Genomic DNA, 144,179 nt, shown 5'->3' with positions numbered 1-144,179 from the left:
AGCATGTTTATGTCAGAATGAGAGCTGAGAGTAAATGGTATAGTGGAGGGAGCCCTGGGCTGGGATCAAGGGACCTGATTCTTTTCTAAGCTCTGTCAAGGTAGAAATATGTATAAATTTCAAGGAGTCCAGATTTCTAGATTGCAGCTTCCTCATGAGTGAAATAAAGGTTTTACATTTGATAACCCCCAAGGTTTCCTTCAGTTCTGTCATCTTAGTTCACAGATCTGTCTAGTGTTACACCATGAGGTAGTTTAATTAAACCATGGTAGAGCTCAGTTGTGTAAAAGCAAATGCATTAAGATTAACTGAATTATTTAGGGACAAGTCTGTTTTTGCGAGAAAAAAAAAAAGACATAATGTGTGTCCTAAATGACAGGTTCTAGGGAACACAGGATGGCATTTTTGGTTAAAAAAAAAAAAAAAAAACAAACATTAAAACATAGTTGGGGAAACAGGACAAACCCACTTATAAGCAAGACAACTACATAAGATGATGAAAAAAGACCAAACTTACATTTTAGTACTTTAAATTCTGTAGCGCTTCAGAAACAGGAGACATCAATAGTTGTTTCTTTGATAGTCTGTGGCATTTCTTTCCTGCATCATGGTTTGAGTGAAAATACTTATGGACATTTCTCACCCCTCCTTCTTGCTCTGTGTGAGAGTCTCAGCAGGATAGTCTAGAGCTTTGAGTCCTACAAATGGCTTCAAAGCCAGATTGGATCATTCAGTTGAAGCCCCTGGGCCCTTCCAAGATTCTACACACTCCTAAATTCTGCCCACCAGAGACACATATGTGTGCACACAGACACACAAATTCTTTTTTCTTATATTTAGAGGGAAATTCAAAATGTCAAAATGCAAGCACACAGGCAAAGTAAATGTTTGGGTGAGATATGAGGTTATTACCTGGGTAAGTGAAGTCAAGAAAGTTACTAAAAAAATTAGAGAAAACAATTATTTTTTAAGTAACTCAATATGACAAATTATCTCCCACATTTGAATTCCTTTTGATGACCGATGCTAGGCCTTGAGTATGAGTATATCATGCTTCATTCCTACAATGCTTTATACTTTTCAAAGTTTCTTTCCATCTGGGTCTTATTTAGTAAGCACAAAGTCCTGTATGGTTGGTAGGGTTAGGGTCACAATTCCCAGCTTATAGATGAACTTCCCAAAGACAAGAGTTGGATGGAGAGTTTGAATGTAATGTCCCCTCCAAAATTAATGTTGAAACTTAATCCCCACTGTGGTGGTATTAAGACGTAAGGTCCTTATAAAAGAGGATTCAGAGAGAGTTTGCCCCTTGTTTCTCTTCTGCCTTCCTCCAAGAGAGGTCGCCACAGTGAGAAGGTACCATCAATGGAACAGTCCCTCAGCAGACACCAAGGCAGGCCCCTTGATCTTGGACTCCCCAGCCTCCAGACTGTGAAAGATAAATCCCTGTTCTTCATAAATTACCCATCTGTGATATTTTGTTATAGCAGCACAAACATTAGAGTGTGTTGTAAATTTTAAAGCTTCATATTTCCCTCCTGCTTCTACATCCACATAAACAGGCTTTGAGCACCCTGCCCCGGTGACCACGTGCATCATGTGATAAGGTTAGACTCTGCCACCAGTTTCCCTTCTTGCTCTGCCTGGACTGAGTCCTAGTAACATTCGGAAACACAAATGAAATCCCCTTGCATGTTTTTACTTGTGTGTTCCAGCCTGATCTCCAATAAGGCATCTGCCCATTGGTTTTCTCATGTATGTACATGTGTGTGTATATTGTAGAGTTCATGTTTAGGGGGTGTGTGGGGAGTGAGACTGGTTGACGGAAGCAGAGAATTCATATAGAGCAACATGAGCAATTGATTGCTTCTAGGTCAATCATCAAATAAGGATTTGGAGTACCTTGGGGTCAATCTAATTCTCTAATTAAGATTACTGAAATAACCAGCTCACTAAACAGTCAATATGGTTATTTCATCCATCTTAATGACCCAGTCAGATCAACTCTGGGGAGATCGTCAACACCAACTCCAGAGGGAAAAACTCACGCAGATATAACAGCAGCTTTTATTGAGTTCTCCTAATTCAAAAATGGAATAAGTCACAAAGAGATCCCTAGAGGAATGAGAATTGGGCACTTGCTGTTTATAAATCAAGATCCTAAGGGCTATATCTTAACGTAGCAAAAGAGAGCATTATAATTTTGAATAAATGAACTAAGGTAGGAATAAGAAAAATATACATAAAGGATCTTGGATCAGGGCAGTAATTCCATGTCGCAGAAGTATGAAAAGGTAACAGACAGTTACAAAGCAGAGCAGAAAAGCAAACTGATGGGGCAAAAAGATGGTCAAATATATGATGCCTTGATCAATGATCAATAGTTCAGACCCTTAACGACGTAGCAAAATTTCAATAAATGTTGACTATGTTGACAATATTAATGATGGTGGCGGTGATGATTTTGATGACAACAGTAATGGGGTCTGACAAACAAAACAATAACAGTCAAGAAAGATTAATGGTAGAAATGATGAAAACAGAGGTCTGAGAAAGTTTCTATTAATGAGTATAAAACAGGAAGTAAAGGTAGCCAACTTGTGAAGCAGTCTTAATAGAGTGATGGCTATAAATATACAAAGGAAAAAGCAATCGTGGGTAAAGGACAAGCCCAGGGACATTCGCCTCAGTAAAGGAGCACAAAACGTGCAGTTTCTGTCACAGAAAGACAAAGTAGTCTACTTAGGAAAGGTCTAAAGAGAAGGAGAATGCCTTCCCAGATTTGAGCTCTTAAATGGGAAGAAGCAATATCAAATTCTTAGTATCAGCGTAATAATCCAGAGCTATAGAAAGAACTTTTAAGGATGCAAACTCGGACCCCAATATTTGAACACTATAATACCAAATATAGATATTTGAACACATCAGGACATGAGACTGAATATTTTTTCAATTCCATTCCCATTTTTGGCATGTGCAACCCACAACCAGATATAGAAGCTTTTCTCAAATTATCCCAGTATGTTAAACCTAAATATATGTTCTTAGAAGAACTGTGAAATGGATGTTTGGTGACTGAGGAGGGATGGGGAAGTCCCTTCTCTTCTTATCAGCACTAATCAAACCAAATCATCAGAACTACAGCATTCATACTTATATTCATCAGGATAGGATAGGCTATAATACAATAACAAATAGCCACAAAATTTCAGTCATTTAACATAAAAAATTTTGTTTTGTTTTGTTTCATTTACAAGATGTTAATGCAGCAACTCTGGCATCCAAACTAGCAGAAGCTCCAGCATGCTGCATTTCTCTCTATTTAAAATCACACAACTTACCTAGATGAGAAAATGGAAGGTCGTGCACGAACAACTAAACGTTTAGCCCAGGAAATGACATACAACACTGTGTTTACGTCCCATTCCCAGAAGTAATCCCCGGCCCCACTTATGCAAAAGGTATGGGGAAGTTTCATCCTCCCAAACGCGACACTAGGTTTCAAGCTTTAGCTTGCATCAAAATCACCTTGAGTGCTTGTTAAAACAGATTTTGGGGCCTCACCCTCAGAATTTCTGATTCTGAGCAGGGCAACTAATAATTTGCTTTTCTGAAAAGTTTTCAGGCCAGACGTGGTGGCTTACACTTGTAATCCCAGCACTTTGGGGGGCCGAGAGAGGCAGATCACTTGAGGTCAGGTGTTCCAGACCAGCCTGGCCAACATGGTGAAACCCTGTCTCTACTGAAAATACAAAAATTAGCCGGGTGTGGTGACGGGCGCCTGTAATCCCAGCTACTTGGGAGGCTGAGGAAGGAGAATCGCTTGAACCTGGGAGGCGGAGGTTACAGTGAGCCAAGATCACGCCACTGCATTCCATCCTGGGTCACAGATCGAGGCTCTGTATCAATAATAATAATAATAATAATAAAGGTTTCAGGTGAGGCTGATGCTGCTGTCCTGAGACTTCCCTTTGAGATCCCCTGGTTAGAGCAACAGTTCTCAAGCCCACCTGAACATTTACATCACCTGGACAGCTTGTTAAAAAAAAGGTGCACGCCAAGGTCCCTCCCCCAAATATTCTGACTTAACTGGACATCTAAAAATTCTCCTGTATCACCAGAATTGCTAGTTCAGAAGAATACAAATTTAAGTATGGGTGTAAGATTTCCATCAAAGTGTTCATATTACAGATGGAAAAACAAGTTCAACATCACACAGCAGGCTAGTGACACCTCCAAATCAAGAAACTAAATATCTTGGATCCCAGGTGGTGCCATGTTCCTTAATGGGTCAGTACACAGAGCAGGCAGTATTTTAAGACCAATTTACTCCACAAATTTCTTTCCCTCTGCTTAAAATGGTTCGGCCTCTTTCCAGAGGGATGCTGGCTCTCAGTGCAATAGCTGCTGGGCTCAGGGAGGAGAAAGTGGATCCATCTCCAATTCTCCCACGTGGCTGAGAGCGAGCCTAGAAGCGGCTCTCCTCCCTCCCATCCCTCAACTCTGAGCGGCCCTGTTCTGGCTCCCGACCCAGCCTCACCCACATTTTGCCTCTGCCCCAGGATCTGCGGGCCAAGTGGTTGATCCGGGAAGACAAGCCCACTTATAAAGAAATGTAAAAGAAAATGAACAAAACTGCTGCCAGTGTGCCCTTTGGTCCCACAGTGACTAAATCCAGGCTGCCAGAAGGCAGCGCGAGAAGAATCTCATTTCAAAAAGCAACTGAGAGATAAAACGCAGCTACCCAACCATTTTGGAGGCTGGTCGTCCTCTGCTCACATCCCCAACACAAAGGCACAGCGTTCATTCTATCATGAAATTTTACTGAATTCATCAACTCTAAGTAAAAATAAATAAATAAGAGCTGATTTGCCATCCTCTACAGATTTTGAACCGATTTAACAGCCATCTGATAAACACGCCCTGCATAACTAACGGCCTCTGGCCTGGCATCTTCCTGTAAAACTAAGAAACATCGCCATCTGCTGGCCAGGAATCCCTGGTGCATGGAAATTTCCAATTCCATTGCCTTCAAGCAGCAGTGTCTGCACAGCAATAGGTCCATTAATTCTGCCAACGGGTTGAAATTCACTGCAAATCATTTACTTTCTTTCACCAAGACAAACTACAAACTACATCATGAAATTTTGTTTAACTTTCCTGTGTTTTATGTATATGCATGAGCTGGTTAGGGTGGGGAGGCTTTTTGCAAAAAAGAGTACCTTCCTACTCTTTTTGTTGCCCCTATTTTCTCGGAATTCTCAATGCTGTGAATTTTACAAGTCCATTTAACTAACATTAAGTGAGCTTATTCTACGTGCTAAGTTGTCATACCCAAAGAATCAAACGACTGAGACCGAGGAGGGGGGAACTGGGAAATTGGGCGGAAGTCTCATTCTCACATTCCTTATTAACTGGAAACCTGAGGCTCTGTGGTTTTGACTCTTGTACTTTTTTTTTTTTTTTTTTTGAGATGTAGTCTTCCTTTGTTGCATAGTGCGGTCTCAAACTCCAGCCTCAAACCACCCTCCCACCTCAGCATCAAGCAGCTAAACTGCAGGTGCATGCCACCGTGCTGGGTTTGAGGCTCACACATCTTAACGGTGAAACTGATTGTATTGGACAGAGGTTTTCAGCCCAACCAGGTTATTTAGACTTAAGAATGCCAAAGAAACACACTTTTATGGCCTCTTCCACACTAAATCCTTCTTAGAAAATGGAAGAGAGACTCTTGTGACCTAAAAGATGGAGGTTTTGATTGATGATCTGGGTGTTGATTTCTCCTCCTGCCCTTTCTCTTCCAATCCTCAGGTGACACCCACCCAAGCCCATCTCCACATTCTTCATCTACTTGCACAATCCTGACTGACATCTCTGATAGCCCAAAGCAAATTGAACGTGAAGTTTATCTTGCTTTAATGCTTATGCTAGTGGAACTTATTTAAATTTATTTAACATGTACAGAAAAATTAACAGGAAAAGAAATCGGGGAAGAAGTGTCAACAAAGAGTGCAAGGTACGGAAACAGGTGCTATTTTTGTATTTGGTGATGAGACCTGGGGGTGAGTGACGGTTGTTTAGCTGATGATGATCGTATTTTCCTTAATATCATGGACCACCTCTGCATCCAGTCTCACTAGCTGTGCAGCAGCTCTGAGGACCATTCTTACAGTTCTTTCCACATCTCTGTCTCCACTCCCCAGACCTTCCTAGTTGAATAGGCCTATAGGACAAGGAACCCCCCGCTATCTGTTATGACTGGGAGTGGAGAAATGGGCAATGAAAGAGAATGTGTAGGTGTAATGCCAGGAACTACAATGATTTCCTGCCAGCGATGAGCTGTCTTGGAGGCAGCTCTGTCTGCTTTGCCATTCAGCACTGACCCACCATAAAGACAAAAGAGGAGGGCTCACTTGGGACATGGAGGTGAGAGTCCAAGCCTGCCCTGGCTCTTATCTATAGGTAGGGTTAGCTATTCTACTCTCCAAGAAGAGTCATGTGGAAAAACAATGTTTAAATTCCTAAATGATTGAAGCAAGAAGAAAACACAAAGATGATTGTAAAGTTGACCAAACTGAGATCTCTGGAAGAAAAGTAATTTGCCCAGAGTCACATAGCACACAAGTGGCACAGGGGAGTCTCTGGTCTCTTAGACAACATTTCTCACAATAAACTGTTCCTTTGTCACAAAATAGAGAGGTGCTTCTAGCCATTGGAAAGTTCTTGACATTGGGATCACCAATCTTGAGAAGTCCTGGACTTTTTTCCATCAGCATATCTTAGTCTATCTCATAACCCCAGGACCTCCTTTATCTGAATATCTCTGTACATCGAGTAAAGCAATTAGTATCATATAAAATTTTACAGATCCAGATTACATATGTACTCTTCAGCATTGAGGACAGGAGCAACTGTAACAATGATCACCAAGAAGAAAGTTCAGGGAAATCAGCTACATTCTATAACAAAATGCTGTGTGGTTGAGTGGTTAGTGTCCTAGGTTCTGAAAGGAAGATGCTGGAGTTGGGATCCTGGATCTGGCCCTTAAGAGCTGGGAAAATTGCTCAACCTCTTGTAGCATCATAATAAGGATAAAATAAGTTCAATCAAATAATGAAGGCATTTTGAATAATATGTGTGGCACATGGTAAACAGTCCATCAGTGTTAGCTTTTGTTTTTACTGCTATTATCACTCAGTGAGTGACCAGCTGCCAACCCTGACTTTGGAGGAAAATCATTCTTACTCATCATTCAACATTCATTATACACCAATCTTCTCTCTACTCTTTTCCAGGATAAAAGAAGAAAAAGTTAAAAAGGGAGAAAATGCCAGAAACTTCCTGAATCTTTTACAAGAAGTTCTAAGGTAAGGGGAAAGCATCCAGGATATGCTTTGCAAATTAACCTAATAGCAAATATCGCTGCAAAATTTTTGTTGTTTTTTTTTTTTTTTTTCAAATGACTGTGGTTGTTTTGGCAATAGCTAGAAACATGAGTCAATAACCTCCTACGTGGCTCTCAAGAAATGATATTTAAATCAGAACCACAGCTGCACAGGAAGAGCATGTGAAGTCAAATTGCTTTAATGTTAATGAATACACAGTGTCATATGTGGTGATTCAATACAGCAGAAAAGTCTGAAAGTGAGTTTTAGTACTGGACTCACTGTGAACTTGCTATAAGATAGCCACTTGAACTCTCTGGGCCTCAGTTTCCTCTTTTGTAGAGTGAAACATGGCACTAAATCATATCCAAAGTCTCCTGGAGTTTTAACTTCTAGTGTTACCCTTCCCAGAAGTATTTTTATCTATATAAAAGTATTACAGGGGTGGGCACGGTAGCTCATCCCTGTAATCCCAGCACTTTGGGAGGCCAAGGTGGGCAGATCACCTGAGGTCAGGAGTTCGAGACCAGCCTGGCCAACATGGCAAAACTCTGTCTCTACTAAAAACACCAAAATTAGCTGGATGTGGTGGCATGTTCCTGTAATCCCAGCTACTCAGGAGGCAAAGGCAGGAGAATCATTTGAACGTGGGAGGTGGAGGCAGTTTCAGTGAACCAAGGTCATGCCACCACACTCCACCCTAGGCAACAGAGTGAGATTCCATCTCAAAAAAGAAAGAAAACAAAAAAGGTATTGCACAGCAAAGCTTACAACAAGGAGAGGAATTATTTGTGGTAAATCTTCAGGTCTCAGTGAAATAGATGATTGGAGGTTGGGGGTTAGCTCCCTTCCCACTACATTTTTGCTAATGAGTGATCATTCCGTGTGGCCACTCCCTTATGGATCTCCCTTATGGATCTCCCTGGCTGCTTAAGGCTTGATGAATGGAGCACTGCTCTTTCTGGAACAACAGACTCCTGCACCTGGTCACCAAATCTCTCACATCCCCACACACCTCATTTGTTTCCATAGTTTCAATTTCTTCCCTTCCTCAGCTGAGCCTGTGGAGCCTTCCCTCTATATAATCTTCCAGTAACATCCATGTGATATCTTGGTAGCTGGGGTTCCTTGAGGAAAATTTTAACATGAGTCATAGTATCATAGACCTAATTTCTCTGGAGCCTATCTCTGTATTTGAGGTCTACACACCAAAAATTCACCATACAATTTTTGCTTTTGATGCAAAAGTGTAGACATGATTTTAGTTTGGCACTGCAACTAGATAAAATATTTTTTAACGGTGACAACTGGTTTCAACATGATTCAAAACCACTAGAATTTTTTCTGACTAAATCAATGAGGTGTTCAGTGAGTGGTATTTGCATGTTTCAAGAACAATTCTACTGTGGGTCAAACTAATCTATCTAAAACTTTCTATATAGACAGTTTAGTTTAATAAACCAACCTTGATTTCTGTGGTTCTGCCAAATTTAACTGGGAGGATAAAGTGATGATGAGCTTGTTTGAAAAAAATACACCAGCTCAAATGACCTGCAAAAAGTCCAGCCAATGTAAGTGCCTTCACTCCTTGAAAGTCTGCTCATGTATTTTTCTCATTGCTGTGCATTTTAATCGTCTAATTCTGCAAGAGGCTATTTGAGTCCATCCCAAATTCTGCTCTCACTGAATGATGGGGAATATGTGTATGGAAGCTGTTTTGTATGCTTTTTTATTTGAAGCATTTCTTCCCTTCACTTTAAAAGAAGTTAATGTACATCTTTCCACCTTTTGGTATTAAGGAGCACAAGACTTCAGAGTTTTATGAGCTCCAGCTGGAGTTGTAGGAGCTGTCCACTGCAACTTCAGTGTGATTTGTGTAGCATTAATAGCCCTTTTGTTCCATGAACTTCAATTCCCTTCAAAATAGAAGAGTATTGAACTCACCATTTCATAAGGAGAATGAAGGAAAATGTACAACTGGATGTGAGCTTATGGGCTATGGTTATTGATACTGACTTCAAGATCACACTTCTTTCTGGTCCTCAGGCCCTGCAGAGCTCAGGGCATTCATTTGGGGAAGTCAGATATGTTGCAGGTCATACTGGAAATAACTAAATCACAGTGCTGCTCTTAACAGTGGGATTTTGTGGGCTGCTATGCCAAGGAATCTTCTCCTTTATCCAGCAAGAAATAAAGTATTGTGGACATGATATTAAAGTCTCATGTGTGAACAAGTTTTGTAGCATGAAGGGGCTTTCAACTCAAACATATCTTATTTAACAAAATACAATGCAATATCTAGTCTGGGTCAATATTTTTAAAGAAATTTTATTTTCTATAGCTGCCTCTCAAAACAATGATAGTAGAACAGGAGTAAAATGTATAGGAAAAAAATAGTTGCCTTGTTCCAAAGAATGCTGCTGGAGGAACTTTTCAAATAAACTCAGCCTCCTCAAGTTACTGTCAAAGGAGAACCAAAAAAAAAAAAAAAAAAAAAAAAAAAAAGCAAATGATTTCCAGGCCGTAGAATTTAAAGTAAGGCAAGCAATCACCAGATGCTCAATAAGGTGAACTGAGCTTTAAAATGTATGATCACACACACAAAAAATCATGTCTTAATTGATGCCAAGCCTTCCTCCCACAAGCTAACCCTCACACTGCTGGCAGGTTTGTTTTTCATTATACCATCTGTATTAGCCACTCTTTTGCTACCCAACTGCCAAACTCCTCTACCTGGCATTCAAGAGCCTCCTAATTGGGCCCCAATGAATTATTAACCCTCTATCAAGCACAAGGCTTATCACCCCCTACTCCTGTCATTTTGATCTACCCGCCTGGCATGGTATCAGTCAGTCACTTAAGCAACCAAAGGCTATTTTTATTGGGCCCTAACTAAACTATGTACTCTGATAGATTCCTTATTGATGAATACAAAGAAATAAGCTATTATTGTTATTATAAAGTTACTTCTAAAAGGCAAAGTAAAACTCTGGGATAGAGTGATGCATGTCAACTAGTATTTAACAAACAGTGAGTGGGGAATTCTAATCAAAACTAAAGTGTCCTAAAAAAATAGATATATGAGTTTAAGGAGTTTAGTTTGGGTCAAATTATTAAAGCCTGTTGAATGAATTCTATTTATCTTCCAATGCCCAATTCAAATGCAAACTCTTTTATAGTCACTTCAGAAGGCTAATTTTTCCACAAAGAATTATCTAACACTCAGCCAAAAGTTATTTTCTTTCTTTTCTAATCTCTTAAGAATTAAGGCGCACTACACATGTATCAGTAAATGTTCATGCTCCCTTATATTTTGCCTCAGATGTATCTTATTTTTCCAGATAGCTTTTTATTAGTTTTATTGAGGTAAAATTTACATTCCATAAATTTGCCCATTTTAATTTTTAGTAGAGTTGTGCAACTTTTATATAACATAATTCAAACTTTTCATCACTTCAAAACAGAAACTATGCTCATGTGCACTCACTCCCCTTCATACTCCTATCCGTAAGCAACTCTATGTTTGCTTTCTATCTCTATAAATTTGCCTTCCCTGGTAATTTTATATGAATGAAATCATACAATATGTGGTATTTTGTGTTTGGTTTATTTCACTTGCCACAGTGTTTTTGAGGTTCATCCACCTTGTAGCATGCATTGGTACTCTTTTTGATTGCTGAGTAATATTCCTTTTTATGGATATACCTTATTTTGTTTATGCATTCACCAATAGATAAACATTTGAGTTGTTTTCACTTTTTGACTGTTCTGAACAATGCTGCCATGAACATTCATGTAGAGATCTTGTGTGGCCATATGTTTTATTTCTCGTAGATACCTAAGAGTGGAATTGCTGGATCATATGATAAACTTACATTTAACACTTTAAGAAACTCCAAAACTGTTATCCAAAGTGGCTGCACCATTTTACATTTCCATCAGTAATGCATGAGAGTCCCTAGATAGATTTTAAGTTCCTCAAAACCAAATTATTTTGAGAAAGATACTTCTTGGAATACCCTGTCAAAATTCTATTCATCAAAAAGCACTCCAAGAATACATGTATCATTTTTCACTTTACATAGGGCAAAGAGGAGGCAAAGAAATAATAAGCCAACACCCTCAACGTGATTTTCCCAACGGGTCTAGGGAAATACAAAAAGAAAAGAAAGTATTGAAATGGGTACTCCAGAAAGTAAATAACTACACAAGAATAACAAATAGTTTATTTTGAATGTGACTTTAAAGTTATCTGTGGGGTGTCAGGCTGCACATGAAAATTAGTTTTATAGCTTTATAGTCATATCACATATAATAAAATGTCACAGGTTTTTACTCTTAGAGGTCAAACTGAATTAGTAAAAAGTCATTATGATGAAATGTTTGAAAATAAGAGTGATTGTTTTTAAAAGCATGCAACCTCACCAACTGTAGAAGTGAACATCTTTACCAACTGTAGATTCTTTAATGTCCCTAGGCCTTTGCTCATTTGTGTGGCTTTTTACTGTGTTAATTTTCATTGATCCTTTTTCAGTTATTGACATTTATCTGAGATTTCAAGTTGTCATTCAAACACCATCCGTCTTACATTTTTTTCTAATTCCCAGTCCTTAATTCTTCTTTATACATAAATTTATCTAGCATAAAATTTTCACATCAATTATGTCATTTAATTGCATGAGGTAGGCATTCTTATTAGTTTTACTTTACAGACGATAAAAACCAAAGTTTATGGAATCTATGTGAGCTGCTACATACTGCCCAAATAAATGGTAGAGTTGAAATTCAAATCCAAGTTTCCTGACTCCAAAATTCCATTTTTATCAGGGCATTGCCTCAATCCTCTAGTTTTAACTTATTTCACTGCTATTGAATTATTCCTTGGGTTCTAATGAGTTGGTTTTTTAAAAAAATAATCCTTTCCTACTGGTTGTAAGGACATAGAGAGCAAGGATTATATTTTACTCACTTCTGCATTCCAGAAGCACCTAACATAGGCTTTGAATATCGTATTCAATACAAAATGTGCCAAATAAATAAAAATGTATGGCCAACAGAACACCAGCTAGATCTCCCCTGAGACAATGTTACTGAATAAACTCCTTGCCTCTAATTAGTGATACCAAGGGTGCAAAACAAGTGGGCTTTTTTTTTCTTTAATTAAAACTGTCATTTACTTGAAAATTCTTCTTTCAAGAAAAAAAAAATACATAGGTAAATGTCAATTGAGCTCTGCCAAATTACCATTATCTCAAAAGTGAAGAGGCAGATATTTCTGAAACCATGACATCGAAATTTATCGCTAGCATGAATCTCAGAGAAAACGTTTCTCCTATTAATTCTAAAAATAAGAAAAACCAAAGCCAGAGAGCATGAGTACTGTGCCCCGTCACACATAACTAGCTAGCAGCAAACCAGTCCTGTGACTCCCTGGCCTCCACTGCATCTCATCAGGACACCCTTGATTTGAGATTGTGTGGCAATACTCTGAGGACTGTTTCCAGCTCTTCTGTCATTTCTATGACCTTGGGCAAGTCACATAACTGTCTCTCTGTCTTCTTCTGTTTATAAAATAAGGATAATGCATCTATTTGGAAAGCACTTTAAGTCACGCTGATTAAAGATGCTATTTAAAGTGCCAGGTGCCATTCCACAAATAAACGGAAAAAAGTAGAAAGAGAAGACCCATACTCAGTCATCCCCAGCCTCATCTGTCCCCCAGTCTCGCTCAGCTCTCCTGGCACCGGGCAGGCACCTAGCCAAGTGGAAGGATGAAGCTAAGCAGAAGATGATTAACCTTGGATCAAACCTCTTCAGCACAAGACAATAATTGAAACAAATATTCCTCACAATCTCCCACACACACTATTTCCTAGGACACATGATTACTTCCTGATCATTTTTTACCTTTGTTTAATTGGGAAAATGTAATTGAATCATTTCAAATAGTATATAGTCAACTGGAGATTTGGCAATGACCTTGAGATTGTGTCTGTGAACACAGAGAAAACTGCACAGTCCGCTGATGAGGAGAATTGGGCAGTTATTAGGTTGTTTTCAGTGTTGCTAGGATACATATAAGGAATGATCCATTAATGCAGTTCAGTTAGGAGCAGATAACCATGTCCCTTTTGTGCAAAAACTCTAGGGAAAATAAGTCAGTTTACTTCTGTACTCTGCCATAACAAAATAAATGTGACATTGACACGTGTGACAGCTATTATCCTTCATGGTTAAAATAGATGGTAGATAACTCACAAATCCATTCAATTAGTAAAGCTCATATAATAAAACCAAGTTTTGAATTTTTCTTTTTTATCTTTAGTCAAGGAAGTGGTAACCTCAATAATGGATGGCCTGAAAAGCTCTCATTTAAGTAGTATGTGGAAATGTGAAAACAGAGTTAAATACAGGTTTGGAGATTTAATCCATAATCTCACATATTATTCATACTTAAGTCTGATGCACTATCTTAAGTAAACAGAGCCAGGAACAGTATTTGATAAACATGGGCACTCAATCAATAGTTCTTGATGAATAAATGAAAACCAAATGAAGATTTTTACTCATCTCTACTGGATTAAGGAATGAGCTCAAGTACAATTTCAAAAACAAAGAAAATACCTCTCCTGATATGGTTATGTATAGAAAAATTGAATATCACATACTTACTCTTTACAATACAAATTCCAGATTGATTCAAACTTACATCTCTCCCTAAACATTACTAAACTGATATCCCAAACACACGTCATATTACTGCCCCTGATGACATGCAGTGCCCCTCCCCTGTGAAGCTGCACTTCTCTGCCCTCTGTTGACTGAAATGCTATTTACTCTCTAGGCTTCTGCTTTAAGCTCACGTCCCATGATTGCTTCTTAGAAGCAGTCTCTCTCTCCTCTGACCCTCTCTAAACCTTATTCTATCAAGCACATAGCTTCTTTTATCATCTTTTCCTTACCTTTATGCACTTGAGGGCCTCAATGTTCATCCATCAACCAGGACCACATCTACTTCTTTGAATTTTTCACAACCAAAAGAACAATGTTGTGCATCTAGGAGAAACTCAAAATTGATGAAATTGGGGAAGAAAGAGGGAAGAAAAGAGTAAGAAAACAAGGGAAGGAGTGATAAGGGGAGGGAGGGAAAACCACCAAGTCAACACAATCTTATTTTGTGATGAACTTCATAGACTCAGCAATTAAACAATGCTTTTTTTTTTTTTTTTTTTTTTTTTTTTTGAGACAGAGTCTCCCTCTCTTGCCCAGGCTGGAGTGCAGTGGTGCGATGTTGGCTAACTACAAGTTCTGCCTCCCAGGTTCACGCCATTCTCTGGCCTTAGCCTCCCGAGTAGCTGGGACTATAGGTGCCCGCCACCACACCCACCTAATTTTTTTTTTGTATTTTTTAGTAGAGACGGGGTTTCACTGTGTTAGCCAGAATGGTCTCGGTCTCCTGACCTTGTGATCCACCCGCCTCGGCCTCCCAAAGTGCTGGGATTACAGGCGTGAGCCACTGCGCCTGGCCAGACAATACTTTTCTAATAGCAGATAATGTGTTTCTAGCAGTTACAATGGAGTTGAGGAATTATCTAATGAGGGTAATCATAGGTAATAGTCAATCTGTACAAATCATGTATGTAAGCCATTTCTTCTTCTAAACATCATGTGGTGTGGTTAGCATATTTTAGGCCAAACTGATGTCTATGTAGTATGTGTGTGTGTGTGTGTGTGTGTGTGTGTGTGTGTGGTGTTTAGGATAGGTGTTTGGAAGAGACAGCATCAATACCTTACCATCCTATCCAGGCCTACTGTTGCTAAACAGTGATATTTACCATATTTTAGTTGTAGTAGAGAAGAAAGCAGATTGTCCCACCCATGTTTCTAGCTTAGGAAAAGGGTTTTTAAAGGCACGAGTTTGAGGAAAGGCCTCTCCTGAATGGGGAGTTATTAGATATATGGTAGAAAGAGAAGGCCTATTTCAGTTAGGGGTGGGAGGAGAAAGAAAGTAAGAATAGAGCCAGATTTTGAAAGGCCTTGAGTGAAGCTAACAAATGTGCATTGTATGCTGTGGGTAAAGGTGACTATGTATAGAATTTTGAGCAGGGATGTAATGTGATCAGATTTGCTTCTAGGAACTATGACTCAGGTTGTGAGGGGATGGGAAGACCAGACCAATGAGAGAATAATGAAAAATGGCCTGGAGGGTGGTGAGAAGGAGACAGTATTCCAAATGAGAGAGAATGAGGGCTAATTAAGTCAGTGACAACAAGAGAATTCACTGGCTGGTGAGACATTGAGAGTAAGGGAGAGAGAGGAGCCTGGATGCATGTGGCCTGGTGTGTATTACTCAAGGCTGAATAGCACAGGCTCTGCAGTGTGTATGCTGCAACCTGTCCTGGAGGCAGAAAAAGGCTAGGCCCAGTGGTGAGAACAGGCCCAGTGGTGAGAACAGGCCCAGTGGTGAGAACAGCCCCTGTGAGGGAGCTTCCTAAAGGAAAAGTGGGATTTCCCTACATGATAGTTTGTCATAAGGGATGGAAGTGAGACTCCTTCAGTAAAATCTGTTATCCATGACAGCCTGTGGCAATGGCACTTTGGGAAACTGAGGCTAGTGTACAGAAACTCCTTTCTATGTTCTTTCCATGGAAGCCAATATAACAATAGCCATAGGGAGAATGGACACATTCAAATTCCAGGCAACAATCAGAAGCAAGGTAGAGAACACCAAGGGGCAGCTGAAAGAGATTGTGAAAACACTAGTGAGAAAAGAAGAGCCGGTTTCTGTAGGAACTGACCCAGGAACTAATGGGAAAAAAAATCCTGCTTATTCCAGAGATAGGTGATCTTTATGGAGGAGAGAACAAAGGGGAGATTGTGATACTAACACAATAAGTGCTATCCAGATAGAAGACACTAGGGATGAATAAACATTAAAAATGTATTGCAGCCACATACCTAAAATTCTCCACTACTTAATACAGAAAAAAAAATTGTAGAATGTTAATAGGGCAGGCGTTGGCAAACTGTAACCTGTGGGCTGAATCTGGCCCACATCCTCGTTTTGTTAAAAAAAAAAAAAAAAAAAAAAAAAAAAAAAAAAAGCTTATTGGACCACAGTGATGCCTGTTTGCTTTTATTTTATTTTTATATTGTGTATCGTTGCTTTCATGCTACAACAGCAGAGGTGAATAGTTGTGACACAGACCATATGGCCCACAAAGCCTAAAATGTGTACAATCTGGGCTTTTACAAAAAAGACTTATTCACCATTGTTACAGAGGAAAAAGCAACGGCACTCAACCAGTTCTCAGAAGACCCTGATCCTGTCTTAGCACTATGCTTAATGTGTCCTTGGGGAAGTCACTTAATATTGCTAAGTCTAGGTTTTCTAATCTGTAATATGAAACTAATGGTTAACTCACCTGCATGACAAGGTTATGGTGAAGCTCATATCTGATAATGTAAGTGTACATTAAAAACTATAAAGGTCTGGCTGGTTGCTGTGGCTCACACCTGTAATCCCAACACTTTGGGAGGCCGAGGTGGGTGGATCACCTGAGGTCAGGAGTTCGAGACCAGCCTGACCAATGTGGCAAAACACCATCTCTACAAAAATAGAAAAATTAACCAGGCGTGGTGGCGGGCACCTGTAGTCTCAACTACTCAGGAGGCTGAGGCAAGAGAATCACTTGAACCCAGGAGGAGAAGGTCACAGTGAGCTGAGATCATGCCACTACACTCCAGCCTGGGTAACAGAGCCAGACTCCATCTAAAAAAAAAAAAAACAAACCTATAAAGTTCTCTATAAATGTATATAAATATTTCTATTTAACCATACCAATACCAGAGTGTATTAAATTAGGAATTATATTATATGTTTTGGTGTTTGGGGAGGTAAGATGTTCACATGATCAGAAGGTAATATAACTTATAAGGTAGTTGCAAGTTTGTTGATTGTGAATAGATATTTGTAACTTGAAATTCATTTCTCCCCACAAATAAAATTACAAAGAATTATTGTTGCATCTTGCCTTTTCATCTGATTCCAGCCTCAAAGACCGGCTAGCGGTTGTCTGAATGTGGGTTCTGTGTCACTCCTGTGCCTTTGCTCCTAGTGGGCCTTGGTCTGGACCCCTTCTCTTAGCAGTACCTCCCCACCCTCTTCCATCTGGATAACTCTTTCTGTGCCTTAGATATCAGCTCAGGTATCACCCCAGCAGGAAGCCTTCCCTGACACCCCTCTCCTGGATGACTTATCATTCCTAAAGGTTTGTTGAATGGCCATTGTAAATCTCTGTTATTGCATTTTTCATGGTATGTTGTAATTAACTGTACATGCTTTTATCCCCTCTAAACTAAGCTCCTAGGAGGACCAGAAATGTGTCTCAGTCAATAGCTTACATTTACTGAGAAAACACTAGTGCCAGATAATTTTCCCTTTTAATTTTTCCAACTCCACAATGAGAAGGAGGCTTTTGACCCCATTTTATAGAGGAGGAAACTACAGACTGGAGAGAAGTTCCTTGCATGGAAGGAAACCACAAATGATTGGTAGAGCCATACCCAAAACTGTTAGAATTCCTCCCCCACCAAAAAACTCCAACTCTTAGTCATGTGTTTATTCAGGGGTCCTCATTTGCTGAAAATTTATTATCTGATTCCCACAGTAATGACATTTTAGGGAGGAAAAAATTCTTTAAAACATGAAAAGATTTACTAATAAGCCAACTATCTACACAAGTAGATCCTTTTACCTCCCCACAGTTCTTAAACCTAGCCTACCCATCCTTCCTGCTCTACCACTCTGGTAGGTGTCTCTTGTTTATTTGCACTGCATTCACATATGAACATGGAATGCAAAATGACTGCAAAGTGAAATCATACACTTTGCAGAAGATTCAAGATTTCCTGAGGTCTATGAAAGTGATCATAGAAAACTGCTTAGAACACACAAAAGCCCTTGAAAAATCAGTATAAAGTAGAGTTAAACTAGTTAACAACAAAAATGAAAAAAAAAAAACAGAAAGAATAAGTGCTTCAGAAAAGAAAGGTTTAAATAACAAAGAATTAAGGTGGCTCTTTGATATATCTGATGAAGCCCTCAAATATTTAAACAGAAAGGACTTTCTCCATGAGGGGGCTTGAAAAGCCAAATGTAAAGCAAAGGATGGTTAAGTTGTTGCATATTCTTTATTTTTCTTGCAAGAATTAGCTCAGAGTTCCAATTACAATATAAACTCAATTTTTCATATTTTTATATTTTATTTTTCAGGAGTTTGTTTTTTCTCATGAAATTTTTTTTGTGTTATTTGCCATGAAACTCTCTGCCAACCACAGTACTCCATTTCCTTGTTCATAGTGATTTTTTTTTCTTTTCTTTTCTTTTTTTTTAGATGGAGTCTCGTTCTGTCACCAGGTTGGAGTGCAGTGGCACAATCTCGGCTCACTGCAACCCCCAACTCCCTCGTTCAAGCGATTCTCCTGCCTCAGCCTCCTGAGTAGCTGGGATTACAAGCAGGCACCGCTATGCCCAGCTAATTTTTGTATTTTTAGTAGAGACGGGGTTTCACCATGTTGGCCAGGATGGTCTCAATCTCCTAACCTCAGGTGATCTGCCCACCTCGGCCTCCCAAAGTGCTGGGGTTAGGCATGAGCCACGGATTTGTTGAGGATAAGCAACCTGGCCCAAGAAGAACAAACTCATTGCCATAGAATTTTAGAATGAGAAATAAAAGCATATTTTTAGTTGCTCAGACTAAAACAGGTACAGCTAGGAAAAGCCTGTGCTCAGATTTCCAGCCATGTGGACCTAGAAAAACTACCTGCAGGGAGACAGACTAAAGGATAGAGGCACAGCATCAAGAGAAAAGGGAGATTCTGTCCTTGGTCCCAACACCCAACACATTCCTGCCCTTGAGTCTTCCCGGTAAACTTGAAATAAATTATCCTTATGGATTCCTCTAATATGGTTCCTTGAGTTTCTATCATAACTGAAAGAGTCTGAATCAAGCAAAAGATGCCTCTCCAGTCATACTGGAGCATTTCTCCAGCCATGCCCTCCACAGAAACCCAAGGGGATGTGTCTACCTGGAGCCCACATTCCCCAGAATCCTATTCAAGAACCTCTTCTCTGTACTGTTCGATTCAGGGTGGATTGAGACACTGGTGTAGATGCCCTTGGGCCCAAGGGATTGCTCCAGGAAGGCTGTGGGAAGGGTATAGGTAAAGCTTAATCTGGGGCATTTACTCATGCCCATGTAAGGTCCCTCACAGTGCAGAACAGAGACATGGGTGGAAAGACAAAGGATGTGGTCTTAGACCAGAGGGGTGTGTTCAGGTATCTAAACTCAAACCTGTCATTTCATGTTATTATAAAGATACATTAGCCAAGGAAGGAGAAAATAGAATGCATTAGATTCAACAATTCACTAGCTTGATGTATAACTTTTAAATATTTAGATGTATGGAATGTAAGCTTCCATTTTTATTCTTGTCTGGATGCCGCAAACATTGGGAGCAGGTATGACATATTAGGATAAAGGATTATCTTTGAGTCAACCATATTGAAGTATATATCATGACCCCAGAACTACACTAGGTTCTATGCAGGGCTTAAAATTATATCTCACGAAAGGTACTGAATTTCATGAGTTATCTTTCCAGAAACAATGAAATTCCTCTATCTAACCTATTTAACTAAACCTATGTCAAATTTAGAAAGATCCTGGTTAAAAGAAAACCAAGAAGGTAAGCTAGCACCTTGCATATAGGTAGACATCTCTTAACAGAATAAAACAAGGTATCTGGTTTCATATTTTAAGATAATAAATATTCCCATAATTTTAAATTATGGGCAGGAAGTATGAATCATGAAACCTAGAAGTCCATCAAATTATCCTTACCCATAGAACGTTTCTGTTATTTTTGCCTCTATTTTAGTCTTCATCTATATGAGAATATGAACATCACTTTTTAATTGAATTATACATATGGCTATCTAAAATTCATATTTGATAAAATTAATAAACTTCATCTAGTCAAGGCCTAAAATGCCAACTATTTTTATCATGTCTTGTCTTCAGTAAACAGTGCTTAATATTTTTATAAAGGTTTTGGTCCAGTTATAATGAATGTAAGAATCCAACAATAGAAATAAAATAAAAAACCAAAAACAGTTAGAGTGGGAAGACACAACACTAGGTTGTTTGGGCCCAACTTTATCACCAGCACTTTACAGAGAACAAAGTTGAGCCTCAGAGAAGTGAAGTAACTGGCCTCAAGTAACAACTTATAATTGACAATCCTTACTATTTTTTTATTCATCTTCAAATTTCACACATCTATTTTAAAACACTTGCTTTTTAGATTTAAAAACAAAACATGTCATCTAAAAATAAATTATGGGACACTAAAAAATGTAAGCAGGTTGGAAATCAGCATTTTGCCAAGTGACTTTTCAATGAATATTCCTTTAATATTCTAATTTCTGCAAACATTTAGCATAAAAACTTTTCCCAGATTTCTCATTTTGCTTAAGCATTTATAAGTAGCCTTTAAATATCTTTCTGAAGTTGTACTGTTTTTTATCCCCGCCTGGTCTACATTATGCCTCCCATTTACTTAACTTCAGAGTAAGTGGTGCTGATTCTATTTTAATTTTCATGTCAGGCTTTTTCTGCAATTGTTGCACACATTTAGGTTGCACATTTAATGGTCACCACGCCTAAGGCCAAGCAATAAAAGAAAAAATGCTAAAAATAAAAGTCATTTTAATTTACAAGTATCTAAATTCCAACAAGATTCTAAGTATAATAAATGCACACACACACACAACTGGATAAAAACTAGGTGCAAGGTTAAAAAAAATCCAGAATTATCATGTGGGACATAAGATGAACACTCACAAACAAACAGAATGATCAAAGAGATGGGTCATGTAGAATCTGCTCTCAAAGAACTTAGAATAGAAGCTTCTTGAGGAGACACTATTTTTAAGCAAAAAGACATATGAGTAGTAAAACTATAATTTAAAAATCTAAATTAGTGCCATGGAAGTTCAAGGGAGAAAGAGATGAGTTCATGATGAGAGAAAATCTTAAAAACAAAACAAAATAAACAACAACAAACTAGGAATTAGTACTGAACCAGCTAGCCAGAAAGAATTATAAGGGTGTTAAGGGTTTCATTTGTTGTCTCATTGCCTCCTGAAGAAATCTCAGCTCCCTCATCTGTAAAAGTGAGATAATGAGAGTACTTTCTGCACAGGGTTGCTAAAGACTAAATTGGATGCAGCACTTAGCTTTGTGTCAAACTCTAGTCAAGAGTGAATGTTAGGTTTGCCCCACACTTGTCATTTGACAAGTGTTAGAATGGAAGATGCCATCATGTTACACACCCTGCTTCCCTTACTTCCAGGAGGCAAGTGCTTTGAAACAGGCTTGAGAAATTTGAAAATGGATAAATGATTGATTAGAGCCTCCAGGAGGCACCTGATCTAAGCTGGTTTAACCATAGTACCTCACTTTCTAGCCACAGTGACCTTCTAGCCACAGAGGAACCAATTGAGACAAAATTAGACCATATTTGAACTACATCATAAGGAAAAAGCCCCTGTCCTCTCTGATGACCACCTGTCCAGGTTGTCCCAGGACTGAGGGGTTTCTCAGAATGCAGGATTTTCAGCACTGAAACTAGGAAAGTCTCAGGCAAACTGGGAATTATTGGTCACAGCTGGAAAGATATGAGCTCCAAACAGCCTATGGAAGAAGCCAGAACACAGTAAGAAAAATGATGACAATATACAAAAAGAGGTGGAGGTGGGAGAAGAAGAGAGTGCTGGTCTTTGGTCTGAATCATCCTCAAATCCAGCTAGTCCTCCGTTACGCTCAAGTTTGATTACATGATGCAATAAATTTCTCTCTGTACCTGAGTAATTTGGGTTGGGATTTCTATCACTTGTAACCAAAGGAATCATAGTTGATATGCTGACCCATGGAAATTTTTTCATAAATATTAGCTATTATAAACCAGGAAAAACAACATTTCTTGGTAGAATCTAATAATAATTACTACAGAGGGGGAAAAAAGAAATAATTCTGCACTCATGGAGACACAGCTAGAGACCACTTGGGCTAGCTTGAGTGACACTGTTCCTTCTACTGACCCAAAAGCTGCCTCCAAAACAGTTTAAAGTCTGGGCAATTGCCTATGTCTAGTGCTACACTAATGACTCTCTGTCCACTAATTGCATCAGAGGAAGTTCAACAGTCTGAGCTACTATTCTGATTTCTGGTGAATGATTCGCAAGTGTAGGCTGCTTGTAAAAGACAAAAGATGTTTTCCTCAAAATGGCCAACATCTATGAAACTCTGTACAGGTTCAAAAACAGGAGGTTTTCCTGATTATTTTTAAAAATCAAAATTGTTCAGGAATGAGAGGGAATACATCATTACCTTAAAAAATATTGACTGCTTTGAATACTTTACTTTCCAGAATCCTAGATAATGATTTACAGTTCTTTCCATATACTCTATAACTTGAAGTAGAATATCATCAAAAGAAATTTTCATAATTTATCATTGTTTTCTTTATAGATACACAATCAACATTTTCATTATATCTTTTTATTTACATATTTTTAATACAGGTAATTGCAGATTATCTCTGGAAGCTGGAGAATGCTATGCCTATCTTTGGTTCCATTTTTGTAAAACAAATTTGCTTAAACCAAGGGAGTGATCCATGCACAAATAGCTCCCTAGAAAACATTATTTTTTAAACGTTAACATTATTTTTTAAATGTTAACATTATTAAGTATTTGCTGGTTAGCTTCAGCTCTCCCTACATCTTCTCCTGAGACAAACCTGAAGGAGCAGGCCCCATATGGATCAGCCCAGGCTCACAGCAGAGAGAAAAGACCAATAGAGGAATCCCTTAATGTCTCTTGAAGATTTGCCTGGAAGCAAAACATATCCCTTTTATTCACATTTCATTGGCCAAAGTAAGCCATATGAAAAAGCCAGTGGAGTGGGAAATTATAATCTGCTCACCAAGAAGAGGAAAGGAGAAAATTGTATGGAACAATAATACAATCTAAAAGACTTTATATTACTCTAATGGGCCCCTCTCTTTTCTTTACTGGCATTATCTTCCTTCTTTCTGGCAAGTTCTAACCCAGTGATCTCTCAACTCCCAGCCACACTCCCCAACTTGCCTCACCCTGTTTTGTTTTTATTACCCCATGTCCTCAGCCTCAAGCATCCTTCTTAAACACCTTGCATTTATATAATAAAATAATTTATCAGTATAATGGCTAGTAATGGCTCAGAATAAAATCCCTCTTAGATAAAATTTGTTTTATAGATAGGTCTTTCAAAGTATCTCCACAAATATTTCTAAACACTTGTTATGTATAAAATACCATGCTAGGTATTATACATAAATTTTCTTAAAAATCTATTAATTGGGCAGAAAAGACATAATGGACAAATGTTAAGTAAAATAAAAGATCTAAGTAACATATAAAGACAAAAATAGATTTGCCAAAAAGCAGTGAATGATTAATTTTCAAGTACTTTTCACATATGTCAATTGCTTCTGGGAATAAGAAAAGAGTTTAAGTATTTTTTCAATTAAAAATTAATTTTTAATTAAAAAACTGTTCAGTTAACAAAATCAACAACAATACATTGTCATATAAATGTCTCCAGCTTTCCCTCACTGTCAACTAAAGGAAGTTTTGGCTTTGCACTGAGATTTTTCTTTTTTTCTTTTTTTTTTTTTTTTTTTTTTACCTCTCATGACCTATAATGAGGGTTCTGCTTTTCAGGCAAGCTCTTCCAGGGTTTATGGTACAGAATGGGAAAGAAAGAGACATAGATAAAGATACATTGGATTAGGAATGAAGAAAGCCTGATTTGAAAAATCTGCAAAAGATACAAGAGTTGCTGTCTTTTGTGAGAAAAGCTAATTGAGAAAAAAAAAGTAACATTTTAAGAAGTATTTTGTAAACTTTGTATCCATCTTAACCAATTCAGGTTACTACTACAGAATACCGTAGACTGAGTAGCTTACAAAACAAAAGTTAATTTCTCAGAGTTCTGGAGGCTGGAAATTCCAAAATCAATGTGCTGACAGATACAATGTCTGGTGAGGGCCTGCTGCAAACAGATGACCATCTTTTTGTTCCTCAAATGGCAGAGAGCAGGGAGAGGGGGTTTGCTCTCTTCCTTTTCTTATAGGGACATTAATCCCTTCAGGAGGGTTCACTCTCGTGACCTAATTACCTCCCACAGGACCCATCTCCCCAAACCATCACTTAGGGCTTTAACATATACCTTTTGGGGGGACACAAACATTCAGTCCATAGCAGTATCCTTTTCCATTTGTTGAAGAAATGCAAATAAACATATTCTTATTTCGCCATTATTTTGGAATTAGACCCTTCTTTAACTCTGGCATCACTCAGAGATTGGAACACATGGATTACAGCTTCCATGAAGTTACTAACATACATCTACTCACAAGAATATTTGCCAAGTACACCTTGAAGGGCTTGGGTGCACAGTGGTAAGCAAAAGAAGCACAGTACCTGACCTCAGGAAGTTAAATCATAGCTAGTTATCATGGAATGAGAAGATTTTGAATATGAAAAGAGTAGGGGAAAGCACTGAGAAATATTGAAAAGGGAAATACTTGGATCAGCAGGTTTTTCAATGCTCCTCAAATTATACTATAAAGTCAGAAATGTACTCTCTGTAAAATTAATACAGCCATCCCTATAAACCATTTATTAAGTATATTTTATGTGCCTGGCAATTTCCTATGTACTTTACTTGGATGATCTCATTTTATTCATAGGATATTAGGTAGATATTTTAATATTATCCCCAGGTAATGAGTAAGCTGTGGATTGATTGACCCCTCCGGATACCTGCTTAATAACTACAATATACTACCTTATGCTCTAATGAAGGCCTTGGCAGTTTACTCCATTTTTTACCCAACTGTGATGTAGCTCCTTTCTGTCCCCACACTTGAGAAAGAGCTGACAGCACTGCATATGCCATAAAAACTTCAAGAATCCTTTTTAATTTTAGATGACTCCTTCTCTATGTATCCCCACAAATGTCACTTCCAAATTTCTTCAGGAAGGAATTCCAGGGTTGGTTTGCTTTGCTTTCAACTTAAAGAAACTGGAAAATGTGAAAATAGTTAGGGCCGGCATTCTCTTTGTAAAATGCTTTTTTTTTTTTTTTTGAGATGGAGTCTCGCTCTGTCCCCCAGGCTGGTGTGCGGTGGTGCTACTATCTCAGCTCACCACAAGCTCCGCCTCCCGAGTTCATGCCATTCTACTGCCTCAGCCTCCTGAGTAGCTGCGACTATAGGAGCCCGCCACCACGCCTGGCTAACTTTTTGTATTTTTAGTAGAGACAGGGTTTCACCGTGTTAGCCAGGATGATCTCCATCTCCTGACCTTGTGATCCGCCCTCCTCAGCCTCCCAAAGTGCTGGGATTACAGGCGTAAGCCACCACGTCTGGCCCGTAGAATGCTTTTAATCTCAAAGTTCCATGACCCTAATTTGTATACTTTACAGTAATTTATATATATATACAAATATAAATATATATATATTCTATTTATATATATAAAATATAGTCATTTAAGATAAACACAGTGAGATAGATAAATTAAGAATTATAACCATTTGTTAAAAGAGTAACAATCCTCCAAGAAATTAAATGACTTGCCACCAAATCTATGCACAGGTAAGAAGTGGCAAAACCCAGGTTTTCATACCCTGGTCAAGTCCTCTTGCCTCCTACTACTCACCAAGTTCAAGGTCAGCTCATACTAATTGGTGCCTTGGAGTTGCTGCCTAGGGAGTAGATTTTCTCAACTGCTCATTCTGTCCTCATCCTCTCCACAAGTTACACCAGGGCCACAAAAGCAATTACTGCTTGAGTAGACTGGAAAACAGCAATTTTAAATGATTAAAAAAGGGAAACATTTTTTAAAATAATTACTATCATTATTTTTTATTTGGGAGGAAGAGAGAGATAAATATATTGTGAATCAACAGAAGCCTTGGCCCATGTTCTCTAAGCCTTATTTATCTGGGAGTTGTTTATCTCCCACAGTTCTCCCTCAGAGGAAAGAATAATAATTATTGTTTAATTATAGCAGAAGTAAATTTTCTCTTCCAGTTCTAAAGCAGGATGACTCATAGCTCTTCATTTATTAAAAAATAAAATGTCTTTCAGAGAAAAATATTTTTCAAAAGCCAGAGTGTGAAAGGGGCTCAAGACTTCCATCTGGGACTCTCAGTGACAACAGAGCCATTTTCACCTGACATTACTTACCAGTTGGTAATGTTCACACCTGTGCAAAGTGCAATCAAGAGATGCATTTTCCTACTGGGACCATCCTTCTGCTACTCAGAACTGCATGAGACAAGGAGAACTTTTCTCTTAAGATGTTTCCAGCTGAGCTATCCAATTACTGGGGTGTATCTATCTTCTGAGCAATAGAAAGCCCATCAGAACATACCTGATTCCACAGTAAATCTCTTGTGTTGTTACTGCTGATGATTTAATTTTTGCTCACTCATCTAGGAACCTGGAACCTGGTCCCATAAACAATGTATTCTCAATTTCTAAGCCTAACAGGGTTCCTCAGCCCCAGTTGATCTTGCAGTCCTGCTATCCCTCCCCAAGCTTCATCAGGAAGATTTAAAGTTCAGCCACACCCACTGGAGATTTAAGTCTCCAGATTCAGTACGAAAAAATCATGGTGATATCACCTGTATTCATTTATAAGGAAATGAGACAAAGACTAAACATAAAAACAGATTAGACAGAGAACCTGATGGTGGATATACTGCTCCCTGATCATCTCATTTGCAGGAATTATTGTTGTTGGTGTATTATATACCGAACTTTACTATATCCTCTCCTCATTGAAATGCAAACTCTGAGTCTAATGAGACATGTCCCACCTGTCCGGCTGTCAGGCTTCCTGAAACGGGTGGGAGGAACCCACAGGACAATAAGAGGAAAGCAAATGGGCAGAGTCAGACCTGATATAATAAAACTGCCTTTTAAAATATGGATTCCAGAGCTGGATGTGGTGGCTGATGCTTATAATCCTAGCACGTTGGGAGGCTGAGGTGGGAAGATCATATGAGGCCAGAAGTTGGAGGCTGCAGTAAGCTATGATCACGATGCCACTGCACTTCATTCTGGATGACAGAGGAAGATGCTGTCAGAGAAAGAAAAGGAGAGAGAGAGAGAGGAAGGAAGGAAGGAAGGAAGGAAGGAAGGAAGGAAGGAAGGAAGGAAGGAAGGAAGGAAGGGAGAGAGAAAGGAAGGAAGGAAGGAAGGAAGGAAGGAAGGAAGGAAGGAAGGAAGGAAGGAAGGAAGGAAGGAAGGAAGGAAGGAAGAGCTAGCCCAGAATTTTATAGAATCTTTTTCTATGATCCATTAAGAAACAAGGTGGGGCTTTGTGTGTGCCTGTGTGTATGTGTAGGCAAGAAAGCCCTTCATGTGGAAGGGCACAAGTGATAATTTTATAGTGCTAGGAAGAAAGGATTCTCAGACCAGCAGAACCAACATGCCATAAAATCTGATCTAATCTAGTACTTTGGAATAAGTATTACTCACCTCAGAATACTAACAATACCACAGCAAAAGTAAATTGCTTTCTAATTTTAGAAAGTAAGATAAATATAAACACTATTATGAAAAGTAATATGTCATGTCATTAACATCTTAGTGTGAATTAATTTAAACAAAGAGAAAGAGGCATGTGTGAAAGAGTGTGAAGAAAGAGAGGAGTTAGAGAAAGTGCAGCTGCTGGACACAGTTTGACTACATGTATATTTTACCAAGGACATGGCCTGGCCAAAGACATAGGCACCCTCTGCTCCCAAACCAACACCACACACATATTGCACAGCACACGACACACATCTTTGTTCAAATCCTTACCTAATAATCAAAGTTTTGGTAGCTGAGAGTTTTTTGCCTGGAAAAAAAAATGTTTACAATACTGATCTTGTGATCTGTGGCAGTTCTAATTTTAACAGCATTTTCTGAGAATAGAAAAAAATACTCTATTTCATTTTCTCCCTTGACCTACTTTAGCATATTCTGCCCCACTTAATATTTTCTATCCTTCACATTCTCCCTCCTGCCTGTCACACAAAGAGATGCTGAGCTGGAGAAAATAAGCTGCATTTGTCTTCCTGCCTCCTCCCTAAACAGGGGTGTAGAAACCTGAATGCATTCATTGATCATGCCTCCTGCTGTGCCCAGCCTGGCCTGCACAGGGTGCCCATCTTACAGAAAAGCTCCTGTGAATCAGGAAGACACAGAAAAGAATTTCAAATTACCCACTCTCTACCATTGTCCTTATATTACACATTGTCCTGAGATTACACGTTACATCCTTAGATTATGATTACACATTGCCCTTAGATTACAGCTGAGTAATCTAATAAACCAATCTATTGAAATGTGATAAAGTAAGCCAATTATTCCTAAGATGTCTGTCACAGAACAAGCAGCCTTTTTTTGCTTACTCACTTATTTTGCTTGTGGCCTAGCAAAGTATCTCTTGTGGACCAGTAGCATTGGTATTACCTGGGAACTTGTTAGGACTACAGACTCTCAGGCTTAGGCTGACCTCATCAGAGCCTACATTTTAACAAGCCCCTCACGTGATTCATATGTACATTACAGTTTGAGAAGCCTTGGCCAAGTTGCTCATTAAAATCTTGCTGTTCCTGACTACCTCAATGAAAAAGTTACTTACCAGAGTATTCCAGGGAGCCACTTAGTGACAAAAGCAAGTTCTTCCTACTGTGGGTCCCCATCAGACACATCAGAAGGAGAGAAGTCTGGGTCTTATTATTCTAACTTATGGAGGTTGCTTAATTTCTGACTTGGCAGACAAGCAACCTCTTCAGAGGTCTTCAACTTACCCGTCAGGGGTCACCCTAGTTGGTTTATCTGTGAGACCTAGCCTGGATAAACGTATGTACTCCCTATCCCTTTACAAATGAAAGTCCAACACTTTGTTATAAAGAAAATTACTTTCCAACTATTAAATAAGTGATAGCCACTATTTTTGTTGGCTACTTGTTTTGGGAGAAGGCATTTCAATAGATTGTTGTTCTATACTCCTGAGATTTTTCTTGCTGCTGAGTCTTTTGTTGACATCTTTTAATTATGATCTTTTTAATATTACAGGGAGAAAGAGAAATGAAAATAAAATAGCTACATTATGCTGAGCTCAGGCAGACAGAAGAAATAAAATCAAGACCTATCATATTTAGAGGAAAAAAGTAACAAATGTGGAATTTCCAGGAATTCCTTGGGGAGAAGGGTCCTAATACAAATTGCCACTTCTTTAATGTATACAAAAGACATGAAAAATGTCCCTTCGGTCTTAAAGAAGGCTGGTTCCTGGTTCATGAGAGCTGCCATTGCCTGCACTAGCTGGTGATCACTGCCAGAATACCTACAAAAATGCATGCAGTCAACCTGTTAATTTTATTGCTGGTGTATTAGTCAAGGTCCTCTAGAGGGACAGAACTGACGGAATATATATATATACACAAAGGGGAGTTTATTAAGTACTAATTCACATAATCATAAGGTTCCACAATAGGCCATCTGCAAGCTTAGGAGCAAGGACAGCCAGTCCGAGCTCCAAAACTGAAGAACTTGGAGTCCAATGTTCAAGGGCAGGAAGCATCCAGCATGGGAGAAAGATCTAGACTGGGAGGCTAGACCAGTTTCTCCTTTCACATTTTTCTGTCTGCTTATATTCTTGCTGTGCTGGCAGCTGGGCAGCTGATTAGATGGTGTCCACCCAGATTAAGTGTGGGTCTGCCTTTCCCATCCCACTGACTTAAATGTTAATCCCCTTTAGCAACACCCTCACAGACACACCCAGGATCAACACTTTGTATCCTTCATTCCAATCAAGTGGACACTCAGTATTAACCATCACGGCTGGTTTTGGTGACTTCGGAGCATGTCATATCTTTTCTTGTCATGTATATGTCCTGGTAGATGCTGTATATTTTTTAAGTGATCTCACCCTAATCATACATTCTATCTTTCCAACTTTCTCCATTGTTCAGAAATATTATCAAAAGATTTGATATATAAGATTGGTTATGTGTATTCTGCTTCTTCCCTTATTATTAACCATGACCTCATTCTCTTCTCTATTTTATATTATAGGCACAGTCTACCTCTGAAATGTCAGGTGTTCCCCAATATTTCTCCCCTGGGAAAGGTGATATGGGGCTGTTTTTTTCCTGCAACCTGCTTGAGCTATAAGCCTCAAAAGGCAAACAAAAGTAGGGTTCCTCTCATTCTCCAAGGTGTCCAGCTTTGGAAGCTGATACATCCTCAATGTTCTCCTTTCTCATCCCTGAAATCCTATTTGTGGTCAACCCCTGCTCACTTTTCCTCAATCACGGCCACCTCTCTCAACCTTACCTCCTGGTTGCAGGCTGGGTTCCCTGGGAAATAGATTATACTTTGAGATTTGCATTATGGAAGTTGATTGACAAGTGCTCTTAAAAACAACATCCATGAAGGAGTGAGAGAAAAAAAAGTTGGGGAGAAAAAGCAGTTGTACCATGATACACTTGCAACAGAGGCTCCAGCTCACCCTATAGGGAGCTTGGTGTTGGAACGATCCAAGAGAAAAATCCTAAAGTGAGAAAAGGAGCCTTTCGACCTAGTCTCGACCAGTCGTTGAATGCAAACTGACATAGAGAGGGATATGATATTTGACAAGTCAGTTTCCTTCAGCAGAGGGCAATTTCGAGAAAGAGACCTATCTGTGAGCTAGCAAGAGTTATCATTCCCACTAGCTCTTTATAGAAACAAGTGTCTTGGTCCTGAAGGGAACTCTGGGAGGTCCGCCACAATATCCATTACACTTGCAAATTTTCAAATTATTCCTGATAGAAAAGTATTCCACAATGAGCTACAGAAGTCTTACAAAAAACAAACAAACAAAAAAACACCCCAGTTTTAATATTTGAATTACATTATTTCTCCACTACCACTTTGTGGAACTAAAATTCCTGCCGCACTCTGCAAATACCAGCTATGGCATTTCAAAAAAAGAAAAAAAGCAAGTAAAATGACACACAAAGTAGAATTTTTACCCTTACGGCTCTGCAGCTGAGCAGCAGACATATATTTTCCAGGAGAATTTCACTGGTCAAATGTCGCCAAAACAATTTCCAAGCCAACCTGCCCTCATTAGTTCTCTGAGCTCTTGATTAGAAATTTATAAGAGTCCTGCCCTAGATAGTCAGAGAGCCCCTTCAAGATGGCCATTGTCTTGGCCCTCAGCATTTCCCACTGGGAACATTAGAAGCTTTCCCATCAACCAAAATAAACAACTCCTTTCATGAATAGACCCAATGAAAGCCCTATAAATCACAGCTGTCAAAAATGTCGCTAGCATTGCAGAAGACAGAAATCAATCTAAAATTCATTAGTTTGCCTGACAAGAGCCTAATCTCTTATTGTTTAATACCAACGATGGCACCTCAGGTAGAATAGGAAGCTGCAAGAGATCATCCTGGTTTCTTGTGACAGAAATGTTCAATGTTTACGGCTTAATCTGGCCTTTCGACTATTCCTATTCTGTGGGCAGAAACCTTTGCCCCCCTGCTTAAGGTCACTTGCCTGTGGTATGAGGCAGGAATCACTCTGATGTTGTCACCATATTTCACAGCTCTTAGTGTTACGGTTGGGTGGGTTGCAGTATTTCAGGTAAAAAGGACACAGACGTTGCAGCCTAAGTGAAGTGTTCTGTATATACAGTGAGTCAAAGGCTCAAACGTAGCTGCACCATCATCAGAAACACTGCTACAAGCCAGGGGTTAGCAAGAACACTCCCTTTCCCTCTTCCTCTTCACATAACCCCTGATGTGATAGCTCTTTTGTGACTGCATCTCTCCTTTGAGGCTTCTCTAGTTTATTTTAATCAGATCTCATCTGTGTATACATATTAGCAGTGATATTTAGGATTAGCATGGGACAGAGGAGTCTAGAGACAGATGGGCAGTGCTGTCACACAGGACACAACCTCTTGAACATAGAAAATGATTCAGGCCATACAGGAGCTCCACCAACCTGCAAACATTACTCTGGCCAGGCTAGTCTCCTAATGTTCTCCCAAATCATGTACACATTCAATGTCTCTCCTCTTTCCTTACACCACTGGAATGACTTGGATTCTTTACTGACTGTCCAATGTCTTTCGGGACATAAACTCTTCAGGGAACTTTATTCTTATTCATATTAATGTATTCCATCAATGTTCTTCCAGGTTCTTATTGTCTGTGCACCTAAGGGCACTTAATCCTGCCTTGGATTGTGACTATCTTTTAACAAGCAAAGGCCTGCATTCCCAAAAGCCTTGTTAAACACCAAACTTGCTGAATTTACTATTCATCTTGACCAAGAATAGTGGAAATTTACCAAATGAAGTATTACTACCATAAGGCACTAGGTTAAAAGGATTTACATTTTACTCTGCCAGTTTTTTTTGGGGGGGGGGAATGATCAATTTTTGACAAACATTTTAATAAAGTATCATTATTTCATATTCTATAAAATACAGCACCACCTACATCAGTATACTAAAAATCTTAAGAGAGTTAGAATTGTGGCCTGTACCCAAAAGTGTCCTCTTCCTTCACAGAATAAATACAATACATAGAACTCTACAAACATTTATTGTTTGCTACCAATTTTGATTAAAAAGTTGGAGCTGTCAAATTCTATTAAGATTTCACATCAAGTCTTTAAATTGGATAAAGAAGAAACATAATGAAAAGTCGTGGTGGCTTATTTTTATAAAATAAGAATGTAAGTTCATTTGAGGCCATCTCCACGTGGTATTTGACTATTTTAATCTGCCATTCAATTACTAACTAGGCCTGATTCTGCTTAGCTTCCAAGATCAGATGAGGTGAAGTGCATTGAAGGTGGTATGGCTATAGACTTACACAGGGAACCATTATGTAAATAAGTCTATTTACTTTACCAAACTAGATCTCAGTAGGCTTTGAGAGTATGGTGTCCAGAAGCTTTGTTTTCTTGTAATGTGCTTGTGTTTGTGTGTGCCCATGTACCTATGTGGCAGAGGTGAGGATGGTATGTGAGCTTGTGAGGGATGCCAAGGTGTGGCCTTGGATCCATGGAAACTTGAGTAAGCAAGAAGTGCCAGGAAGCTCCCACCTCTCAAAATATCAGCCCTGTGCCCTCCATCAATAGAAACATCATTTTGCCTACTGGATTCTCTTTTAAAAAAATTACTTAATTTTTTTTCAATAGTTTTTGGGGTGCAGGTGGTTTTTGTTACATGGATAAGTTATTTAGAAGTGATTTCTGGAATTTTGGTGTACCTGTCACCCAAGCAGTGTACACGGTACCCAATATGTAGTCTTTTATCCCTCATCCCCCTCCCACCCTTTCCCTGCAAGTCTCCAAAGTCCATTACATTATTCTTATGCCTTCGCATCCTCATAGCTTAGCTCCCAGTTGTAAGTGTGAACATATAATATTTGATTTTTCATTCCTGAGTTACTTCACTTAGAATAATGGCCTCCAGCTCCAAGGTCCATCCAAGTAGCTGCAAAATACATTATTTTATTCCTTTTTACGGCAGACTAGCCTAATAGGCCCAAGATGGAATGCAGAGGCACCATCTCAGCTCGCTGCAACCTCCACCTCTGGGGTTCAAGTGATTCTCCTGCCTCAGCCTCCCGAGTAGCTGGGACTACAGGCACGTGCCACCATGCCTGGCTAATTTTTTTTGTATTTTTAGTAAAGATGTGGTTTCACCGTGTTAGCCAGGATGGTCTCTATCTCTGACCTCATGATCCGCCCACCTCGACCTCCCAAAGTGCTGGGATTACAGGCATGAGCCAACAAGCCCGGCCTGGGTCCTCTTTTTGAGAAAAAAAAAAATCCTGAAAGGTTAAACACAGTTTACTAATTATAAGGACTACAGGCACTGTTCTTTCACAGTGCTACCTAGATTCATGTTTAATTTAATAACCATGAATTAAAATCTTGGGCTTATATCTTTAAGGAATTCTACTTTAAGGAAAGCAGAATTGGAGTCATCTGGTTCTTGGACAGACCTGGTGATATGGTCTTTAGGCAGGAATCTATGGGTGTGACAAAAGGTAAAATTGGGAGAGAGAGAGACAGAGAAACTCAACTCAGAAAAAAACAAAGACAATGTTAACCAGCTTTGTGTGTTCCTAGAAGCTTTGTGTGTTCCTAGAAGTTCCTAGAAGTAACTTCCTAGAAGTTAACCAGCTTTGTGTGTTCCTTAAGTCTCTGAAAATTAAGGTGCGATAATTATTTTCTCTCTACTAAATTATTTTCCAAAGATTTTGAAATTTCTTTTAGAACTCTTTGATTTTATCCTTTCCCAATATCCTTGGAAAGAGAAAAATCTTAGTGATGAAAAGAAACTGTGAGAGTTCATTGTATCAAGCCCTTACCATCCCCATCCTAGATGAAGTTCCATTTCAAATGCAAAATTTGAGAGCTTGCAGTTAGAGTGAAGCACACAGCCCTCCTCCTTCCACACACTGTGATTGGTGGTGGAGACAGACCCAGCAAATGACAGCCTGCCAGATGGTCTTCCAGCCTGTGTCTGAACACTTCATCGAAGAGGAACTTCCTACTTCATCAAGCAGCAGTCCCACTGTTGGACAGCTCTAATTGTCAGGATATTCTTCAGTAACTTCCAACCTTTGGTTTTCAAAACCATACATCTGACTCTCACTAACATAATAATTTGTCAAAGGTTGGATGATGGCTAACAGGTCTGTCTTCATCTGTCTTACATTTTCTAGGCTAAACAGCTAAAATTCCATCTTTCCTCTAGATGATACTTTTTTACTGGATGCCTCTCCATAAATGGCTACTAAAATGTGCCCTTTTCTGTCACACTTCACCTAGAACTAAAGAGAGAGAGAAAGACTTCAGATCAGATGTTATCTATAGTACAGGTATTCACTAAGACCTAAGTCATCATCCAGTGTTATTTGTGTCTTTTTTTTTTTTTTTGAAACAGAGTCCCGCTCTGTTGCCCAGGCTGGAGCCACAGCACCCGGCCAATATTTGTGTCTTTTTGTCTCACAAAACTCCTTAATGTCCTTTTCTGAAGAAACATCATTGATTAGCTATTTTTTACATATTAGTCACCAATCATCCAAAGAGACTGTAAACATACACAGGCTAATTCAAAAAGTGAACACAAATGATGAGGCTACTTCAAATGGATTCTTTGTTTCCCCTTAAATCATTTTTACTGGAGATGAAATTGGTGACATGAATTAATTCCTGAATTTCTAGTTGCAAAACAAAAAATGGGGAAATAGAAATAATAATGTCATTCATTGGTGAGCTGTTGTTTTCTTCCTCTTCAAAGTATTTTCAAACATTGGTTAATTCATGATTTTACCTAATTGGATATTTTTGCCTAAAGGAAATAATTAAAAGAGCTACATTTAAAGTAGATCAGAGGCTTCACAGAAGAAAATTGCACCTTTTTTTTTAACTCTTCTTCCTGCTGATGCTTCATTTTTGAGTTTTCATTAGAACTGTTTTCTTTGTTTTTAAGTGAATGAGACATGAACCACTTATCTTTATGCTCATTCCAGGATGACTCTAAATAACTTTTTTATCACTGCAAGATGCAAGAGAAAAAAAAATCTTAAAAAATGGCATGTCTGCTTTGTTCCCACTCATCCTTATCTCCCTAAATCTATGCTTTCTTCTACTTCCATCAGAAACACTTTCCCGTCTCCCATTTTCCACACAAATTCTGATCTCTCTTCCACACCCAGGTACAGCTCAAGTCCCCTTTCCTAAAGAACACGTTTCCTAACTTCCAGTTCATGCCACTTCATTTGCCAGTCAAATTGTCTCTGGGAATAATTTGGTGAGTCCTTTTCAGAGGTGAAAATGACAGATGAAACTAAGACACCTCTGAAGTTTTAGTGGATGAATTTTACCAGGTGATGGTTGGGGAAAATGTTTGGACCTATTTTGTTTTTGAGGTGAAAAGGTACAGCTTTAGAATCAGAGGGATTTGGGTTCTAGTTCTCTATTTTAAGTCTCACTTTCCTCACAGAAATAATATTAATACATGAGGTCACTGGAAGCATTAAAGGAGATAATGTCTGTAATAACGTTGGCACACATCTAGCACTTAGATCTCAGCAAGTTACTTATTCTTTATCATCACTATTATTATTAATTGCAAAAGAAACATGAGCTCATGCAATCTTGGACTCATTTTATGCTTTCTTACATGGTTGTTTCTCTTAATATACAACTAAGAGTCTAGAATATCTCAGAGTTTTCAGAAGAAATTTTGTATTCTAGTTCTAGAAGAGCCGCCTATCTTTCTAAAGAAGGCTTGCATATGGAGAAGAAGCAGCATGATTAAATCCATTCAAGCAATCTTCATGTGCCCTTCAAAGCTCAGAGGATAGTGGCTTGAGCAGTGTGAGGGTCAGTGAGGAAGGATTGCTCCGGTATTGGAAGGCTGGGTGATATGGAGGTACAGGCAGCTTTCTGGTGTTGGAATAAATCAGCTTGGTCAGGTGTCCTGCATCTCAGTGAAATCACCTGCATTCGTCTGTCCTTAGACTTTAGGGTCAAGAAGGGCTAGACCTTGCTGGATAAAGCTTCCTCGTGGTGGCTAAACAGTCTGTCAAGCTGTTTGGCTAGGGGAAATGCAGAAGTAAGAGGCTAAGACCCTCCTTTCACTTCCCTCCCTTTACCCCTTCCAAGGTGAGAATAAGAAAGAAGTTAAGTGGCCCAGCAGTATAGAGAATCTGGCAGAACAGCAGACCCATGTCTCTAGAAAGCAGCCCCAGCACTCAAAAAAAGGAACAGAGAAATTAAAGCAGCAGAATTGTGTAGGGTGATGAGAAGTATCTGTGCTTCTATGGCTTCTAAGGTATCTACGGTTGGATTGATCTCACGTCAATGAGACAGTATTCAACAGTATCCCCTCCAGGCACAGAGCTGAATGAAGAAAGAATGCCCTATATGCTGACTTTATAAAGACACGCAGGATAATAATATATATAATTTTTAACAGATACATAGGAAAATTGCTCTATAATTAAAGGTGCTCACACTAAGAAACACAAATAATAAAAAAGGAATAAGATATGTTTCATCAATTATATGGGCAATGATAAAAATTTTGATAATAAAGCATTAGTGTATGAACTGGTGGGCTTTGAGAAAAACCAACAAATTTAAAATCCATATAGTCAGTGGCAAACAGGATAGACAAAATTCCTGCTTCCACAAAGCTTCCTATCCAGCTGGGGCAGGGATGAAGAGTGTGGTATGGAAACTAAACATATTTGTTTTAAATTATGTACTTTTAAACAAGGAATTAGCTTTTGAAAAAAATATTTTATCTTATCTTCTGTTGAGAAAGCTGTTCCTTAGGACACCCTGAAAGAAGAGACTGGGGAAGAACTTCGTTGTAGCCAGGGCCAGTTGAAAAGATTGCTAAGTATAACTTCATTGAGTTGTGGAGCCTACTAAAAGCAGACGGATAGACCCTTTCTTATAATGTGTACGCCTCTCCCATCCAGGCACTTTGTAGTTTAACCAGATAACTCCTTAAGGGCAGGGGACAGAACTTTTTCATTTATGGTCCTCACAGTGCTCAGCCCAGGCACAGGTACCACGTAGGTATGCAGTAAGTACTCAGTGATTGCTTACAGACTTAACAAAAACCTGTAAACTTCTATTCAAATAATACTACATGTTCCTACATTGTTTATATTTTTCTCTTCTCTCAGTCAATTGATTACATTTTGTTTTTGTATCTCTTGGTCCACCTGCATTAGAATAATTTTATCTGCTTTATTCACAAGTACTTTTCCTGGGGAAAAAAAAAATCTTATTTGCTGCTGTAGAACCAATGCTATAGTCACAAGCAAGATTCAAGCCTTAACTGTGCACTCAGCACTGCTATGGAGTCAGGATCCTGCTCTGTGTCACTCACTCCAGGACAGCCCTTCTGCAATACTAGCAAGTTCTGTTCATCTCCAGGTGTTTACATACCTTGGATTTGTTTCATCATGTCACGCTCCTTACCTTTCAAAACATAACTCTTGCTGGGCATAGTGGCATGCATCTGTAATGCCAGCTATTAAAAGGCTAAGGTGGGAGGATTGCTTGAACCCAGGAGTTCAGGGCTTCAGTGAGCTATGATCATGCTACTGCACTCCAACCTGGGCAACAGAGTCAGACTTCATCTCTAAATAAACCAATAAATCTGTAAATAATAAATCATAAATAAATAAATGTAAGTCTGCTGTGACCTCCTCCACAAAGCCTTCTCCCTCCCTTTCAGGCAGAACTGACTTGCCTCTTTTCTCTGGCCCCATGTACTTGGTACCTTATATGGCAGTTCTCTGTGCATGTGTCTGATCCACACACTCTTCACAGACACCTTCTCCTGTTCATTTTTTAATCCTCCGTACCTGGCAAAGATTGAGCACTCAACTGATGAACCAAACTGAGTTGAACTATACTGAAGGGAGGCCAATTAGTATGTATCTGTGATATTTTAATATTGTATTAGGCTTGCTTATTTCCAGCATAAACAAAAGACTGTGAGCAGGGCAGCCAGCATAGATGCGAGTTTTTGGAAAACTGCTAGTATCAGTAAAAGTAGGATAATTCCGGATTGTCTGTCTTCCTCTTTCTCCTCTATCTCTCTTTTTTCTTCACCTCTTCCCTCACAGAAATGACTGCCCTCAAAGGAAACAAAAGTCAATATTCCAAATGCTCTTTGGCCACTGAACATTTGGAAATATTAAAGTTTTCAAAATACAAGGCAAAGAAACAGTAAAACACACAAGCAAGCAAACGAAAAATGCCTAGCTCTAATGTTTTAACATTTACTGGTAAATTTTGAGATAAGTGATTCCATTTCTTCATGGACATAATTATTCATTGTTCCAATCACTTTTGCATGCACACGATTTTGTCATCATTTTTATGAGTAACAAATAAGCTTGTGAGGTGATTTGACTTTTCTGCATTTCATTAAACAAATTCCCTGGTTGTCTTTCCAATTGAAATACAGCTGTTATGCTAACACTGAAAATACTAAACATTAATAAAGTACTTGCCAGGAAAAAATGCTATTTCCATTATTTTTTTCATCCTGAGTTTATTTCTAATAACATTTCTCTGGAAACATCTTTCTATCACCCCTCAAGTGTGCGATATAATAGCAGCCAGAGTACTGCATATTTTTCAGCAGGTCTTGGCTCTGCCCTGTGATCTGATAGCAGGAGTGGAGATTCTTATTGCAAGTTACCTGGGAATATTACCTTATGGAGGCAGATTTAATAGCACATCTTCCACTTTGCACAGTGCATCCGAAAACTTCCATGACTCTAACTTGAGAACATTACAGATTCAATCTGAGTGGTTCCCTATCATTCTCACTTATAACGCAATATCCTGTGGCTTTATTTTGTAATGTGTCTTTGAGAGCAAAATTCAGCATTTTAAGTACTCTACAAAGTTAAACAATACTGTTAGAAAACCAAATAGAAGCAATAGGAGGGAAAATCTGAGTGCAGAAGAGCAGGGGAAAATGGGATAATTCCAAAGTAGATTTTAAAAGACACACATGCTTTCAGACAGGGCACGCCTCTTAAACTCATACAAAACTGTAAAGTAGAAAAATGTTGACTTCTGTGCTCCTCTTCCATCACTTTTGCATTATTGCAGATTTCACACCCACCCCAACCCACCCCAGGATACCCAAATTTCTTTTGTTGAAAAGGTTTCTTTTTTTCCCTTAGGCATAAATGAACTGATAAGGCTGTTGAGACTGAGGTAAAACAACTGCATTCTATACCCTTTGCAGGGTATTCAAATTTACAAGACAGGTAGGAGAGGGCAGTGGATTTCCAGGAAATGAATTATTAATATTAGAAGTCCAAATAGTAGTGTGGGGAGGGACTCTGAACCAGGAAGTTTTCCAGGACTCTTAAAACACAACACAAAGGCAACTCGTTTTTTTTTTTTAATCTGAGATCACACAATCCTCATTCTTACTTTTTATGATAGAAAAGTAAGAATGAGGTTCTGAGATTTTATTTTCAGAACCTCAGAAAACTGAGGTTCTGAGATTTTATTTTCCCAAAGTCGTATGGCTTGACCCAAACCGCCACATTCTTTGATCCTTAATATTACATTACTTCTCTATTTGTAGTATTAAAATATCTAAGCACAGTTTCCTGTCTTGGTCAGTCCAAAACAGGACATTTTCCTTGCTCATTGATCCTCCCACACAGTGGCGTGCCTAGATGGGCTTTTCTATTGCAGCTAGAGACAGAATTGCAGATTGGCACTCATAGGTGGGAATTGAACAATGAGAACACATGGACACAGGAAGGGGAACATCACACTTCGGGGACTGTTGTGGGGTGGGGGGAGGGGGGAGGGATAGCATTGGGAGATATACCTAATGCTAGATGACGAGTTGGTGGGTGCAGCGCACCAGCATGGCACATGTATACATATGTAACTTACTTGTACATTGCGCACATGTACCATAGAGTCTAAAGTATAATAATAATAATAATAATAATAAAGGAAAAAAACTATTAATTAAACTGTGAATACATTACTGTGAATAAACATTTAACAACAGATATGTTTATAAAAAATAATAATAAATAAATAAATAAATAAAATCATAACCACAAACTTAAAAAAAAAAAAAAAAAGAATTGCAGATTGGCCTGAATCTATATTGACATCCAAGGCATACCCAGAAAGCATGTTTTCCTTTTTAATAAGGCCCTAAAATAAACTTTAAAGCATTTACTCTTCTTCTTCAAGGTGGTTTCAGGGAGAATGGCTCTATGAGGCAAGTCAATTTCATCATGTGATTTTTTTCTTACTTTATTTTAAAAGGAGTCACACATCCTCCCTAAGGGATGTGAAAATTATCCAATAAAATGTTTAATGTTAAAAGAAAACCAGTGATGCTATCACTGACTCTAAGCAAAGATACTGTTGTACCTATTGAAAACTTTCTGTAAACCCTCTGCTGAAGCCTTCAGCAGGAGACAGAGGCAGATAACTGAGCTGGAATCTTCTACCTCAGTCCCCAGTCTTATTCACTGACTCATTTTCTAAATGGCTTAACTCAAAAAGAAAATCACCTGAATGAGCAACATTAATGTTCCTAAAAGCAAAAAACTTCCTTGTTAATATTCACCCAATCGGACAAACTAAAAGCACTAAGAAAAAACTCATCCTGTTTAACGCAGTAGAAGGGATACTATCAATAGACGTGCAATGACTTACTAGCCATCACCAGAGATCAGAGTTAATTAGATCAAGCTGTGAAGTGAAAAACAGCCATCACATAGAAACTCTTCTTGTTCTAGTCAAGAGGAGCTTAGCAATTCAAAACAGCCATCTTAATTCCCTCTAGCTGTCTGGGTAGATACTCTTTTGGAAACCAAACTTAAGCCAAAATTTGAAGGAGAAACTCAAAGGTTGAAAGCTGACAACTGGCCTCCATATTCCAGCCGAGGAACTGGGGAAAAGTCCAGGTTAAGAATTGACGGTGAGGCTAGTAGCAAAGTAGGACTTACCTCTTGTGATGTCAGAGTCCAAGATTTAAATCCCTTACTTGCCAGACCAATCAATCTTTTAGGACTAAGACATTCTAAAAAGAAAGTTTTTCCTCCTCCACCATTCCAGTAATGCTCAAAGGCCACTTAAGCTTTATTTTACCGATTTGTATAGAAAGGAAATTCTTCACTCATCTCCATTAAAATGCACATTCTGAGATAGCTTTGAATTTGCTTCTCTCTAACGAGCCCATCTAAGCTGTCTGAAGAATAAAGGAGAAATTAAGACACAGTCCCCACCCTTGAGGAACTTACAATCTAGTTGGTAATCAAAGATTAATAAATTTGCAATAAAATTAATCAGATCCTTCTTCACAGGTTGCCTGAGGAAATCTCTGTCACCCTTCTAGGTATCCTCAGCCTTTCCCACCCCTGTCTACCTGGTCTGCCTAATCTCATCTTTCTCATATTTCAAAATCCACATCTTTCAAAATGGAGTCAAGTTAGACAACACATATGTCCTAAGAAATATTATATAAAACTTGGAAATATAGGGAAAAAAAGTCAAGCCCTTACAATCTTATACTGGAGCACCATCTAATAGGTATCCCCCAAGATTATTTAACTCTCTAAGATAACGGGTCTATTTTGATATAGAAGGTATTATTGTTACATTCCAGACATTCTTAAGTTACATGTTAATTTGTAGATTCCTGTCTGGTAGAAGGCACAAATGATTTCTGTCTAGTAGATAAGATAAACTCAAAATTAGAGTTGTGTTTCCCTGAAATGGTATTTTCAACTTAGCAAACTTAAGCATGCCTTTTCTTTCTCAATGTGTAAATATATGTTGCGCAAATGCCCAATGAACCAGCTTTACTATCCTGATGGTTTTTTCATAATTGAGTTAAATAAATATTTGACATGGATTTAGTCTTTATTTGTCTAAGTTTTAACTTTTGTTAAATGTAAAATGATGCATGAACTACCATTGTTATGTTCACTGGTATGTTGTTTATAAAAGCAAATACTAAGAAACAAATCAGTTATCTATCATTAGGGAATTAGTAAATAAATAACGATATACAGGAGATGGGTAACTTTGCAGTAATTTAAAATTATTATATTTATCTCTAGTTATTATCATTAAAAATTGATGATGTTGACAAAAGCAGCTTTCAGAAAAAACAGCATACTGGTATGATTCTTTTTTTAGTAAAATTATATGAATGTATCTCTGTGTATATACATATGGAAAGATATCTAGAAGAGTATTCACCAAGACATTTGCAATGATTGTCTCTGAGAAGCCGGGTTTTATATGATTTTTATAAGCTTCATGATTGTATGTCTTCTCTGCACATTTCTTTCTACAAAAAGAAACTATTATATTTTGAAATTCTTTTTTTGTTGTTGTTTTCTTGAGGCAGGGTCTCACTCTTGCCCAGGCTGAGTGCAGTGGCACAATCAATCACGATTCACTGCAGCCTTGACCTCCCAGGCTCAAGTCATCCTTTCATCTCAGTCTCCCTAGTAGCTGTGACTAGAGGCATGTACCACCATACCAGGCTAGTTTTTTTTTTTTTTTTTTTTTTTTTGCAAAGACAAGGTCTCACTATGTTGCTGAGGCTTGCCTCGAACTTCTAGATCCTCCCACCTCAGCCTCCCAAAGTGCTAGGATTACAGATGTGAGACACCGCATCCAGCCTTGAAATTCTTAAAACAGCCAACCCGAGTCATTTTTTTTTTAAGTTTGGAAAGACATGCCTCTATGGACTACCTAGTCTATATCCCGATAGCTAATCTAGGTCCTTCTAGCCCTTTACCTGTGTGTCTAGGCTATTATCTTTATACCTTGATGCTGGTAGGGCCCCTACAACTTAAGAAAAAGACTGCCCAAACTGACTCCAGCTTCTACAATATGGTTTGCTAGTTAAATTTGTAGCTGCTCATCAGCGGGTAAGAGCACAAGCAGTAATCAGTGACTGAGCTCTACTTTCTCTTGGGTACTGTGGTTGGGAACATTTTCATTCAATCAATCATAAAATATTTATTACACATAAACCATAAGATAGGCACTTGGCTGTGCTTTGGGGATTTGAGTGTGAGCAGGATGAAGTTGGTTCTTTCCATCACTGTATTAGCCCATTCTCACACTGCTATAAAGAAACACCTGAGATTGGATAATTTATAAAGAAAAGAAGCTTAATTGGCTCACAGTTCTGCAGGCTATACAGATTCTGGGGAGGCCTCAAGAAACTTAAAATCATGGCAGAAGACAAAGGGGAAGCAGATAACATTTTACATGGCCAGAGCATGAGGAAGAGAGAGATAGAGGAGGTGCTACGCACTTTTAAACAACTAGATCTCACAAGCATTCACTCACTATCACAAGAGTAGCACTGATGGTAACTCTGCCCCCATGATCCAATCACCTTCCACACAGCCCCACCTCCAACATTGGGGATTAAAATTTGACATGAGATTTGCATGGGGACACAGATCCAAACCATATCAATCACTAAGCTTAAAGTCCTGATGTAAGTCCTGAGAATGATGGTTTCCTCAGTAATTACAAGGGCTCCACAGGATCAGAGAACAGGCTGCTTTCTACTAATGGGTTTTGCCCCTAGAGGACAGTCAACCAAGTCATTTTCTAATCCCCATGAACATCTCATGACCCAGATTTTTTCCTCCCTTTTTCTGGTTGTGTTACTGAGTTCCATTATTACCACTCACCTGAGATACTTTATTAAGGGTTTGTAGGCTCAGAGAGACAAATCTATAACATACATTCACCTGCCACCCCTCTCCCCTTAGGCTAGTCAGGTTGTACTAATTCCTTCTGTGCTGAGAGTTTCCTGAAGGAACTCGTTATCTGCATCAGTAGAACAAACACTTTCAGTTTTTAAAGACACATTTGTAATGAAACAGCTTCATGTTTCCTCCCAGGGCCATTTGTGATCAACATGCTTTTCAAGAAAGTGATATAGAGGAATAGACTTTGTGGTCAAGCAAGACAGTAAAGTTAACTAAATTGTTTAGGGGTCAAGTAAAACTTATGACTCAGGTTTTGTTAATATTGTGCAATGATCTACGAATTTATGCTAATAATTCATTAAGCCACAAAACCTATGCACGAAAAAGTGATGCTGATCATCTGTCTCCCCATAATAACATGCAAACCCTTGTTGATAGTGTAAATCAGAATCATTAAGGCAGAAACCTACAAGTGATCCTTGACATCTTCCTCCTTCCCAAGACTCTGTTACTAAGTCCTCTTGATTTTCTTCCTGGACATCTCTTTTTTCTCTCTCCATCTCCAAGACTACAACACTGGTCCAAGATACCTTTTCCTTATCACTCAATGGGACCACAAAAATAAACTACTAACTGATTCTAAGAAAAATCTTCTTAGATCCCTCTTATTTGTTCTGCTAAATGAACATAAGATTATATCTCCATCCATATAAAACCATGTAAGGCCTTTCTGAAGCTGTTAGGCAAAGGCCACAATCCTTAACATGGCCTGCAAGGTTCTGCAATTGTCTGACCTAGACCACTGCCAATTCCAATTAATACATGTCCCTACCCCAACCCTAGTCCTGTGACACCAAGGTTTTTTGTTCTTGACCTCAAAGAACCATGTTCTGTCCCTCCCAAGTTTTGGGATCAAGTAGTAATTACATGTAGTTCTTTCTTATTGGCTTCCTGATAGTGTTTTTATTCACTTAATTTGATGCCTGGCATTTAGGAGACATTCATTAAATATTTGCTTAATTGATCAATAAATAGAAGAATAAGTGGGTATGCCTATCGAATTTTAAAATGGCAGACTTAAAGATTTAATGCACTTATATTATTACACTCTCTTCCATTGTATCATAAAATCCATTAAAAATTTCTGAATGAAATTCCCTTTGAAAATTTGAATTTTTGTTCTGTTTTATATATACATTGTATTCAATGTGACTATATATTAGGAAGACCTGTTTCACAAGTCAAGATGATACATAGACTTATTACTCAGAGTGAAAACACTTTTATGACAGGGACAGTTCTGCTGTATTCTAAATTTTTTGAAATGTGCCAATTTATCTAAAAGATAGTATAAAATATCCACCAATGTTAATTACCAAGTAGTTAAGTTCAATAAAAACCTTTATCCAGAGAAGAGGGAGGGCAAAATGACTGACTAGACATAACCAGGTGGAACAGCTGCCATGGAGGGACTACGATGACTGGCATACTCCTAACAGATCTTCAGAGGGAAGGTATCTAGAGCAAATAGAGGGAAGGCACAGAAGCTGAGCAGAAGTGGGAGAAAGCTGGGAATCCTACAGTGTTATTGCACACCTGGACTTGTTCCTGACCCCCCAACAGCTTTGGGGAAACAATTGAGTCAAACTGGCAAGGAGCAACCCACTCTCACCACAGGCCTCTGGAACCCCAGTAGGAGGAGATCCCTCCGTCACCACAGGTACTCAAGTTGGCAGAATTAGCTATTTAGAGAAGTCATAGGGGGAGCAAGTAAGCTGATGTGGAGCCCAGAGTGTTTGGTGCAGGAGTATTTGCAGAAGAACATGGCCAGGGATGGCCATCCTTCTAGGCTTGACTTGCTCCCATAGAAGATTTTAGCCCTAGGGAAATGTCAGGCCTGAACTCTACAGGGTGGTCTTGCCCATCAGACAGGGCTGGTCTGACCTGAGTGCTCTTTGGTCTTCTGGCATATCCTGGGGCAAGCCTGACCACACCTGCTAGCATGGCAGCCATGGGTGCTCTGAGGGCATGTATCATAGCATCTGCACTGGCAGACTGTGCCTGACAGGTTGAAAGCACCAAGGGGCAGCCCCCATGGCCATGTACCCGCCTGTATGCTCCTTCCCCACACTGCAGCTTCCCACTCACCCCGCCCTGCATTCATGACAACTCCCCACATTGTTTTGGTTGCACATGTCTGTGCAGGCAGGTTTTGCTTTCCTTGTCCAACCAGTGTGCGAGTATGTGCGCACACCACTCTGCCACTGCTGCAGTGAAAGTACAGCCCACTTCCATCACTCCCCAAATGTCATTGCAGATGGAGACTTGATGGGCACAGAGCCAGCCAGCCCTGCCCCCGCCAGTGCCCCAACCTTGCACTAACACTGCCACAGGAGTGAAACTAGGTGCAGAGAACAGTGAATCCTCCCCTGCACTGAGCAATCACTCCTGCTTGTAGCAAACAGAGAAGACACAGAGACCTACACCAGACAGCATCCCACCCCCAAGCCATCACCACCACCAGCATGACCATTCAAACAATTGCCACAGTCCCCCACCCTGCAAAGCTGCATTGCCTCTGTCACTGTGGTGAACACCTGCAGAGAAGCAGGCACCCCAGCACCCATGAGCACCCTGCTGCAGCTTACAAATGTGCAACCCACTGCACTGCTGTTACCATGGCTGCTGGCAGGTGTGAATGAGGATGAATCCTGTGGTCACCACACCACACTACAATACACTTTGGCTGATACCACTCATCAGAGTGTAGTAACCAGAGGTTTGAGGGCACATTTGTCCCTCCTGCACAGTGGATTTCTAATGTTGAGGAGCAAGAGAACAAAGCTGGGGCCCAACACAAGTCCCCCAGAGTTAGAGGACACAGCCCAGGAACTGGGAACTGAGCATTGACCCCTTAAAATCTTCTAGAAATGAAGCCCTTCAGCTAAATCCACCTTATACCACAATCAAACCCTCAAGGTCATCAAGTAAAATAAAATAAAATAAACCCATCCACAGGATAGCAACCTCTAAGACTGAAGGAACATAGGCCCGCAAAGATGAGAAAGAACCGGTGCAAGAACCCTGACAACTCAAAAAGCCAGAGTGCATTCTTTACTCCAAATGACCACATTACCTCTCCAGCAAGGGCTCTGAACTGGGCCAAGATGGCTGAAATGACAGACATAGAATTCAGAATATGGAAAGGAATGAAGATCATTGAGCTACAGGAGTACACTGAAATCCAATTCAAGGAAGCTAAGAATCATAATAAAACAATTCAGGAGCTGAGAGACAAAATAGCCAGTATAGAGAAGAATGTAACCAACATGATAGAGCTGAAAGACATACTACAAGAATTTAATAATGCCATCACAAATATTAATCGCATAGTAGACAAAGTGGAGGAAATAAACTCAGAGCTTGAAGACTGGCTTTCTGAAATAAGACAGTCAGACAAGTATAGAGAAAAAGAGGCCAGGCATGGTGGCTCACCCCTGTAATCCCAGCACTTTGGGAGGCCAAGGCCAGTGGATCATTTGAGGTCAGGAGTTTGAGACCAGCCTGACCAACGTGGTGAAACCCCATCTCTATTAAAAATACAAAAAAAATTAGCTGGGAATGATGGTGTATGCCTGTAATCCCAGTTACTCAGGAGGCTGAGGCAGGATAATCACTTGAACCCGGGAGGCAGAGCTGAGATCATACCATTACACTCCAGCCTGGGAGACAGAGCAAGACTCTGTCATAAAAAAAAAAAAAAAAAAAAAAAAAAAAAGAGAGAATAGAGAAAAAAGAATGAAAAGGAACAAACAAAACCTCTGAAAAATATGGGATTATGTAAAGAGACAAATCTATGACTCTTTGGCATCCCTGAAATAGATGGGGAGGGTGGAACCAACTTGGAAAACATATTTCACGATATCATCCATGAGAACTTCCCCAACCTAGCTAGACATGCCATCATTCAAATTTGGGAAATGCAGAGAAACCCAGTCAGATGCTTCACAAAACCATCCCCAAAACACATAATTATCAGATTCTCCAACGTTGAAATGAAAGAAAAAATGTTAAAGGCAACTAAAGAAAGGTCAGGTTACTTGCAAAGGGAAGCCCATGAGGCTGACAGTGGACATCTCCACAGAAACCCTACAAGCCAGAAGAGATTGAGGGCCAATATTCAACATTCTTAAGAAAAGAAATTCTAACCCAGAATTTCATGTCCAGCCAAACTAAGCTTCATAAGAGAAGGATAAATAAGATCCTTTTCAGACAAGTAAAAGCTGAAGGAATTTGTTGTCACCAGATCTGCTTTACTAGAGCTCCTGAAAGAATCACCAAATATAGAAAGGAAAGACTGTTACCAGCCACTACAGTAACACACTATAGTACAGAGACCAGTGACACCATGAAGCAACCACATAAACAAGTCTGCAAAATAACCAGCTAACATCATGGTGACAGCATCAAAGTCATACATATCAATACTAATCTTGAATATAAATAGGATAATACCCCAATTAAGAGACACAGAGTGGCAAGCTGGATGAAGAACCAAGATCCACTAGCACGCCGTTTTCAAGAGACTCATCTCACATGCAGTAGCACACATAGTCTCAAAATAAAAGAATGGAGAAAAATCTACCAAACAAATGGAAAACAGGGGAAAAAATTTGAGGGTTGCAATCCTAGTTTCAGACAAAACAGACTTCAAACCAACAAAGATCAAAAAAGACAAAGAAGAGCATTACATAATGATAATGGGTTCAATTCAACCTAACTATCCTAAATATATAAGCATCCAACACAGGAGCACCCAAATTCATAAAACAAGTTCTTAGAGACATTCAAAGAGACATAGACTCCCACATAATAACAGTGGGAGACTTTAACACCCCATTGAAAATATTAGAGAGATGATGGAGACAGAAAATTAACAAAGATATTCAAGACCTGAACTCAGTACTGGATCAAATGGGCCTGACAGATATCCACAGAACTCTCCACCCCAAAACAACAGAATATGCTGTGATGGTTAATACTGAGTGTCAACTTGACTGGACTGAAGGATGCAAAGTATTACTCCTGGGTGTGTCTGTGAGTGTGTTGCCAAAGGAGATTAACATTTGAGTCAGTGGACTGAGAGAGGCAGACCCACCCTCAATCTGGGTGTGTACCACCTAATCAGCTGCCAGCACAGCTAGGATAAAAGGAGGCAGAGGAACATGGAAGGAGCTAGACTGGCTGAGACTTCCAGCCTTCATCTTTCTCCTGTGCTGGATGCTTCTTGCCCTTGAACATCAAACTCCAAGTTCTTCAGCTTTTGGATTTTTGGGCTTACCCCAGAAGTTTGCCAGGGGCTCTTGGGCCTTTGACCACAGACTGAAGGCTATACTGTCAGCTTCCCTACTTTTGAGGTTTTGTGACTTGTACTGGCTTCCTTGCTCCTCGGCTTGCAGACAGCCTATTGTGGGACTTCATTTTGTGATCGTACGCGTACATACTTCTTAATAAAGTCCCTTTTATATATACATCTATCCAATTATTCCTGTTCCTCTGGAGAACCCTGACTAATACATATGCATTCGTCTCATCACCACAGGGCACAAACCCTAAAACCAATCACATAATCAGAAATAAAACACTCAGCAAATGCAAAAGAACTGAAATCGTAACAATCTCTTGGACCAGAGCACAATCAAATTAAAAATCAGGACTAAGAAATTCACTCAAAACCATAAAAAAGTGCAAATTAAATAGCCTGCTCCTGAATGACTTTTAAGTAAATAATGAGATTAAGGCAGAAATCAACAACTTGTTTGAATCTAATGAAAAAAAAAAAAAAGATACCACATACCAGAATCTCTGGGACACAGATAAGGCAGTGTTAAGAGAGAAATTTATAGCACTAAATGCCCACATCAAAAAGTTACAAAGATCTCAATTTAACAACATAACATCTCAACTAAAAGAACTAGAGAACCAAGAACAAACAAACTTCAAAGCTAGTAGAAGACAAGAAATAACCAAAATCAGAGCTGACCTGAGGGAGACCAGGACATGAAAAACCATTCAAAATATCAACAATTCCAGGAACTTGTTTTTGAAAAAAAAAAAATAATAAGATAGAGTGCTAGCTAGACTAATAAAGAAGAGAGAAGATCCAAATAAACACAATCAGAAACAAAGGGGATATTACCACTGACCTCGACAGAAATACAAATAACCATCACAGAATATTATGAACACCCCTGTACATATAAACTAGAAAATATAGAAGAAATGGATAAATTCCTAGACACATACTCCCTACCAAGACTGAACCAGGAGGAAACTGAATTCCTGAACAGACCAATAACAAGCTCTGAAATTGAGGCAGTAATAAATAGCCTATCACCATCATCCCCACAAAACAAAGGGAAAGAAAAGAAAAAAAGCCCAGAACCAAAACCAGACAGATTCACAGCTGAATTCTACCAGAAGTACAAAGAGGAGCTGGTACCATTCCTGCTAAAAGTATTCCAAAAAATTGGGGTAAGAGAGGCTCTTCCTTAATTCACTCTATGAGGCCAGCATCCTCCTGATACCAAAACCTAGCAGAAACACAACAACAAAAAAATACTTCAAGCCAATATCCTTGATGAATATCTATGCAAAAATCCTCAATAGTCATAAACTGAATCCAGCAGCACATGAAAAAGCTTATCTACCATGATCATGTAGGCTTTATTTCTGGGATGCAAGATTTGTTCAACATACACAAATAAATACATGTGACTCATCACATAAACAGAACTGAGAATAAAAAACACATGATTATCTCAATAGATGCAGAAAGGAGTTTTAATAAAATTCAACACCCCATCATGTTAACAGCTCTCAATAAATTATACGTTGAATGAATATAACTCAAAATAATAAGAGTAATCTTTGGCAAACCCAAAGCCAATATCATGCTGACTGGGCAGAAGCTGGAATCATTACCCTTGAAAACTGGCACAAGACAAGGGTGTCCTCCCTCACCACTCCTATTCAACAACATAGTATTTGAAGTCCGAGCAATCAGGCAAGAGAAAGAAATAACAGGCATCTAAATAGAAAGAAAGGAGGTCAAACTATCCCTGTTTGCAGATTACATGATCCTCTATCTAGAAAACCCCATAGTCTCAGCCTGAAAGCTTCTTAAGCTACTAAACAACTTCAGCAAAGTCTCAGGATATGAAATCAATGTGCAAAAAATCACTAATATTCCTTTACACCAACAACAGTCAAGCTGAGAGCCAAATCAGAAACACAATTTAATTCACAATTGCCACAAAAAGAATAAAATACCTGGGAATACAGCTAACCAAAGAGGTGAAAGATCTCTACAAGGAGAACTACAAAACACTGCTCAAAGAAATCAGAGATGATACAAAGGAATGGAAAAAAAATTCCATGTTCATGGATAGAAAGAATCAATATTGTTAAAATGGCCATGCTGCCTAAAGCAATTTGTAGACTCAGTGTTATTTCTTTTAAACTACCAATGACATTCTCACAGAACTAGAAAAAGCTATTTTAAAATTCATATGAAACCAAAAAACAGCTTGAATAGCCAATGTCATCCTAAGCAAAAAGAACAAAGCTGGAGGCATCCCACCATCTGACTTCAAACTATACTGCAGTGCTATAGTAACCAAAACAGCAAGGTACTGGTACAAAAACAGTCACACAGACCATGGAACAGTACAGAGAACCAAGAAATAATGCCACACTCCTTCAACTATCTGATCTTTGACAAAGCTGACAAAAACAAGCAATGGGGAAAAGACTCCCTATTCAATAAATGGTCCTGGGATATCTGGCTAGCCATATGCAGAAGACTGAAACTGTATCCCTTCCTTTAACTCAAGATAGATTAAAGACTTAAATGTAAAACCCAAAACTATAAAAAACGCTGAAAACAACCTATGCAATATCATTCTTGATGTAGGAACAAGCAAAGATTTTATGATGAAGACACCAAAAACAACGGCAACAAAAGCAAAAATTAACACATGGGATCTAATCAAACTAAAGAACTTCTGCACAACAAAAGAAACTATCAACAAAGTGAACAGACAACCTACAGAATGAGAGAAAGTATTCGCAAACTATGCACCTGACAAAGATCTAATATCCAGCATCTATAAGAACTTAAACAAATTTATAAGAAAAAAACAAATAGCACCATTAAAAAGTGGGCAAAGGACATGCACAGACACCTTTCAAAAGAAGACATGTGGCCAAAAAGCATATAAACAAAAGCTCAACATCAGTGATCATTAGAGAAATGCAAATCAAAACCACAATGAGATACCATCTCACACCAGTTACAATGGCTACTATTAAAAAGTAAAAAATGACAGCTGCAGGTAAGGTTATAGAGAAAAAGGAACAGCTATGCTCTGTTAGTAAGAGCATAAGTTAGTTCAACCATTGTGCTCCTCAAAGACCTAAAAACAGAGCTACCGTTCGACCCAGCAGTTCTATTAATGGATCTGCATCCAAAGGAATATAAACTGTTTTATCATAAAGACACATGCACACTTATGTTCACTGCAGCACTATTCACAATAGAAAAGTCATGAAATCAACCTAAATGCCCATCAATGGTAGATTGAATAAAGAAAATGTGATGTATATACACCATGGAATATAAGCAGCCATAAAAAAGAGGCTGGGTGTGGTGGCACACGCTTGTAATTCCAGCGCTTTGGGAGGCCAAGGTGGGCAGATCACTTGAGGTCAGGAGTTCCAGACCAGCCTGGCGAATATGGTGAAACTCTGTGTCTACCAAAAATAAAAAAAAAATAGCCAGGTGTAGTGACACATGCCTATAGTCCCAGCTACTTAGGAGGCTGGGACAAGAGAATCACTTGAACCCAGGAGGCAGAGGTTGCAGCAAGCTGAGATTGTTACACCGCACTCCAGCCCGAGTGACAATGCAAGACTAAGACTCCATATTAAAAAAAAAAAAAAAAGGAAAAAAAAGGATGAGATTATGTCCTTTGCAGGAACATGGACAGAGCTGGAGGCCATTATCCTTAGCAAACTAGTGCAGGAAGAGAAAACCAAATACCACATGTTCTCACTTATAATTGGGAGCTAAATGATGAGAACACATGGACACATAGAGGGGAATAACACATACTGGGGCCCATTCGAGGTTGGAGGGTGGGAGGAGGGAGAGGATCAGGAAACATAATTAATGGATACTAGGCTTAACACCTGGGTGACAAAATAATCTGTGCAACAAACCTCCATGACACACGTTTACCTACATAACAAACCTGCACATGTACCCCTGAACTTAAAATAAATATTTAAAATAAAAAACAAAACACATTTTTCCAGCCTCCAAAAATACACAGGTAATCAATCTGGTGAATCATGTTCCTCGGAATTAAATAATTGATGGAATGTTTGGCATTAAGTAGAGCAAGATCACAAAGATGCTTCTCCAAATCAATGAATCATCCCTAATTTGAGCAACAGTAAATTGCAAGATATTACATTTTCAGTACTTTGAATTAAGTCCTTCCGTTGCTATACAACATTAACAAAATACCAAACAAAAGCATGGGGAAAAACTGTTGCATCTGCACCAAGAAATTTCAGAAACTTGGACCTTACAATGCTTACTTGGTTTTAATTGTTAATAGTCAAACTATTTATCTATTGTAAATGATGGTGAAGTTCTCATACAGTGATTAAGTTCTATAATTCCTCTGTGTCTTAAGCTATGAAAGGTAGCTGCATCTAATCTTTTTCTCACTCACTTTTTCTTTCTCCAACACAAGATTTTACTTTTCTTATTTCCTTCAGTTTTTTCAGCCCCATTAACTGTTTCCTCATTAATTTTTTTGTCCTGCTCAGACATGCAAGGCAACCTAGAAGCCTCATTGTTTCAGATAGAATTAGAATTAGTGGAAGTGAATTAGAAAAGATGAGATTTATGGAAAATGTGATGGCCTGTTTCAAATATCCCAGCACTAAAATGAGAAACACACTTAAGGATATGCCAACAACTTCATGGGCTTCTGTTGGTGAAACTCAGTCTTCATAACTGTAGCATGTAAAAACCTGTTAGATGAGGATGGAAAATACTGTAATTTTTTCGACAAATTACTAAAAGTGTTTAACAAGGAAACAACCTGTTATTTTCATGAAAAGAAACAGTGAGTTATTTCCTTTTTTTACCAGCATCTTGTTTTCTTCAATTTTAAAGAAATAACTATACTGTTATCCAAAAATGGGACACTTACCCATGCAAATTGTAAAACAAAATGAATCATAAACCCCTGTAGTCAGGGAATGTTGAGGTGCTAGCAATCATAATAAAGTAGGAAGGGTTGAAGAAAGAATATGTGATCAGATATAAGGCAATCTCAGCACATAGGCATTCAACGTCTGCAATTTACCCACGTATGTTTGGCAAACAAACCAAAAAAAAGGGTGAGAAAAAGAACCAACAATTTAAATAGTGTGGGCAACCCAACCAGCTATTCTCCTCCACTGAGCATATGCCTCAGAGTGCGCTTGAGGTGGGAGCTATCAATCTGCTGTTTCTAAGTCTGGTCCTAGTTCCCTTAAGTGAAAACCTAATGAGAACAGACGCAGCTTTTACAATATGCACTAAGTGCAAGCTGACCACTTCATCTAATACTCAACTAAAGAAATAACTGTATGCTTCAAAGCTGGAAGAAAAAAATAAGCAGCACTGGATTTATCAAGAAATGGCGTACCTGCTTCCAATATGGCACCTTCCTAGTCCTTTCAAAATGCACCGCTGCCCAGAATTCAGGTGACTGAACTAAATTTGTTCTTGTCAATTTTTTAAAAGTCTATCAAGTTATTTTGTGGTTGCTGTCATCATAACCATTCCACAAAAGAAAAGAAAGTGCATTCATTCATATAGAGTCTGCATGGTGTGAGTTTACATAAATGGAAGTTTATGGAAGTTGAAATAGACCTCTTTATAGAATTGACTCCTCTATCCCAGAAATATGGAATATTCTTCTATAGATTCTTCTTAATGATGTTTTGTAATTTTCAGTACAAAAATAATGCATATCTTTTAATCAACTAATTCTTAATTGATGCTTTAAGAAGCTATGGATAATTGTGTCATTAAAAATTTTTGTTTCCTATGTGTCGCCAGTAAATAGAAAGTCAATATGGCAAGCTTTCAGTATTTCACAATTAGGTATATGAGTTATTTGGCAATATCTAGTAGAGCTGAATGTATGCATATCCCATCAACCAGTGATTCCACCCCTAGGTGCATATGTTCACTATATTTATAAGAATGATTATAGCAGCATTGTTCAAAATAGCCTCAAGCTGGAAACCACTTAAATGTCAACCAACAATAGAATGGATAAGTAAACTGAGGCAAGCACACCCTGGAATACTATACAGCAAAGAGAATGAAATCACTATAACTATATGCAACAGGATGAATCTCATAATATAAGAGTGAACAAAGGAAGCCAGATACAAGAGTACCTTCTGTATGATTTCATTTATATAAAAGATCAAAATGAGGGAGAATGAATCTATGCACATGGAAGTCAGTCTAGTAGTTATAATTGGAGAAGGTAAATGAATGGAACAGGAGAAAACTTTGGAGGGGCTTATAATGCTTTGCTTTTTGATCTAGCTGCCAGTTACATGGGTGTGTCAGTTTGTGAAAATTCACTGAGTTGAATAGTTATGGTTTGGGCACAGGGGCTTAAATTCCACTTTGAAATGCAAAAATATGGCTTCACTAATTTCTAGATTTAATGCATTGGGGATTTTTTAAAACACAAAATTAGTATCATATATAAGGCCCATAGGACCCACCCCGACATATCTGCTGCCATTTAACCTTTTGCTTTATATTCAAGCCACACACATGTAACTCCCTGAACACTCTATGTGCTCTCCCTCCTCCATTCAACACTTTTCCTGATAACTTATTTTATCAGGCACAGCATAGTATAGCCATAATAGCACCAATTCAGAGGAATTTGCCTTAATGTGAATGAAGGCCCTATTACTTCTTAGTCTTGTAATCTTGGGAAATTTACATAACAGTTCTGTGCTTCAGTTTCCTCGCCTGTGAAGTAGGATAGCAACAGAGTTGCCTCATAGATTCTGTTCAGGTGCCATCTTTCTGCTTGTCCGAATTGTTAAAGTAGGGGTCCCTATTCTGTGCTTCTTTATCCCTCATCACACCTCTAACTGAAATGCATTAGAGATGTTATTAGTTTGCTAAATACCACAAGCTGAGTGATTTTAACAACAGTGATTTATTTCATCACAGTTCTGGAAGCAGGAAATCCAAGATCAAGGTGTTAGCAGAATTGGTTTCATCCTGAGGCACCTGTCCTCAGCTTGTTCAAAGATAGTCTTCTCCCTTTTTCTTCACATGGTCTTTCCTCCCTGCATGTCTGTGTCTTAATCTTCTCTTCTTATAAAGACACCAGTCCTATTGGATTGGGCCTACCCTAATGACCTCATTTAACCTTAATTATCTTTTCAAAGATGCTCTCTCCAAATACAGTCACGTTCTGATTTACTAGGAGTGAGGATTTCAACATATGAATTTTGGGGGAACACAATTTCGCCCATAACAAGATATTTATCTCTCACTCCCCTCTAACTATGATCTCTTAGGGCCATGTCTTTTTGTCTTTGTATCTCCAGCTCCAAACATAGCATCTGACAGGTGGGAGACTTTGTAGTTCTTAGGAACTACAAAGGGAAAGAAGTTTAAACAAATAAGGTTATGGGAGCAAAATTTATTATTTATTGAAAGGCATCAATGATGTAAGGAAGGCAGGAAAGCATCATTCAATCAAGGAAATGATTAGAGTTGAAAACAAAAGTCAATGAATGCAATATACTGACCCAGCTGGAACAGACAGAAGCATAGCTGTAATTCTATAGCAATCATTCCAAGGAGAAGTTTGTCTTTTCTTTAATAACAAATCGTTTTTTAACATTGATTTAGCTAGTAATTCCTGCTTCTCTGCCATTTTGTGTAAAACCCAATGGGGATAGGCTCTGTAGTTTTTTTCCATTTTATTTTTTATTTAATTGTATTTTAATAAGCAATTAATTGACTTAGATTAAAATAATGATATAATAAGGTATAGGTTAAGAAACCCTCTTCTCACTCCTGTGCCTATCTTCTCCTTTTTCAGCTCTCCTCAAACACAGAGGTTCTTCATGCAGTTGAGAGTACATGTGAAAATATATCTTATCCCTTTTCTCCTTTTTTAAACAAATGGTAGCATACTACATACACTGTTCTGAACTTTGCTTTTTACACTTCCCAGAATATCCTGGGGACTTTTCCATACCCATAAATAGCAATTTTCCTTGTTCTTTCATCCGGCTGTGCCGTATTGCACTGTGTGGACGTGCAATGGTGATATGGTTTGGCTCTGTGTCCCCACCCATATCTTAGCTTGTAGCTTCCATAAGTCCCATGTATTGTGAGAGGGACCTGGTTGGAGATAATTGAATCATGGGGGTAGTTTCTCCCATATGGTTCTCATGATAGCGAGTGGGTTTCATGAGATCTGATGGTTTTAAAAAGCAGAGTTTCCCTGCACAAGTTCTCTCTTTGCCTGCTGCCATCCATGTAAGACATGACTTGCTCCTCCTTGCCTACTGCCATGATTGCAAGGTTTCCCCAGCCATGTGGAACTGTATGTCCATGAAACCTCTTTCTTTTTTAAATTGCCCAGTCTGGGGTATGTCTTTATCAGCAACGTGAAAACAGACTAATACACATGGTTTATGTAACCAGCCCTCTAATGATGGATACTTGAACTTTTTCTCACTGGTTAACATTACAGATAATGCTAAAATGGATAACTCTTCCCACATGCTATTTAAAATATGTGCAGGTGTGTGTAAAGAATAAATTCCAGATATGGGTTTACTAAGTTAAAGGTTAAATGAGTGTATAATTTTTTTTCTTGAGATGGAGTTGCGCTCTTGTCTCCCAGGCTGGAGTGCAATGGTGTGATCTCAGCTCACTGCAACCTCCGCCTCCCAGGTTCAAGCAATTCTCCTGCCTCAGCCTCTTGAGTAGCTATGATTACAGGCATCTGCCACCATGCCCAGCTAATTTTTGTATTTTCAGTAGAAACAGGGTTTCACCATATTGACCAGGCTGGTCTTGAACTCCTGACCTCAGGTAATTCTCCTGCCTCAGCCTCCCAAACTGCTGGGATTATAGGCGTGAGCAACCATGTCTGGCCCCATAACTAATTTTGATACATATTTCCTTCTCTCCACGAGGGCCGTACCTGTTCATACTCTTATCAGCAATACATCAAAGAGCCTATTTCACCACAGTTTCACCAGCAAAGAACATTTCAAACTTTGAGTTTGATAATCTGACAGATGGGGAAAAAAAGGTTCCCTGAGCTTGTGTGGATACAGGCAAGGCGATACTGTCTTATCCTATAGGTACTTAATCTGATAGGCAAATTTCAGCTGAGGTTAGATCCTTATTCCTTAATTGTCTTAACTCCCAGTTTATCAATGATGGTAACTTCTGATGAAGTAAGACCATGCAGGAAAGAGATTGTGGAGGATGGTGTGACTTCCTGGAGGTGAATTCTGCAGGTGAAATATAAGAATTTTACCTACATCTCATGGTCCAGGCTAGATACTAGGTCCAAAGTTAATGTGAAGACAGCTAGAAAAAAATGTCCCTAGCTGAGCATCCACTTCCTACAAACAACTCTGTGACATAGAAGGAAAGAAGAAATCTTTGGAGGATAGTTAGAGGTCTCAGCCACAGAAATACACTGTAGTGTTTCTGCTGTTATAACTTAATTTCAAGTGTTTCACACAAACACTGAACTTGAACACAGAAACCACTTTTGTTAAGCTGTGGAGTTATTTTTTTAATACAATTACTTCCCAAAACAATATTTTCTAAATTAGTCATCTCCTGAGTTCTTTGGCCTCAATGTCCTTATTTGTAAAATAAGAAAATTGAATTAGATCATTTCTAAGGATCTGCCAAGCACCAATTGCAGGGATCTGGTATTGTTGTAGTTTAATGTTCCCCGCAGTAAATAAGTGGTTGGCCACAAGCTGATATCTTCAGTACCACCAAGCTGACTTTTTGGTTTCTTCCCTCCTCTGTCCTTCCTGGGTTCTTGCAAGAGATGTAGAAATATAGTCTTATCTTACTAGGAGGCTAACTTTAGAGAGGCATAGCTTCTGCAGATATCCTCAATCTCTTTGCACTTCGCAAATCAAAGAGATGCCTTATTTGCTGCTGACTGAATTATCATTGAGTCATAATCTTACTGATAAAGGGCTTTCATTAAATTAAAGAATATATATTGTTTCACAATAAAAATTTATAAAGTGCCTACTCTGTGTCCAACTGAACTGTACTGAAGGTACAAAGATGAAAGAAGAAATTTAAACCCAGGAGGGGTGTATGTTCTGACTCAGAAATGCAATAGTTAAGGGATAAAGAGGTACAAAATAGAGCTCCAGATCCAAAAGAGCTTATAATTTCTTTCAGTATATTTGGCATAGCCACACGAAAAGGTGGCAATATGAGATTACAAATCATTTTCTGCCAAGATGAGTAAACAGGCAGAGGGCACACAGTGTGAATGAGGGCAGCGAGAGTCCTAACCTGAGTGACTTTTATAACATCAAGATGACGTTCAAACTGTGTAATGTGAAGCACAAAGGAAGCAGAAGCTCTGGTAAGCAATTCCCAACCATGCAAAGCAAATATGACCTCCCTTGGGGTCCTGCCCTTGAAGGAGGCTGAGGTTGAAACTTCTTTCATTCTTGCCTGTAACCAGCACCTTTAGCTATGATGGGAAGTATATGCTTGTCAATCATGTGTTCCAATCAGAGAAGACACTAAAATCCATGTAGTCCAAGAGAATCTTTTCAGTGATAGATAAAACTCAGAAAGATCAAAGATCATCCATGCCTGAAACAGATGAAATTAAGAAAAATGCCATTAACCTCACCTCTATTCTCCTCTTGTTGACAGAGTTGATAGTCCAGGACCTGAGCTTGCTTTTGAAAGTGTTTCCTTTTTGGGTTGGGAGATCTTTTGTCTTCTTGTTTTTCCTCAGCATTTCACTTAGAGATTTAAGGCAAGAAAACATTTAAATTGTTTATCTCATACAACTGAAATGTCATTATTCTATGCTATCATGTTATTTAATTATTAGTGTTCTTCATTTTCAGGAATGTAACTGATGATTTTCCATTGTGTGGCTTACAAAACAGTAATCCAGTTACATGTAATTGGGTCACAAAGGTCTATTAAACACAAGTCAGGAAACTCTATCTTCACCCCTGCACCTGTCCCTGCCTTCAGCAGCCACCAGGTAATACAAATTCTAGTTACACATGACTTTCAGAACCAAAGCCACGTTTTTTTAAAAATACATATCTCTGGCTTCTTTTTAATTTTTTATTTTTTTTCAATTTTTAATTTGTTTTTATTATGTTTAGAGGTAGGGTCTTGTTCTATCACCCAAGCTGGTGTGCAGTGGCATGATCATAGCTCACTGCAGCCTCAAACTCCTGGGCTCAAGCAATCCTTCTGATACAGTCTCTATATGTCACCCAGGCTGGCCTTGAACTCCTAAGCTCATTTGATCTTCTGACCTTGGCCTCCCAAAGCACTGGAATTACACATGTCAGCCAGCACACGCAGCTCAGAGACATTTCTGAAAATAAGAAAAAGAGTCAGCAAGTATGTAGCTGTGTGGTTTCCAGTATGGGGAAAAAAAAAAAAACCAAAACAGGAGAGGAATTGCTAACTCTAGTTTATAGACAAAGAAACTGAAACGCCACTTGTTTAGATTACTAGGCCAACCCAGACTGGAACCCGAGTCTTTCAGTTCCAAGTTCAGTGTCCTTTCTACCATGTCTCTCTGTGAGTGTGGCCTTTCATCTGCACTATAGGACAGAAATTAGTGGTCCACAGAACAGGAGGTCAGTGTTACAGCACACAGGTCCAAAGTCTTCATGTGATATCCAATACTTGATAATTACAATTAGATCTAAAAGGAGCTGAAGCTATCTGGCCCATTTTACAGATAATGACACTTAGACCCAAGGATGGTAGGTAACTTAAACAAAGTTGGAGTTAGAGAGTCCCCCATCTCCTAGTCCAAACTCAGCACCCAACCATAAACTTGCTGGATATTTTGTCACATCATTCGATTGTCACTGTAAACTCCTCTAATCACATCTGATAAACTTGTTTTTTTCAAGAAAACTGCATTTTTCTTTTAGATGTACATAATTCATTCTCAGCGGCGACACCTCTGTCTCCTTTTCTCTCTCTTTTTTTTTTTGAGACAGAGTCTCTCTTGTTGCCCAGGCTTTAGTGCAGTGGTGTAATCTCAGCTCACTGCAACCTCCGCCTCCTGGGTTCAAGTGATTCTCCTGCCTCAGCTTCCCAAGTAGCTGGGATTATAGGCATCTGCCACCACATCTGCCTGATTTTTTTGTATTTTTAGTAGAGACAGGATTTCACCATGTTGGCCAGGCTGGTACCAAACTCCTGACCTCAGGTGATCCGCATGCCTCAGCCTCTCAAAGTGCTGGGATTACAGGCGTGAGCCACCACACCTGGCCCCTGTCTCCTAATCATCTGTCTACCCTTCCTGTTTCCAAGCTCTGAGACTGAATATGATCCACATAGCAAAGACAAACATTCACAGGTTTGTAGGGAACAGGCCAGGGCACCCCAAGTTTGGGGGAAGGGACAGCAGCTGGTCTTAAGTAGGTGAATACAAATGTTTCAAAAACTGCAGGAGAGAGGCTAGAGTACACAAGGAGCAAGTCTGCCTCAGCTTCTGGCAAGGGCATCTGGAAAGGAAGCATGTGTTAAGGGATCCTGAAATGTGACCTCCACATACCTGGGATGATTGTAGGGATGGGTTTGGGGCTATACGTTATTTACACCTTAGTGGGATGCAATTTAATTAAATTACTCTCCTTCTAACACATACTTGATTGAGCTCAGCCCCAGGAGGAGTTTAATAGCTGTAACTAGAAATGTAAGGAAGTAATTTTGAAAGGTGGGCAGTTCCGGAAAGGGCAAGCTTGCCCTGGGGAACTGCAGCATGAGGCTTTGGCACTGTGAGAACATTGGTCTGTTAGGAGGTGGAATTCAGAGATAAGACTTGAGAAAGGGAAAGGGTGTCATGCAATCAGGAGCGAGGAATGGGAGGGAGGCAGGAAGCAGGTAAAGCCCCCAGTTTTCCAAGTCCCAAATCTGAGAGTTTCTTGTGTTGGTTTGAAGGTTTCTGAAACTTGATGAAGATTTAAGGCCCGCTGTTTCTATATTTTCCTCCTGGATAAGTTCTGTCAGGCACTTTACCCTTCCACAAAATAAACAGAAAGGTTTACAAGGAGGATGCAAAGCAATATACTGTCAAGGAAGACGGCACAGATCACCCACCCCTACAAGCCACGCACTGCAGCCGCCAGCTATGCAGGAAGGTTTTTAAATTGTGGTTTAGCTTTCTTGGCCCTGGGAGATTTTATTAACCCCCTGCAGCAATGGTTTCCATTTGAGGCCATTCCTTTTCTACTAGAAGAAGAGTGTGGCTAAACCCTGGTCACAGCGTCAGGGATCTAGAAGCTGGCTGAACCCATCTCAGTCACTTTGTGGACTGATGAATGCGAAGTTCTTCTAAGAGGCAAGATGGATTTTGTTTCTTCCCTGCTTAAGCTTTCAATGGCTTCCAGTTGCCTAATGGAGAAGAGCCAAGCTCCTCAGTAAGGCCTGGTAAGGCTCATGCCTCATGGCCGAGCACACCTCACCCCCACCGTGCAAAGATCACCTCCATCTCCCAAAAGTGAATTTCCTAAAGTTTTCTAAATAAATTCAGCACCCTGCGGCAAACACCTCATTCTCTCTTCCTAGAATTAGTTTCTTCTCTACATCCTTCGATTGCCAATACAAGCATCATACTAGGTAGAGAGAGGCAAGCAGGCAATAGAGACTCTGGCTCCTGTTGACTGACTGGCTGGGCGAGTCACTCAGCCTCTCATTGCCTTGATTTAATCCTCTGTAAAGTGGGAAATAATACTAATCATAGTATTACCCTCACAGGATTGCTGGGAGGGTTACCTAAGTTAACCTACATAGCACATTTGGAAGAGTGCATGGGATTTGATAAGTTCTGAACAAATGTTAGTCATCAGTCTGAGGTGCCTCTGCTAACCCACTCATGGTAGGTCAATAAGCTCCTTCTCTCTGCCACCACTGGGCTCAATATGTCCATTTGTTATCACATCTGTCACACTGGAGAGTTTTTTGTCATTTGATACCCTGTTTTCATCCAAAAAGGACTTGATTTGTGGTTCAGTCTCTAGCTTGCTTATATTTATTGAGATGGAATCTCACTGTGTCACCAGGCTGGAGTGCAGTGGTGCAATCTCAGCTCACTGCAACCTCCTCCCCAGTTCAAGCAATTCTCCCACTTTAGCCTCCCAAGTAGCTGGGACTACAGGTGTGCGCCACCACGCCCAGCTGATTTTTGTATTTTTAGTAGAGGTGGGGGTTTTACCATGCTGGCCAGGATGGTCTCAATCTCTTGACTTCATGATCCACCTGCCTCGGCCTCCCAAAGTGCTGGGATTACAGGCGTGAGCCACCGCACCCAGCCAGCTTATTTATTTATTTATTTATTTATTTATTTTATTTATTTTAGTGAGTCTGTCTTCCCCATGGGTTGTAAACTGAGAGCACAGGATTTACGTTTATTGTGTGTTTAATTCCTAGACCAGTGCCTGGCATATGATAGATTTTCCATAAATGTTTGTAAAGTGAGATGTAATTATTCCAGAAGAACATACGGAGTGAAAAGTTCATTGATATCGCATCAAGATCTGGAGGTTTCACTCTTGACTTTGCCTCTGACTTGTTCTTTGACTTTAAATAATTTTCTGGGCCTCATGTTTCTCATCTCTAAAGTAAGAAAATCTGAAGCTTAGCAAGGTAGATCAGGGCCAGTTTTGGAAACATCTTAATGTTCAACTCTCATTGAACATTTCCTCTAAAACAATAATAAAATTCAATGAGGAAGGAAAATACTTTCTATATCAAAAAGACACCTGCACCTGTATGTTTATCACAACAATATTTACAATAGCAAAGATATGGAAACAAACTAAATGTCTGCCAACAGACGATTGGATAAAGAAAATGTGATCTACATGCACAATGGAATACTATTCAGCCATTAAAAAATGAAAACTAGATGAAACTAGGTGTCATTATCTTAAGTGAAACAAGTCAGACACAGAAAGACAAATACTGCATGTTCTCACTTATAAGTGGGAGCTAAAGAATATGTACCCATAGATGTAGAGTATAGAATGATAGACAATGGAGACTTGGAAGGGTGAAGGGGTGGGAGGAGGAGAATGATGAAAGATTGCTTAATGGGTACAATGCATATTAACTGAGTGACGGATACCCTAAAAGTCCTGACTTCACCATTATGAAATCTATGCATGTAATAAAATTACACTTGTACCCCATAAATTTATAAAAATACTAAGTATATAAAATTCAATGAGAAATCAATCTATTGTATTAATGATTAAAAGTAAGATTTACATGTGCCATGTTGTAAATCTTACTTTTAATCATTAATAGATTGATCATGTACCCTAAAACTTAAAGTATAATAATAATAAAATTTTTTTAAAAAGTAAGATTTATAGTCAATGTTACTAGCATAGTACCTGATATATAGTAAATCCTCAATACATGGTAGCTATTGCTACACAGTACTGCTAAAATCTTATTTTAATGCAAGAATAATATCCTAAGTATGTAACATATTTAATCATCTGTTATCAAATGTAGGGTTTTTTTCTAATATTCCTTATTTTAAATAAAGGAACATTGCAATTAATTTCCTTGAATATATGTTTTTATTTACTCCTATAAAAACACTCTTTCTTTAAACATGATTAGTGTCTTGGAGGGTATAAATGTGTTTAAGGCTTTGATACATATTGCCAAATGGTTTCCCAATAATTGTACCAAATTTCTCACCTGCCATGTATGGGATTGCTTGTCTTTCTTTATCTTCACCAGCAGTATATTTTATTGTTATTTAAATCTATGCCAATTGATAGGCAAAAACTAGTTATCTCTTTTTTATTTTGTATTTTTAATTACTAGTAAATTAATTTTTTATACTTAAGAATTTATTTATTCTCTTCTATAAGTTAACTTTTCACAACTCTTATGTTAAAATATATTTGGTTAGCCAAAAAAATAATGAGGGAGGCAGTTACACTAAAAAGTGTTTTAGCTAAAATGCACATAGATTACCTGGAAAGTTTTATCCTACAATTTGTTCTTAATCATTGGCTATCTCATCAATGTTTTCTCAAACACAATTAGTTCTTCCCCTCCACCTCATGTCTCTTTCTTTCTGCCTTTTCCAGGGCTGTATTCCAGTGTCACCTCCTCTAAGAAACTTCTTCATCTCTTTTTTGTCTTTTGCTTTTTTCCTCCAATTACACTATAGGCATCTTGGTTGCTGGGACTTGGATGTTATTTTTCTTTAAAATCTTCAGCCTCTAATACTGTACTCAGGGCCAGGCTTGCAGCAGGTCCTCAATGACTGGAAGATTCCATACCGTCAGTTTCATTAAGAGGGGCTTGCACTTGAGGAAGAGGAATACGAGCTCTTCCTTTGCAGTAAACTTACATGATAAAGTTCACCCCTCCTGCAGGGCCATTCTATCTAATATGCTAATGGTCTTCACTCTATTTTATTGATATTACATCCTTTATCAATATCTAACAAATAGTTTTTAGTCCCCTCTTTTCTGTGATCAGTTGTTGCAGAAAGAGGGAAGTAAGGGGAAATATCTGTTTCTCCAGAAATGAGGATTACCCAAGACATAGCCATTTACTATCTATGCCGAAGAATCTCAGAACATGAACACAGGACTAAAAGCCATCTAAAGCAACACTGGTATCTTCTTAAGTGTCAGTTCAGTGATCTAAATGAGAGGAAATTAATTGAATCTATTTTTGTCTGGCATATTTACTGGTGGGGTAGAGCCTAGGGTCAATTTTGCGAAGATTGGTTTAGGGAGCAGGTAGAGTTAACACTTGAAGCTCTGCAGATGTACTGCCCTCCTTATGTCCTTTACAACACAAGATGGAGTCAAGGGCTAAGTCTGAAGTCCACAGAGCCTGCAGCAAGTCCTGACATGCCGAGAGTGCTTTAGGTAAATTCCAGAGCAGAATATTCAACTTTATAAAATAAGCTAATTGGTAAAATGGAGGAAGACCTATAAATGGTAAAATAATTGTGTTATTTCATCTACAAAATGTTGGATTACTGCATCTAGTAAGTGCCCTTAATACAACTAAGTCCTAGTTTTTAAGATTATCAGTCAATTGATAGGAAAGCTGTGAGGTAGGAAGGAAGAGTGTGCATCATCAAATTTAAAGGCAAAGTTTGAAAAGCTCAACCACTGAAGATGAATTCAAGATGAAGATGTGGTCCAGTATGTTTCAGCAACAATCAGAAGAGCCCTGGGTTGGAGGTCTGCTTCTATTCCCTAATTAATTATGTGACCCTGCAAAGGTTATTAAATCAATGCCTATATTGTTTTCTTTATATGTGGTTACACTGCTATTTTTAAGATCTCTTGCCTTTTAGAATCCTGACACTCAATTACTCTACTCTGGTGTTAGCACAAATCAATCCTCCTTGTTTTTTGTCCCATGGCAAACATGTCTATAAAGCAAAGATGGTGACACCTGTTCTAACCTAAATGACGTATGAGATCCTGGCTGGGTAAGTGCTGGGATATGCTCTAAGAGTTCCAAAAGAATAAGGCAATGCCATCATTACCATCATTTTTAAAACTTCCAGTTTTTTGAAGGGCCAGAATTCAAGCCCTTATGTCTCATTTTGTTGTATCTTTCAGGAAAGGGGCCTGGTCTTGCACAGATTCTTCCAGAAAGATGTAGAGAGAGGAACTGGCTAGGAAGAACCATCAGTTCAATGGCCCAGGCTATTTCTTATAACAGCAAAATGAAGATAGCATTTGGAATTACCTAAAACTTATCACAGAGCTTTCTCAAACATTGTTTTACTCTGTCTTCACAGCAGTGAAGATTCTTATCCACTGCCAGTGATAAGAAAACTGAAGCACCAAAAAGTTAACATATTTTCTTTAACTCACACAACTCTTTAGAATACTTGAAATTGAGCCTAAATATCCTAACACATGGCCTCAGACTGGTCCTGGAAATGACATAGCCCCTGATGTCCACTCTTGACTGCCTCTATGAAGCCATTTCCTACTCCCTAGATGGCACAATCAACCCCTCCTCAGGGGTTTCATAATTCTTCTCACAAATGTTTAATTAAACATATTCACACGGCTATTTATTTTTGTATCTCTCTTCCTCTCTGGACTGTTAGCTTTCTAAAGCTTAGAAACCACATTTAGAGCCATAGGCCCTGACACAGTGTTTACCATAAGCTGGGGCTCAGCAAATGGTGGCTAAATACATGACCAACAAAAGGATCATCAAAAATTTATAAGAGTGGGAATTAAAGGTGGGGGCAGGAGGGGAGAAAGGAAGGTCGGGGAGAGGGAGAAGGAAGAGGAGAGGCTGGCTGGCTGTGCAGAGTCTGACCACATGCCAAACCCAAAAATCACAATGGAAATGTTTGCTGCTGAGTTTGCCCACCCACATTCTCTTCACCACCATTAATGAAAACAGTTGAACATGGATGTGTTTGCAAACATTTCCACCCAAACACAACAAAAACTGGCAAAAAGGAAGAGGGCATCTGTATTAGTCAGGGTTCCCTAGGGGGACAGGACCAATAGGATAGATGTATATATGAAAGGGAGTTTATTAAGGAGTATTGACTCACAGGATCACAATGTGAAGTCCCACAATAGGCCGTCTGCAAGCTGAGGAGCCAGGGCAGGAAGCATCCAGCACAGGAGAAAGATGGAGGCAGGAAGACTCAGCAAGTCTATTCCTTCCATATTCTTCTGCCTGCTCTTATTCTAGCTGTGCTGGCAGCTGATTAGATGGTGCCCACCCAGATTGAGGGTGGGTCTGCTTCTCCCAGTCCACTGACTCAAATGTTAATCTCCTTTGGTAACACCCTCACAGACACACCCAGGAACAATACTTTGTATCCTTAAGTCCAATCAAGTTGATACTCAATATAACTATCCCAGCATCCGGCATTTCTGTTAGTCATTCACCATGGCTGTCTAGAGCGTACTCCATTTTACAGTGATGAGGCATATTATAGACTCTCATCTTTTGGGGCAGAACAAAGATGCCCAATCATTTAACTAGAAATGGGAAACACAGGGAAACAAAGACAATGGCTATCATCTTGTCATACACATGCAAACACACACAAAAGAAAAAATGACCAGTAACTATACACACACACATACTTGGTAGCTTTCATTAAGTAAAACCAAAATACTCATACTCATCACGAATAATTATAAAGTGACTCATTCACCACTCCTTCTTTCTTCCAGCCATGGCTAATATGTAGTACAGTGCCTGGCATATAGCAGGTACTCTAAATGTTTGAGTGACTGAATTAGTGTGTGTAAAATAAATAAGTACAGTGGGACCATTAGTTTATTTAAACAGATGTTTTCTTGCTCAGGAAAAAATACTATTACCCTTTATTTACATACACTGCAGTGATATCTCCATATCCCCCAAATAATCAGTGTCTACTGAGAATAGGTCACCAGGTTATCTGAAAAAGACGCAGAATGAAGCAAAAGTCATTTTATTCTGCATATACTCTTACACAGCTGTTGAGGAGAATAACACTTAATTTACTAGATTGCAATTATCTATACTTCATGTTGTCAATATGCATTTAAGATATATTCTTTTTAATTATTAAATATTGAGAGGTTACTGTGTGCCACAGTCTGTGTGGGATGCTAGGGATAAAGTAGTAAGATATATATGGCTTCTATTTTAGTAGAGAAAATAGAAAAAATAGTAATTCCTTATTTTGATTTTTAAACTACAAAGGAAAATTAAAGCAGAATTTAATTTATCCTACATGAGCCTTTCATATTACAAGCATGTTATAAACTCCTGTAATTCTTTCCCTTTGTGTAAAAAGGACAGTTCACTTCCTTCTTAATAATTATTAATATGTCTTGTTTTTCTGGGAAGCAAGAAATTAGATTGTTCCTACTTTCACACTCTGCAACTTTACCTTCCAAATTACCAGATACTATAAAAGTTATTTTATACCCAATTTTAGTGCTTTGGAGAAGCCCCTCCCTGCAAGCTAGTGGGAAATTAAACCTTATTGAGCTAAACTATCTTAATAGCTACAAATCTCCCATCAACAAAACTATAATTTTAAAAATTATTTCAATATATTTTGGGGGAATAGGTGGTGTTCGGTTACATGAAGAAGTTCCTTAGTGGTGATTTCTGAGATTTTGGTACATCCATCACCCCAGCAGTGTACACTGTACCCAATGTATAGTCTTTTATCCCTCGCCCCACTCTGAACCTTTCCCTTGAGTCTCCAAAGTCCATTGTATCATTCTTATGGCTTCGCATCCTCATAGTTTAGCTCCCACTTATGCGTGAGAACATACAGTGCTTGGTTTTCCATTCCTGAGTTACTTCACGTAGAATAATGGTCTCCAATTCCATCCAGGTTGCTCCAAATGCCATTATTTTGTTTCTTTTTATGGCTGAGTAGTATTCCATGGTATATATACACCACATTTTCTTTATCCACTTGTTGATTGATGGGCATTTGGACTGGTTCCATATTTTTCCAATTGCAAATTGTGCTGCTATAAACATGCATGTGCAGGTATCTTTTTTGTATAATGACTTCTTTTCCTCCGGGCAGATACCCAATAATGGGATTGCTGGATCAAATTGTAGTTCTACTTTTAGTTTTCCATAGTGGTTGTACTAGTTTATAGTCCCACCAACCAGCAGTGTAAAAGTATTCTCTTTTCACCACATTCACGCCAACATCTATTATATATATTTTTTTTATTATAGCCATTCTTGTAGGAGTAAGGTGGTATCACATTATGGTTTTGATTTGTATTTCCCTGACCATTAGTAAAGTTGAGCATATTTTCACATATTTGTATATCTTTTTTTTAAGAATTGTCTATTCATGTCCTTAGCCCACTTTTTGTTGGAATTGTTTGGTGGTTTTTTTTGTTTGTTTTCTTTTTTTCTGATTTGTTTGAGTTCCTTGTAGATTCTGGATTCCTTTGTCAGATTTATAGATTGAAAAGGTTTTCTCCCACTCTGGGTTGTCTGTTTACTTTGCTGATTGTGTCTTTGCTATGCAGAAGCTTTTTAGGTTTATTAAGTCCTATTTATTTATCTTTGTTTTTGTTGCATTTGCTTATGGGTTCTTGGTCATGAAGTCTTTGCCTAAGCCAATGTCTTGAGGGTTTTTCTGATGTTATCTTCTAGAATTTTTATGGTTTCAGGTCTTAGATTTAAGTCTTTGATGCATTTTGTGTTGATTTTTGTATAAGGTGAGAGATAAGGATCCAGTTTCATTCCTCTACACATGGCTGGCCAGTTATCCCAACACCATTTGTTGAATAGTGTGTCTGTTCTTTCCCCCACTTTATGTTTTTGTGTGCTTTGTTGAAGATCAGTTGGCTGTAAGAATTTGGCTTTATTTCTAGGTTCTCTATTCTGTTCTATAGATTTATATTTTTACATAATAAAACATATTTGTATTTTTATACCTGCCTATTTTTATACCAGTACCATGCTGACAAACTATAAAATTCAAATATAGAAAATCACCAAGAAGCATTATCTATATAGTGATGAATTATCACACAACATTTATTGTTTAGGCCAATGACAAGGTCAAAGACTAATACTTTAAGCAGTTAAGATGAAAACTTGTACAAAAAACAAACAAAACCAAAAAACTCGCACCTAACTCAGAGATGAGTATTTTCTGGAATACTAACATTTCAGTTATCTTGTTTCCCAGCCCACATCAGATTGGAAGTAGCTAAGAAGAGAATGCTGGAGAGAATAGCCAGATGTAGACACAATTACAGCAATAGAAAGCAAAATAATCATAGCCTAAACAATAGCAAAGTTAACAGGCAACAAGTAGTTACTGTGTTATGCCCTTGACTTTCATTCCTCTCAACAAGCCATGTGGCAGCTCTATCATAAGGCACCTACTATGTACATTCTCTCTAATTCTTACAAGTTGGCATTATTGTGCCCAATTTACAACTGAGGAAACTGTGGTTCAGAGAAACTAAATAATTTGTTACAAGATTCCTTAACAAGCAAGCAAGTGAGTCAGAATGTCGACCTGGCCCTAAGTAAAGTGACTGTAAATCCCAGTTTGAATAAGCAGTCTCATCTTATTCCTGTTGTCCTGCTTAAATAATAACAGTGTCCCAGTTTGGATGTTGAGTTATGCGGTCCCCTACCCAAAGGGCACATCCTGTCTCCAGTCAGTTGGTCACACCTTCTCCACACAAGAGTGGCCTTCAAAGCTGACACCTTGACACTGAGGCAAGAGAAGCATAACTGTAAAAAAGAACCTGAAACACTCAAAATGCCTGCCAATTCGAGACCATTCAGAGAAAAGGAGAATGGTTTATTCAGTTCAATTATTCCCAAGAGCAGGAATCTATTAAGGAACTAACAAATACCTATACAATGACACTATCCCCAAAAGAAATGGTTAAATTAAACAAATTAAATGTAAACAGAAGAGTATGTAACACATTATAATAGGATTTTTATCCCAAGTTGTTGAAGGTTAACTTTTGAACCTAAACAGGGTTTTGGTTTGACCTTTCCTTTCCTAATCATAGTCCAAGGAAGAATTACTGTATTTTTCCTCCACAAAATGCCTCCCCCTCCCACGCTCACAAAAAAATTTGCTTCTCAGCTCAGTCTCTGAAAGTCTGAGTTCAAATGCTCACCACATGCTGTGTGATCTTAGACAAGAATTTTGTCTTCCCTCATCCTTTTACTCATCTGTGAAACTAAGACAATAACCATACCTGGCTCAGCAGAATGCAGGGAGGGTGGTACAAAATAATGCATGTAAAGCACTTGGAAAAGTGAGCAGTATTTAGCACACAGGCCATGCTTAACAATTTTACTTATGATGCTGAATATTAACCTTATTAATATTCCTAATGTTAATCCAAATTCAAGTCCTTTTCCCCTTTGAAAAGTGAAATCCCAGGTAGAAGAAATATGTTCAAAATCCAGCCAAAATTATACTAGCACTAGCATTTATAAAATACTCCCCAAAACAGGTTTACAATTCAAAACCAAAGGAGTCTAAGGCACCTAGTCCAACTACTTCATTTTATAGAAAAGGAAAATTGAACCAGAGAGGTGATGTGACTTCCCAAACACATAAAACCAACTTCATAGCAAAGCTAGATATTATGGACTTCATGCCGAAAATGTCCTGAATACAGAAAGAGTATGGGCCTTTGTGAGGAATAAAGCTCATCTTCCACATGATAGCTGTGTAACCTCAGGCAATTTTATTTAACATTTCTGAAGCTTGTTATTCTCTATTGATAAAAATAAGGATTAGAGTTTTCCTTTGTCAGGGTATTCTAAGGAATAAAAGAACACACAAAGAGGCGGGAGTCACACTCATACAATATGGTGGATGTTTGAAGTGGCATAGCCAGTACAGGGAATTGGTCACTATCTACCAAACCATGAGATGTACAAATCCTTCCACACATGCATTCCATTTCTAGAAATGTATCCTATGGGAAGATATGTATGTTGAAGGATGTTTACTGAAGCTTTCACTATATTAACAACAACCAAAGAAATTAAATCTCTAAGAGGGAAATGCTGCTAACGACAAAAAACAAAGAGTAAGGAAGATTTATATAAAGTACAAATAGTAAGCCTTTTAAAATTAAGCAAATTAGAATGTCATTGAATAATATGCAGAGTAGATTTTGTTAAGCAAATTAGAATGTCATTGAATAATATGCAGAGGTTTTGAACTCATGCATGATAAAACAAAACATTAAGATATGAATGTGTATATGTATATGCAGATGAAATTGTTAATAGATACATACGATGAAACTAGTGGTATTTGAGGGAAAAAAGAAAGATAATTTTGACCATTTATCACATATACTCCCATATCTTTTAAAGTTTGTGTCATATAAATGTATTCATATATTATTTATATAGCAGAAAAATATATAGAATGCCTAGCATATAGAGGATACTAAATATTTCTTTCTGCCTATATACCTCAATACTCAGTGTTGCAATGTTTATTACTATAATTGATATTTCTATCACTGTCATTATAACTTCAAACACAATTTTTAAAAACAAATATTGTTTCAGTGACTCCTCTGTCCCATTAGAGAGCTTTTCCATCAAGTTTCAAATCTGGCTGTTCATTTATGACCAGCACTAAAGGTCTACATCCCACAGCCTGAGCTAAGGGATGAACAAAGGTTAATAAAAACACATAAAGGCAAGGCGGGAGGAGTCAGTCTCCCTTGCCTCTGTTTGTGGTGTCATTTGTCTCCCTGTTAAAATGCAATATAGACAATAAAAGGAAATCGGCTGTGGAAAATGAAAGAGCCCTTTATTCATAAAAACAGTTCAAATGAGAAAAGTCTTTTAATGGGGACGAGACAACTACCATGCAAAACAGTGGGAGAGGGACACATAAAACCCTTAGGACAATTCATTAACCACAAATTATTGTAGGCAATTCAAATCTTTTCCCCCAAAACTGGTTTATGTTCTAACCATCAGCATGATAGATGCCTTCAAGCAAATTCTCAGACTGATGCTAAGGCAGTAGGCAAAAACAAGATATTTGAATACAGGATCTGCCCTAGCAATCTGAGGGTCCTTAGAAGAAACGTGGTTCTGTAATGGACATGATAAAGGAAGCATGATAAAGAGAATTGGTAGAAGGAAGGCCACCTGGCTCACCCTCAGATCTGACTGCTTGCTCCACTTCAACTAACTCACACCCCTGAATAAACAAATCCATGACCTTGGGAAAATTAATCACCTTGTTGTTGGACCACCTCACCTAAAATGAAGGTAATAATATGTGCCTAATCTATCTATCATAGCTGTTATGATGCTTAATTTTTAAAAAGAAATGTGTATGTATAATGACTCCAAATTGCTCCTATTAAATCATGCCAGCCACTCAGACACCACACAGCCTGCACCCATTGAAAGAGCAAGCCTGCTCTCAGCAACAATTGTGGACCCTTCATTTACTACCACCTCTAGTTTTCCTCTTCCTCCCCATTCCTAAGCTTGCAGCATAACTTCAAATTAAACTGTATGTTGAAAAGCTCTACAGTAAATGGAAACAAAATGCAATTTTGTTTTTCAACGTATAGTTTAATTTACATTTTTATCCCACCACCCCATTAGAGGACTAAAATCTGAGATCCTACATGAGTTTTGGTAGGTTCCTTTCTGTTCTAATTGATGCACTGCGAATCTGTGCTTAGCCTGCAGGCCGCTAGCCATGTCCATCTGCCTCTTTCTGCTGAGATCTCCTCACCCCTCAAAAACAAAGGCCTCAGTGCCGCCCTTTCCTGGGCTCCACATTCAGTCCAAGGAAATACTCATGCTTCCTTTACCTCATGCTATAGTTTGAATGTGCCTCCCAAATTTCATGTGTTGAAAACTCAATCCCCAATGTGGCAGCATTAAAAATGGGCCCTTTAATAGTTGATTGGATCATTCATGAGGACTCTGCCCTCTTGAATGGATTAATCCATTCATGGATTAATGATTATCATGGGGTGTAACTGGTGGCTTTGTAAGAAGAGGAAGAGAAACCTGAGCTAGCATGTCAGTGCTCTCAGCCACCCACTATGTGATGCCCTGCAGCACCCTGGGACTGCAGAAAGCCCCTGCCAGCAAGAAGGTTTTCACCAGATGTATCACCTCAACCTGGAACTTCTCAGCCCCCAGGACTGAAAGAAATTCCTTTTCTTTATAAATTACCTTGTTTCAGGTATTCTGTTGTAAGCAACAGAAAATTGATTAAGAGATCCCACAACCTCTGAGGAGCAGGCCAAGCTCAGTATTGCCTTCTTCTCATCCTGTCACCAAAGCAATATGGAAGCCATATTGAAAGTCATGCCAGTGGTCCAACTGGAGCTTGAAAAGTCTCACTTTAAGTATTGATAGCTTCAGTCTAATCTCCTTATCTTTTTTTTCTCTCCATCCACAATCCACACTTCACAAGGTGAATGAGTACTCACATTCAGAAACAGAGTCCTGACCTGGTGTGGTGGCTCATGCCTGTAATCCCAGCACTTTGGGATGCTGAGGCAGGCGGATCACCTGAAGTCACGAGTTTCAGACCAGCCTGGCCAACATGGTGAAACCCCGTCTCTACTAAAAATACAAAAATTAGCTGGGCATGGTGGCACGCGCCTGTAATCCCAGCTACTCAAGAGGCTGAGGCACGAGAATTGCTGGAACCTGGGAGGCAGAGGTTGCAGGGAGCCAAGATCGCACCACTGCACTCCAGCCTAGGTGACAGGGCGAGACTCCATCTCAAAAAACTAAAACAAACAAACAAACAAACAAAAACAAAAATCTCAGAAACAGGGCGCTGTGGAAAGCTTCAGTCGTGTTCACTAGGTTAGATTAATTGAGGCATAAGAGAGTGTTAGTCATTTGGAAATTATCAAAGCATCAAAACCAAAGAGTCTACACAACTGGGTGCCTGAAGGTCTGTTTTGACTCTGCCACCAACTAAGAACAAAAGGAAGAGGTTCACCACTCAGGGCCATCACTTTCTCTGTATGTACACATTTTTCTGGGACAACTGGACAAAATGAAGACTTTTCACACTAAGTTTTTTCTTCAGGCTCATGTGGGAACCCGCCATACCCCAGGATAGTCATGCATGAGACAGATAAAAATTCAGTATTATTCCTAATTCTGCCTCTCATTCTTCTGCAGCTTTGCGGTTCACCATTATTAATTGACATCAAAAAATCTAAACTAAAAGTGCTTATTTGATACGCTGTACTAACCCAAACTTCGTCTTTTCTGCGATAGCAAAGTAAAGTCTATTTTACAAATAAGGATTTGTAAAATCATCAGTGGGCTGTCAAGCAGATAACGCTTCTAAAAAACACACAGACAAAATAAAACAAAGCAGAACAGAACAGCACTGCCCTCAGATATAACTGCTTTGTAGAGTCAGATCGTGCTTGATTGGTTATGGCTAAATCCTTGATCTACATGGGTGTCAGTTGTCTATTTGTAAAATAATTAGGCTAAAATTAATAATCTCTAAGTCTACTTCCGGATCTAAAAGTCCACATCAGCATCACTCTGTAAGATACTGTTTTTGTCTTTCTATAATGTATCTTGCAAATTTTAACTTACGAGTTTAGGAAAATACAGGATTAGTTGCCCCATTGCAGCCTTGATTGGCCATCTGTTCATGGGAACTAGGGTCAGACACAGTAAACTGGAGGTTATATTCAGGAAATCCGAGGGCATCTATAAGAATAGCATATCCAGTCTTTATCTTCTACAGGCAATCTGTTTCATTTGTTGTGTTTTTGTTAAAGGTATTAGACAATTGTAATGGTAATGGCTATCACTTTGTGTTTTTGCTAAAGGTATTAGAGAATTATAATGGTAATGGCTATCACTAGAAGGCAAATTCCCTGAAGACAAAGGACTTTTTTCTATTTTATTCTCTGCTATCTCTTATTTTTTTTAAGAAAAAGCAGATTTATTGAAATATAATTGTTGTATTATTAAATTCAACAACTTAAAATATACAATTTAATTATTTTTAGTATATTCACAGAGTTGTAGACCTATCACAAGATCTTCAATTGTGAAAATAAGAATGTTCTGGGTTTAAATAGTGGTGGTGGTATCATAACATGGGTTCTGTACTTAATGCTACTGAATTGTTTAGAATGGTTACTGTAGCAAATCTTATGTTGTGTGTATTTTGCCACAATATAAAATTCCAGAAAAAAAAACCCACTGAAGTACTTTTTAATATCATCTGTGTTTTCATTCTGTAACTCAAGTATTATCACTGTTTACTGACTTGATTCTTTAATAGGTTCTGGGACCCTTATAGAATAGTCATCTTTGAAATCACTTGGACAGTAGTTTTCTCCAGGCAATGAAATTAGAGAAGATTTCCCCTTCTTCAGATCGACCTATATTTTCTAAAATAAGCATGCATAACTCTTTAGACAGAAAACAATTATAAACATTATTTTTTAAATATTAGGAATATAGGTAATTAGAACTTTTGAGTGAAAAATTGCAAAGGGCTTTTTAGAATCTGAGGAAGATAGAAACCTTTTGGAGATACTGCATTCTCCTATGGTGTTGCACCACATGCTTTTATGCTTATGGCTCATTTGTGAGATGTAACATTTTGCATTTATCCTGCCTTTCCTATACAAACTGTGTTACTTCATTTATAAAATTTCTATTGGTAAACATACTTCAGAAATATATCCATAGATACACCTATATATACATCTAATAGATGTATAAAGTAAGAATAATAGAGTTAGAACAGCCTCCTTTTGCAACCTTTAATGAACTGATGTATCTAGTCATTGATCATCACCACCTGCTAAAACAGAGGCAACCAGAGAGTAAACGCTTAATAAGGAAAAACACAGCAACCTTTATCAGGTAGAACTGCTACAAATAAACCTACCTGTATCTGATTAAACCACTAGCACCAATGCTTAATTTACAGGAAAAGCACAGACTATAGGAAGATGTTAAGCAACACCATGGTGATACAATTATCAAAATTCAGACGGCAGAAAACTCTACAGGATAAATAACCTGGTTCCTTCAACAATGGAAAGAATTAAAAATTTTCGGACTTGATTCACACAAATTGTTACAAAAATATAGTATTTGTAAGAGAATTTGAAATTTGAATAATGGCTAGTTATTTGATGATATTAAATTATTATTTTTACTTGTGACTTCAACTGTAGTTCTTTTTTAAAGTATTATGTTTTGGAAATACACACTGAAATTGTTTTCAAAGGAAATAATTTGACTTCTGGGACTTGCTTCAAAAAATACTCAATGAGTGTAAGTGAATGGAGGTATTGATGAAACACTATTTGTCATGATTGTATAATTTCTGAAGCTGGGTAGTGAGTGCATGGAGTTTTACTTTACTATTATTTCTACATTTGCATATGATTGAAAAATTTCTTGATACTTTAAAAATGTATTTTTCCAAATAAATGTGATGGTGAGAAGGGGTATTTGGAAGGTTTTGTTTGTTCATTAGTTTTCTAGCATTTAGTTTGTTTTTATTCCTTTGAGTTTGAAGAATATACAAGATATAATTCACCAGAGTAAAATTTTCTATCTAGGTGCCTCCACTTACCACTGCCATATACACAAACTGAAGAGGGAATTTTTTTCATGACCAGCCATCTGGGAATCGCAGAAATGTGATAGATCTGGAATACTCTTCACAGCCTATGGACTGATGTCAGGTGGCTCTCTCATAAATGGGAAGGAGCTGTGAAATGGCAGAAAATACACAATTTTACAACTATTTTTGAAAATCTTTAATATTCCTTATTTTAAAAGTACATTAGTACATCTGACATAAAGTCAGAATGTAAAATGAATCAGGTTGTGAGCAGAATTATGGTGTAATAAAAACATGCAGCAGAACTGGACAGTGAAATAGCTCTGAATTTCATTGAAATGTGTTGTATCATTGATCATGGATATAAAGCACAGCATGTTTATGGATTTGGCAAGAGAGAATGTACAGATTTTTTTTTCCCAGGACAAGCAGACATACTCTGGTACCTGTAGAAAATATATAAATATATTGCAGCAGAAGAGATCATCACCATTATATTATAAAACATACAGTGCAGTGTAAAAAAAACACACACACTCACAAAAACCATCAAATCATTTTAAATAACTATATTTGTGGTAATGTTGATGCTATTATGCTGAGGCTGATGCATGTATATTGTTAGACAAATTAATAATTACATTGATATTATTAAGAACCAGGAGTTTTGGCATATAAGAAGAAAAGATACATACGTAAGATCAAAGAGATTACACTTAAAAAAAACTTGTAATCCTAAATTTAAATCTGAAGTTTTTTATCAGATGAATTTGTGATGTATTTTACCATATACATTTAAAAAGCACCAAAACCGGTAGCAATGACTTCTCCCTAGCAACCAGATGATGATCTATAGGCATAATTTTCTACTAAAACAAACAAACAAAAAAGGGAAAAATAGGGAGGGAGCTTTACAAATATAGAGGAGTGGAGAGATCAACAAATCTTCTTACCTCCACAAGAAAAGGATAAAACTGGACACAATTGTCAAAAACAACCATCTTGGAACTCTAAAAATTGACTAAATGCAAAGAACAATTTGAGAAATATATATTTATGAAAAACTGCTAGTCCTTCAGCTACAAATAATAGCGTCTGTAATCTTGTCTGGAGCCAATGTTCACCACCCATCCCAGTTTGGTCAATAATAATGACAGCATTGCTAGTGTGCAGCTGGCCAGGAAACCTGTAACTTTGATGTCAGACCAGGTGGGCTCAATTTCAGGCATAGGACAAAAACCTACAACAGGCAGCATTGTCAGTAGAAAATAAATGGGTGACTGACAGGTCTACTAGCCTAAATTTGTGGTACTGGTTGGGGCAAATGGTAAACCAGGCATAAACTTAGTGGAGAGCTCTTAGAAATAAGAAAGCCATAGAAGAGATGAGAGAAGCTCTTCATGAACACCTGGCTGACTAGGAAGCTATACATGCATGTGGGGCAAAACCAAGAAAGTTTGAGTTTAAAGTGAAAGTCACAGAAGACTTGAAAACTGACAACTTTGTGCCCACACCCAAAGACCAGTCAGCAGAGGGAGGAAGAATTATGGGTGCATGGAATTTGAGTAGAGCGTATTCCAAATCACTGGATGACCGCTAAGCTATGCAGACACTGGGGTGACCCCTAGGAAGCCAGGTCAAATAACAAAACTAAAAAATCTTAGCATATATACAAATGGTCATATGCTACAGGGGAGATCAATTCCACAGTTAAAGTTCAAGTGAGTTACAAAAAAGAAAAAAGAAAGAAAGAGTAAAATCAGAACACAAAATTACTATATTACCTCGTATGTCCAGTGTCCAACCAAATATTAGAGTATACAAAAAATACTAAGTGTGAAACCATATTTAGAGAAAGTATAGACCAGATTTAGAAAAAAAGAAAAAAAACACTGAATAGAACTAACTGTAAGTAGACTAAGAAGTAGGATTTTGCAGCAAAAATTTCATTATAGCTATTCTGAATGTATTGCATACAATTAAAAAAAAATGTGAGGACAATGACTCAACAAATAAGGGATCTCAGTAAAGAAATAGAAAGCTAAAAAAATCCAAATGGAATTCTTTAAGTTGAAAAATGTAGTAACAAAAATGAAAAATTTACTAGATGGATTTAATAGCAAATTTGTGATGGCAGAAAAAATCATCAATGATTTTGAAGAAAAAAATAGAAATTAATTTACCTTAAGATTAGAAAGAAAATAGTTACAGAAAGATAAGTGGAGACTCGGAGACTTGTCAGAAAATTATACACATACTGAAGGGATTCAGAATGTGCCACCCCAAAATATTCCACTTAGGCATATTGATTGTTTTGAACTGAAGGCACTTGAGAAACAGCAGATACAGGAGGGGCTTTCTGACCTCCTCCTTTCTACCTAAAGGCAGGTCATAAAATTTCCCATTAGAAAGTTGTCTTCCCTTTACCACAGAGAAGAATATTCTACTCACTACACGCTGGGAGTCAACATCAAAATGTACCTGTACAAACCTACTAAAATAATTCTTATTTTCTATTATTTTCATGTATATATTTCATAGTCAGTTTCTCACAATTTACCACCACAAAAGTTTAAATCCCTTTTCCTTTGTTTTATCACTTCTTCACAAAATTATTATTCTTTTGGTAAATAGGCTGCCAAATACATATAAAAACATTACATAAAATGTATATGCTTTTCTCCTGTTAGTTTGTCTTATGTCTGTTTAATTTTCAGGCCAAATTCTCAGGCCTGGTCACAAAGCCTAGCAAGGCAGATGGAAGCATTTTTTCCTTTCCCATGATATAAACATACATGTAATGAGAGTCCCAGAAAGAGGAAAGAAAGAAAATGGCAGACAAGTATATTTGACGTGAACTTCTGTTTCCAGCTCTGATATCAAAAAATAATATAAGTCATTACTCCCATCCTTTCAACAAGAAAAGTGTTGAACATACTGAAAAATAATGACTTTTCTTAGACCTGTTAGAGAACTGAAATCTAAATGCAAACTGCCACCGAATCTGGCAAGACAGCTTCATCCAAAGAGTTACAGCCAATACCTGCTGCCTTGGAGGAAGAGCCACTGGAGTTATGAACCGGTAGAAATATTTAAATGGTAATTTTGATTAATTGCTGGAGCCAGGAAACTAACTTGAGAGTGAGAATATCCTAAGGGTTGCAGTATTAGGGATACATACATTCTTTTTTTTTTTTTTTTTTTTAACCACTAGGAACGTGATTATACTTTCACAGTGAAGCAGCAACAAAAATTCCCTTGTAGATTGGCAAGAAGAGGGTATTGTGAAATACACCCAAAGTGCTCTCCATAACACAGTCCTATGCTTTCAAGGGAGAAAGGCTACCAGAGCCTTATCCCTACCTGGGAGAAAACTATTTCCCTAATTACAGGCCTGTCTAGCCCTTGAGACTCAACTAAAGGTGGAAAATCTCAGTAATTTATTTTCTATATATCAACAAACTGATTCTAAAGTACATAAGGAAAGGCACAAGACCTAGAATCACCAGCACAGTACTGAAAAAGAAGATAATTAGAGAACTCACACTACTCAACTTCAAGGCTTAATATAAAGCTACGGTAATCAAGATAACATGGTATTCAAAAAAGAATAGACATATACATGGATGAAATAGAATAGAGAGCTCAGAAATAGACCCCCATAGATATCATCAATTAATCTTTGACAAAGGAACAAAAGAAATTCAATGAAGAAAAGATAGTCTTTCAACAAATAGTCCTGAAACAAGTAGACATCCACATGAAAAAAAAAAATCATACATCTTTCAAAAAAAAACCTTACATCTTTCAAAAAAATTAATGAAAACAAGTGAATCTGAGACCTAAATGTAAAACACGAAACTATAAAACTTACAGAAGAAAACATGACAGAAAATCTAGAAGACCTTGGTTTGGCAATGAGTTTTCAGATTCAACATCAAAAATATGATTGATGAAAGAAAAAAATTGTTAAGTTGGATTTAATTAAAATTGAGAACTTCTGTTCCATGAAAGACACTGTTAAGAGAATAAGAAGAATTAAAAGACAAGTTATAAACTAGGATAAAATATTCACAAAATACTTATCTAATAAATGATTTGTATCCAAAACATACAAAGAACTCTTAAAACCCTGCAATAACAAAACAAAAAACCCAGTTAAAAAAATATTCAAATAGACATCTCATACATAAATGACAAATAAGCACATGAAAAAGAAGCACAACACTATTTGTCACTAGGAAAATACACATTAAAACAATAAAACAAAATAAAATGTTACTATACACTTACTAAAATGGCTAAAATCTGAAAATTCATAAAACCAGTTGATGGCAAGGATGCAAAGCAAAAGAAACTCTTCCATTTGCTGGTGGGAATGCAAAATGGTACAACTACTTTGGAAGCCAATTTGGCAGTCCTTATGAGGCTAACCATAGGCTTATCCTACAATCCAGCAATTTTACTCCTACGTATTCACTAGAATAATTTGAGGTGAACACATCCACACAAAAGCCTGCATGTGAATGTTTATAGCAACTTTATTTGTAATAGACAAAAACCAGAAGCAACCAAGATGTCCTCCAAAAGTTGTGTAGATAATAGAACTGTGGTTTATTCACACAATGGAATATTATTCAGTGATAAAAAGAAATGAGCTACCAAGCTATGAAAAGGCATGGATGAATTACAAATTGCATATTCCTTAGTGAAATATTTTGAAAAGAATCTAAAAAGATTATAATTTCAATTAGATGACTTTCTAGGAAAGGAAAAACTACAGAAACAGTGAAAAGATCAGTATTTGTCAGGGGTCCAGAGAGATGAGAGGAGGGGTTGAATAGGTGAAACACAGGGAATTTCTAGGGTGGTGAACTATTGAATATGAAAGGTAACTGTTAACACATGGTACTATGCATTTGTCAAAACCCTCTGAACTTTACACAAAGGAGTAGACCTTACTCTTTGGAGTAACCTTATTCATTAAGAGTAAATCTTAATGTATGCAACTTAAAAAATAATTCAGATGTTAGAGGAATCCCAGGATGGAATGCTGAATGTGATGAAACAATCTAACTATATTACAAATGTATGCTATTTAATACAACCTCGAATAAAGCTGGGGAAAGGAGGCTGACCTGAGCAACTGTGGAAATTAGAATAGTCTGTCAAACAATAGGCAAAAAGTCTAGAGAACTAATATATAGCATGAGGACTATAGGTGATAAAATCATACTGTATTTGGGATTCATGACAAATGAATAGATTTTAGTTACCTTACCAAGAAAAAAAAAAGATAGTAAACATGTGAGATGATGAACTTATTAATTTGTTTCACTATAGTTAAATACTATAGTTAGATACTTTTTTTCTATCTCTGTGTATCCCATAACCTCATGGTGTATCCTTTAAATATACACAATATTAATTTTAAAAAATATGGCTGTTCATAAGCACTATACTCTACTTGAAAAAGAACACATACCTAATGGAGGTATGAACTAATGATTCTGATGCATACATACTAGAATTGAACAATTAAGAAAATGAACTGTAGATGGTGGGAGCTAGGTTTCCTAATATTGTAATCAGAGTTTACAAATCAGCACATGGAAGAGGCTAGAATGATCCATGTGGTAATGGATTAGAATTGGAGACATCAGCATGGACTTGTGTTTATTTTAATATAGATACAGATGGTTACATATGGAAATATTTCCAGATATATATGTATACTCATGGGACAGTATACACATATATATTTCCTTTCTCTGTTTAGCTGAGAGGGCCTAAAAACAATGACGCCAAAATAGCAACCAGCACTCTTAATGTCCAGGAATTGGTTTTGGATAGCATTCTCCAAAAAAGGGAAACCAGAGCTTCTCAGAGAAATGGCTGATTCTAGGACTGGGGCAGGAAATATGTAAGATGAACTTGGAGCAATTGCAGTGCCAGAAAATAAGAAAATGTTTTTACCAAATAAGAGCAACAACAACAAGAAAATAAACAGCAACAAAACTACAATTGTGGAATATTATCAAAGGGACACAGGAACAACTGAAAGAGCTTCTGATGGCCACAAATGGAAAAATTTGAGCAAGAAAATAATATCAAATTATAACCCAAAGTATAAAATAAATAAGTCCATATTGATGTAAAAAAATATTGAATACCTGAATAATTGGGGTAAAATAGACAAATTTTTCCTGCAGAATTCCAAGTAATTTCTATTGATACGCCTCCCTCAGGTTGCAGAGAATAACTTTACCTCTCCTCAAATATAGGATATACCTAGTGATTCTCTTTTAAATAATATAATACAGAAAGGGAGGAAAAAAATAACTTTACAGTGAAGTCTGACAAACTTGTTAGCCATGTGATCAAGGTCAACACCAACAGTGATAAGTTATGTTGGCTGATATACTTTGATAAAATGGCACTTTATTTCAATGATCTTTTTTCCAAAAACACGTAATCTCAGTCTAATCATAAGAAAAACAGCAGACAAATCCTAATATAGGAACATTCTACAAAATACCTGTGCATTAACTCTGAAAGCTATCAAGATCATCAAAAACAAGGAAAGTCTAAGAAGGTGTCATTGCTAGGAAGAGCCTAAGGAGACATGGTGATTAAATGTAATGTGATATTTTGGAAAGAATCATGAAACAGAAAAAGAACATTAGGTAAAAACTACACAAATCTGAAAAATGTATGATCAGTCAGTAATGTCTCCATATAAGATCATTAATTGTAACAAATAATAATGTAAGATGTTAATAATAGGAAATATTCGGTATCAAGTATATAGGAATTCTCTGTATTAATTTCATAATTCTCTGTAAATCTAAAACTGTTCTAAAAATAAAGTTTATTTGAACAAGAACATTTAAAGAAATAATCATTGAAGCTTCTTAATTTGATTGAAAACATTAATCTACAGATCCAAGATAATGAAACCCAAATAGACTAAAAGCAAAGAGATAAACACCTCAAGACATCATAGGCAAAGTGCAGTAAAACAAAGACAAAAGAAAATCTTGAAAGCAGCAAGACTCACTGTGCACAGGAATCACTGGTACTATTTAAAGTTGACTTTGATCAGAAACAATAGAGGCAAAAAGGCAGCGGAAGGACATATGCAAAGTGCTGTCAACAAAGAATTATCTAACCAACAAGTCTACTCTTAAAAAAGGAAGGCAAAAATAAAACATTCCCAGATATACAAAGATTGAGAGAAATCATTGTTAACAGATCTGTATGACAAGAAACACTAAAGGAAGTCCTTCAGGCTGAAGGGAAATACCAGATGGCAATTTAAATTCACAGGAAGAAATGAAGAGTCACAAAAATGGTAAAAACATAGGTAAGTAAAAGAGTATATAAATATATTTTCTTTCTAATTTTTATAATAAAAAAATTGTATAGGTCAATAAGAATAGTACTGTACTAAGGGTTTAAGCTTACAGGGAGACTGGAAGAAATTGAGCTATTTTAGAACATAGCTGCTATATTTTTCTGGAATTAGGTCAGTATTTACTTGAAATAGATTGAGATAAATTGAGGTGTATACTGTAATTTCTAGTAACTACTAAGAAAAGAACTCCAAAAATTTTGTACGTTTTGTTGGTTTTTTGTTTTGCTTTGTTTTGTTTTGAGACAGGGTCTTTCTCTGTCACCCATGCTGGAGTGCTGGAGTGCAAACACAGCTCAGTATGGCCTCAGCCTCCTGGGTTCAAGTGATCCTCTGCCTCAGCCTCCCCTGTAGCTGAGACTACAGGTGCACACTACCATCCCCAGATAACTTTTTGATTTTTTGTAGAGACAGGGTCTCACTTTGCTGCCCAGACTGGTCTTCAACTCCTGGGCTCAAGTGATCCTCCCATCTCAGCCTATCAAAGTGCTGGGATTACAGGCATGAGCCACCATGCCTGGCCAAAAACATAAGTCTTAAAAAAAAATCAGCAGCTAGTAGATGTTTTTACCAAAGTGGGATCCCAAGAGTAAAAGAAATAAATCACAAGAATTAGAAAATATCTTGAACTTATCTTCATGGGTGATAGAGCTGGGAATAGTAGAGGCCAGGTGGCTGGCAGCTCTTAATAATCATAAGCAAGGTGGTAAAAATTACCATAATAGGCAGCAAGGTTGGAATAGCAGCTAGGGCAGAGCTATTCACTGAAAATGGTAAGAAAATATAGTATGCCTAGGAACAAGATGGACAACCATTAAGACCATTGCTCAACAAATCATAATGAGAAAAGATAAACAATGGCTAAACAGAGCTGAGATTATCCACTTAATGGATTTGGCCAGTTTCCAGACCTAAGTCAATTCTCAGACTCAGAATCCACCAACTGAAGAAGAGGCCAGGTCTTGATAAAGAAGGACTCTGTAACACCACAGAAAGCAGGCACAATAGTGTTCTTCACAGACTTTTTGAAATGGGATTTAATGCTCTTTACTTAGATAAACATGCCCTGGAGAAAGATGAATAACTAGATTATTTCCAAGACAGTTGTATATAGGATATGAAGTTAATGCTGAGAACCAGCTATCCACAGAAGTCCTTATGGTACCCTGTTAGAGTATAGGTCTCCAGTAATAAATGCAGTATTGGCCCAGAGCTATCTCACAATGGGTTGGATAACTCCATAAGCCCACCTGGTAGTTGTTTCTTAGTTAAAAACCATATAACTAGAAGGGACATACAATGCAGTTAAGAAAACTCATATTGGCTCCTTGACCTGAAAAGTAAAAGCTAATGTGTAGGAAAAGTCAAATGGAAAGCATCTAAAATTTGTCCCTTCAGTGAAGATAGTAATTTCTTCAAAACAGTATTGTATTCTAGGGAAGAAAAAAATGTGACTAGTGATACTTTCCAAAACAAACAAAAAAAAAATCAAGGGACCCTAAGATCATAACTGCCCACTGTATACTCCAAACTATTAGATGCATCAAATCATGAGATTGGGCAAGTCCAGTAACAATAAATCAAAAAGCGGAAATGCTATATCAGAAGTTAGGTTTGAGCAAATCTATGGGGCTCATACCTATGGTCTTATGAGACATTCACTATGACCATTTAATGGAAAAGAAAGAAGTTCAACCTTGGTCCATGGATGAATCAGCTTGAAATATAGGTAGAAACCAAAAATAGACTGCTGCTTCATGACAGCTCCACTCAGGAGTGGCTTTGCAAGAAAAAGAGTAGAAGTCCTCTCAATGGTAGAGATTTGGGTGAAGAAACTTGCCATTCACTTTGGGTAGAATGTGAAGTGATCCAAGGGAAGATGATATGTGTACTATGTGAGGTGGTAGACGACTTGCCTACCTGCTCAGAGGCCTTTAAGTTACAACATTGGAAAGCTAGTACAAGAATATCTTGGAAAGAGGCAAATGTTAGACTTAGGGTAGTGGATACAAAGTGTGAGAATTCTGATATTGAATTTAATGCCCCAAATAAATCATCATTTGCAAAAGAAGTTCAAATAACCAAGTGGAGAAGATGCCTTTACCAGTATATGTCAGTTAGCCTCTCTCCTCAGACATCCAAGGACTTGTGCAATGGAATCAAGAATAAATTAGCCACAACAGGAGGTTAGGAAAATGGCAGATAGGAGGCAGGACTAAATTGAATTGCAGCTCCCACTTGGATGGACAGAGCAGCATATGGAGACTCACATTGTGAACTTTCTCCCCAAGAACTATCACAGAAACCTACCAGGAAAGCTGAGTAAATCCACAGACCCTTTGAAGGAAGCAGATTGCTTCTGAAGGCCCTGGGAGACAGTCCAAAAACTGTGAGTATCCGAAGTGTAAAAGTGGGAAAGAGGGATCGTCCACCTCAAACACACACCCTCACTGAGGAATCTGAAGGTCCGAATCACAGGAGAAGAATTTGATCTTACCTGGAGCTGAGGCAATTTTGGATATCCGAGCGAAACACAGGGGTAGAAGCAGCAGCAGGACGAGCCATGTGGTCTCTCTCAGATCCCAGGGAAGCCATTTCTGACTTTGTCTCACAGAGGTCCCTGGGAAGGGCTGCCAGATAAATGGAAAAGACTACAGGGAGAAGGAAACTTCCAGCTGAACTTTGTAACAATTTTGACCACGTGTGAAGTTTCCCATACAGAACTTAGGGGAGGAGGTGAATCTGGAGTACAGACACAACACTGAAGCCATGGCAGGTGGAGAGGTGCTGAACCTGAAAAGCCCTGCTTACTTTCACAGCCAGGAGGCTGGCAGCCTGGGGCAAGTTCTCAGCCCTGCTCACTTGCTGACTGGAAACAAACTTGGTGCTATTGAGGGGGCACATGGTGGAAGTGAGACTGGTCTCTGGGGTTGCGTGGGAGCTGGGTGAGGCCTGTAACTGCCAGCTTTCCCCCACTTCCCTGGAGACCTGCATGAGAGAGCAGAGGCAGCCATAATCCCCCTGAGAACATAACTCCATTGGCCTGGGAATGACACCACCATCTCCAACAGCAGCTGCAGCAAGTTCCACCCAAAGAGGGTCTGAGCTCAGTCATGCCTAACCCTGCTGGCCACCTGACGGTCTTTCTTCACCCACCCTGTTTGCTGAAGACAGCATATGTTCTCTTGGGAGCTCTAGGGACCCGTCTACCACTTGATTCTCCTTATACCACCACAGCTGATACTGTTTTGTAAGTGCCACCTCCTGGCAGGAGGCCAATCAGCACAAGACTAGTGCAATAAACAAAACTATTAATACAACTAAGGATCCTCACAGGGTTCATTTCACTCCCCTGCCACCTCCACCAGAGGAGGTGCTGCTATCCATGGCTGAGAGACCTGAAGGTGGTTCACATCACAGGACTCTGTGCAGATACCTCCCAGTACTAGTCTGGAGCCCAATAGCTCTACTTCGTAGCTACATCCAGAAGAGAAATGACAGTCTCTGAAGTTTGGCTCTCAGGAAGCCACATCCCTAGGGAAAAAGGGAGAGCACTACATCAAGGGAGCACATTGTGTGACAACATAATCTGAACTGCAGCCCTTGAGCCCCAGATCTTCCCTCTGACATAGTCTACCCAAATAAGAAGGAATCAGAAAAATAATTCTGGTAATACAACAGAACAAAGTTCTTTAACACCCCCTAAAAAATCACACTAGCTCACCAGCAATGGATCCTAACCAAGAAGAAATCCCTAAATTGCCAGAAAAAGAATTCAGAAGGTCAGTTATTAAACTAATCAAGGAGGCATCAGAGAAAGGTGAAGTACAACTTAATGATATCAAAAAAATGATACAAGATATGAAGGGAAAATCTTCAGTGACATAGATAGCATGAATAAAAAACAATCACAACTTCTGGAAATAAAGAACACACTTAGAGAAATGCAAAATGCACTAGAAAGTCTCAGCAATAAAATTATGCAAGCAGAAGGAAGAACTTCAGAGCTCAAAGACAAAGTTTTCAAACTAACCCCATCCAACAAAGACAAAGAATCCAAAAAAAATGTATAACGCCTCCAGGAAGTTTGGGATTTTATTAAATGACCAAACCTAAGAATAATTGGTGTTCCTGAGAAAGAAGAGAAACCTAGAAGTCTGGAAAACTTATAAGTGCCACCTCCTGGCAGGAGGCCAATCAGCACAAAACTAGTATAATAAACAAAACTTTATTTGAGGAATAATCGAGAAGAACATCCCTTACCTTGCTAGGGATGTAGATATCCAAATACAAGAATCTCAAACAACACCTGGGAAATTTATTGCAAAAGGATCATCGCTTAGGAAGATAGTCATCAGGTTATATAAAGTTAAGATGAAGTAAAGAACCTTAAGAGCTGTGAAGCAAAAGCACCAAGTAACCTATAAATGAAAACCTATCAGATTAACAGCAGATTTCTCAGCAGAAACCCTACAAGCTAGAAGGGACTGGAGCCCTATCTTCAGCCTCCTTAAACAAAACAATGATCAGCCAAGAATTTTGTATCCTGTGAAACTACACTTCATAAATGAAGTGAAGATACAGTCTTTTTCAGACAAACAAATGCTGAGAGAATTTGACACTACCAAGCCAGCACTACAAGAACTCCTAAAAGAAGCTCTAAATGTTGAAACAAATCCTCAAAATACACCAAAATAGAACCTCCTGAAAGCATAGATGTCACAGGACCTATGAAACAAAAACACAATAAATTAAAAACAACAACAAGGTATTCAGGCAACAAATAGCATAATGAATAGAATAGTCCCTCACATCTCAATACTAACAAGGAATGTAAAGGGCTTAAATTCTCCACTTAAAAGATACAGAATGGCAGAATGGATAAGAATTCACCAACCAAGTGTCTGCTATCTTCAAGAGACACACCTAACACATTAAGACTCACATAAACTTAAGGTAAAGTGGTGAAAAAAGACATAATATGCAAATGGACACCAAAAGCAAAGAGGAATAGCTCTTCTTATACAAGACAAAACAAACTTTAAAGCAACAACAGTTAAAAAAGACAAAGAAAAACATCATGTAATGATAAAAGGACTTGTCCAACAGGAAAATATCACAATCCTAAATATATATGCACCTAACACTGGAGCTCCCAAATTTATTAAACAACTACTACTTGACCTAAGAAATAAGACAGACAACAACACAATAGTGGGAGACTTCAACTCTCCACTGACAGCAATAGACAGGTCATCAAGGCAGAAGGTCAACAAAGAAACAATGGATTTAAAGGATACCCTAGAACAAATGGACTTAACAGAATATTGTACCCAACAACTGCAGAATATACATTCTATTCATCAGCACATGGAACATTTTCCAAGATAGACCATATGATAGGCCACAAAACAAGTCTCAATAAATTTTTTAAAAATTTAAATTATATCAAATACTTTCTTGACCACAGTAGAATAAAGTTGGACATCAACTCCAAAAAGCATCAATCAAAACCATGTAAATACATGGAAAATAAATAACCTGCTCCTGAATGATTATTGGGCCCACAATGAAATCAAGATGGAATTTAAAAATTATTTGAACTGAACAATAATAGTGACACAATCTATCAAAACTTCTGGGATACAGCAAAGGTGGTGCTAAGAGGAAAGTTCATAGCCTGAAATGCCTGCATCGAAAAGTCTAAAAAGCACAAATAGACAATCTCAGGTCACACCTCAAGGAACTAGAGAAATAAGAACAAATCAAATTTAACCCAGCAGAAGAAAAAAAAATAACAAAGATCAGAGCAGAACTAAATAAAATTGAAACAAAAAATACAAAAGATAAATGAAACAAAAAGCTGCTTCTTTGAAAAGATAAATAAAATTGACAGATCATTAGTGAGATTAACCAAGAAAAAGAAGAGAGAAGATCCACATAAGCTCAATTAGAAACAAAATGGGAGATATTACAACCAATATCACAGAAAGACAAAAGATCATTCAAGGCTACTATGAACACCTTTATGTGTAAACTAGAAAACCTAGAGGAGATGGATAAATTTCTGGAAATATACAATGCTCCTAGATTAAACCAGGAAGAAATAAAAACTCAGAACAGACCAATAACAAGCAGCAAGATTGAAATGGTAATTTAAAAATTGCCAGCAAAAAAAAAAAAAGTCTAGGACCAAATGGATTCACAGCTAAATTCTATCAGACGTTCAAAGAATTGGTACCAATCCTATTTACACTATTCCACAAGACGGAGAAAGAGGTAACCCTCCCTATATCATTCTATGAAGCCAGTATCACCCTAATGCCAAAACCAGGAAAAGACATAACAAAAAAAGAAAACTACAGACCAATATCCCTGATGACTATAGATGCAAAAATTCTTAACAAAATACTAGTTAAATGAATACAACAGTATATCAAAAAGATAATCCACCATGATCAAGTGGGTTTCATACCAGGGATGCAGGGACGGTTTAACACATGCAAGTCAATAAATGTGATACACCACATAAACAGAATTAAAAATAAAAGTGAAATGATCATCTCAATAGATGGAGAAAAACCACTTGACAAAATCCAGCATCCCTTTATGATTAAAACCCTCAACAAAATCGGCATAGAAAGTACATACCTTAATGTAATAAAAGCCATCTATGACATGGAGAAAAGTTGAAAGCATTCCCCATGAAAACTGGAACACAACAAGGATTCCCACGCTTACCACTTCTACTTCTATTCACATAGTACTAGAACCCCTAGCCAGAGCAATCAGACAAGAGAAAGAAATAAAGGGCATTCAGATCAGTAAAGAGAAAGTCAAACTGTGGCTGTTGGCTGATTATATGATTGTATACCTAGAAAACCCTAAAGACTTCTCCAAAAAGCTCCTTGAACTGATAAATGAATTCAGCAAAGTTTCAGGATACAAAATTAATGTACGTAAATCAGTAGCTCTGCTATAGACCAACAGCGACCGAGCTGAGAATCAAATCAAGAACTCAACCCCTTTGAAAATAGCTGCAAAGTAAATAAACAAATAAAATACTTAGGATATACCTAACCAAGGAGGTGAAAGACCTCTACAAGGAAAACTACAAACACTGCTGAAAGAAATCATAGATGACACAAATGGAAACACATCCCATGCTCATGGATGGGTAGAATCAATATTGTGAAAATGACCATGCTACCAAAAGCAATCTACAAATTCAGTGCAATTCCCATCTGAATATCACCATTATTCTTCACAAAACTAGAAAAAAAAATTCATATGGAACCAAAAAAGAGTCCGTACAGCCAAAGCAAGACTAAGCAAAAAGAACAAATCCGGAGGCATCACATTACCTGACTTCAAGCTATACTCTAAGGCCATAGTCACCAAAACAGCATAGTACTGGTATAAAATAGGCACATAGACCAATACAGGAGAACCAAGAACCTAGAAATAAAGCCAAATGCTTACAGCCAACTGATCTGTGACAAAGCAAATAAAACCATAAAGTGGGGAAAGTATACCTTATTTAACAAACGGTGCTGGGATAATTGCCAAGCCACGTGTAGAAGAATGAAACTGGATCCCCATCTTGCACATTATGCAAACTTCAACTCAAGATGGATCCATGACTTAAATCTCAGACATGAAACCAAAAATATTCTAGAAGAAATCATCAGAAAAACCCTTCTAGACATTGGCTTAGACAAACACTTCATGACCAAGAACCCAAAGCAAACGCCACAAAAACAAAGATAAATAGATGAGACTTAAACTAAAAAGCTTCTGCACAGCAAAAGAAATAATCATCAGAGTAAACAGACAACCCACTGAGTGGGAGAAAATCTTTGCAATCTATATATCTCACATAAGAAAAATATCCAGAATGTGTAAGAAACTCAAATGAATCAGGAAAAAAAAAGTCCCATCGAAAAGTAGAGGCTAAGGACATAAACAGAAAATTCTCAAAAGAAGATATACAAATGGCAAACAAACATATGAAAAAAATGCTCAACATCACTAATGACCAGGGAAATGCAAATCAAAACTACAATGCAATACTACCTTACTCCTGCAAGAATAGCCGTAATCAAAAAATAATAGATGTTGGCGTGGATGTGGTGAAAAGGGAACACTTTTACACTGCTTGTCAGTGGGGCTATAAACTAGTACAACCACTATGGAAAAACAGTGTGGAGATTCTATAAAGGACTAAAAGTAGAACTACCATTTGATCCAGTAACCCCACTACTGGGTATCTACCCAGAGGAAAAGAAGTCATTATGCAAAATAAGATACCTGCACATGCATGTTTATAGCAGCAGAATTCACAATTGCAAAAATATAGAACCAGCACAAATGCCCATCAATCAATGAGTGGATAAAGAAATTGTTGTATGTATGTGTGTGTGTGTGTGTGTGTGTGTGTGTGTGTGTGTGTGTATACAATGGAATACTACTCAGCCATAAAATGGGATGAAATAATGGCATTCACAGTGACCTGGATGGAACTGGAGACCGTTATTCTAAATGAAGTAACTCGGAAGAGAAAAACCCAACATCATATGTTCTCACTCATAAGTGGGAGCTAAGCTATGAGTATACAAAGGCATAATAATGATACAGTGGACTTTGGGGACTCAGGAGAAAGGGTAGGAGGGGAATGAGGGATAAAAGACTACAATTTGGGTACAGTGTATACTGCTTGGGTGATGGGTCCACCAAAATCTCAGAAATCACCACTGAATAACTTATTCATGTAACAAAACATCATCTGTACACCAAAAAACCTATGGAAATAAAAAATAAAGAAAAGAAAATGAATGAATTAGCTAAAGTGGCAGACATAAGGGCCATGATGGCTCACAGTATGATCTCACTAAGGCTGATCTAGTCACTAAAAATATCCAATTTTTCAGCAATAGAGGCCAATGTTGATACTTCGGTATGATAGCAAACCTCATGTAGAATAGAGTCTTGGTGGCAAATTCATTACACTGGATAAGCTACCTTGAAAATGAGAAGTTTTATTTTTACTGACTTTGTTATATTCTAGCTCGGAGTTTACCTTTAATACACACAATGCCTCCACTAGCATTACTATCTGTATTCGATTTTGAAGACTGCCATAACAAACTGGTACAGAATGGGTGGCTTAAAACAACAGTAACCTATTTGTACAGGTTCTGATGTCCAGAAGTCTAAAATTGGAGATGGGTTGCTAGACTCAATTCCATGTCCCTGAGGAAGAATACATTTCACTCCTCTCGTCTAGCTCCAAGTAGCTGCTACCCCATCTCTGCTTCTGTCTTTACATTGCCTTCTACTCTCTATCTTTTTCCCTTCTATTTTCTTAAAAGGATTCTTGTTTATGGATTTAAAGCCTACCCTAGTCTAAGATAATGACTTTTGCCTGGTCACTTTGGGTTATTTCTGCTCTTCTAGGTATAAGGTTGTGTGATCATCAAAGGCATGAAAATATTGGTAAGTTTGAGTGGGACATAGTGTCAAAAACCAGAGCTCGTTGACTTCTACCTCCCTAAACATTCTCTAGGATGAGGTCTTCTAATAGGTGCTAGGCACATTTGTTGCTGCTATGTTTATGCTAATTCTGACTAGCTAAAATTTGTTGGGAAAAATTGTAAAACCTTACACTGGTGCACCAAATTGTTTATAAAATTGCTAAAAACACAAATGTTTCTTCATCTCTCCTCATGTTTTTAGACACCCTTCTCAGGCAAACGGGCCATTCCCATATTTTCAGAAACCCAGTAAACATTTATTGACTCACCACTTCCAAGGTTCCCCAGGGCCAGAGTGATCCCCCTCATATTTTCCAGGAAAACATAGCCACAGTGTCTCATTACAAGGCGATCTATACTCAGCTATTTGTATTTTAGTGTTCATTCATCTATATTCAATCTTTTCAGATTGTAAGCCTCTTATATTAGCTAACACAATGCTGAGCACACAGCAGTTATTTGATACTGGTTAAATAGATAAATGAAATAATAAATGAACAAATTAATACATGAAAATGTTTATGTCCTGTCAAAGTAGAGGTGAATCATTTTTAGTATAAATCAATGATGTTGTCAAATCATTGCTCCACAGACAGTACAGAACATAAATTCACTAAATTGATGTTCTACGTGAAGACTGCTTTCCAAATAAATGGGTCCAGACTCCCATCATGAGTACTTGGCTGTGGTGGTACCATGTTGTGCTTTCTGTAAAAAGCAATTGTTATGAGAGCCAAAAAAGAACTGCTGTGAAACCTGACGGGAGTTTAACTCTAACCAGTTTCCAGATTGTAAAGTGATTGCTTTTGGGTTTCTACTATTTCCCATTCTCATTACACTCTTTGTCACCAGAATGGATTTATGTGGTGCCATATTCTGCACACATTACAATGTTTGTCAAGATAATGAATAGTCTGAAAATTTGAATTTCCAATACAGTCAGTGAATTATGAAAGTGTGTCTTAAAATATTTCCTCACTCTGTTCACTTACCCAACAGGCTCAGCTCTCCCTCCTCTCAAAAGCCTAACTGTTGCCAGGAAGAGGTCTGAGAGGTCAGCAAAGCAAAGATTAGAATATTGAAAAGGTCAGCATAGCAAAGCCACTTCTTTAATTCACACCACATATTAGACATTAAAATTCTAGGTCCTCACTCTTACAACAAATGAGAAAAAATAGCATAAAATTAATCGGTAACACTTCTTAAAGTGACAAATGGTTATTAATTTCTTTGGTATTCATTACAATAACATTAATCATGAAAAACTCTTTGAATGTGAAAGTAGCCATTATGTGCAGTTCCATAGGAATTTGGTGGTAATTTAGCATTCATTAATGTCCATTTACAATGAAGTGTTACTATATTAATCCACTTTTCTGTGACAAAACCTGTAATAGGCGAAAGACATAAGTCTGTTCCCTCTGTAGACTTTCCATTTCAATTGTGAAGCCAACTTATGTCTTCAGTTAAGACTAAAATTTTAAGTGGTCTCCTGATTATTGTGGCTAGTCTTTGAGTCCAAGGTTCAAAGAATGTGAAAAATCAAGATTATTCTGGGTACCAAGGAGCATAATACAGTTTTTAAAACTTATGTCATTGTTTAAGATGAGTTTTTGCACTGGCTTACAGGTTACTCTAGCCAACTCAGTGACACTGAATGTAGGATTCAGTCTTTCTAGAGGTAAGTAGCTTGATACTATTCCATGCCTCAAACCCTACCCCTACTCCTGGCTTGTTGTCTTGTTGCAAGTGGTTAAAATGAATAGATAATATCCACTCTGGTTACAAAGAGTGCAATGTTAATGGAAAATATTAGAAACCCAAAGCAATGACTATTGTTTGGTAAAAACAAAGAACTCTCTACTGGAGTAACAGTCAACTTTTTAACAACACCAATAACATTATCACCGACAATTCTATTGGACACTTACTCTATTCTAGGCATTACTGCAAGAAATTAACATGCATTAGTTAATTTAATTAATTAACAACTCTAGAAAAACAGCACTATTATTAGCTCTATTTTATATAGATTAGGAGAGGAACACAGGACAGGAAGCCAGCAACTGGCTGAGCTAAAATTGAAACCTGCCCATCTGGCTCCAGAATCTATCTTCTGAGGAATTACATTTTGCTGCCTCTTATATTGCCAGATAGGCTGTTTGCAAGAATATTGAGTAAGATGGTAAGCAAAATAACAGGACTAGCATGCACAGACACACACACACACACACACACACACACAAACACAGACACACATATACCCTTCAATTTCCTAAGGATTCAGGGAAAACAAGAAATTTGTCCCTGTAAATGAGAGCTTTCCAAAACATGAATGCTGCAACAGGTTCCAAGAGATATTGATGCCTTTGGCCCTGGGGCAGCCAGATGGGGGTCTAGGGTAGCCAAAGCCAGGTCAGTTGCAACCCCAATCTGCCTCTTCCAGGCTCCTTGGAGCGTTTTGGAGAGAAGCAGGGTCTGAGGTTCTACATACCTCCAGGCCACTGACAGGATGAGTGATGTCTATCATTGTTGCTGTGTGCCCAGTTAGGCTGAATGCAGACAGGGAGGTGCTGTACTACTTGGCATTACACCTCAGAAGCCAGCTGCAAAGCACAGCCTTGCTGTGGAAATGGAAGAAACAGCCAACAACACTTCTAGAAAATGTCATGTTGTGAGTGGTCAAGAAGTGCTATCCAGGCCAAGATGTGGCCAGTTGGGAGTGGTGGTGGGGGCGTGAGGGGAGACAAAGGACCAGGCACAAGTGCCTAGTGTGCTAAGTGCCAGGCAGCACCCTGACTCCCTGCCTTCATAGATGTCAAAACTATCAATTTGCAGCCAATGTGCCCTTTTAATAGAATCCAAACTATCTGCAGTGTGACAGCTCTAAAAATGCATGCACATTCTACAAGTTAGAACTCCATCATTATTTCTAAATACTTGATATGAAAAAGTCCAATTAGATTCGAATCTTTTCACATTATCACAGGAAATTTTAGTCCATGAAAGAAAAGGAAGGGCTATTAGATCCTTCAACGTAATGTCAACTGTTGTAAATTGTAAAATAATCACAAAAAACGTTTTAAGTTTTTTGTAAAACCATTGTGGAATAAAATTTCTTTGTCTACAAAGACAATGAAGAATTTGAAGACATCATTAAAAACTTTTTTCAGAAATTGTATGTAATCACTTCAAGCATTAACCTTCACATTAAAAAGGTATATATTCATGGAAGAAATCCCAGTTTTCATAACAAAATAAATAGAAATTCATCTGAAATTTTGTAAATATTTAATACTATGTTCTTTCATTTTTTGTATTTACTGTTCTTATATAATATAAAGAAAAGGTAATGACCATTTTAGCCAAGCCCTGTAAGAATTTCCTAAATCCCCTCAGCATATCCCAGAATGCCATACAAATATTCTCATGCTTTTCCCGGGGTTTGTGGAAGAGAAGATACAACAGGAGCTTGCAAAATCACCCAAGGAAGAACAGAAAGCTTTAAAGTCCACCTGCCTTTCTAAATGTTTTAAAATATTTATCATGCCCATGAAGACATTTTTAAAGTGATAACTTCTCACCAGATTAAAAGGTAAACTTAGCTGAGCAGAGGGAATCAGGTTTTGAACTTGACAGGCCAGGTAGGCTGCCTGGAGCCTGACAAAACCTCTCTTTGAAGATCCTTGCAATGCACATGCAAGTACCTGGCAGTTATACTGGGGAAGAGGCATTTGTTTTTATTCCAACTATAAAATCCTTGCCTTCCTAGAATTTTGCTACACATCTACAGCATCTACCACCCTGGTTATCCCTTTAGAAAAAAAAAAAAATAAAGGAACAAGTATTCTGCGGCTGCCCACTGAGTCTGGGGGTCCTAGTTACACATAAGCCCTTGTGAATATGGGCCACCCTATGAGTCAGGGAGTGAGGGAATGCTACCCGCTGTCACCTCCCCTTATGTAGGCAAGGGTGATTGCCTATGGAGGAGTCTCTCAATCTCCTTGAAGAAAGAAGCTCTTTTTTTCATAATACTTAGTAGAAAGGTCAGATGGCATATAGATTCCCTCTGCCATGTATTTGCTGAGTCTGTTGGACAAAGTACTAAACCATATTGAAACTGTTTCCTCATCTCTAAAATGGGAATAGACTTACATATGTCATATGGTCTTTGTAAAGATTCATGAGAATAAGGTTCATTAGGAACACTGCAAGGTCTTCAATATATTTTAACCAATAAAAATGATAGTTATTATAAATGTTTCTTGGACTAAATTGTTAAAAGTATCATTTAAAGTGTTAACTAGCTTCAAAAGTTCTATTTTTACCTGGATTGATAGAGTCACAAGATAATGTGTGTGTAAATAAATGTGACAATTTTCTCATCAAAGCAATGGGCTCTGTAATTCTCTCCTTTAGGCCTGAAAACCTCAGGTGAGTTTATCACTAGTTTCTTTCCCTTTCTCCTCCTCATCCCTTATGACCTAATGGGATGAGGCCAGAAAAACCTCCCTGTAATATTGGCTTTCCTTTTTTTCCTGAAGTGGGCTGAATTGGTACATCTGAAGCTTATAACCTATCCTTTAAGCAGCAGGCTCCTCCACTGACCTTCACATCCAGTTAGAAAGCTTCTGATTCAGGGCCACCTCACCCACCTCACTTTTCTGACTGTCTAAGCCTATTCGGACTGCTATAACAAAATACCTTAGAATGGGTAATTTATAAACAACAGAAATTTATTGCTCACAGTTCTTGAGGCTGGGAAGTCCAAGATCAAGGTGCCAGATGATTCAGTGTCTGAGAAGGGCCACGTCCCTCACCGGTGCTGCCTTCTTGCTGTCTTCACATGGCAGAAGGGGCAAACAAGCTTTTTGGGTCTTTTTAATAAGAGCACTACTCCCATTGATGAGGGCTTTGCCCTCATGTCCTAATCACCTCCTATTAGGGATTGGTTTTCAACATACAAATTTTAAGGGGACACATTCAGACCATGCCACTTAAATTTTCTTCTATTGTTTCTTACTTTTCCTGCCCTTATGAATACTCACTCTCCTTGCATCTACTTCTAAGAATAGTTGACTACCTTCTTTGACTCATTGTTTTTCACTCCTTAGCCGTTCCCTAGTTGTTACCCTAATTTCCAAATTTCCCAACCCCTGGATTTCCCCTAACTTTAAAGCCCCTAAGTTTGTATTCACTTATTTCTCAGTCACTAGACCAACCCCTTTCTTTTTGCCCACCATCATGGTGCAAGAAGCTGTCACTCCGTCATTGGACCCTGTCCCTTATTCCCTTCCATCACATCTCCTTCCACTCCCTGCCTCAGGAGGGTCACAAGAAATCTTCTGTTCTTTCTGAAAGATGATGAGATACAAATATAACATATTGAAGACCTGAAAGCTACCCCAAACTGTGAGATCTCCTCCCTCTTGCCTTTGTTTTAAACAGCCAGCATGAAAATGCATGGGACCTATAATATAAGGTTAAGAAAAAGGCACGATGTAAGAGTTTACAAAGAGTTTCATTGTAACTATGTAAAAACAATTATGTTTGCCTGCGTTTTTCTTGTGCCTAGCACAATGTCTACATGTTGTAGATGTTCCATAAGTATTTGATGCATACACTTATCAGTTAATGAATGTATAAATAAAATACTAGAAGCCAATATGCCCAAATGGTTGTCTTTGAGTGATAGGATTATAAATCCTTGTTGTTTTTCCCTACTGTTCTGTATTTTTTAAGTTTACTGTAGTCATCATGCATGGCTTACACAATTGCAAAAGAACGTTATTGGGAAAAGAAATAGTCAAGTACATTCTTAGTACATATGGAGATTTCCTTATAAAACAGTTTTTGAAACCAAACACCAAAGAGTACATATTGCATTATCCCATTACATAAATTTCACAAACAGGTAGAACAAATCCAGGGTGCTAGAGGATGGTGGTGACCTTTATTGGGAACTAGTTAACTTTGATTTCTTTATCTGTTGCTAATTACATCTGTGTGTTCATTTTGTGGAAATTGGAAATGTACATATTTGTGTACTTTTCTGCATTAATATTAAACTTCAATAGAAAGGTTACCTTTGAAACTTGGAAACAAAACTAATTGTCTTTCAAGTAAAACGCTTCAGAAGAAAACAGTTTTATTTTAAAGTTTTAGTCTACTGATTCTAACCTCATTCTATTCATAGAAAAGAAATATGAGTATAAAAATAAAGAAGAGAATAAGTATCACACCACAGCAGTTCAGTAATATTTGAAATGAAAAAGTATTAAGTTAGGAGGAGTAATTATTGCCATGTTAAAACTCAAGTTTTCAATCTTTAAAAACAATCATTTTCATCTGACAAAGGGCTAATATCCAGAATCTACAATAAACTCAAACAAATTTACACGAAAAAAACAAACAACTCCATCAAAAAGTGGGCGAAGGATATGAACAGACACTTCTCAAAAGAAGACATTTATGCAACCAAAAAACACATGAAAAAATGTTCATCATCACTGGCCATCAGAGAAATGCAAATCAAAACCACAATGAGATACCATCTCACACCAGTTAGAATGGCAATCATTAAAAAGTCAGGAAACAACAGGTGCTGGAGAGGATGTGGAGAAATAGGAACACTTTTACACTGTTGGTGGGACTGTACACTAGTTCAACCATTGTGGAAGTCGGTGTGGCGATTCCTCAGGGATCTAGAACTGGAAATACCATTTGACCCAGCCATCCCATTACTGGGTATATACCCAAAGGATAATAAATCATGCTGCTATAAAGACACATGTACACTTATGTTTATTGCAGCACTATTCACAATAGCAAAGACTTGGACCCAACCCAAATGTTCAACAATGATAGACTGGATTAAGAAAATGTGGCACATATACACCATGGAATACTATGCAGCCATAAAAAACGATGAATTCATGTCCTTTGTAGGGACATGGATGAAGGTGGAAACCATCATTCTCAGCAAACTATCACAAGGACAAAAAACCAAACACCGCATGTTCTCACTCATAGGTGGGAATTGAACAATGAGAATACATGGACACAGGAAGCGGAACATCACACACTGGGGACTGTTGTGGGGTGGGGGAGGGGGGAGGGACAGCATTAGGAGATATACCTAATGCTAAATGATGAGTTCATGGGTGCAGCACACCAACGTGGCACATGTATACATATGTAACAAACCCGCACGTTGTGCACATGTACCCTAAAACTTAAAGTATAATAATAAAATAAAATAAAATTTAAAAAAAACATGCAATTATCTAACATAGTAATACAATTGGAATAGGTAATATTTGCTTTTTCTGTAATTAAAATGTGATTTATTAGACTTCTGACCTTGCTATCTCTAAGGTGACTGTTCTCTCTCTCAAAACCAAAAGGCTCTGTATACTTACTGGTTGTATTAGTCTGTTCTCATGCTGCTGATACTCGATAGTGAGTAATTTATAAGTATGTCTCAAGACATACTAGAGACTGGCTAATTTTTAAGTATGTCTGGGTATAAATATGTCTTGAGACATACTTGAGACTGGGTAATTTATAAGTATGTCTCGAGTCATACTTGAGACTGGGTAAAGTCTTTTTTTTATGAAGAAGAAAAGGTTTAATGTACTCACAGTTCCACGTGGCTGGGGAGGCCTCACAATCATGGTGGAAGGCAAAAGCCACCTCTTACATGGTGGCAGGCAAGAGAGAAATGAGAACCAAGATAAAGGAGAAATACTTTATAAAACCATTAGATCTTGTGAAGCTTATTCACTACCATGATAATGGTATGGGGTAACCTACTCCCATGATTCAATTATCTCCCACCTGGTCCCTCTCACAACACATGGAATTATGGGAGCCACAATTCAAGATGATATTTGGGTGGGGACACAGCCAAACCGTATCATTCTGGCCCCTCCCAAATCTCACATCCTCACATTTCAAAATGAATCATGCCTTCTCAAAAGTCTCCCAAAGTCTTAGCTCATTTCAGCATTAACTCTGAAGTCCACAGTCCAAAGTCTCATGTGAGACAAGGCAAGTTCCTTCCACCAATGAACCTGTAAATCAAAGGCAAGTTGTCACTTCCAAGATATAATAGGGTTACAGGAATTGGGTAAATACAGCCATTCCAAATGGGAGAAATTGGCCAAAGGGGATACAGGCCACATATAAGTCCAAAATCCAGCAGGGCAGTCAAACCTTAAAGCTCCAAAATGATCTCCTTTGACACCATGTCTCACAGCCAGGTTATGCTGATGCAAGAGGTGGGTTCCCATGGTCATGGACAGCTCCACCCCTGTGGCTTTGCAGGGTACAGCCTCTTTCTTGGGCTGGTGTTGAGTGTCTGTGGCTTTTCCAGATGCACGGTGCAAGCTGTCAGTGGATCCACCATTCTGAAGTCTGGAGGATAGTGGCCCTCTTCTCACAGCTCCAGTAGGCAGTGCCCCAGTGGTGACTCTGTGTGGGGGCTTCAACCCCACATTTCCCTTCTGCACTGCCCCAGCAGAGGTTCTCTATGAGGGCATCACCCCTGCAGCAAACTTCTGCCTGGAAATCCAGGAATTTCAATACATCCTCTGAAATCTAGTCAGAGCTTTCCAAACTTCAGTTCTTGACTTCTGTACACTCACAGGCTCAACACCATGTGGAAGCTGCCAAGGCCTGGGGCTTGCACCCTCTGAAGCCATGACCCAAGCTGTACCTTGGCCCCTTTTAGCCATGGCTAGAGCGGCTGGGATGCAGGGAACCAAGTCCCTAGGCTGCACACAGCACGGCAGCCCTTGGCCCAACCCACAAAACCATTTTTTTTCCCTAGGCCTCTCAACCTGTGGTGGGAGGGGCTGTCACAAAGGTCTCTGACATGTCCTGGAGACATTTTCCCCACTGTCTTGTTAACATTTGGCTTCTCCTTGCTTATACAGATTTCTGCAGCTGGCTTGAATTTCTTCTCAGAAAATGGGCTTTTCTTTTCTATGGCATTGTCAGGCTGCAAATTTTTTGAACTTTTATGCCCTGTTTCCCTTTTGAAACTGAATGCTTTTAACAGCATATATGTCACCTCTTGAATGTTTTGCTGCTTAGAAATTTCTTCTGCCAGATACCCTAAATCATCTCCCTCAAGTGCAAAGTTCCACAAATCTCTAGGGCAGGGGCAAAATGCCACCAGTCTCTTTGCTAAAACATAGCAAGAGTCACCTTTACTCCAGCTCCCAAGAAGTTCCTCATCTCCATCTGAGACCACCTCAGCCTGGATTTCATTGTCCATATCATTATCAGAATTTTGGTCAAAGCCATTCAGCAAGTCTCTAGTGAGTTCCAAACTTTCCCACATTTTCCTGTCTTCTTCTGAGTCCTCCAAACTGTTCCAACCTCTGCCTGTTACCCAGTTCCAAAGCTGCTTCCACATTTTTTAGTATTTTTACAGCAGCACCCCACCCTACTAGTACCAACTTACTGTATTAGTCTGTTCTCACACTGCTGATAAAGACATATACAAGTCTGGATAATTTATAAAGAAAAAGAGGTTTAATAGACTCACAATTCCACATGGCTGGGGAGGCCTCACAATCATGGCTGAAGGTGAAAGACACGTCTTACAAGGTGGCAGGCAAGAGAGAAATGAGAACAAAGGGGAAGGAGTTTCCCCTTATAAAACCATCAGATTTCATGAGACTTATTCACTACCATAAGAACAGTGTGGGGGAACCCACTCCCGTGATTCAATTATCTCCCACCTGGTCCCTCCCACAACACATGGGAGTTACGGGAGCTAAAATTCAAGATGAGATTTGGGTGGGGACACAGCCAAACCATATCACTGGTTAATGTAGAAAAGACTTTAGAAACTACCATTCCCAAACCCTTGTTACTAGAGAAGTGCTCATGTTGGGAATCACTCAGACCTTGACCTTGTCTAGCAACTTTTATTTCATAATGGCTCCAAGTGCCTTATCTCATTTGAGTCCTGTGTACCTACAAGCCTGTTATCCGATGAACATCCCCAACCCCACCTTGGAAACTTTCCCTGGGCACCTAATAAAACTAAACTGTGTCCAGGCACTCTTTCCAAGCAGGACAGGCTGTGCACAAACCCAGTTTCCCACAAGATCAGCAGGTGCTAAGAGCTGACATGTGAGGTCCAAGTGCTTGGGGCTGAGGCAGTCTATTTGTCCCCTGGTGCAAGGTCTGTTCTAACAATCTCCTATTTAAAAGAAGAGTAAGGTCAGCATGGTAACTCATGCCTGTAATCCCAGCACTTTGGGAGGCCGAGGCAGGCGATCACTTGAGGTCAGGAGTTCAAGACCAGCCTGGCCAATATGGCGACACTCTGTCTCTACTAAAAATACAAAAATTAGCCAGGTGTGGTGGTGCATGACTGTAATCACAGTTACTCTGGAGGCTAAGCCTTGAAAATCACTTAAGCCTGGGAGGTGGAGGTTTCAGTGAGCCAAGATCCTGCCACTGCATTCCAGCCTGGGTGACAGAGCAAGACTTTGTCTCAACAAATAAATTAATAAAATTAAATAAAAGAAAAGGAAAGCAAAAGAGGGTGAGGTCCCTCTTCTAGAGCCCATGCCCAGTGTGCATGGCTGAGATGTTTCCCACTGCCAAGAGAAAGGAGGGCCCACCACACCAGGGACACTGCTGGCATTCACCTGAGCCCTACCCACAAGAGGCCTCCAAAAAAAAATCCAGTGTAACAGATATGGAGAACTATCTCCTTTAGAGATACTCAATCTTATCTCTAATTACAGTGTCATCAGGAGTCCAAGTTGCACCCTCAGCTTTATCCATCACTGGGATTCAGAAATGTTTGGCAGGTAATTTATTAAAAGTAAATTGACAAAGGTTATGAGGGAGTTCTGAAGAAATGTCCAAAATACGGAAAAATATTTTTTTTACCACTAATTAAAAATAAAAATATAATAGCATTTCATATCAAAATTAGCAAAATTATTACAAAATAATTTATTAGAACTCAGTCTAACTTAGGCCATGTCTACATTGTTGGCATATAAAGACTTTGAAATGCAACATAAATACATGTAACTTGATCCACGTCAATTTGATCAATATTCCTACTTTTTGACCTAATCATTCCAGGTAATTTATATTAAGAAAATAATATATTTTTTTAAATAGTCATTGCAGCATTATCTAACCTATTTTTTTGAAAAAAATTAAGTAAACTATTAAAATCAATAAAATATTATGTAGGTTTTTAAAACAATAGCAATGAACTCTATGTAACTACAAGGAAAAATGTTTATAACATTATTAACTAAAAATTTAGATTCAGAAATGCACAATTTCTATAATAATTATATACAATATGGTTGCATACCAATGAAAATGGAAAGAAAACAATATGCTAAAATGAAGTTAGCTATTCCCTTAGACTTATAAATTGGGATAATTTATGTATTTTTAAAATTCATTTAACTCTGGGCAATAAAAATATATTTAACTGGACAATTAGCTTTTGGACATTATTGCAAATTCTATAAACAACAAAATATATTTTATTTTGCCACACTAAAATATAACAAAATCAAAGATATTTTGCTTAAATACTTAGAAAGTATAGAATAATGGACAAGTCACTTAACCTTTCTGAACTTTTATTTCCTCCTTTACAAAATGGATATGATAATACCTGTCACTTCTATCTCACTGGTTTTATACCACTCAAGTGAGTCAATGCATATAAAATTGCTTATCAATTATGTGTTAAAAATAGAATCTGATAGACCTAGATGTTGAAAGTTTTATTTAAAATTCATACAATGGGAAGATTTTCATCCTTGAATTATATTCCACCATTATTTGGAAATCGATAGCTAGAATAAATATAACAACAATTATTTAATTAATAAACACTAAGTTTCAGGCAAGAGTCGACACTTTACAAGCATCTTTTCCTCATCTTTTGTAACAATTAGTAAGATAGATATATTCAGGAAACTGAGGCTAAGGGATGGTTAGGGAATTCGCCAAAGACAATACAGTCAATAATGACCAATACCTAATTTAGCCAGAGTTCAAGTGAAAATTTCAGGTTGACTGAAAGCCCAATATCAACCAATTATGTGATGCTGATTTGTTGCAGTTTCTGTAATCTTAGCCTATATTAGTAGAAGTGTCATATTTTGAAAGCAGGCAACAATATCACAACCACACTCAGGGATCACAAAATGTTAGGGTTAGGGTCATATGTAGAAGCCATTTTTGAGAAGATACATCAATAAGCAATAAAACCAGAAAAGCGGACACAATGGTAAAGAATTTGGAAACCATACCATAGAAAAAGCAATTGAAGAAATCGGTGATGGCTTGAAATGGAGAAGAAAAAAATATATAATCATAGGGCTGCCATCTTGAAGTAGACTCATATTATTCCTTTTGGCCTAAAGAGCCATAAATCAGCACTTGGAATGGTAGATCACAACAATCCTTTCTAAGAAAGAAGACTCTCTTCCTAGGCAGTGAGCTTATAGTAAAAGTCATCGTTATCGATTACTGCCTAGCTTAAACTGCAAACTATAAAATGGGTCAATGTAGGGTGGTTTGTGTGTGGTGGTGTGTGTGCACATTTGTGTTTGTATATGAATGGTTAGCAGAATGCTGAAAATTCAAGATGTCAGTCACCAATGTAAAACTTAATTACCCTCAAAGGAAGATTTTTGTGAAATGTAATGGAAAAAGAATGCAGTGGGCCTGAGAATATCTTGTGAAAATTAAAGAGTGTGACCAGGATCTTAAGAGCCACGTGAGCATGAGAGTGTATTTAAAAAAAAAATTGAAACAGCACATTGCTGAGAGGGGAAAAAAAAAAAAAAAAACCTCTACAATCAATACATGAGACTTCCAGTTGGAAGGTCAATTTTACTTGTATTAATACTTCTTCATGGTCTCAAGGTGGACATCAACAGAATATTTTTAAAAATCTATCATTAGAGGTCTTCACATAGAAGCTGAAGTACCTATTGCAAGAGAAAAAATTCCTGCAAAGGGCAAGAGACGGGCTCACATAACCTTGAAGAAGGCTTCAAGCCTCAATATCAAGAATTCAATGATTTGGGTATTTTTAGTTATATTCCTCTTCTGAAAAAGATATGTTATCACATATAATCACAATAAATGTGACTATATATTATAGTCACATTTATTTTAGGTTATACCAAGCTGTCTTCATATAAATGAAGTTTAGGGTAGGGGTTTGGTAAAACTTGACATAACAAGATACAGAAATTGAATTGTTGTTGTTAATGCTTTTAATCTGGATTATTTGGCTCTTTCATCTTGCACCTTCTTCCTGAATAGTTTTTTAGGTATCTTTATGGCCTTTACTAGAGTAAAAAGTACCTCAAGTACATTCTTTACTATGTACAGCCAGAACAGGGTCCAGCATAAAATTTTGCATAAAAAAAAGAATACCATGTATACGTATAAGACAGATGAGTGAATGAAATGGTAGGACAGCAGCTATCCTCCATTTCCATAAGTGGAATGAAATATAAGTCCATCATGTTTAATAGCCTTTACTACCTTCATAAATTTTCTTTCTGAAGAATTCTTCTTATAAGTTAATATTTGTTAAATAAATGCTATTTTTTCATTGATTTCTATGATGCATTTCAAAATGCTTTCATTCATTTATGTACAATTAATCTCAAATGGAAAATAACATTTAATAACCTATAACCCTTTAACTATATGTCTCTGTCTGAAAGCTTCACCATTAAGTTTTAACAATTGAAAAAAACTAAATATCAGGGAAGAGTACAGAAAGTTAAAACCATAATCAATTATCAAAACAATTCTGCATTGAGAAAAATCAGAGTAATGAAACAGAAAACACAAGAGCTTTGTGTGTGGACCCTGGCTTATGTACCTAACTTTTTCTGTGCCTAAATTTTCTGGTTTAGAAAATAAAAAAGTACCTGTTGCATAGGACCTAGTTGGTGTGAGAATTAAAATATTATACCAAATAGCCTGCCACAGAATAAATATTCACTAAATGAAATTTTATTTCTTTAGTCTCTAGATTGCAGAGTACAAGGCATTTTTGTGTGACCCTAGTACTCTGGGGATGGTGGAGGAAGAAAGAACAGAAATGTGTTTTTTTTTTAGAACCATGACCATTAAGCCGTTAATTCCCACTGTTATGGACTGAACTGTGTCCTCCACTAAAATTTATATGTTAAAGCCCTAACCCCCAATGTGACTGTATTTGGGGATGGAGCCTATAAGGAAGTAACAAAGGTTAAGTGAAATCACAAGGGTTCTAATGCAATAGAACTGATGTCTCTATAAGAGGAGGAGGAAACATCAGAAGCACAGGTGAAAGGCCATGTAAGGATATACAGCCAGAAGGTGGTCATCTGCAAGCCAGCAACAGCCCCCTCACCAAAAACCAACCCTGACCACACCTTGATGTTGGCCTTCTAGGTTCCAGAATTATGAGAAAATAAATTTCTGTTGTTTAAGCACCCATTCCTATGGTATTTTATTATGGCAACTGGAACAGACTAGTACATCCACACACAAGAGTTCTAGCCTATAATTAGAGTTGGGGGTGAAGCAGGCAAACACCCCATGGTGTTACTGGAAATTAAAGTATCCCTCTGACAATTCATATTTTTACAAGAAGATGAAGATAGAGGTTATTTGCATTGCATGGCATGACAAGCTGGAATTCTGATTCCTACCTGGTATTCCAGGACCACTGTTTTTCTCTTGCCATGAAATTCACCTATCCAAGTAGAAATTGACTTCCTGGCCATGGATTCATCAGCCCCATGTTCACCCATGGATAGACCTTTTGCCTTGCCTTCACCATACAACCTACGCATATTTCTTTACCCTGCCTCGTTCCCCACTCTTCTGATGCTAACCCCACAGCAAATACAGTTACTAAAGGAAGACCACATATTGTCATTCATTTGTTTTCCCATCAAATAAATCATGTCTTAAGCAGTAAGCAAGCCTCTACTTCCTGCCACAACAGAGAAACATGTTTGTCATCATTTATAGGCTATAATTGAGGGTTAGCTTTAAGTAGCATTTTTACATATTATTGAGCAGAAATTATTATCTCTATAATTGGTGGTTCTGGGGCTGCTTCTGAATTTACACAGAGCCCCATTCTCTACTGAAATGTCAGGAAATATGCTACAAGCAACACTTGCCAAGACAGAAAGCAGACGTGCCCCTTTCAAAAGCCCTTCCCACAATTAGTGAAGGGGTTTCCTGATGTCCATAGTCAGTCTTCCCCACCCAGAGAGTTGTGAAAAGGGGAAATATGGCTTTTGGAAATAACCGTCCTTCTTAACTTTCCCTTTCTTCAAAAGTGCCCAATTTAATAGTATAAGGCTTTACTTCTTGAGAATGGACTCACACATAGTTTTTCGGGAGTAATTCCCCTTCCTAGAAGCCTGTGAATTCTACAAGAATGCTCCAAAGAAGGCAATGTGTAAGCTCCAGTGTGCACAGTTCTGTCTTAGTTTATATTCCAACAGAAGAGAATCCTGAGATGAAGATAAAGAATTTATTTGAAAGGCAATTCTAGAAAACTGGTAGGAGAGTAGGGAGATGAAGTAAGAAAGAAAAGGGCTAACAAAGGGTGTGTCCTCAAGAAAGTTGCCACTGTAGACAACTGGAGCTTAATTTATCTTGGGAACTAGAAAATAGTTTAGAACATGGGCCTCAAAGCTGTCCCACTTCATGAGGACAGGAACGTGGGTATTTACTACCCACCCAAAGGGAAATGGAGAATATATGGGCAATGTTGTCTTGCTCAGTGGCTTCGACAGCCAGATAACACTCAGGCAGAGCTGCAGGTGCAGGTAGACTGAAGTTTGGAAGTCACGTATGAAGCATCATTGCCACAGGGATGTAGGTAGGGAATTGACAATGTCAGCTAAAAGGTCCTATTTCTTATTGATTGATTCATGAATTACCTGCTTCCTTTAAAAAGTGATTTGAATCTCACAAACGTACATTTAATGAGATAAAATCGTATTGCACAGTTTGTAATAAACCTAAGAGCCTCCTAACAGTGAGAAATTTTAAAGTATATATAGATTCTTGAAGAGGTTAATATGCTTGAATAGTTTATGGATCTTCATTATAATCACAACACAATCTGATTAGCAACCTTTGACAAAAGAATTTTCTAAACAAACGCAAACTTCAGCCCAAGCACTATTTGAACACCTCAAATACCAGCTAACCAAGATCGAATTTGTAAAGTATTTTGTTGGTTGTTCTGCTGCTTTTCTACATGACAGTAACTTTTTAAGTGGTCACTACACAGTAGCTCACAGAAATTTAGTTGTTTTATATTTTTCAAACTGATAATGCACCTTTTTAGAAGTTGTCTCTGCCCAGATTGCAGCTTTCTGTAACTCCTTCCTGGCTACCTAATAGTATATAAAGGACTTTCCATCTGATCTGATCAATCCTGGAAAACAAGTTTCCTTTAACTGTCAACCACAGTTTCAGAATGCCTGAGGCTAACAGGAAACCTTTTCTATGGCCTTATTGAAGATATTTAAAAATAGAATACTTGTCCTTCTTTCCCAGTACCTTCCTGGGCTTTCATATCAGACTGTGGAAGCAATAAGCAACTGCTTGAAAGAAGTTCCATCAGTGTGGCATATTCCACATAGAGAGCCTCTTAAAGTCTAAAGAAAGCATTTGTTGCTTGCATTCCTGAATGTCTGCTTGATTAGTCAAACCTTTTTTTTTTTTTTTTTTTTTTTTGAGACTGAGTCTCAGTCTGCTGTCCAGGCTAGAGTGCAGTGGCATAATCTTGGCTCACCACAACCTCCTCCTCCCCCATTCAAGTGATTCCCCTGTCTCAGCCTCCCGAGTAGCTGGGATTACAGGCACTTGCCACAGCTAATTTTTTGCCCAGCTAATTTTTTTTTTTTTGTATTTTTAGTAGAGATAGGTTTTCACCATGTTGGCCAGGCTGGTCTTGAACTCCTGAACTCAGGTGATCCAGCCGCCTCAGCTTCCCAAAGTGCTGGGATTACAGGCTTAAGCCACTGTGCTTGCCTTGTTTTCTAAATTAAAGAAATATGCATTGCATAATTTTGACAAAGTCAGGTAACTGGACTTTCAAAATAATTATTTAAGTTTTTCAAAGCCAATAATTCATTAAATCTTGACTAGTTGCTTTGTGTGAAACAGGGGTTCAAATTTCTACAACTACCTTACTGAATATTATATCAGTTGTCAAATTTGTCCCAAGTGCTCTAATTGCTCATACTCAAAATTTTTGTTGTTTTATTCCAAGACCTAAAAATATAGATTGGAAAATTCTTTATTCTTTTAGATGCCTTAACTAGCTGAATTGGAACAGTCAATGGTGAACAATTCAAGATTTATTGAACACTTGTTACACAGGCAACCTGTGCTTGGCTTTGTGCAGAAGAGAGAAAAACAAAGGAAAAAGAAAGGGAAGGACCCTGTATCATTGTGCTGTGTGCTTTGCCTACATTGTGTAATCTTCTCATCACTCATACGTAGTAGTTATTATCATGCTTGTTTTCCAGAAGAGAAGGAAGTAAGTTTCAAAGCTCAATATAAACTAAGACAGGCCTGTGCACACTTGAGCTTACACAGTGCCTTCTCTGGAGCCTTCCAGTAGAATTCTAGAAGAGGAGGAGCTAAGTCTCTAAATTCATATGGGAAATGCACACCAATTTAACAAGTTCATATCTCCATAACTCAGCAGTCCATTTGCTTTATATCATATCTGCCTTCCAAAAGAAACCAAAAGATCACTTTGACTCTCCAAAACAGATTGCAAAAATATCAGTTTGGGAGCAATCTTCTTAACATCTTTATTGAAGTAAAATTGACATCCCCACATAAAAAAAAGCATTATGTCTGAAGTATACAATTTGATTAATTTTAACATATGTTCATCACTGTGAAATCACCATCACAATAAAAAAATGAGCAACCCAAAATCCTCACCTCCAAAGTTTCCTTGTAATTATTTGAAATTCTTTTCTCCTGTTTTTCGTCCCACCTGCAGGAAATCACTGATCTGTTTTTTTCTAATTAGTGCTCATTTCCTAGAACATCATATAAATGGAGTCATACAATATGTATGCGTTTTTTTATCTGACATCTTCCATGCAACATAGTTATTTTAAGATTTAGCAATGTTGTTGAATGTATCAATAGTCTACTCATTTTCTTTGCTAAAGAATATTCCATTGTATGACTGTATCACAATATGTTTATGCATTCAACTGTTGATGGATATTTAGGATGTTTCCAATTTAGGGTTACTGAAAACAAAGCTATATAAAAATTAATATGAAAGTCTTTGTATAAATCTATGTTCCTTTTTTTTCATGGTTAAATACTTAAGAGTAGAATAATAGGTCTTATGAGAGGTAGATTTTTAACTTTTTAAAAAACTGTCACCCTGCTTTTCAAAATAGTTATACCATTTTACATTCCCACCAGCAATATAGGAGAGTTCCAGTTGTTGCACATTGTTGTTAACACTTGGTACTGTCAGTCCTCTTATTTTCGTTATTACAACAGAGTGTAGTGGTATCTCACTATGGCTTTTAATTTGTATTTTCCTAGTGACTAATAATATTATGACTATTTGCCATTTGAACATCTTTTATGGTGAAGTGTCTCTAAAATTCTTCACCCATTTTTTTAAATTGGGTGTTTTGTCTTCCTCTTATTTAGTTGTATGAGCACTTTATATATTCTAGATACAAGTTCTTTGTTCTGTATATGTTTTACTATGTTTTTCCCAACGTGGGCCTTTGTATTGTCCTTTTTATAACAGTGTATTTTGAACAGCAAATGTTTTTAATTTTGATGAAGTCCAATACATCAATAATTTTTCTAGATTGTGCCTTTGTATTGTCTTTAACAAATATTTACTAAACTGTAAGTCACTAAGATGTTTTCCTGTGTTTTATTTTTAATGTTTTATACCTTTAGCTCATATTTAAAAATAAAATATAATTTAAGTTAATTTTTCCATATGGTGTGAGACAAGGATTGAGGTTCTTTTTTTTTCTTTTAGAGATAGCTATCCAATTATTTCAGCACTATTTGTTGAAAAAAATTATCCTTTCCCCATTGAACTTCTTTGGCACCTCTGTAAAAAATAAATTGACCATATACATGTGGACCTGCCTTCAAAGAGAAACCCTAAGGTACCTTTAAAATTATAGAACAGATTGTGAAAATATCAGATAGGACAGCATTTTTAATGTATTGTAGAATAATTCATTGAAAAGATGAGTTGACATGACTGTTACACTTTGAATCTGAATCTGCAATGCTCATTAATAATTTCACAAGTTTGGCACCAAAAATTTGTTCATCAAAGAATATGTTCAAGTTCTGTCTTTGAGGGGTCCATAGGCCAGAAGGAATAGGAAGCATATTTAATTCACACCCACCATACCAAATAGAAGCTGCTAAGGGTGATAAGAGAGGGACAGTTAAAAGTATTCAGAGACATTAAGAAAGGTGAAAGAATTAGAAAAGAATTTTCTAAAAAATTTCCCAGTTAGGGTATTCAGGGGAGCCTTCTCACTGAAGAGGACAGAAGGGTAGGATTTGCACACATAGAAGTGAGAAAAAGTGAATTCCAGCAGGAATAAAATACATGAGCAGAGGCATGAAGACAAAAAAAAAAAACAAGGGACACATCACAAGAATAAAATGTAAACTGAAGAAAAATGTGAGTAATAGTATGTTTTCCATTCCAGAATATTCCTTGCAGATAAGGATGTTTAAAGAGTTACCTTATCTGGAGGAAAATGAACCAGTAAAAAAAAAAATACAAAAACAAAAACAAAAAACAGAATTCTAAATTCCAATATCTTGCCCAAGTCCACCATTCAATCAATTTAAACTGGCAAATTCAAAGAAAATAAATAATTTATTTCTTTAAAACAGTTTAACATTTCAGGTAGAAAGTATACAAAACCAGATACCCAAGTCAAACCACCTTTCTCTACAAAGTCTTCCCTAGATTTTTCCAAACCTTGAGCTTCTCTGAACACTAACAACTTAATCACAGCATCTTATCAAGATACAGTAGTTCCTTCTTATCCAAGAGGGATACATTCCAAGACCCCAAGTGGATGCCTGAAACTACAGCTTGTAATGAATCCTGTATATACTACTTTTTTACTATACTTACACACCTATAATAAAATGCAATTTATAAATTACACACAATAAGAGATTAACAACAATAACTAATAATTATAACAATATTACAGCATCGCCACTACTGTGGCTTGGGGCCATCATTAGGTCAAATAAGGGTTACTTGAACACAGGAACTGCAGTACCATGACAGCTGATCTGATAACCCAGATAGTTTCTAAGTGATTAATGGGCAGTGAGTGTCTACAGCCCGTATGCTGGACAAAGGGATGATTCATATGCTGGGCAGAATGGGAAATGTCATCATGCTATTCAGAGTGGCGCCCAATTTAAAACGTATGTATTGTTTATTTCTGGAATTTTCCATATGTTTTTAGACTGTGGTTGACTTCAGAAACCACAAAAAATGAAACTCTGGATTTCACCTGGACTATTAGATACCAGATATTCTCCTGTGTATTTAGTCTTGCCTCGTAAGTAAATATGTCTCTTCCTTGTTTGAATACACAATTCTACTTTTTGGCTGATAAAATTTCTCAGAGTGCACTTTTAGTTTACATATATACAGGAAATATCTTCTTCCAGAAATATTTTTGTTTTGTGATTCATCCAGCAAAGGTTGTGAATGTTGTTGGAATTAAGGTTATTTCTCAAAGGCTAATCTGTTTGTGGTTTGTTTTGAAGCAGCACGCTATCATCCTTTTTATAGCTCCATATCAGGTTTATGTATAATTCAATCAATACCTTGGGGCACACTATTTGATGATTACAATAAAAAAAGAGATCTATTTTGTTGTTCTTTGTGAAGCTACTTTCATTATCACGTGTCACTCAGTTACAAGAGTTTATGGGACCATTTACACCCAATGGACACTTTAAACATGCGGGTTTTATGACAAGTAAACTCCAAGATAAATGAAAACATTTTAAAAAGATATTAGGATCCTTTCCTTGGTCTTTGATTGATATGAATTGGGGTAGTAAAAAGGATTTTCTTTTGTATAGCCCTGCCTGTTACAAGTCGCCAGAGAGATGGTGCTGAGATGAAGTGTTCCAAATAGCTAATGGCCTGGGCTTGCTCACTCAGTACCAGCAGGGTCCCTAAAGCTGAAAATAAAAAATGAAAAATAGGCAAATGATTTTTTAACCAATATACAAATACTTCAGGTCACCTAAACACATTTTGCACACTTTCTACAAGACTAGTTCAAATGTGGTCAATAGCTACCCCTCTGCTCTCAAATAGCAACCCACATCAATTAGTGCTCCCCAAAAGCATTATTTTTAATAGAGCAATGAACTGTTTATTACAAATAGTTACAAATATATTGATTTGTTTTGTGTTTTTATTCTTTTTTGAAGTTAACTTCAACGTTTATTATAGATTAACGGGCACACACACAGGTTACATGGGGTAAATTGTGTGATGCTAAGGCTTGGAGTCCCAGTAATCCAGTCACCCAGGCAGTAAGCACAGTACCCAACAGATAGTTCTTTAGCCCATGCTTCTGTCTCTTCCCCCGACTTCTAGTGGTCCCCAGTGTCTAATGTTCCCACCTTTATGTTCATGTGTATTCAATGTTTAGCTACTGCTTATAAGTGAAAACACGTGGTATTTGGTTTTCTGTTCCTGTGTTAGTTTACTTCAGATAATGACCTCCAGCTCTATCCATGTTGCTGCATATTACATGATTTTCTTCTTTAAGTCTACACAGTATTCCATGGTGAATATGTTCCACATTTTCTTTATCCAATCCCTTGTTGGTAGGCACCTAGGTTGATTCCATGTCTCCGCTATTGTGGATAATGTTGCAATGAACATACGAATGCATGTGTCTTTTTGATAGAATCAATTATTTTCCTTTGGGTATGTACCCAGTACTGGGATTGCTGGCTGGAATGATAGTTTTATTTTAAGTTCTTTGAGAAATCTCTAAACTCTTTCCGTGGTGACTGAACTAGTTTGCATTCCCACCAACAGTGTATAAGCATTCCCATTTCTCCATAGCCTCGCCAACATCTGTTGTTTTTTGACTTTCCATTTTATTTATTTTATTTGTATTCATTTATTTATTTATTTTCAGACAGAGTCTGGCTCTGTTGCCTGGGCTGGAGTGCAGTGGTGTGATCTTGGCTCACTGAAACCTCTGCCAGGTTCAAGTGTTCAAGTGATTCTCCTGCCTCAGCCTCCCAAGCACCTGAGATTACAAGCATGCACCACCACGCCCAGCTAATTTGTATATTTTTTGTAAAGATGAGGTTTTGCCATGTTGGCCAAGCTGGTTTAGAACTCCTGGCCTCAAGTGATCCACCCACCTCGGCCTCCCAGAGTGCTGGGATTACAGGCATGAGCCACTGAGCCCAGCCTTGTTTTTTGACTTTTTAATGATAGCATTCTGACTAGTGTGAGATGATATTTCACTTTAGTTTTGATTTGCATTTTTCTGGTGATTGGTGATGTGAGCATTTTTTCCTGTTTCTTGGCCACAAAAGCATCATTTCTTGAGTCATTAGTCTATTTTGGTCTCCAAGAAAATCATTTAAAATGCAAGCCCCTTTAATTGGACAAAATTGAATATGAACTATATGTTAGGTAGTACCATTGTATCAATGTTAATTTTTTTAATTTGATGAATTTTACTGTGTGGTTATGTAAAAAAAAAAAAAAAAGGTTTGTTTTCTTATGAACTGTATGCTGAAGGGATGAAGAGTCGTGACCTCTGCAAATTACTCTCAAATGGTAGAGCAAGATGATAATAATATAATAATCATCAAGATTATAATAGTTATGAGAATAAATATTGTGGATGTTTTATGTAAAAAGAGATAAAGCAAATGTGGCAAGACATTAACAATGGATTGCATTTAAGTGAAGGAATATGGGAATACAATGTAATATTCTGGAAACTTTTCTTTAGGTGTGAAAAAATTTTTAATAAAAAATTTATTTGAGCAGGATTAAGGATCTGCCTGACCAAAGAAGCACCCACAGAAAATGGTACCCAAGTGGTACCTAAAGGAGCAACTGGCCCCTGAATGCCCCTTTGCCGGGTCTGTCCCATAGACCCTGGCCAAGTGAGGGATGAAAGGAGTACTCAGACACAGGTATGCAGTGTAAGAGCAGCTAGGGGACTGCCCAGCTCTAGTGGCAGAAGAGTGAGTAGTCCTGAACAGCTGGAGCTGCTTGCTTTTATTCAGTACAGACATAATGTTGAAAGCCTGGAGCAAACACAATCTGTGGGTAATTAACATTATTGTTCCCCCTTTCAGGGAGCAGTCACACATGTGGATGATCAAAGGTAAGTTTCCAGACAACATAAGTAAACAAGCCTATTTAAGATAAATTCCCCTACACTCCTTCATACCTATTCTTCCCCCTCTGCATCAAGGTCAGAGAATAGCTGCCTTCAGCTTATTCTCCTCTAAAGCTATGCAGAGCCTTCCAAACTTTCAGAAGGCCTGTTCCTTTCCCTATAGCTTCTCCCACAACTCTGACCGGTCTCCTATACCCCTTAGCAATTTATTTCTTTAAACTAAGACATTGCTGTGCTACATTTACTCTAGTATCTGTAAAACTCCAGCACACTCAGCATCCCTGACTATCCATTCTAGTCATTCTCGTCACATGAGTTGCTGGCATTTTCTTCACCTCCAGGTTAACCTATTGACAATATCTATCTATCCTAAGTTGCTGTCTAGGAAGATGTGTCTTTATCACATCCCTTACCCACCCACCAATTGCCAACAGACCAATAGCATATTCCATCTTCCTTCCTCCAGGATCTGCTCCATCAGTGATGCTCGCCCCTCTTGTGAGGCCAAACTTACTTCACTCAGCCTCTTCCTGGTTTTCCCCTCCTCCTGACTCCACCCTGCCTCCCAGCATATGTATGATCTCCTTTCACAACTTTTGAAGTATAAATAAAGGTGACAATGAGGTACTCTCAACTAAGAAACTGGGGAGCGGGGAGGAAATGAGAATTAAACTACAATCATGTATGGATCACATGTTATGGATCAAAGTAAAAACCTACAAGTTACTTTAAAGAGACTTAATGGTTCTAAAGTCAAAGACTTGGCAAAAATGGGAAAGTAATGTCAGTATAGTTATAGAAACAGTGTGGTAATTACCTAGAAGGTAAGTTCAGAAATACAGCAAAGGAGAAACAAAGACAAAACTATGGTGATAGAAATCAGAACAGTGGTTGCCACAGAGTAGAAGGAATGGAGGAGACTGATTACAAAAGGGCAAAGGGGAACATTTCAGGGTGATGGAAATATTCTAAATCTTGGTTATGGTAGAGATCACAAGACTGCACACATTTGTCAAAACTCATTGAATTGCACTTGTAAAATTAGTAAATTTTACTGTAGGCAAATATAAATCAACAAAGTTAATTTTAAAAGTATACCAGTTTTTATTAGTAACAAGATTGGGAGGACATAGCTCACAACTGATTACCACATACCTATAGGAAAGACACCCTGTTTATGAAGCTGTATAACGAAAATGTGTACACTCTTCTGCTATACCCCTCAGGGTCAAAGTGCCCTTTCCAGTCAGTGGTAGTTGCTCAGAAACTGCTTTCCTCTGGGAGCTTCTAGCCTGCACAGAAGCCTTACTGCATGATGTATGATGTATCACAGTAAAACTGTCCTTTATATGAATATACTGAGAATTTCCCTCTTGCACAGAGTATACTCATGACACTATAGCCTTTTCGGAGAGCTAAAAGGACACACACAAACTTCTTATTTGTTATCAGATATCATCTCACCCACACTGAGCTTAAAATGACCAATAACAGCACTAAAAGTATGTCCTTCACATTTCTCTATTTCACTGGGGGTGGGAGGGTAAGACAAAGAAAAGAAATGCTCTAATTGTATCCAGGATGGATTTTTCTCTTTTGTTAGGCTCAAATAACAAACCTAGGAAATTTTAAATCCTGGAAGTCCATCTGTCAGCATCTGGTTCCCCAGAGACCAAGAAAATGCTTTCATTTAGCTGAAGGCTGCTACAGGCAGCCACATACCCGCCTGAGAAAATACATCATTTTTTGCAAGTGTGAAAATGACTGCTAAGGGGAATAGGAGCCCTAGTTACATGCCCCATTTCAGAGCCTTCAGCCCCAGCTGCAGGGACCAAATAAGACAGTGATGGCCCTGGGAATTTAAGAATTCAGTTCCTTTCTGACAGCCTCAAAAACCCCAGGCCACATTGAGGAAGAAGAACTGCCTCAGTCACTAGCTCAGAAAACTCATCAATGGCAGGGGCCCAATCTTGGCTCCAAAGGAGCCCTTGCTGGCCCCTCACTTATCTTCCCTAAATGAGTGAACGCTGCCATAAAAGGTAGCTCTAGACCAACAGCTGCAGGCAAAGAAACTCTCTTCCTCTTGATTTACCATTCTCCTAAGCTGCCTGCCCACTCACCAACTTAGTAGAATTCCTGACCTTGCATCCCTGACTGCCATCTGCCCTGCCTCTTCCCACATCTCCCCTCCCACACATCTTGGCAACACCAAGACTGAACAGGCTCAGGCCCCAACATGATTCTACTGCTTCTTTCATATTCATGAATATGTTCAGAGATGTTTATTATTACCTAGATTTACAAATCATAGTTTAGCATATCGTTTCTGACATAAAATACAGAAAATTCTAAAAGAAAAAAATTCAGTGCCCCCTTCAGATCTTCAATAAGAGTTACTATGTACAGTAAAATGATAAGAAAGGAAACCCTCAGCTATTCTGACATGCAAATGCTAGGTGGTCAACTAGGTCCACACTCAAGCTCATCACTGCCAGAACATTTACACCTGGCTCTCAGCACATGCAATTCAAATTTGTGCCTTAAACCTAGTGCAAGTGGCCAGGGAGCCCCAAAGTCCGAAACACAGAAGGCCAAGACTGTTAAATCTCAGACCACTGAGGCTCCTATATCACCACCAGCACCTGTCTACCCGTCAGGCCCATCCGGCTCCACAGAGAGTGGCAGCTCCAGGCTACATCAAGACCTCGATTTGACTAGCTGAACCCACCTGCACAAGGAGGGGAACAACAGACCCCTTGCTGTTAAAGGGGGCCCAGGCTTCACGTGTGTGCACAGCAGTTTGGCTGAAATAGAGACATTAAAATTGAATGCTCCTGATGGCCAGAGGCACAACCTTTTTCTCCCCTGCAGGTTGGAAAGTCCTCTTTCTGTTGTGATGGAGTCCTGTTGGTTTTCATTTATATTTTTCACTGTCACATTGCCTATTCTCTCCACCTCACTATCATAGGCCAGTCCAATTAAATCATGCCTAGATTGTTATGCTAACCCTTCCTGGCCTTGCTTCCCAGGCTCAACCCTAGGGGCCAGGTAGATGGACACTAAACCACCACCTATATTTTCCTCTTATATTATTTTTGAGAAACATCAGTGAGTCCCTTTGATCTAAAATATTGTATTAGTCCATTCTCACACTGCTGTAAGGATACTATCCGAGACTGGGTAATTTATAAACAAAGGAGGTTTAATTGACTCACAGTTAGGCATGGCTGGGGAAGCCTCAGGAAACTTATAATCATGGCAGGAGAAGCAGGCACCTTTTTCGCTAGGAGGCAGAAGAGAGAAGAGCAATCAGGGGAAATATCAGACGCTTGTAAAACCATGAGATCTCGTGAGAACTCACTCACTATCACGAGAATTGCATGGGGAAAACTGCCCCCATGATCCAATCACTTCCCACCGGGTCCCTCCCTCAACACGTGGGGATTATGGGGATTACAATTTAAGATGAGATTTGGGTGGGGGCACAGCCAAACCATATCAAATATCAACTACAAATGTCTTGGCCCATCTTTCCGTGTCCCCTTACCCTACACAGCCTCTCTCACCATTTTCCAGAACGTACCTCCAACTCCAGCTGAACAGATTTACTCACTCTTCCTTGTTCGCTCGGATTGGTACTTGTATCTTTCCTCCGCTTCCAATTTCTCCTTTCTTATCTCTGGTATAGAAACCACACCCTCCCTTTTTCTTTATGGCCCAGAACAAGACTTAGGTTCTCAATGAGGCATTCCTGAAATGTTTTCAGCTGCCACTGTCTTTTCTTCCTTTTCTGGTGTCCTAATGCATCTGTAATTCATACCACACAGGTTAGCACTTCATTGTTTGCAAATTGTTTCACACGTGTTTTTTTTTTTTTTTTGTACTTTGAGACTTACCCTGTATCACACTAATACCTGCAGAGTGCTGGACACCTGTGGGAGACTTCCCAGTTGATTTCTGGGCTGAATCAATTTGCGAACAATTGTAAAATTCAGTAATCACCATGTGAAATATTCCCATTTCCCGTGTGATTTGACATTTTTACCCAGGAGAATATCTCTCATCTTTTATGTTGCTACTCCACGGCTTTGACAAATAGAGTTCACCTCAAATCTCTCTTCAAACCATATTTAAACTTCCCACCTTCCAGCAAAGACTCCAGGCTAGATCTCATTGAGCCAGTCAGCTTTGCTAATTTGTAACCAATTTTTGATTTACTAAATGGCAGCATTCAGCTGGAGGACAGATGGAAAAGCCACAGGTAACTGCTGACCTTCTGATTAGAGGGATAAGATAACCATACTAGATTTCACATTCAGATTATCTACAGAGATTGGATATGAAAGATCTTTCCAAGGGTTAGAGGGAGGAAAGAAAGCATATGGCATGTGGCTAAAGGATTTATGAATTAATAGAAGGGATTTATTATAACCTTCAAGGCAGATAAGAAATATGCTGGTGCTGTGCTTTTCTGAAAACCTGCATGCCATTCTGAGAAGGCTGGTTCTAACAGGGAATTTTTATTCTCTAAATAAATAGAATATACTATTACCAATCAGGGCTTTTGCTCCTAATGAGAGGTACTGATTGCTGCTATCACTAAAGCATCCTGAAAACCTGTGGCTGCTCTGTGGCGAGCAGGTCAACTCCAGGCTCAATTGTGCAATACAGGGTGTTTGGGTTGGTTCCCATCTCACTTCCCCTTTTCTTTCCTCCTTCCTTTGTGTCCATATCTCTTCCAAATTCCCTTCCCAGACCCTTCATGACTATCTCCCATATTAGCCATCTGTGATGGTTAATACTGGATGTCAACTTGATTGGATTGAAGGGTGCAAAGTATTGATCCTGGGTGTGTCTGTGAGGGCCTTGCCAAAGGAGATTAACATTTGAGTCAGTGGATTGGGAAAGGCAGATCTACCTTCAATCTGGGAGGGCACCATCTAACCAGCTGCCAGCGTAACTAGAATAAAAGCAAGCAGAAGAATGTGGAAATATTAGGCTTGGCCAGGCACAGTGGCTCACGCCTATAATCGCAGAACTTTCGGAGGCTGAGGTGGGCGGATCACTTGAGGTCAGGAGTTCATTCCAGACCAACCTGGCCAACATGGTGAAACCCTGTATCTACTAAAAATACAAAAATCAGCCGTGTTGGCATGCACCTGTAATCACAGGTACTGAGGCGGAGGCAGAGGTTGCAGTGAGCCGAGATCACACCACTGCACTCCAGACTGGGTGACAGAGGGCGACTCCATCTCAAAAAAAAAAAAAAAAAAAAAAAAAAGATTAGACTGGCTTAGCCTCCAAGCCTACATCTTTCTCCCACGCTGGATGCTTCCTGCCCTCAAACAGTGGACTCGAAGTCCTTCAGCTTTGGGACTTGGACTGGCTTCCTTGCTCCTCAGGTTGCAGATGGCCTATTATGCAACCTTACCTTGTGATCTCGTGAGTTAATACTCCTTAATACATTCCCCTTTGTATATACATCTATCCTATTAATTCTGTCCCTCTAGAGAACCCTGACTAACACACCATCTCACCCCTTTGCACCCTTTTTCTCACTTGTATGCCCATCACAAATTCCTCCCAGACCAAGGTGAGATTCACACTATGAATGATGGAGAGAAAACTCCAGGAGTGACTTCCCTTCCCCAGGAGCTCAGATAGCCATCTGAACACAGAAAAGACAAACATAACCCAGGGAAGTGACATATTTACAGTTAAATTTTGGAAAGATGTTTTGGCCTGAGGATTATCTAAACACAGATTACATTATAGACCATCTGGGTGTTATGACAGCTTCAGAAATTGTATAGAATTGGGTAGCCACAGACAAGGTAGGTACAGGAGACTCCGATGTGACCTTGAGGGACAGCATCAGACAGGCATGGTGGGTGCCTCCAAAGAGGAAGAGCAGTGTGCAGGAGTGAGTTGGGTGGGCTACCAGTCCCGAGGATTATCTGGATTGGGAAAAAGCAAGCAAAGTGAATTCTGGAGAACCACCTGGTGATGAGTCATGTAGATGCCGTGTCTGACTCAGCATAATGGGAGGGGAAGACTTCTGCCTTTTCCAGAGTGGCTTCTGGAAAGCCACAAAAATGAGCAGCACTAACCTGTCACAAACGAACTTCAACCTCAAAGGAGAACCAAGGCCTCCTGGAAGGTTAGCAACAGATAGACAGCTAAATTTTCTTTCTGTAGATTTCTTCTTTTTTTTAAAGTAAAAGATGACTACTTGCTATTTATGTATATCCCAAGAAAATGCAGAATTACATCTTCAATCACAGTTTTTTTCCCTATGAGCCTATTTTTATATTCACCACAGACTAGTAACATTTCTCCTTCAGAGATTGTCTAGAAAGATTGCAGTCATTAGAAGTTTCATGTATTCACATTAGAATAATGTGGACCAAGTACAGACATGAGAGCATGCCAAGGGTATTTGTGGACTGGAAAACATGACAGGCAACAGAGCCTACATGAGATGTGCCAGAGGGTGCAAGAGGTGAGACTAGAAGGGCGAGTCTGGGTCTGGGTGCCCAAGGGGCTCACTGTTTGATAAGAAGATTGAGTTACAACACTGGCCAAGCATTTTCCCGTTACCTCATTCAGATAGCAGGGCAACATCACAAGTCTGGTGTTTCACTTCTCCACATTTACAAGTGCAGAAACTAAGGCTCAGAGAAACTAAGTACCTTGCTCAAGATGAGAAATCAAGCCAATAACAGAGCTAGGACTTGAACTCACTCCTGTACACCTCAAAGTGTGTTGTACTCCTATCTCTAATGTTAAAAGAAAAACCTTAGACAAATTAAATTAAACAGAGTTTAATTGAGCAAAGAATGATTTGTGAATCAGGCATTCCCCAAGCCAGAATGGGTTCAGAGAAACTCTGGCACTGCTAGGTGGTTGAAGAAGATTTACGGAAAGAAAAAGAAAAGTGACAGAGAGAAAACAGAAATGAGATACAGAAACAACGGGATTGGTTACAGCTCAGCATTTGCCATATTTGAATGTGGTTTGAGCAGTTGGCCACCTTTGATTGGCCAAAACTCAGTGATTGGTATCAGAGTAGGTTATAGTCTGTTTACACATCCAATGACATGTACACTATGCACGTAGAAACCTTTAGACAGGACTTATAATATGTAAGGAAACAGCTTTAGGCTAAATTTTATTTAATACTACCATGCAGCACTCTATCCAGTTCATGTTTAAACACTGGAGACACTGAAAGAGGTGATTTGGAAATGTATAGGGGGATGTGAGTGGAATAATTGGAGACCATAAGCCCTGAAAGCTATGCTAAGAGCCACCTAGTTATCTGTGTTCAGGTAAAGTTTTAGTTTGACATTACCAGCCCAAAAAAAGGATTCAATCCAAAAAGGCTCTCTTAGAAGTGATTTCACACTCTTCAATGGTAATGCTTTATTGTTTTTTTGTTGTTCTTGTTGTTAAGTATGTCTGTTCATTAGTTTTACCTAAGTCCCTCTAGGTATGAAAGAATTCCTCCTACTTAACTGAATGATAAAACAAATGCCTCCACTGCCAGTTTTATTTATGGCATAATTTTCTCATCTCCAAAGAATGTGCTATAGACTCACTGTCTTTTAGAAATATGGACCATCTAAGCCTGTATATGCTCAATAACACTCTAAATGTGTTTATTCAAGCACTCTTCTCCTAATTATTAAGTTTGGGTGTATTTCAAGGGACATTTACTCCATCTCCGAATCATTTACTTTGAGATCATTCACATCTAGAAGTAGACTGCAAGAAACATTTGCTTCTTAGGTGGTATCAGAGCGACCACATACCTTAAAACTTTGTTCACTGGGCCAGGAGAAAATGAAAATGTCAGTTTTCAAGCAAATTTTTGATCTTTGAGAATTAAAGAATGGGTTGTTGGCAAATAGCAGTTGCTTTCTAACTTTACTTTCTGTGCTAAAATTTGAGTCACTCCACACACATAGGAACACACAAAAGGCAAAGGAATGAGTTAATTTTGTTGCCTGTGCCACTCTCTCTTCTGCCCTGTATTCATGTCCCTGGGTCAGTATTCATGTTTTTGCCCTGAGGACAAACTGTACTCCTTTTTTTTTTTTTTTTTCATGTAGCACATTTCCACATGAACCTCTTAGAAAAAGTCAGCATTCAATAAAGAAAAGCCAAGTCAGAAATAAATCATAATATTAAGTTACAGAGGAGCAAGGCTGAATACTGAACAACCGGTACACCATGATAACACAATTTAGGGCAGCCATCAGTAAAATCCAGGTCAGTGTCAGGAAGTCATGCAGGGTGTTCCTTGCTGAACAAAGAGATACTATGTAAATTACAAATCAAATGAGGAGTACATGCAGGATATTTTATCCTATCTGCAGATCAGCCAACCTTCCGAGAGGCTCACAAATGATATTTTTCCCTGCAATCTTGGCATTAAAAGGCAAAATTCAAATAAGTGATCTTTCAACTGGAATGTATCCTCCACATTTTTTATTGAAATAGTTGAGAAGAATATACAACATTAGCCCTTACTGGAATAATGCAATGCCCAGGGCTGGATAGCAGGATATTTTACATGTGAGGCATAACATGGCCTGAATTTTTGCTTTTTCCTTTGGATTTATGAATGACTACAAATTTCCTAAAGAGCAAAGGTGATCTTGTACCCTATATTAAATGTTCCTGCTGGCTATACAGGTAGTCATTCAATCTCTCCTAGTTGGTTAACCAGGTAGTGGGTGACCTGGTCCCTCCTAACTTCTCAAGGTTTTATCCAGCCACCCACCTTCAGGCAGACTGAATTTTTCAAAACAGACTGTGTTTTTATAGGATGCTGTGCCTTGACACATCCAACTAGTTGTGGAACACTTACCCCATGACTGCCTATGTGGTAAATAAAATCTTCCATCTTCTAGGAATTTTTTTATACCACTGTGCCCTGTAACATTTAGCTAATCTAATCAGTTACATCAACTGGATAGAGGCCATTGTTTAATCATCTTCATTACTCTAACCCCAAGAAAAGGCCTGGCACCCTCTAGAAATTGCTAGATACATGTTTTTAGTATGCTGAATAAAAAGCTCCCTAATATGACGAAGTCATCAAGACTCCCACTACATTCACAGCCAAGAGAAATCCAATATTTCCAACGCTTTGAAAAAGAACCTGTTTTGACACTCATTTTATTCACATACCTGTTTTTACTTGGCTAGAGGTGGGACCAACATGTTTCATATATTCTAATAAAGACAACTGCAAGTCTGTAAGTGGAAAGCAAAAAACCCTGACATAACCCAAGACCTAGAGGCTATATGATGCCTGCATTTGATATGAGGTGAAGCTTGGAAATCCTCCTGTGCTTAGATTCCATGATTACACAGTTACATTTATTTAATAAATATATTATGTTGAAGACAAAGCTCTAATTGCTTTTTGTAAATGGGAACTATATTGAAATGAACTCATGGGAAATTGTACCTTTTTATCTTGTCATCATATCCACAATTCAGCAAATATTCCCAGGTGACTTACTATGTGTTTTGTGCAATACAAGGCCAAACACGATTTTATTTTCTCATGCTGGCTGCCCCCAAAATTCCAGAACTACAATTTTCCACTGGAAAGAAAAAATAAACTCTTTTGCAGAAAGCACAAATTAAGCCAAATAGGTCAAGCTGGGAGACTTTACGCTTTGAGGGTATTATGGAGAACATCCCGTGCAATTTTGAAGTAATTTACAGATTGTGTGATACACGACACACTGATGTCCCCATCATTGCCTTCTACTGAAAGAGGGAAAATCAGTTCTCTTCCCCTGCATCTTGTCTTCCTAAATCCTGCTAAATGTACACAATAGCAATTCTCTTCAGGGAGATTTTATCATGGCAAGAGAAGAGGATTGCTGATACAGTGGCATTAATAACTATTAAAGAAATGTAGGCTGAGATCATGGAGGGAAATCTATTCTGACAAGCATCTCCTGAGAGGAATTATCATTCACTTAGACAGTTAAAACCCTCCCTCACCACTCCATACTACATATGCAGCCTGGTCGTGAGGAATCCTCCACAAAGATGGCCAGATGTCCTGATTAGGTCTTTCTCCAAATTGATAGTGGATTCTCTGGGCTTTGCCTTCCTGATAAGCAAGGAAAGTTGCAATCCGGTTTTGTCTTGCAGTAGGGAAAATAAAATTGGCTTTCTCAATGATGTGCATCCCCAGAGCCTTTGTGATCAATCAGCTTTCATAGACTCCTTCTTTGACCTTATTAAGGACAGACACAGCAGATAATTTTAATAATGCAGCCTTCAATAAGTCAAGAGTATTGCTTCCAAAGACTGCATAGCTGAAAAGACTAATTAATGTTGTTTCTTTGGGGCAGGAATCTGGGAAAGCTGTATGAAGGTGGAACAATTTAACCAGAACTTGGAGACTAAAATGCTGGCCTTAATTTTTCTTTATCCTATCTGGGTGCCTCACACTACAAATTCAAAGCAACACACTTAGCCTGGAATTTGGAACCTTAACCAGCTCACAATCAATGGAGCCCTAATGAGAACAGCCTGCTGAGCAGCCACAATAATCACCTTTTGGACAATCAATAGAGAAAGAAATGTGAAAATAGTTTGGTCTCAGGTATTTCTCTAATCACCCCTAATCAGAGGGGTGTGGTATGTATTCTAGAGATCTTTGATAAGTAGACAATATCGGAATCTTTTTAATAATTACATAATTAAGATGAATGGCCTACATGGCCTGCAGTATATTGAATACCAGGGTTGGGAACCACATCTAGGTTTGAAGGCAGAAGTTACTAATCTTTCCCTGGTGCTGAATACTACAAATCAAGTGCCAAATTTAACTTTACCAGAAATAGAGATTTGAAAAAAAAAAAGGCGTCTTTGTTCAAAATATCACCCTGTAATAGCAACTAAAGCAATACCCCAAAAATCCACTACCTCCTTCTCAATAGCCAGAGAAACAGCCAGTGATTGACTAGAGTCAGTTTCAGCCAGACACTCAAATTTCATATGACTGGCCACAAGTTCCTCCCAGAGCCTGCTGTGATGTTCCTCAATTATTCTGCTTCTGAACACCTGTTGTGAAGCAAGAACTCTGGCATCACCCCAGCACTGAAAGCAATAGAAGTTAAAGTTTGGTACATGTTTTGTCTGCAGTCTACCCAAGCAGCAGCATGAAATAGAGGTGACAGTGTTCTGCCACCAGCTGTGTGACCTTCAGCAAGTTACCTAGCCTTTATGAACTTCAATTTCCTCAAGGCCAAAATGAGGATGTGATAAACATCCAAGTTCCTCACAGATCTGAAATTCAGGATCTACAATGGTCTGAGCAGCTTGCTTATAGGTCCATTTTCACTGGAGTGTTAATTCTTTTTACAATGAGCTGCAATTAAACATTTGGCAGGTCTGGCCCTGCTGTCCTTTCCAAGGAAGTATGAAGCCAGATGACTACTAGCTATATATGGTGAGAAAATAATCAGATAAACAATGAAACATCAGAACATTTGGGCTATTTCCAAATCCCATCTCTCTCTCTCTCTCTCTCTCTCTCCCCCCGTCTCTCTCTCTCTCTCATTTCTGTCTCATATTCCTTCCTTTCTTCCTTCCTTTCTTCCTTCCTTTGTTCCTTCCTTCCTCCCTCCATTCCTTCCTTTGTTCCTTCCTCCCTTCCTTCCTTCCTTTGTTCCTTCCTTCCTTCCTTCTTTCCTTTCTTCCTTCTTTCCGTCCTTCCTTCTAAAAATATGGATTTAGCACTACTATTTGCCAGTCCTTGTACAGACACAGGGTATAAATCAGAAGTACTCTCTGCATTCATGAAGCATTCATGGTAGCCTGAGGGAATATAGACATTAATAAAATAATGACTCAAACATAAGGTGCAAATATTAAAGGACTATAAGGGAAGATGCAGGTGCAGAGTGTTCAGGACATATATATGTATCACACAATACCCAATTAATAACCAGTAAGTATTCTTGGACACTGCTGCAAAGAATGAGTCATGAGGATCATCTCAATGAAGGCACTGCTTCTCTGCTATTTAATACCATATGGATGACCAAATGCTCCCTAATAAAACGTTAAGTTTCCAAATTTGTTTTCAGTAATCCCAAAAGTTGTATTAAGGCTGTGTCAGTTTATCTGTTATTTAAAACAATGCCACAATTTCAGTCACTTTTATCTTCAGTATAGTTTGGTAGCTTGGAGACAACTGAGGCTTTCCACCCCAGAGGTAAGGAAATCAATTGTTTTGTTTACAATGTGGTTGGGGAAATGAAAATATTTGGCTTAATCTTAATGTATTACCTCCTTGGAAAGAAGGCACTCTATAAATATATGTATGTGCATGTTATTATGTTAATATTGCAAATGGGAAATCACACAGAGAGAGCTAAGTAGGCCAATAAAGAGAGAACAGAGCACCTGGCAACACTCTCCATCAGAGGTTATCTCTTGCCCACAGAAGGGTCTCACCACCAAGCGTGACTTCCTCTTGGTTTAACTTAACCTTAAACCAGTCTTAAAGTGAACTGAGGCTTCAGTAATTTGAACTGTACCATTTGAAACCTGAATAATTCTGACTCAGGCTGAAGTCTTTTTCTAAGTTGTCTGTGAGAGGAGTTTTGCTAAGTATATTGATATTGCAAAGTAAAATGCTGAGAACTGGAGTGAGATATTTTTAAAATATTTGTAAATGATTTGCAAGCATCTTCTAAAATGAGTTTCCTGTGGAACACTTGAAAAATATTTCATTTAAATTTTCCTTTGAACTTAGGATAGTAAGCCTGAAGGTAAAATAGTTTACATGTCACATTCAGCACTGATACTATTATCTTATTGTTACCTGCAAAATATTGAACATATGTGATGAATGTAGCGTCGTAATTCACTGTTCCCATGGAGATGTTTAATAATTTCTACAGGACCCTGAGAATAAATATGTACATCTATTATGTATCAATTTTAAAATTAAATTTAAAAAATAATGAATTTTTTAAATGTTTGCGGGGAATGTCATGTTGCTTATGTTTTGCACAATGAGGGAACTCATTTTCAACCAGGACTTCAAAAAGGAAGTAAGTCTTTCTACAAAATGGAGTTGATCACACCACCTGAACCCTCAACCACCACAATTCATACAGAAATGACTTCACCAAGAAGACCCAAGTCACAAAATGTTGCAATTTCACATAGCTAGAGGCAGCTATGCTCAGAGACCACTGGAGTGGCAGAAACTCTTACACAAATAACAGCTAATAGAAGTTAGATATATAATGCCTTTGTTTTGAGTAAATGTTTAAGCATAGACTATACCTTAGTAATAGTGCCATTACCCAAGAGTAAGATGTGTTAGCACCCAACTTTAGAGAAAAGAACCCTGTGGAGCAACCAGAAGAAAATAAAGCCTGGATCCAAACTGGCCCCTTAGCCACATCACTTCAGTCAGCCCCAGTTCTTTATGGTGAATGAACTGGGGTCCAGTTTCAGGACTTTTTGCCTTTAACTAGGTGGTATACGTTGCATATTATCACTCCTTTCTCTCCCAAAGAATATTTTATTGTCCTCATAAGTCTTATTTTTAAAAAGAAAAGGTCCCTTTGGTTTAGTTGAGCTAGACAACCCCATGGCGACATTGGAAGCATGATTTTCTGGTGCCTAGATAGGGTAAAACAAGTAACGAGACCTTTGACAAATTCTGTTTTAACTGGCCTAATTTATGCTTGGATGTGAAACAGGTTTTAATAGTCCATATTGTATTTGTGTTGTGTTTAGTAATTTTCACAAAACCATTCTAAGAGAGAAAGATATTAAAACTTCGATTTGTATTTTTATAACCCCTTTGTAATGTTTGCTTTTATGTAAGTTTTATAAAATTTATATTAGGATAGTAAAATATGTTGTTGTAAATAACTAAGAAGAGCTGGGTGCAGTGGCATGTGCTTGTAATATCAGCTACTTGAAAGTATGAGGTGGAAGGATTGCATGAACCCAGGAGTTCAAGATCACCTGGAAAACAGCAAGAACTTGTCTCATAAAAAAACAAACTGAGAATAATTAGAATATGTCTTGGAAAGTGTTTAGTGCTCATGTGTGAGATTTAAAAAAACATAACAACTGGTGGACCATTGCTCTATACAAAAAGATGTTTGAAAAAAGATTATATCTTCTTTTGCTTTACATATTCAGAGCCTAAGTTGCTAGAAAGTAGTAGACAGTCCATAATTGTATATTGAATACATGAATGAATGAAGTTATAAATAAAAACAGCTATGAACTTTGCATTCTTCTACCATGTAAGAGCAAATTTTCACCAATTAAGAACAAAACTCTTTAGGACCCAATCATAAGCAACAACTTCAGCGACAGCAATCATCAGCCTCCTTCTATACAGGATCCAAAGCCTGAACTCATCATCCCCTCCTGGGTCATCAGATCCCTTTGGAGAAGTCCCTGAAATTGTCTAAGGAAGGCTGGCCTTTCTCATTTGCAGGCTCACTACAGCACAGACAGGTCTGCACCTTGTCATGCTGAGTAAGGAAGAGTCAGTTGTTGAAGAAAATTGTAGCCCCTAAGAAGGAAGGCAGCTATCTAGTATAAGCTGAGCAAACGTTATCCAGCCCCAAACACGCCCTTCTTACCACCTGGCATAAATCTGGCCTTTTCCCCTTTGCCTTGTCTCTGGCTCTGTTGTGATTTCTCCCAAGCAATAGGGTGGGTTTTTGCTTTCCCAACTCCCCTTCTGCTTTTATTCTCTCTCCACTTGTGATAGACCCAAGTCTACCCACCACAGCCAATAAATAGCTGACTGCTTCCCTGCTTGGGTTGCTGTCTGAGGTACTAGACAGTGATGGGCTCTAAATAGAGTAAAAATGAATACCTTTGTATGGAGTCATTTTTTTGAGGAAGTACATTCTGGAGTTGCCCAATCAGCAGAAAATCTGGTCTGGCCTTGTGTTTTTCTGTCTCAGAGGATAGATTTTGGTCCCATGGTTTGTCCAGCAGCAACGGCCTTCATGGGGAAATCAAAACTACTGGTTGCGATTTTTCACGCGTTATGTTTATATCCTTTTCTGTTCACACTAATAAATGGCACCAAATATTTATTTAATAAAATTTTCCTCTACACAAAGTAGGAGTGACAGTTAACTTCTCAGCCAACTAGAAAGGCCTGAGAGAGAATGTCTTTGCTTTTTTGGAATGAGATGCTTCAAATGGCCAGAAGTCTTGGATAGGACACAGTGGCAGGTGGCTTTTCAGGAGGTGAAGGCGGTGCGTAGAAAAATAAAATGTGATTCCTGATTTCAAGTGGCTTACCATTTAATTGTTAGGTATCTCATATAGGCATCAACTAAAAATACAAAGCAGTAAATCTTCCATCATGCCACAGATGCCAGTGGGTAAATGTTATAGAAACTTCAGAGGATACAGAGGCAAACATTGGCTATAGCAGTCAATGATATCATCAATGAAGACATGACTTGCTTAGAGTCAAGAAAAAGTAGGATTTTGAAAGGCACAGAGAAAAGGGGTGTACTAGAGGAGAAGAACTGTGTAAGCAGAGGTATAGAGGAACTAAAGTATAAGAGAGTGAGCCATAACTTAGGGTACCATAAAAATCAGTGAAAAATATCACTGTGAGAGGAAAGTGTCAAGGGCTTTGAAAACAGATGGAAAATAACAAGCTAAATGAATCTAATATCTAAATGCAAATGAAATGAAATTATGTAAATACCAGGAAAAAACAGCAAATGTCTGTAAAACTTTAGAGCAGAGAAGGTTTCTCTAACTATAACGAAAACCCAGATGCCACAAGAGAAAAGAATGACAAATGTGAACACATAAAAATAAAAACTTTTGTTTGGTAAAAAGCATCACTGACAGCCAAGAGAAATGACAGACAGAAAAATAGTGCAGGCTACATTGTAGACAAAGAGCTAAGATAATTATACAAAGTTCCTGGAAATCTAGAGGAGAGAGACCAACAATCCAATAGAGAAGAGGCAAGAGACAACAACAGCAAATTACAAGTTTCCCTTAAAAATGGGAGAAGACTTTCAATATCACACATACACTAAAAGAAATGCAAATGAAAGCTCTAACAAGATACTATTTTTTTACCTAAAATTTCACAATACATTCTGTAGTTGAAGTACTAGATTATAGATACTGCAGTGCATGGTTTTATATCGCTGGTGAGGTTGGACAATGATACCACTTCTGAGGAAGAGAATTTAGCAATACCTAACAAAATGACAAGTGGATTTTTTTTCACCCTGCAATTCCACTTCTAGGACGCTATACCACATATACACCTGCAAAAAAGGTGAAATGGCATTTATACATGATTGTTCACTGTAATAAGGGAATACTGGGAAGAATCTAATTATCCAGCAAGACGAGACAGGTTAAATAGTTATGGTGCACCCTCAAGAAAGAGTGTTTGCAAAGATTTTTAAAGTGAGAATAATATTTATGTACTGATATAGCAAAATCACAATAACTATCATAAAATAACCAATAGTAAGACACAGAATAGTATACATAGGATATGAAAAACTATATTTATGTAAACAAAAGACTAGAATGATAAACAAGAAAGTAATTATTAAATTGTTCCACAAATTGGCAAGGGGGAAATAATGAAAGCAAAATATTTATGTGCATGCATTTTGTATTGTTTTGACCTTTTGATTATGTAAATATGTTAACTTTTCCAAGAAAATTATATTAGGAAAATAACTTCTCAAGTTGAAAACAAATTGAACTAAAAGAACCTAACTGTATATCAAATTGGCAACAGCAAAATTATTTCATTCAAAGAACTCAAAAATGCAGTAATTTGATTGTCAGTATGTGGTATGAGATATTCTAAGGCAAAAATAACCACACACAAAAATATTAAACTGCCTCAGTAATTGTATTGCTTGTTGTAAACCTAATATTAATATTTTCAAACTATATTTAATAATAAATATGAAAACATAATTATTTTAATGATATTAAGTATCAAAACTTTCAGTGCAAAAAGTGGGATAGAAACATAAAATTTTAAAAAGTGAAAACACTCAAATGTTAATATTTTATTTAAATTATAAACATGATGTCATGATTTTTCAAATATATATTTAAAGAGCCTGAAATGTCCTTGAAGCAATGTAACCTCAATAGCAATTAATATTCTTCATATCCAGGTATGGCCCTATTACCATTCCTATGGGGAAAGAAAACACACACACACACACAAGGCTCCTCAGAGAAATGGTTGATTTCAAGTCTGGGGCAGAATAAGAGCAATGTAAGCTTAGGACTTCTCACACTGGAAAGCAAGGAAGCCTGCAAAGACAAATGGGGCTGTGACAAACAGACCAGGAGCCAGTGTGGAGCTGTCCATAGGTCAAAGTTGTGACAATTTGAACCTCAAAAAGAATAATGAGTTTAGTGGATTGAAACAGATTGAATCAATGAAAAGTCAATGAGTCCATAATGATATTTTTAAAAGAAAGTCATAGAAGCCTCATTCGTCACCATTTGAGGTAGGTATTAAAACAACTCTTTGAAAACTGGGAAATAAAGTGAAAGAACTAATCTTTTTTTTTCTGCCTTTCTGCTAGTAACTGGGTTTCAGGGTAACAAAATTGCCCACCTGGTGAAGAAACCTTTTTTACATAGAAATCCTGGCTGATAAATGAAGAAAGAGTGGTGGGATTTTAAAACATTTTAGAAACTCTAATTAAATTAACTGCTTCAGGCAAGGATTATCAACTGGTGTCAAAACCACTAGGTGAGTGGTTTGCACAGTAATACTTTGATATAGTGCAAATTAATACTACACAGATTACTTTCTGGTCCCAAAAGAAAAGTGTTATTCTACAATGGAGGAGTGAATTGTCATTACAGTAATCCAAGGTCAATGTTAGTATCATTAATGATGGGTCAATGAAATATTATGTGTCTTTCAGTGTACTACAATCCCGTATATCTAAAATCAATTAAAATCAGCCAGAAATGTTTAATTTGAATGCATTAAGCCTTTCGACATAATTTCTAGGATATGGGACGCATGTAAAATGTAAGAAACTTATGAGCTAAATGACACCACAAGCCAGATACAGAAGATAGTACATTCATAGGACAACTGATCTATTCTCATTAACAAGTCAGTGCCATAAAAGAAAAAAAATGAGGCTGGGCACTGTGGCTCACACCTATATTCCTAGCAGTTTGGGAGGTCAGGGTGGCCAGATCACTTATGGCCAGGAATTTGAGACCAGCCTGGCCAACATGGCAAAACCCTCTCTCTACCAAAAATACAAAAAATTACCTGGGCATGGTGTCACGTGCTAGTAGTCCCAGCTACTCTGGAGGCTAAGGCACGAGAATCCCTTGAACCTGGGAGGCAGAGGTTGCAGTGAGCTGAGATTGCACCACTGCACTCCAGCCTGGGCAACAGAGTGAAACTCCATCTTAAAAAAAAAAAAAGAAAGGAGCAAAGAAGCAAGGGGGTGCTCTTCTGCTCTTCTGGATTAAAAGACACTAGTGGCAAATAGGGGCAAAGATGTGTTAGTAATATTTCACAACCAATTTGGGGTGATGAGGAGGCTTTGATTTGCAATATTTGCTGATTTCCATATTGTAAATACTTCCACCACGGCACTTTCAAGCTACCAATGTGACCTCAACCCACTCCTAAAATTCCTGAAAGCTTAACAACTGAGTCTTGTGTGAGGTATAAGCCAGCTGCAACATGTCACTGCTTAAGTGACATTACAACCTGGCTCAGTGTGGTCCTAGATTGATACAGGAGAAACCAACTGCACAAGTCATGTGAATGTCATCTGAGAGAATATTTGATGAGTTTACAATATAATTAAATGGAAAGGTAGCCATCATTACTGGAAAAAGGAGCAGGTTACGAAACAGTGTGTATAGTATGCTCCATTTTGATGTAAAATATTGTAAATATGCTAAGGTGGATATTCAACAAGGTGCTAATGGTGGCGGCTTCTGGATGATGAGAATATGAGAATATGCTTTTTTTTCATTTATCTAAAATTTTCTAAGGCACCTCCACCAATGCTATAACATTTGGTTGTAATATTATGGTGATATTTTTTAAAGAGAGATGATAATGAGGCAAAACATATATTTTGGAGCAGGGATGTACGCTAATAGATAGTGTCTGGGGTTCAATGCATCTGTTGCATCCTTGGAGGGGCCTTTTTTGGCCAGAGGACCTATTTGGGACCCCTGAAAGAGAAACTGGCTGCACTTGTAGAAGTTTGCAAATAAAGTAGGAACTCACAGTTTGTATGTTTTTCTTCTTTCTTTTCATTCCTCTGCGACCACTACAGCCCAATCCGTTGTGAGTTCTCCCTCAGCTTGAAGTCTGCCGAGCACTTTTTCATTGTTTTTTTTTTCACTCAGTCCCTTATTCCTTTACTCCACCAGTTGTTCTCCATCCCTTCACTAAGTATCCCAAGCTACTTGGTGAAGCTCAACACATCCCAACTTGGCATGAAAATACGGATGCATGATCCCAGCCCACATCAACTAACTTGGAATTCAACAGTCTTCTTATTCTTCCCCATTATGGGAGTGTCTTGAAGACAAGGGCCACCATTTACACTTCTTTGTTTCTATTGCAAAGTTTAGCACAGAACTATTTACATATTAAGAATTCATAAAATAATTACTGACTATAAGGTGGAATCACTGTTATTGTAACTTCCTAAGGGACTAATTAAACTTACTAACCAGTAAAAGCCATTGACTGGTTATCTCCAGACATTTTTAATCATGTACTCTCCTAAGTAAAAAAAGAAAATAAATACAAATTGAGCATTGTCTCTCAACATATGTATGTTTCATTCTCTATGAATTATATACATATACCATTATGCTAACATAATATAATTTTTTCTTATTTTTAGACGATATTTATTTGCACACTCTCTGGAAAATACTGGGCTAAACTAGCCTTCCTTTTGCCTGTTTTTCTCCTCCCTGTCCTCCTTCCTACATCCTCATGGACAAGTATAAAATTCTCATGAAAAGGAAAGAGATGGAAATTGCAGCAACCTGAGTTAAAGGCAGTTTTCCAAGCCCCCAGCCCCACCCACTACATCTGAAGCGTATGTCACTTGATGAGTATTGTGCCTATGTATCTTCCACCCACACACAAGCTTCCCATACCTCTTCAATCTGTAATGTAAGCCAAGTAAATATAACTTTGTTACCCACTGCATAAATAAGACCAGGCACCATTCAACTTCCAAATGACTCCTGATACACTCTTTTCACATTGCACAGAGATGTGAAGAGAAAATAAGTTTGAGCTAGTATCATTTCAGCAGGGAGCTAACTCAGTGATTTTCATCTGGATGAAATAAGGAAGAAGTATCAGGATTTGTCTATTACCCATGCAGGTGAGATAGGAATAGAAACATCCACTCTGTCAAATTGAATGGACTCCTGCTTTAGCACTCTTAGACTCTGGTTTAACATCAAGATGTCTCAGGCTTTAAATGAAATGTCAAATATAATTTGGCTCTGGATTCCCAAGATATATGATTGCCCTTGGAGAAAACTTGATAACTCAGCGTTCTTGTGTCAAACGTGTATCTACCTGATAGGGCACTCTATAAAGCTGGTCTCCCGCTCTCCCTCCACCACATAAAAAACCTCAGCCAGCCTGATGAGCCAGGTTCCATTCCTTGCTCTAACGGGCATGAGACTCAAAAAAAAAAAAAAAAACAAAAAACAAAACTTTTATGTCCATGAGGCAAAGGCCACTGTTCAGATTCTCTTTGGCAATCTAATCTGCACGGAATATGATAACTCACTATCGGAATGCAGAGACTTTTAAGGTCTTTTGATGCAGTTAGCCATGCCCATGACAGCGCATCACACACATCCCCTTCTCTTCAAAGTCCTCTTTCTGCAATGTTCCTCATTATCACTGCCTCTAGTTTGGCATTAATTTTCTTCATTGTGGGAGAGTCAGGCTCAGCCCCAAAATTCAACTGAAAAAAAAGTAAAGACAAAGAAAAAATATATAGCAGCCTGCTTCTTTCAAACAAAAGAAACTCAGCCTAAACTTGGAAGGACTGAGGGGCTGAGTATGCGCTAAGCAGCTGTTAGACAAAGAAGATAAAGCAGTAAATGTGATCAAAAGACTCAGAGTCTGGTCCAAAGTGATTTTTGAAAACTAACACAGTAAACAAAGAAATCTGACAGCCTTAGCCTTGAGCGTACGTAAACATTTTAGTGGAATTTGGTCTACAGAAAAGGGCCTTTCTCTCATTGACACATTGCAATGCCAGAAATTCTGAACTACAGTTGGAATGCTAAATGTAAATATGACCATGACATATGTATCTGAAAGGGGCAACGAACCATCCTGTTATGAACATACTGATGACTCCTTACTGAGCATTTAAAATGAGCCTGGCAATTTTGATCCATTATCTCTATTGCTCAGAACACCAAAGAAAAGTGTTATGGATTGAATTGTGCCTCCTCCCAACAAAGATATTTTGAAGTCCTAACCCCTAGTATCCCAGAATCTGGGAGTCTTTATAAAGGTAATCAAGTTAAAATGAAGTCATTAGTGTGGGCTCTAATCCAATATAACTGGTGTCCTTATTAAAAGGGGAAATTTGATACAGAGACAGATACATACAGAGAAAAGATGATATAAAGACACAGGAAGACCACCAGGTGAAGACAGAGGATCAGAGTGATGCATCTGCAAGCCAAGGAATGCCTGAGGCTACCAGAAGCTAGGAGATGCCTGAGCAGATCCTTTCCCAGTGACTTCAGAGAGAGCATGGCCCTACCAACTCCTAAGTTTTAGACTTTTAGCCTCTGGAACTGTGAGGTAATAATTGTTTCTTGTTCTAAGCCACCCAGTTTGTAGCAATTTCTTATAGAAGCACTAGGAAACTAATACTGAGAGTAGTATTACCATATTTATGCTACAAATGTCGAAACTGAGGTGGAGTTCAAATTCAGCTCCATCTGACTCCAGAGCTCATACTCAAGCAACTGCAGCAGTGTTTCCAAACTGGCTTCCGTGGGCCCTGGAGTTCCAAAAATACATGCCTGAGGTTCCAAACATTCAACCCAAAAAATTCTTACTTTTCCATTTGCATTTCAATGGCATTATAGAAAAGATGAGTGTATATGGACTTATCTTAATTCAAACAATAGCCCACAATTTCCATGTCCAAGCCTATGTTTGTATTGGTGATGGAGCCTATACCAATTAGTACTACCTTAATTGTCCCAGAATAATTTAAATAGAGTACAGTATGTTTATTGTGAAAATAATGACTTTGGCACAATGTAAAGTCTAAACCGCATCACAGGTGATGGTATATATAAAAAAAGGTCAAAGTGCTGAGGCAGAAAAACTGTGGGAAAATCAAATCATCATCACACAATTCATAATAGTGCACCCATGCTTACCTCAAAAGGGCCATGAAGTAATAATCAGAGCTATATTGATGTAAGGAACAATGATTTTCCTTCACAAATATTATCATCACATGTGAGTAATATTGTTAATATAAATTTTATTGGGTTGTGTATTTGTATTTAATGAATAATGATTATGTTTATTGTTCTGTGAAGATTTAGAGTCATTTGAAAACTTATATCCACTTTTATGTCTATATATGGGTAGGTGAATTGATTGAGATGTTAGGTTGCATTTGGGGTCTGCATCACTCCCCTCTTTCATTCCAGTATGTAATCAGTTACCTATGTTCTCTAATATCGGGAGAATTTGTAGGGTCACAACCAAAACTACTGGAGGAACATATCACACAGGGCTTTTTGTGAATGCTTCGCTGATGGAGGATATATGCTAAGTACACCAAAAAGAGAGAAAAAAAGGCAATGATTCTTGCTAGTAAGAGAAGAAGTAGAGAAAGCGATGGCAAATTTACCCAGGTTTCAAAGGAGAAGAATATCTGAGGGTGCCTCCACATCCTACTCCCTCTCAGGACAAGCTTACGAGATGGATAAAGTGCTGCTTAGTTCACCTTAGGAAACTGGATCCTAGAGATTTTAGAATTCAATTCCTGGGCCTCAAGCATGTCCTAAAGGGATCAGAACAGTGGACTTTAAGTTGCCCTGAAGCACGGATAAGGCTGTGTCGCTGATAATTAATGCATCAATGGCCTACATGCTTTGGCACTGCCCCAGACCCCCCTCCCAAGACCTTTGGACAACCTTTAGTGGATATGTCAGCTGAGATTCAGGGAACTCTCAAATAACTAGATTAATATTCCTGTGAGCCTGATGAGAGGATGAAGGCTCAATCTTATTCAATCTGAATGAAAGTATACAAAGTAATGGTACATATCTGACACACCCAAATGGTCTACATACCTATATAATTAATATTATAATTAATAATTATCTAGGTCAATGCTTTGGGTCTGAAATAATTTTTTTATTTAAAAAGAAATCTGAACATTACTAGGCTTAAAATGCATGCCATCACTCAGCATTGCCTCCTTTGGTAGCAACTAACAGATTAGCATGGGTTAATCCACCTGCTAGCTAGCCGTCACCTTGGAAACAGAGAAGCAGAGCCCTGAGGGATGAGGCAAGTGAATTTATAGACTTAAATAACAATTCCAGAAAACTAGAGAAGAAATGTCACAGGTAATTCATAATTAATTGCCAAATGACTTGCACAAACATTAACTGCTTAACAGTAAGTGTTCCCTATGCTTTCTAAGGTTAGAATGTTATAGAACATTTTCATACATCTTACTTCATTCGGTCTTACTGAGGTGGCTAAAAATAGACTGTGGCCATATGACCCTGTTCCACCACTACCAAATAAATCCTTTGCCATCCATTTACCCGTGGCTGTTAACCTTCTAGAAGGCAAAGAGATTTGGGAACACAAGACAACTGAGTAACCTAAGGAATATGTAAGAGGGTAACATTTTGAAGGTAAATGAGATTACCTGGAGGACCCGGTGCCTCTTAATTGTTGTTCCTGATTCTGTCCCTTGGCCCCTTCTGACTAGAAAATGACTTCACCCCATTCCCCTCCAAGAAGCTCTTCAGCAGCCCCACTTCCTTGTTCTTCCTCCAAGCTGCCTCTGCAATCTTGACTCCCTTCTCCCTGCAGATGACCGGCCACTGTGCTGTGCTTTGAGTTCACCAAGCCCTTTTTTGTCATCAAGCATGTTCTCATGTCTCTGCCCAGTGTTCTCCCTCACTCTCCTTCCTGATGAACCTCCATTTGTTCTCCTAGAGCCCAGTCTCCACCATGCCTGGCTGCCTGAGGTATT

The 144,179-nt window shown here is 38.2% G+C and overlaps 3 long non-coding RNA genes across 3 annotated transcripts; 1 reads left to right on the top strand and 2 right to left on the bottom strand.

Moving 5' to 3' along the window:
- Positions 1-24,345: 24,345 nt before the first annotated feature.
- LOC129051555 (uncharacterized) lies at positions 24,346-35,422 on the bottom strand. Its single transcript, XR_008515924.2, has 3 exons — positions 34,950-35,422; positions 26,222-26,358; positions 24,346-25,583 (listed from the first exon to the last, which is right to left on the bottom strand). It is a non-coding gene; the product is annotated as an uncharacterized LOC129051555 (long non-coding RNA).
- A 24,856-nt stretch (positions 35,423-60,278) lies between these two features.
- LOC134760296 (uncharacterized) lies at positions 60,279-125,016 on the bottom strand. Its single transcript, XR_010137579.1, has 3 exons — positions 123,054-125,016; positions 79,394-79,531; positions 60,279-61,016 (listed from the first exon to the last, which is right to left on the bottom strand). It is a non-coding gene; the product is annotated as an uncharacterized LOC134760296 (long non-coding RNA).
- On the top strand, positions 119,533-120,332 carry LOC134760333 (uncharacterized). The gene is made up of 3 exons (XR_010137681.1): positions 119,533-119,629; positions 119,795-119,823; positions 120,305-120,332. It is a non-coding gene; the product is annotated as an uncharacterized LOC134760333 (long non-coding RNA).
- Positions 125,017-144,179: the final 19,163 nt, after the last annotated feature.

This window comes from Pongo abelii, chromosome 17 (assembly GCF_028885655.2).
Source record: "Pongo abelii isolate AG06213 chromosome 17, NHGRI_mPonAbe1-v2.0_pri, whole genome shotgun sequence".
In the NCBI taxonomy this organism is placed as follows: Eukaryota; Metazoa; Chordata; class Mammalia; order Primates; family Hominidae; genus Pongo; species Pongo abelii.
Note: the sequence above shows the minus strand (reverse complement) of the source record. Positions and strands in the feature narration are given on the sequence as shown.